The 144,179-nt window shown below is 41.2% G+C and overlaps 3 protein-coding genes across 3 annotated transcripts; 2 read left to right on the forward strand and 1 right to left on the reverse strand.

The window, feature by feature from the left end:
* The first annotated feature begins 18,147 nt into the window (after nucleotides 1-18,147).
* LOC111672942 (uncharacterized) lies at nucleotides 18,148-23,867 on the forward strand. The gene is made up of 2 exons (XM_023430536.2): nucleotides 18,148-20,511; nucleotides 21,792-23,867. Exons 1-2 carry the CDS (start codon nucleotides 19,616-19,618, stop codon nucleotides 22,774-22,776), a joined length of 1,881 nt encoding a protein of 626 aa, XP_023286304.1. The 5' UTR covers nucleotides 18,148-19,615; the 3' UTR covers nucleotides 22,777-23,867.
* Nucleotides 23,868-51,087: 27,220 nt separating this feature from the next.
* mad1l1 (mitotic arrest deficient 1 like 1) lies at nucleotides 51,088-111,025 on the forward strand. Its single transcript, XM_023430611.2, has 18 exons — nucleotides 51,088-51,222; nucleotides 51,813-51,967; nucleotides 52,057-52,197; nucleotides 53,296-53,475; nucleotides 53,570-53,694; nucleotides 53,809-53,890; nucleotides 56,210-56,340; nucleotides 57,302-57,416; nucleotides 58,056-58,117; nucleotides 61,847-61,933; nucleotides 62,730-62,874; nucleotides 67,077-67,217; nucleotides 69,683-69,739; nucleotides 71,250-71,341; nucleotides 71,587-71,677; nucleotides 82,913-83,144; nucleotides 88,596-88,789; nucleotides 108,636-111,025. Exons 2-18 carry the CDS (start codon nucleotides 51,824-51,826, stop codon nucleotides 108,783-108,785), a joined length of 2,169 nt encoding a protein of 722 aa, XP_023286379.1. The 5' UTR covers nucleotides 51,088-51,222; nucleotides 51,813-51,823; the 3' UTR covers nucleotides 108,786-111,025.
* Nucleotides 111,026-122,936: 11,911 nt separating this feature from the next.
* LOC111673004 (protein ELFN1-like) lies at nucleotides 122,937-140,628 on the reverse strand. Its single transcript, XM_023430615.2, has 5 exons — nucleotides 140,453-140,628; nucleotides 131,935-132,695; nucleotides 131,691-131,844; nucleotides 130,103-130,269; nucleotides 122,937-128,752 (listed from the first exon to the last, which is right to left on the reverse strand). The coding sequence occupies exons 2-5, from the start codon at nucleotides 132,216-132,218 to the stop codon at nucleotides 126,640-126,642; spliced, it is 2,718 nt and encodes a 905-aa protein (XP_023286383.1). The 5' UTR covers nucleotides 132,219-132,695; nucleotides 140,453-140,628; the 3' UTR covers nucleotides 122,937-126,639.
* Nucleotides 140,629-144,179: the final 3,551 nt, after the last annotated feature.

Genomic DNA, 144,179 nt, shown 5'->3' on the forward strand with positions numbered 1-144,179 from the left:
GGGGGTTAATATCGATTTAGTTGCCGGGCACAACCGTCAGTCAACCGCTGCACTCGGTAGATTATTGATTTTTTTTTTTTGTATATTCTAATGAAATGCCATTTCAGAGCTGGATCTGTCTGTTTGTCTTTCATTTGTGCATAACATTTAGGAAAATATTAGCCACCAAGAGTTGACCACCAGTATAGATGGGTTTCCTCTTTACAAGCAAGGGATGATGCACGTGCAGCGCTGCGGTAGAAAACACATTCAGCTAGGTCATATTAGCTTATCTTGTCACTGTACGCGTCCTTGCATAGCTTTTTTTTTTTAACCACACGCATCTTTTGATAGACAACTGACGTGACACATACTCCAGTGAGAAACAGCAGCAGTGGTAATACAGTGCTGCAGGGATGAGGAATTTTTAGAGGCTAACCTGGAAGTTATCATCCCCCTTGTTCCCGCAAAAAAAAGCCCATGGGATTTTTACATTTGCTTTTGGATTATTGCAGAAAATAATCTCTGTGACAAACAAAAGTTTATGATACTCACATGTTTTGTTCAGCACGATAATCTCCACAAATGAACACCACTTTTATGAGTTTTGGAGCCTAGATACAATTGTCAGAAGTAAAAAGCTAATGTTAACCACAGACTAAATTTAAAATTACAATGTCAGCATAAAAAATCTAACATGCTGTTTGCAGTGTGTGCGCTGCCGGTGGTTATTATATCTGTAACATCAGCATGTATGAAAATCTTTCCTCTAAATATAACAGACACTGGTGATATGGCAACTGTGATAAATTAATGCAAAATCTCATATTGTGACTGCAATGTAAACAGGCCGAGCGCCACTCCTGACAAACTGTGTCAAAACAGGATTTAATCAGTGTTATTGATCAGCCACACAGATTCATGAAGAGAGACACGCTACACTTGTTTGTAATATACTGGAAAAATAAAAACATGACAACATGACACGGTGTCAATTCAAAGCCATCAGTCTGCTCCTCAGCTGTCACAGAGACTTGGCAATATTCATTAATCTGCCTTAAACACACAGTGACAGTGAGCTGTCTGACCTTAAACTGGAGTTTATTCCTGCAGTTTCAATGTAAAACCATCCACAACCACCATAAAACCCTGAGCTCTGACCAGATCACTGAAATCAGGCTTCCTAGGATAATGAACATTTTCCACCGATTAGTTTTGCATTTCATGCAGTTTTGGGCACAAAAACAACCTTTCATGTTGATCTCCTCGTAATCTCTCAGTCATTCTGGAACATTTTCTACCTGTGCGCACCTCTTACTCATGACGTTACCTAATTAAAAGTGGAAGGAGCTATTTTGGGCGCCCCTGCTTCTAAAAAGTTCAATTTATTTTTCCCACAGACAATGATGAGTCACAGTTGGAGCACGGCTTAGATATGTAGGAAACTCCCCTGGATCACTTGTTAACAATTGTGTTGAGAAGAATATCTGGGTCTTAAATAGAAAAGTCAAAAGTACAAGATTGTGTCCATAAAAACTTCCACTGTTGCGAAAGCAGATGCAGCAGCTCAGTGTTTTAATCTGTGGATCATGGGTACTGTAGTATCCTGAACTCAACCTGCATGATCATTACATCACACTGCTATGTTAACATTGAGGATGAAAACAAAATGCGGCCCTTCCTTCTTCACAACTCCATTTCCTGTATAGTCATCATTTCGCCATAATACTGCTAAATACACTTTTTCTTTTTTCCCTCCATATCATGCCATTAGTCTTCCCTTCCTGGAGCTCGTCTGGAAGCTGTGTAATCCATGAGAACATGATTGTTCTGAGAATATTAAGCTTTTCAATGGCCAGTGGAGAAGTAGACTGAGATTGTTCTTTTGTTGGTCATTGGAATCTATTTCAGCCGTCGTTCCTCATGAAGGAGCAACCCGCCAGCTTTTCAAACTGTGCAGAGCGTTTGAAAAGCTGTCCCAGACTGTCCCACACTGTCCCACACTGTCCCACACTGTCCCAGACTGTCCATCTCCTTTGCAAATGTGAAGCATTCAGAATGTAACTCCAAAACTTCTATATTTTGGATTACATGCATTTCTTTTTGTGTGGCATTAAAAGAGAAGGTGATCCACTTTATAAACGGGCTAAATGCTGAATCAAGATCTGACAGTGAACTACAACATTTCATTGTAATTGCAAAATGTTTTTGTTGAATTGAACTGTTCTTGATCTATTCATGCTGGAATAATGAGTCTAACATTAAGTGTCCTTTAAGCAAGAGGAGAGAAAATGAGAGTGTGTGTGTGTGTGTGTGTGTGTGTGTGTGTGTGTGTGTGTGTGTGTGTGTGTGTGTGTATAATCTCCTAGAGAGACCAAATCAAATCAAGGATAAGTGATACCAAAATAAATCAGAACAGTGTCTGTTGTCACCAATGAGTCATCATAGCGTGAGAAGAAGAGCTCTTTCTCACACACACACGCACATGCACGTATACACACACACACACACACACAGGATCACACACATGCACTAAATCAGCTGCCCTTACAGTGCAACACTTTCCACTGACACCGATAAGCAAACAACCCGAGGGACACGTAGAATCATTTTTAGCATTCTGTGCGTGTTTGCATGTTTCATTGACTATCTGCGGTTTTTCACACACAAACTGAATGTAAGTGCGTGTGTTTGCAGGAGTGTGTATATTAAGCCCTATAATTCTTAATAGCACAAGGGCAAATTTTGTTCCTAACCCCCCTCGACTAAGACCCGGAGCCCACCAAATGTAGCCATCTATGGTTTTAATTCTCCTCAGGACTTGAACATGGCAAGAGGAATCAGTGGGAACCAATCAAAGGATGACTTTGAGCTTCAGACCAGATCCACAGGCGGACTTCTGGTCAGATTAAACTAATCCACGCTGTCCCTGAGACCATATCTGGAGTTTGTTCCAGGCACTTTTACAGTCCTGTAGACAAAAGCTTCTCCAATCCTCTGACATACTTTGAATGTTTTTATTTGAGCTCGCCTCAGAGAGCTTTGAAGCTGGAGATGAGCTCAGTGTATCGATTAACTGTATAAGACAAGCAGCGCTATTTGTGCGGCTTCTCTGCTGAATTGGCCCAGTTCAGCTGAATCTACTGACAATAACATGCAAAGTATCAGCTAATCTGTTAGCTTTTACTGAAGAACTCACTTGTTTGTCAAGTGTCAGCTAATCTGTTAGCCGATACATGAGGTTATATTCGCTTAAGTGTCAGATCACTACGGAAACTGCTACCTTGAAACTTATTTTCACATAGCAACAAAATAGCAGGTGCTACAAGCTCAGTTGTGCACTGACAACCAGGAAGTGGGTTATGACCGGTCATTGAAGGGACATATTAACACCATTCACTTCAGTCTCACACCCGGTTGCAGTACAGGAGTCCATAAATTTGAAGGTGCACACAGCTAATAGCTTCCTCCATTTTGAGCTCCCATGTTCTGAATGTATTTGCTATTTATGCAAATACAGTTTAAATGAATTGAATTTTGTCTGAAATTCCTCTGTAAGTGTCGCCAGATGTGCAGAGCTTTGACAAGACAGGCAGGTTGTTAACTCTCCCATTTCATTCTGTACCATTAATTCATGTAACTTTTTGATTTGTCACATCTCGCCCCGCTCTGACAGCAGCCCTCTCACCTCGCCCTCGAGTGTGTCAGCCCCAGAGGAACAGGTATAGACAGATTATATAAATGAGTTCTGTCGTACTGAGGCTTTTAATGTTGAATTCTTCTTCTGAAATAATTGAGCGCTCAACATGTAGAACATACAGAAACCACCTGCTACTGTATTAAACACTTGACACAATGACTGCTTGCTGTCTCCTTATGTGCGTATAATATGACTGTGTCAAACAGAACGAGAAACAGCAGCTGAGACAGATGTTCTCATTCTTAGGACGGTGGTCAAACACACATACCATAATAACGCTCTTGTATTACTGTCATTAGTGTATGGACATAAGTCATTCCAGCCGTACTCGACTCAGTCCAATCATGTTTTCATTTTTGTAGCTTGTAGATCCCTAAAGACAATCCTAGCCGGTCCATAAAAATGTAACGTGCCACAAGTCTCTCACGCTTTGGTATTTTATTAGTTTTTTTTTTTTTTAGAGCTTGTACCACTGCAGCTTGACACATGCAGTGGTTTAAATGTGACAGAACATGTCTGACCACTAGATGGTGCTATAGCCTCTTTCTGCAGGACACCACCCTCATGCACATACAGTGTATCCTCAAAGGCATGTTTAGTTTGTTTTGTTCCCACACACGCTCTTCACAAACACACACACACGTGCACAAATGAATGCGTGTATGAAAGGGCTTTTTTTTTTTGTTATCCACTTTTATTCCTTTGAAAATTTGAACGAGAGAGACACTCAACTGCACCTCCTCAGGCTCCTGCCATCTTCAGCCCGCCACTGTGTGGATGGATGGTTTACACAGGATGAGAGGGGTGGGGGTGGGGGTGGGGGTCGGGGTTGGCTGGGTTGATCTTCTCATCATGCCACTCATACATCTTCCCCATGAAATGGACACAGACGCATCGACGTGTCAGCGCGTAACAGAAAATCGCAAGTGAAAATAATTAATCTTGTGGTGCCATGGGGGAATTGCACTGACACAGTTTGTCTCATCCTTCTCTTCCACACACATGCATGTACATCTATATACCCCTCCCTCCCTTTCTCCATCCTTTTCTCTTGTAACTACGCCCCCTGGCTGTTTGTGTCGGTGCTCTTCCAGAAACAGCCTGGCGAACACAGGGTGGAAGAACCTCCAGCCTCGAGCCAACAGATGAAAGAGGCCTGTGCTTTTCCTGTGACGTCATCGGTAACTTGTTGTATGTGTACTGCAGGACAGGACGAGGTTTAGAGTTAAAAGACGAGTAAGTGCAGGAGACCAGGCTACTTGCGTTTCCATATCACCCTCATTATTGCACAGCAAGTGTCCGCACAGGGTGAGACGGGGCTGGTGGTGCATTTAGAGGTATCTCCTGGAGAATGTGATCCTTGGTCAAGATCTAATTATAGTAGCTGCATTTCATATGTGGTTCAATTTTATATTTTTAGAACGTGCAAATTCATATATTCATGTTTGAGTCAAGAGGTACAACCCATTCCGCTTCAAACTATGCTTTTACTCGACCAGGGTTGTTTCGTGTTTATCACAGAAAGATGATACACAACCTTTTGTTCACAGAGGCTTTTATTCTCTTCTTTATGCTCTTTTTACTGGTCTGCTGAAGGAGTCCATTGAAAGACTTGAGCATTCAGCACTGTGCCGCTAGACTATTAACTAAAACAACAATAGAGAGTTTTTGCCACACTCCACTGGCTGCCAGTATCTTTTCAAATAGATTTCAAGGTTCTTTTACTTGTTTTAAAGCTCTTCCTGGTTTGTGACCAGCTTACATTGTAGACTATCTGTAGTTTTATAATCCTCCATGAGCTCTTAGATCTTCTACTGCCAGGCTTTTAAATACACAAAATTTTACGCTCAAAGAAATAGACAGCGCAACTTTCTGTGAACTTTCGCTTTTAATTAATTCTCTCATATTTATCTGTGATCTTTTTATTGTTTTATTTCATTGTCCTTCTATACACCCTTGTTTTAATGTACTATTTCATTTTTATTTTTATCGTAAAGCATTTGAAAAGTACTCTATAATCAAAGTTTATTATTATTATTAATAATAATAATAATAATAATAATAATAATAATAAATTGCTGTTGAAATACCTGACTAAAGACTTCTTTTAAAAACAAGATCTAGCATATGACATGAAAAGTAAAGTATAGTCTCACTGCTAGCTGTTTGTTTGTGTTTACAAAATCCTAAATAAAAAAACTAAATGAAGAGGAGAAAGAAGGAGGATGAAGACCGACTGTTGAGTCCATTGGGATACCCTGACATCACAGATGTGGAATCAGATCTGTTCTCAGACTCCAAACTTCCAAAATCAATAAGTTCACAGGATGATTGATCACCAAAACGTTATCCAATAAAGAAGCTTGCTGTGCGTCCATTTAGATTTTATTAACAAGCACCGGTTTGCTTGTTCCTGTAACTGAGAACAGTAAATAATAATAATAATAATTTAGTGCAGTGAGAGATGTGATTGAAGTTGTGGTCAGTGATTGATCTCATCACCTTCTAACTTCTTCTGAAACACATGGAGGCTGCAGCTCCTCCAGGTTCACAGTTTACACTTGTTCTGCGTTTTGGCAGCACCTGGAAACTGCTGGACGACTTCTCACATCAATATTCCTCATATGTATTTTGTGTTGTCTTTCTGTTTCCCAATAGTGTAATTCTATTACTATTATTATTATTATTATCTCTAGCTATGTGTTTTTTTTGTTTGTTTTATCTGAATCTAGCATTGATGCGGGTGTGCAGGCTGAAAACAGACCCGTGTTAAAAGTGTGATGAAGGCTGTGTTTGTGTTGGTTTACTCACGTTGCTTCAGGCACCGTCGAGATAATGAAATACGATCCAGAAAATCCAGTTTAGAAAAACAGCACAGTGAATTTGGAGGCTTCTCAGTTGCCACAACACTGGACAACCGTTTGTAAATACTCTCTCACACTCTGGAAATATCATCGCTGTGATTGTAGAAATACAACGTTCATGTGCAATTGCGTGTACATAATTGGCCAAAGCAGCGCATTGCTGGCCATATTTGTGTTATATAAATGAATGATGAGACCACTGTCGATCTCAACACGCTCTTTGAGGCAAACTGTAAATTGTCATTTTGACCTTAAACTAAAATGTATTTGCTTCGACAGGTAACCACACCACACACTCACAGCAGTTATCAGTTCCCCAAAGCTTCATGTCATTGAACTGCGGGGTGAAACTGGAGCACCAGGAGGGAAGTCACGCAGACTAAACCCCAAAGAAATGAGCATCACACAGATTCAGAAATGATCATTTTAATTTGAAGAACGTGAAGAAGAAAACCAAGTTTGAATAAACCAAATGTACCACATTATATGCAGAACATCACGTCAGTGTGTCTGTGTGATTGAAACCTACAGGTTTGTACAACAATCAGTACGACATATTCTCAATTCATAAAACCTTGATTCATGGGCAAAAAATGCAGAAGAATCTTTGAAGAATAATGTGTAATTGGGGCGCGGTGTAATTATCTTAATATGTCCATGTGGCTGACGAGAACATACACACTCCACAGGGAGAGACCACAGCCTGCTGATGGATTCCTGTGAACCACCTTAAGTGACGAACCGAGATACAGTTTGTGTTAATATCCTGTTAAAAAATTTAAGACTTATTGATTCCAGCAGCCTCACGTCTCAATACTTTATATTACACTGTGGTAGACAATTACAAAATGCAACAAAAAACAGCTTGGCACCCAATGACTTCCAAAGAAAAAAACAAAACAAAAACACAATCACTCTGTGACACTTCACTGCTTAGTATCGGCTCTTTCACCACATTCGCTCACTTTTTCCTGAATATCTTCGTCAAAGACTTCAGACCACATCCTGTTTTTGTGGCTTTTGTGACCGCAAGAGCAGGAAGTTAGAGGAAGGAGATCAGGGAGTATAAATTGCGGTGAGAGGAGGACATGAAAGGTTGCTTGAGGAGATGAGTTTTATGGCTGCAGATGTAGCGAGTGACTCTGCAGGAGGCAGAGCGGTAAAGGCCAAAAAGAGGAATGGCGCCAAAGTCACCAGAGGGAAGGCGCAGCAAAGTGTGGTATATAGAGCCGGACTGCGGGCTGGATGTATGAGAGTCACTACGTAGCCTTGTCAGCTGAGGGGTTTTGAATCTGATATTTGCAGCTCTGTCATCTCACGTTTGTTGTCTCTTTTCTTGTAGTGCTTAGTACAAAAAGCTGTCAGTTCATTGCTCCTTCGTATCAAGTGCAGAGGAAAAAAAAAAAAAAAAATATGAATATTTCAAAAGGTAACAAACAAAAGGTAATCCAGGTAATCTCACACTTAATATCAGAAACACACACACACACACACACACACACATACACACACACACTAACACACACACAAGCAGACAGGGCAAGGACAAAGGTGAATTAAGAAGAAATGAAATAGTTATGATGCAAAGCAGAAGGTTTGGACCAAGGAATTGCCCCAGGCTCATGGTGTAGCTGCACTTCATTTCAAAGGCATCTATTTCTTCTGTAACACACACAAAAACACACACACTCTCACACACCCACACACCCATGCACAACCACACACGCGTGTGCAGGTGGTCTCACTTGGACCAACACGTCGTCAACAATGAAGACAACTTCCAAGGTGTCTCTGCAGGAAATTGGATTTGCGAGGAGGAGGACAGGTCGCTGTGCTTGCTCATAAAGCGGAAAACGAGACAGTGGATGTAAAATTACAGGTTGCAGAGCACATGCTGATGCTGGGGGGGGCTGAGATGAAACATCAACTACAAAATGCAAAACCGAGGGCATCAAGTCATACTGTAGAGCATGCATTTTTATGCTGCTATATTCAATCTATTGTAAGTACTTTGAACATTATGGACTATGTCATGAGGGACCCTACACACTATCGGCAGCAGCATCTCTCTGAGACATGTTTTTCCCATGAACAGAGATGAGACCTGAGCCTTGAGGCGGTGCTACCTTGGGTGTCGCATGCCACTCTCTCGTCCCATTTCCGACTCGCTGGTGTGCACAAAGATCACTCAGTTTCAGCTTTGACCTTGTTTATCGGTGAACCTTCCAGTTACCGACCAATAAAACGACAGCAGCCGGTGACGTAACCCTGGAAATGAAGTGTGATGGATGACGCCTAAACTGTATACGATCATTGTTTCCTAACCGGTTGCTTTCCCCAACGGATATTAACCCATTGTTTTTTGTTTTTCTTTCTGATGCTTTGCCCAATTGTACGACAGCGTGAGGATGTCATTAAGGAGTCTGATAAGAACACACGGTACAATGGGGAACATCTTGACAACAATAATAACCACAGACTTCACCTGCTCCCCTCATTGAGAAATCACATGATGATGATGATGATGATGATGATGATGATGCCGATGATGCCGTTATCTTTGTTTTCACCATAGATGTATTTCAGTATGAACACATGCATAAACTGAACAGAGGGAACAGTACAGTCAACAGAAGCAATCTACACCACAAGTACATTATTGTCGTTGAAAAAGTTTCTACATTGTGTCATGCAGATACAAATGCCAAGCCGACACAAACAAACATCATATAACAAACAAAGCATTTTTCTATCTCAGGCTTTATATATAACAGTTTTTTTTCTTGAATCATCCAGATGGATTCATCAGAAATGAGGAAAAGTGTAGCTCTTAAATCGTCATTATAATGAGCAATAAAAATGAAATGATCTTCATTCTCACCTAAATCACAGGACCAAGTATTTTCTCTTCAGGCAGTCTGTTTAACCTGCCTGTTTCTCCGCAGTAGATAATGGTGATGTACCTGAATCTTTCCTGGTACATCAGGAACAGTTTGAGCTGAGAAGAGTTGATATTACTGGAGTCTATTTTAGAAAATAAAAAAATAAAGATTTCACCTCACAAATTCAGTAACATCCATTCAAAAATATCCTTTTAGTGACCTGTTGTTCAGACAGAGTGAAAAAGTCAAATCATCTCCAATAACAGTATTTGCTTTTCAGTTTTTACAAACATACAAACCTCATAATGTCCCTCAGTCTCCCGAGAGTTTCGAGACGTGTTGGTATTTTGACCAGTTTGTTATCATTTAGTGTTTTCTTTGGCAGTTATTGTTGCTGCGTCTGCACATGCTTAAGGTCATGATAACAATGTCGCTACCATATTACTTTTTTTTTTAAACTGAGAAAGTGGCTGCGAGAGAGAGAGAGAGAGGCGGAGGGTGTGTGTGCTCTTTTTATGTGTGAATGTGGAGGGGGGTAAGCAGTGCCTCAGGAAATTGATTGTCCTCATACACACGTCCTGATGGCTGAGATGGTTCGTTAGACGCTTTCAGAGATTCATTTAATAGCAGAAATTAGATCAGTCTGTGTGTGTGTGTGTGTGTGTGTGTGCATACTTGTGTTGGTGCGTGCATGTGTGCACGTGTGCGGCTGTGTGACTGTAGAACATGATTCATATGTGCCTTCAGCAGGGATCCTTGCATTTTCACTGAGAGGGAAGCTCTAATGATTTATGATAATCACTTCCTGTCCCCAAAGGAAGTACAACATAAAATATGATTTCAGAAAGAGAAAAGGAGAGAAAAGCAGAGTACATTGTTGTATTGAACTTGTTTTCTTTTCATTCTCCTCATCTCGTTGATGAATTGTTTTAACCTTGACGCTTTGGCAATATTGTTCACCTGACGTTCATCCCGATAAAGGATACTGAAGTGAATTGAATTGAATTAAATAGACAGAGAGAGAGAGAGAGCGAGCTAAGGTTGTGTCATTGTACAGGATAATCTTCATGGCAGGGGCGCGTCGACCTGTCACACAGAACAAGAGCAAAAGACAAAGACGTTTTCATAATTTAAATACAGTTGCCCTCAATCTCTCTGTCTGAGGACAGTGTCACACAGTGAGACGTGACATGTTGGTTGTGCTTCTTCCAAACTTTATCTTACCTATTTAATTTTCTTAACATGTAAAATGGCAAAACTATTGTGGCAAAATCGAATCATTTTAAAAGGAAATCACCGCAGCTGCAGATTGTGTGAACTTATTTTCCTGTTAGAAGCTGTGTTGTGGCTAACTGACAATTAGCGGGCAAAGCAGAAAGAGCTGTGTGTTCAAACAGCTGCATGGGTGGGGGCATGTTTTGAGTACTAGTTCTCGGTATTAGTAACTCGTTGTGGTACAGCACAGCGGTTTAAAAAACAGGCTTTTACAAGTTAGTCACGTTCATCATCTTTTGTCGCAACAATTGTACGTAATGTGTGCTTTCTCATATTTGATGAGCGCTATCGGGTGGCGCTGTATGATATTGTTGATAAGTTTAACCGTGTTCAAATCAAATGAACAAGGGCGGTGTGTTTGTTTTCACACAGGGCTTTTGTCTGTCTGAATACGGCCTCAACTTGCTAGCTTGGAGCTGTCATGGCTGATGCGACCCATTGTTAGCATGTTCCTTGCTGGCTAGTTTGTTTTCAGTTAGCTTGCCAAGTTACAGTGGGTCACCAAGTAAACCTCACTTTGTCACCGAGATTCTAGCGCCCTGATTTGTGAGGACGACCTGTCGAACTTTGCTGTGCTACGTTCGAGTGTGACCAGACCTTTAAAGGAGCTATATAGTAAGTCTTGCTAATGCTACGTAGCCAACGTTAGCTTTAACAGCTGTTTACTTATTGGTCTGGAAGAAACGTTGTGAGTTCAGTCAAACGTCTTTCCTTTACTCACCAACAGCTGTCTCCAAGCAACGCCAATGTTCACTCTAGTCCCTATCACGTCTTCTCTTCTACCAAAGTTAGCATGCTAACCAGCTTCCGATAGCGACTCACTTACATTACAGATTATTATATTATGTTATTATCGTATTATGATTTCTTGTTGTGTAAACGTAACGATGGCTGAAGCTCTTGTCAAGCGACAATGACCACCCCACACACACACACACACACACACACACACACACACACACACACACCAAGAATAAACCACGTTCGAGGGCAGAGAAAACGTACAAATAGCCACTTGAAACAGGCGGTTTGGTTTTAGGATTTAGTTAAGAATGTTATGGTAAAGGTCGAGAAAGTAGTTCTTTTTGTTAAGAGTAGGGAATGCATTCAATCAGAGACCCTTTTCAAAATAAAGCAAATAAATAAATAAATGAAAATAAATAAGTGTGCATGGAATGTGTAAACTGATTCACTCCAGTTACAGTGGGCTTTTAGTTGAAATTGTAACTGCTGTTTTCAAGGTCAAGAATCTGCTTTAAACCAAGCCTCACGAAAAATGAAAATGAAAACATCTGCAGTTCCATGAAGCACTCCACGAAGGATCATGCGATATGATTGAAAGCTGCACTACAGCTACTAAATGGACTGTGAAGATTGTTCCCTCAAATGTGCATGTGTTTAACCTCCTGCTGCAAACACTTTTGTTTTGGGTAAAAAAAACAAAAAACAGACGGGGTTCAGCTGTTGTTTGAATCATTAGACTTTTAAATCTTCACCCTCCCCGCTCAGATTTAGCCTCAGAGTAATGGTGTGCAGTGGAGGGTTGACTGTGTGTGTTTTGCATCCAACAGTGAGAGTTCAGCGATCTCTGAGTGATACGTTTCCCCTGCATTTATAATCACGGCTGTGGCTACACGTCGACGACTCAGTGTTTGTGTCTGCGTGCGTGAGGAGGCTTTCCGCCGGCATGTTCACTATCTGTAGGTTTATCAAATAAACTGTCTTCAGTCCACAATCCATAAAGTGATATTTAGTTTGTGCTGTGTGACAGTGGTTTACATCCGTGTATAGATTCTTTGGAAAGAAGCAGTGAATAATAAACTGACAGGGGGAAGAAACGTCTGTTTATTCTGTTTCCTTGATTCATTTCATTTTTCCATCCAATTTTGTATTTCCAAACATTCAATGTGTGTGTGTATGTGTGTGTGTGTGCGCGCGAGTGTGTGTGCGCGTGTGTGTATGTGCGTGCGTGTGTGTGTATGCACGAGTGCGCATTATGAGAACCCTCAACAGCAAGTACTCATGTTGACTGGTGGGGTACTGTACAGTATCAAAAACATTCAGGTCATCACACACAGGCAAAGGAACAATTTGTCACCCGCACACACACATACACATACACACACACACACACACGCACACAGTGGCCTCAGGCCCCCTCCCCCCCTCCCCCAGAATGAAAATGTGTCACTTAAAGGACAATAGTTTATTCTTTCACCTCATTAAATTAAACAGGTCTTTGCTTCAGTAAACCCACAGGCCAACAGAGGGAATCTACAGCTCTAAAAAACCCATTTTCCACTTTATACCTCTACCACAAACTGAAGCCGGCCTCTCTCAAACTCTGTTTCTGCTGCTTGTTTTGCTTGCTGTCACATCACATTGTTTTCAGTAACTCGATGTTCGGCTGAAAGTTATTGACTGAAGCAATCAGCTTGTTTCAGCTTGAGCAGAGGATGAGCACTGCATCGTTCTCAGTGATGGATGATGCTTGTAGTTTGATCGGGAGTCCTGTCAGCAGGATTTTGACTTTGAAAGTAGGTGCACATTTATCCGTGTTACAATTGCTGTTCCTGTCAGGAGCTCCTGTTTTTTTTTTCTCCAAGTATCTGCACGTTTGCCAAAATGTAACATCTGTTTCACTCAACTCACAGCAACAAAGTCAAACCGTGTCACTGCAGCTGCTGTCCACGGAGAATGAGAGAAGTTAAACACATGGAGAGCATGACCGCGGGATCTAGGGCTGGGCAAAAATGAATGACAGAATGTTTCGTGCTGGTACGTTTGTGAGTTCGAATGTGAATAGGGTTCACGCTGGTAGGTACTGCCCCCAGGGAGCAGCCATATGCTCACACTCTATAGTCTGACATTACAGAAGCTCTTCCCTTCTCCAGCCTACTCCGCTTGTATACGTCAAACTAACTGAAACTCATATGAAGTAAATTAAAACATTACAGCCCTAAATCGTGTTTAAAAACTCACCGAAATTTAGTTTGCCTTAAGCAGTGCAGGTGGCGACTGACTGAATCTCCTCGGGACTTTCTGTAGCTGTTTGCACTCGCTGCTGCTACAACAAACTCGTACGAACCCATATAGTCGACTCAACAACAGCTGCTGCTGATACCGGCCCTCGTACATACTTGCTGCCCTCGACGCTTCATGTACACGCTGAACTGCACACTGAAGAATGGCGAAAAGAGAGAGAGAGAGAGAGAGAGACTGCTTGGGAGCTTTGGGGCAGATTTGTTCATGTGGTGAGACAGTCAACTCGGTGTCTGTGGATATTACTCCTGATACCTGCTGCATGTTGACTTTGGAAAGAGTTGCACAACTTTTAGTGTTTGTAAGTGACAATAATTAGTAAAGGTTTTGCATTTGACCTTTATTGTCTCCAGGTTATTTTCGATTTCTGCTGCTGTCATGATGTAGCCAACACAAATAGGAGTTGTTTATTCAGGCTACTGTAAAAACAGACGCGTAGCATCAACACCACATCACAGTAATCGTACTTTCTGTGGGAAAACAATGAATTAATGGGTCACATTAGATTCAAAGTTTGTGTTGTCCCCGAGGGGCAATTTAGTTTTGCAACAGTAGTCAACACAATCAATACACATCATAAATAAAATAATACTCATTTGAGATGTGAGAAAGTTTGTAGCAAAATTTCGTTTTTATAGGAAGTATCCGTTCAGTTTAAACTAAACTATTCAACGCGGTTTCCATAGAGAGAGTTTCCTGCTTAATTTATAAAATGTCACTTTTGATTTTTTGTGAGGAGCACAAACAATTGGTGGATGAAGAAATCTCGGAGGTGGATAGATTGATATGTGAGTGATTCTTTTAGTTTGATAAAGCACCTATAAAATATACAACTACATAATACCTATAAATATATGTGTGTGTGTGTTTGTGTGTGTGTGTGTTTTACTTTGTGTCAGACTCCTGATGTATGAAAGTGTGCATCATGACATGTGGGAGGAAGCTGCTGCCCTTTTGTTTTGCTGCCCTTTTCAGGTTGAAACACAGAGACAGAGTTTCTAAACAAGGAACAGCTAACACGCATCGCCACAAGAGCTGCAAAGGGACCAAATGGCATTTTCCCACTAATTCTGCAGCGTTCCTACTAATGAAGTGTGTTTAACCCACCTGGCAAACGTATCTCCCCCACATTGAACATTAGTCAGCGATGAGCATCCAAGGGCCGCACAAATGTTTTCACCCTCTAAATAAAAGCAGAATCTTCTGCCTCCTGCTCTTATTGAAAAGATATCTGCAGTTCATTTAAATGGCGAAATCCTGCCATGAATCTGAAACGTTAACCTGCACATTATTGTTAGATCTACTTCACTTGTTCTAATTTTGTACATCATTAACTGTATAATTATACTATACTTGGTCTTTTAGATCAGGCAAACTTGGCATCAAAGTGAATTACAAAAGTATTATTTTCAGAGAGGAGAAATCTGTCGCCTCTTATTTCTAAACTCATCTTGTAGATAATTGTAGAAACACCAACGCTTTTTAAACCATGTGGGGAAAAAAAATCTGGAACAGGAGGTTTAATTAGAAAATATTGGATGGGTCTGGCTGTTTTGGACACAGACCTGAGATTCACTAGGGGAATATGGGGAAAAAACATAAATGATTCAGTCTTTAAAATTGACTTAAATAATGAATATCTTGAGCTGACTCATAACTTCAACACTAACATCCACGGCAGTGGTCAATATTGGAGTGGGGGTCTTTTTTCAATTTCGTATTCTGTATATTTTTTTTTATGGATGATTTAAAGCTAAACTCTTCAAATGTGAACATATTTGTTGCTTTATTATTTTGAATGAGCTGAATTTTCCGTAGTGTGACTGGTGGAAATTGAAGCGATCTTGCATAGAATGTAGCTATATTAAAAGTTTCCTACATAGTGTTTAAAATAACGTAATATTTCATGATTTCAAATAAGCAGCAGACAAGGTCAGGAACAACAGCATGGCGCACTGAAGTTAAATTTAGCAGCTTTGTTGCTAAAAGACGCCAAAGAAAATGTGTTGCTTGGTTTAGCACACATTAGAAATGTGAGAACCGGATATTTTGCTACCAGCCATGAACTCACAGTTTATAAATAGACAAGAGACACAACCTGTTGACCTGAGACAAAATAAATTCATCCACTGTGGACAGACTGACAGCAGGGAATGCATAAATTGGAGCTCAGGCAATTTGATCAAAACGTTTCGACAGGGAGTAAATAATTCACTGATGCTGGGCTGAAAAGAGGATTCCCAGTGATCCAGGTCCATAACAATTTAATTGAACCTTCCAAGTAAATTAGGTGAAAACATATTTCCATCTATGTGATCTCACACTTAGCAAGTGGAAGCTTTTCTTTCGTGGTCTGTGCATGTGGTACTGCAGTCATCAGAGTTATCTCTGAGCTCAGTGCTTATCAATATTAACAGACAGAAGGTGTGAGAGGGTCAATACTAATCCTCTATCCAATTATTCCACCCCATTTGATTCATTTAAATACATTTCCTCCCTTACTAACAGCAGTTGGCTGGTTTCACACGGTCTGAGTTGGTGGCCGCTCAGCAGTAACAGGTTACGGGAAGAAGCATCTGTTACAATCTCACATGATGAATGTGGTGTGATTTTATATTTAAACACCATGAATTTGTTTTGCATCTGGGTTATTACAAATTTCAGTTTTCATACATTACGCTTATTTTGTATGCAGTCCTATATCTCAAATGATGCAAACACAAGCAAAGCACTTTATATGCACATATATTGTATCTTATGTTTAGAGATGGAGAATTTTACTATATTTGACTCTATCATTTAATCTCATATCATATCGTTTATATCCTTTATGTTCATTTAATTTAGATGTTTTCTGTTGTTTTTATAGATATATCTTTCATTGAACTGTTAATTGTTTTTCTTTATGTTCTTATTTCTTGCATGTTTCATCTGATTTATGTGTATTTTTCATCTTTTGTGAAGGGCACCTGAATGAGGAGTACTCAGCCTGTGAAAACAGTTGTGTAACTAGAATGACACTCAGTTAGAGTCCATACCTTCACTGAGGCCAAATGTTTTATTCCACCAGAAGAAATCAGATTAATATCTGGATCTGCATCACAGAAAGATGAAGAGCAAGAGCAGAACAAGAGCAGAGAGAATTGGCTCAGAGTTGGGTCTGGACAGTGGGGACATGTCCCTACCAATGTTCAGGTGTTGCTGAATTGTCCCCACCAATATATTTGCCCATCTCAACTGATCTTGTTATTTTAACTCTCCTCTGTGATACAGGTAAGATCTCTGCAGCAACTATGAGTTTCCAGATTTGTGGGTTTTCAGTACAATGTTGGTTATTATAATAAAGAGCGAAAGACTGGGTATGTGGGGGATGCTCGACTTATGATCTGGCAACCCTCAACTTCAAGCTGTTGCACGTTGTTGACCAGCTGCAGTAGCAGTAGGCTAGTTAAGTTGTTGAAATGGTAAATATTTATAGTTTAATTGACCAGCTGACCCCGCCTACTTAGGAGACAGGAAATGTACCACTTCATACCATTGGTGCACCTTGTAATGGGGTCGTCTTTGTTATAGACCATCTTCGGTCCAGTGGCCAATGCAACATCTATATATGTATGTCTACTGAGGAAACATTGGACTTAAATACGAGAGTGTTTGTCATCGATTTCCAACCAACATTGTTTCTTAAAACCATGACCACCATGGTTCTGAATCAGTGAGTGAAAAGCACAATATTTCCCAATTCCCTCTCAGAGGTAAGTGTTCATTACCAAGCAGGAAATGCAGACAACTGTCCCAGGACCCCCCCCCCAAGTCTGAAATGAAGTAGAGGTACAAAGCACGTGCTCACGTGAAGGATATCCAGCAGGTAAAGTCACTTTCTGTCCATCACTGTCAACACAGAACATACGAAGCACACTGAGTCTGTATATAGGCCAACACATACGGTTCTTACATTCTGCATTATGGTTCGTTATCTCTCTGTCTTTCCACTCATGTTTCTGTTTCCGGGCTTTATAATGAACTCATTTATTTAGAGAGGGTTGTGTTTACTGTAGCCTGATAAGCAGACGGCTAAATAATAATCAATGTGTTCGATTGATTTAGTCAGATAGCCTATTTGTCGATGTTGGGGGGGAAATGATGACAGGACAATAAACTGCAAGTCAATCGCCGGTTTGTCTCCAATAATCAATCAGAGGAGAGAGAGTTGTCTGTAAACCTGAGCGTCAGGAGAAGGAGTCTGCCGGGATGTAACGGAAATCTAAAGTTAGGAAGCAGCCGAGAGAGAAAAAAGTGACGGTCACTTTTTGATTGATTACAGGGTTACGGCAGTGCCATAGGTGCTGAGCCGTTGAGCGCGCGGCGGTATGTTGAAGTGTGTGTCTGTGTGTGTGTGTGCGTGTGTGTGTGTGTGTGCGTGTCGGGCAGCAGCTGCTCCCTCCCTGACTTTATCCCTCTCTCATAGTCAGTCCTGCAGCGGCGGACGGGCTCGGTGCTTCCCTCGGCAGGAGCGCAGACGTGCGCGGAGCCCGTTAGTGGCAAAGAAAAGCCTGACGGAAACACAAAGAGCTCTCCCGACAACAAATCCCTCGGGAGCTCAAAGACGGATTATAAAGCGCATACACCGGCTGTAAAGGATCCTGGAGCAACTTTGCCACTGTCTGTCCAGGTTTTTTTCTCTCTCTCTCTCTCCTTCAGTCAGCACCTGGCTGCCTCTTTAACATCTTCAGGCTTTCAGCATGAAAGAGGATCCGCACACGGTCAGTAAACGATAATTGGAATTTGCCTGGATTTGCTTCTCCCTGAGGGTGAGCTAATTATTTTTTAAAAACAGCTATTCCACTTAGCCTCGTATCCACTAAGGAGTAGAATATGTCAATTCTAAGATATGGCTCTGGTGGGATTTTTTTTTTTTTGCAAGTTTCTGTAATGCCACATTTGACTTCTGCCTCCTTTTTGAATGGCAATAATATGAGGATGGTGGTGACTGAAAACTCTGCATAAATCAGAGAACCCTGCCTGTAAAAGCTGATATATATGTAGAGAGTGACATCCTCCTTCTTACACTTACTCAATGAATAATTCATATTAAAGCTATACTGAGATAATTTTTCTTTAGCAGGTCTGCATTTACACTTTGCTCCTTGTTTGTGTTTCCACGACTTAACTGGCAGCAGCTCTGAACCAAACACACCATGAGGAGACGTTAAAAGCTTTTCAGTGTTTTTCCATCCAGGAATGTCTTATTTGCTGTTGTTTGGTCGGCTACAGAGCTGTTAACACAGCTGCAGGTTGAAACAGCCTCAGATATCTTAGTTTCTCTAAGCAGATCCGATTGCATCCCTGTGATGGACTAAAAGGTGTGAGGTGGAGGAGAGAGTGAAGAGGAGGAGGAGGAGGTGAGTGGGGGGTCTGTATGAGGTTTACCTTCCTTGAAGGTGAGAAAGTCTAATCCAGGTGCTGGATTATCAGGTTCAGACAGCCACTCCCTGGAGGGATGAATGTACATATGTTACATAAGGACTGCACTGGGACCAGTGCTGAACAGCATCACGACTCCAGCTGATTCATAAGATGTGGCGTAAGATGTTGGGCTGTTTTTTGCTATTGTCAATAGACATTTTTACCCACACAGAACACAATGACTTACAGAGCACAAGACTGAAACATAGGACCTGATGTGATGTCTTTGTTAAGGATTTCACACCTTTTTCGTCTCTGATTTTTGGTGTTTTGCTTTTTCTAACAAGCCTGTGAATGGATTTTAATGAGGAGCAAGGGAAACCTTTACAGTGAGCCTTACATTCGAGAGATTGTCATACCCCTCTCCTGCCCCTCTTGTGGTGTGATTGTTCCCACCGGGAAGCAGCATGGATCTGTCCCAGGACCAGCCGTTGGACTGGAGCTCAGTCGAGCCCAGCTTCTCTCCACTGCTGCAGTATGACGGCTCTCAGGAAAGACTCAACCACACCTACAGCTTCCACAGCTCTCTGATGCTGCCGTCCACCTTAAGCTCCACAACTGCCTCCCTTAATCAACCTCTGCCATCTCTGCTTCCCTCTTCCCTCGTTCCATACTCCTCCCTCATTCCCTCCCCTCTTCTCTCCACCACCTCCTCCTTATCCTTTCGACAAACGACCAATTTTGTCTACCAACCCTCCTCCTCCTCCTTTCCTTTGTCCCTGCCCACCTTCCCCTCTAATGACTTGGCAGATCTGGAGAGCATGTTGCTCTGGACCGTCCATGAGCCCAGCACCATCGCTCTGACCATCATGTACTGCCTCTCCTTCATTTTGGGATTCATTGGGAATTTAATGTCCCTGCGTGTCCTTACCAACAGGCACAGCCGGCGTCTGGCCAGTGTCAGCGCAACACGCAGTCTGCTGGTGAACCTGGCGGTGTGTGACCTGGCCGTGGTGTGCGTCTGCATGCCCATCACTCTGGGAAGCCAGATCTACACGGCCTGGGTTTACGGTGACCTCCTCTGTCGAGCCGTGCCCTTCACTCAGGCCGTTTCAGTCTCAGCCAGTGTGTTAACGCTGACGGTGATCAGTGTGAATCGTTACTACAGCGTTAAATCGCCTCTGCAAGCACGCTCCATGTTTACCCGCCGCCGAATCTTGGCAACTGTCGCCGTGGTGTGGACGGTGTCCTCGATCATGTGCGCTCCTATTGCGGTGATGAACCGGCGGCGGGAGATCAGCTTTGGGACATTCGCCATCTTGGTCTGTCAGGAGGAGTGGCCTCAGCATCGCCTCAAACAAGGGTAGGTGCTCGAGCAGACTATAGAATATATATATACAGTATGTGCGTGACCCAGTGTGTATTACAGGATTCAGACTCGTGAATGATCATCAGCACTGGAAAACGGGGCTTGAGGGTCCGTACACACCAAGCTGAGAGTCAGCCTCGAAAGCTCTTTATTTCCCAAGCTGCGTTTGTGGTAATCAACTCTTAGGGACCAACTGAGCATGTTGACTTGGAGGAGGCTGTCAGTGAAAGACACAGAATGCTCTGATTGGCTGTTCGGTCTAGTGAAGCACGGATTTCCCCCGTTTAAAGCGTCTTCAACACCAGATCAAAGCTAAGTTAAACTTTACCGTGCTTGTTACAACTTTTTGCCGGACATATTTGCATTTCATGTTTTGTGAACAGAGGCATAAAGATGTAGGCTGATTGTTTTTTTTTTGTCTTTCTGTAACAGATTTAAAATCACAAACTCAAAATAGTGACAAGTTATTACCTCACACGCAGGCACAGAGATTATATGCAGGTCGGCTGTCAGCTAGTTGTTATCTATAGTCTTTCCGCTGTGTTTGAGAGCAACTTCCAAAGCAAGCGTGTGATCCATCCTCATTTGTCCCAGCTACTTCTTACAGTTTGCTTTGGTGTGCCAAGGCCCTTAGACTCTCTCACATAGGGACGTACTTGTCTCTCAAACCTGTGGGGTTTTTAAACGCTGTGCTGTCAAGATGAACTCTTAAAGCACAGGTTTAGAGACAGGTTTTTTTAATCCCTGTCACAGAATGACTTCTGTTGTGTACAGTCTTTGTTTTAATCTTTTTAGCTGTTGCACCATTATAGCTTTATTTTCTTGTCTTGACTTGACTGTGCTGCAAAGTGTGAAATAGTGTTGATTATCTGCAGACACCCTCAAACCTAATTCTCGTGAGAGTTCAAAGACAGAGCTGCTGTTATAATAACATCATAGGTAGCCCTGTGTGTTGTTGATTAAAAAAGAAGCAAAGTAAATAGTCTTGAGAAGAGTCCATTGTGTTCCTGATAACTGTACTTAGGCGGTAATCCATAACTTCAAATGCAGCATGTTGCTGTAATAAAAGTATACTTGACTCACCCGGCATTTCTACTTCGAGTAGGATATTGTTTCCAGCCATGGACAGTGTCATTTTCAGTGTTTCAACACATACAAAATGGTTATAATAGAGATATTTTAGCCAAAAAACATCACAGACTTCAAGGTATTTATCGTTTTAGAAAGGAAAGTTATAAGAATCTCACTGTTCGTATTTCCCTTTTCTTCCACAGATACAATGTGCTGCTGTTCGTCATGCTCTACTGCCTGCCAGTGACCTTTAACCTCACCATAGGCTTCCTGACAGGCAGGCGGCTTTGGGGAGGGAAAAAATCCACTTTTGCTGATCTGGATCCTCGCAGCCAAGCTCTGCACACCTCACGCCTCAAAACTCGTCAGAAGATCGCCAAGATGGTGGTGTGTCTGGTGCTGCTGTTCGCGGTGTCCTGGCTGCCGCTGTACTTGGTTGACCTTTGGATAGACTGCGAGCAGAGGCCACCGTCTTGGCTGCTGCAGACGCGGCCGTTTGCCCAGTGGCTGGGCCTGACGAACTCCAGCCTTAACCCCATCTGTTACTGCTTCATTGGGGATCTGTACCGCTCGGCAAAGGTGATACGGACGCGATACTACCAGAAAGTCGCGGCCCTCTTCAGCCCCTCCTCCTTCTCCAGCTCAGCTGCTGTGGCATCTCCTGCCGCAGTGATTGCAGACAACAAAGTGACTGATGCTGAGCGCCACCGTATTGCTGCCGGTGCTTTGGCAGCGTCTGCGTCCATGGTTACAATCCCCAGGCTGCTGAGCCTGGCTTGTGGCCAGGGACTGGGGACGAAGGTCAGAGACAGTTCAGACAGCCGAGCAGGATCCGACCACAGCATCTCAGACTGGTGTCGGTCCAGTCCCAGTGTGTGTGACAGCTCTTTGCTCGCCCGCCAGCTCCACACACTCCAGCACTCCGCAGACGTCCTACCTACAAGGAGACACTCTGTGAATGAGAACACTGGATCATTACCTTTAAGAATTGAGTCTGTGGAAATAGATGTGCTGCCTTTGAGGAGGCACTCAGGGGACAGAATATATGGTGTGTCAGCTGATAAGAGAGACATTACCATGGGTAGAAACGTTCTCTGTTCCACTAGGCAGCACAGAAGCAAAACATCAGGAACCTACTCTCTGGTAGGAGACAGGGAGGATCAAACAACCGATATGACCAGTTTGTGAAAGCTGCAGATTATCTGATGTATCAGCAGGGAGGAATTTTTTTGTTTTTGTCCTACAGGCAGCAAAAACACACACAGCTCCAGATGCACAGTTTACAGTTGACAGTGTGGGTTAATCCCTCGCAGAAAGCCATTGTTTGTCTTGAGGATAAACTGACCCGGTCTACACGCTGATTTCTGCGTGTAGTAGAGTCTCTGTAGGATCTAAAGCACAGCGGATCTGGGACCAATATTTGCACCAATGAGTTCAGGTTTTTTGGAAGGAAGGTGGAGGGGAGCAGTGATGGAGTGAACCCTGCAGGGGGAGAGTTATGAAGAGCAGCGTTATTTAGCTCTGGGCTCAAAAGCCAGTTATTATCAAGAAAGATGGATGCGGCAGTGTGCGCTGTTACATGCAAGTCATATCATAAGCTATACAGCTGCTAGTCACAGTTGTGTCTTACATCTGCTTAAGACAGTAACCCGGCAGGACGCACAGTGTGACAGGGTTTTTTTTTTTGTTGAGATTCTTTTCTTCGTTGCTCATTGCTTTGCTAATGGTTTCGATTGTATTTGTTGCTAACAGGAAGGTTAAAGCTTTGTTACAGTTCAGTGAGTGTTTCTGATGGATCTTCACAGGTTAATGTCATGATCGGTGTCTGCAGTCTGTGAAGGCAGATATGCAGTACCGGTTGCTCGCGTGTGCAATCATACAGATGATTCGCGGGGAATATGAGATATGACCGTATGTGAAGGAGAAAATGAAAAATTCAGAACACGGTGAACAGTTTTGATTTGCACATAATAACTGTGATATTGCTCTTGCAACTTTTCACGTTCATGTTGTTTTTGAAAAGCTAAGACCAGGGACTGAACTAATTCTAAGACAAGCAGGGTTACTTAATTTAGAGGCAATTTAAAGAGCCACTTCACCCAAAAAAAAAAAAAAAAAAAAAAAAGCTTAAGTGGTTTCTAACAGGGGGATAATTTTGGTTCAATTTGCTCTGGTATAAAGATTTCTGTCTCTGACTTTTCGGAGGCGTCCTGCAGTATGTAATTTTGGTGACTGTTTTGTCACGGGATGTAATAATTAAATTTAAGATGAAACAACAACAGGTTGACAGAATTGCCATTTAATTTTCACCTCATTTCACCTGAGTCTGACACTGTGTTCCTGTAAGCTGTTTTCTATTTGGTAGTGTGGCTGGTGGTAGAGGGTATTTTGTCCATGCACGCATTCGCTTCCACACAAGACATCTACAAAGCTAATTGTTTTTAGAAAAAAGACTGAATCCTGCATTCTTTAAATCCATGGTTACTTGCTTGTATTCTACTTCTCCACATTTTCCCTGGCCCATTGCTGCCTTTGTTTCAGTGCGTTACTGTCACCTAGACCAGTGGAATCATGTGAAACCACTGACAGGAGCAAACAAAGTGGGGGCACACTTCTGTTGCTCGTGGTCAAAAACACCACAGGAGACCTTTAAGAAGTTGTCGCAATCTTAACCAACACTTTTGACTTCTGGGGAACATCTTCGTCCTCTTACAAAGCTCTGATTAGGGGCTTTTCCCTCAGTTGAAGGCAGCTCTAGTGAAATTCCATTTACCTCAACTATATCGGTGAGATAAACATCTCAAAACCAAGACAAATCAACCAAAACTATCTCTCTATTTACGCCTAGATACCACTAAAGCTCAGAGGGGAATTATTAGTTTTCAATTCGGGTGAAGCGACCCTTTATTGTAAATATTACACTGACTGTGCTGCGACTAGCGACAGAAGAATACAAGAGTATATCCGTTTTGGTATTTGCTGACAGGAGAGCATCGGTCCAAGCAGAGACACTTCCTGTTAAACCAGCACATCCCTTGTTGAGTAAAGTACTGAAACAGGGTGCCAAAATAGCTTTAAATGTTAAAGAACTGAAACACACACACACACACACACACACACACACACGTACACAGATGCATGCAACACAGTCAACAAAATCTAATCTACCCGTGGGCTGCTTCCAGTTGTGTGCAAGACAGAGGTGGTGAATAGCATGAACTGCTGTGACATCAAGCTGCTAATCACACTCTTGTCCTGGCAGCGCAAGTAGACGTGATGCAGCACTCAAGGCATCAAACTGTGTTGAAACCGTCCTATTTATGTCACTGGATATGGTTGCTTTGTAGAAAATCTCAATGCCATTACGCTGTGACTGTGTCTTTCATCCCTTCTTCTCTCTTTACTTTCATCTACCTCTCTCTCTCTCTCTGTCTCAGTTTTGCACTGTGTCAATGGAGGGCATGTGTACTCAATTATGTGCATTTGGTGTTTCATTAAAAAAAAAGAAAAGCAAAAAAAAAGAGTTTGTCTGTGGTCACCTGTAACTGCGACTGAAACGTCCCAGGATTTTCACTCATTTTAAAAGAACCTTCAACGTTGCTGTTCTTAAAGAACTTCAGCTAATAGGGATGTAAAAAAGTGGCGGGAGGCTTGGAATAGACAGATAAAAGGCTTCTGCACAGTCTCCTCAAATCCTTTGTCCAATCTTCTCTTGCTCCCCTCAGGCGTGATTAAATCTTAAAGGGATCTGAATTTGGTTATGAGAAGCTCTCATTCCTTTATTGAACAAGTTAACAGAGAAGTTGAAGAAGAGAGTTACCCAAAGACTACCCCTCAGATTGTTGAAATGGACAACGCTCCACAGCGAATTTGATTAGTGTCTGCAGAACAAGTCGGGCATTTTAATTTTACTCGTTCGCCATGTGGAGAAAATAGCTAATAGATTTCAGAAAGTGGATCCACTTTGTTGAAGCCTTGGGTGAAGTTCAGGCTTATATTCAGGCAATCGTTTGGCTACTATATTATTAAGTTTCAGGAAAGGGTTTTCTCACAGACATACCCTGTGGATTTCACTTCAAAACAAAGTTCTATTAACGTTCAATGTTTCTCACCAAAAGATGCTGTCTGTTTCCTAGAGGCTTCATAAAACAATTACAGCTCTGCTTGCTCGCTTGCCGTCCTCTGCTTTTCTCACAGGCCAAAATATGAACCCTGAAACATCATGATCAATATACAGACGGGTGACAAATTAAAGGAAAGCCTGAATAAACGAGGGGACAAACAAAACAAATGAAGACACTAATATAGAGCTGCGCTGCAAGATACAATTTTCAAGTGTAAAAAGCCTGAGCAGGCCCACTTAAACCTGATTTTAGATCAAGGCGGTAAGAGGTCTAAGTCACCCAGAAAGGTGGTTTATAATTAGGACACAGATGGCAGGAGCTTCAGCCACGAAGAGAAGAAGTCATATGGTCAGATGAGTCACCGTATTCTTGACGAGCGGGCGAGTGCATGTGTGGCTAACAAGCCCTCCAATATTAAACATTATATAAAATATGTAGTTAATTTACAATGTCCTTCCAGAAGGATCCATACTGTACGAGGGGTTTCTGATTCAGCAGTATGACATCATTTCCCTGTACATTCCAAAATCATTACCAACAGCAGCTGCAAACATAATGAGCATTTGGAGAAGGTTAGGAAACGGTCACGGTCATGATTAAAAGAAGCCAGCATTAACTGTAAGTAGGAAGTGTGAAGCAAACTGTGGCTGTGCTGTTGACTCATCCAGCCACCATGACCTTCTGCCTCTGTGGACTTTGCGGCTGTATATATAGCATCTCACTACTTCCTCCATTGGATTGCGACAGACGAGTCGCTCCTCTGCACTGGAGGACTTTGACTTAAATGTTAACATATCATTTATAGATCGTTTGTGAAAATAGCTGATGATGGTGTTGTTTTTCTCGGAAGGACAGTCATTCGCTGTTTCCCAATTCAGGGGCTGAATCCTTTGGAGGACACCGTCCAGGAAGGTGCGATCTTCGTAGCCTTCGTCGACCGCGAAGGTTTGGCCTAAGGAGGATTTCCACTTCCAGTTGTGTCTGCCCTTACCTAATGTGATCATTGCCTAGCTACTCCGACAAAACGTTTTTTTTAACAAAAACTTGAGCTTTCAAAGCCCTTGGTTTTATGACGGTTAGCTGTTCAACTGAGCTGAAACCCAATATTTAAATTCAGCAGTGTAATTTCGGTCTCTCTATTGGCGTTGTTTGCTGCCATATTAGTTTCATTATCTGTGTGCAATGAATCTTGGGATAGGTTGGGCCATTAAGGATGTGGAGCCTTCATTTCCCAGGAAAGGAAGGCGGCATTTCTTGGTCGCATTTGAGGGAGCCTTTGAAAATGGACAGACCAGTTGCGCCGCTGTGACGCAATTGGTCTTTAAATGCAGCCTCACAACGATGCGGCCCCTGAATTGGGTCACAGCTAGAGTGTCACTGAAGTTACAGTCTGACGACAGGACAGCCGTGCACGCTGGCTTTCTGGCATAGTTTGGGTAGACTTGTCCTGTCAGAGGGAAAGATCGCTACAAATCAATACAACGTGTTTATGAATGTTGTCTTTTATATTATGATTAAGTGTTTCTGCTGATGAGAGTGGTCTCTTGGACGACAATATCTTCATCCACAGAGCATGAGGAGTCAAATATCGATGCTTGTTTTTGTAATTTGCATTTTGCATTTCAGTTTCAGAACTATCTGATGTTGAGTTGTGCCTCCTGCCGTATAAACGCCATTGTATATTTGTCATGTTATCCTCATAATATATCTATTTTACAGGAAGACAAAAATAAATGTAATTGACTTGACAAAATGACTGATGAAAATTTCAGCAGTGGTAGTTTGCAGCTGCATGAAATGTATAACCTGCAGGAACCTGAGTTCACAGCAGGCATCTGAATTGTCAATTGGTTCTTGAAGCACTCACAATGACGTTAAACGTATGTGCGCACACACACACACACACACACACACACACACAATTTCATTCCACAATTTCAGATATCCCGAGAACTCATAATGAGGCACTTTAACTCATGATTGCTTTCATTTCTTCAGACCTCCGGTCTTGTTGATCCACTCATATCTTTCCTCCACATCATTTCATCATCCTGTGTTTCCCTCTGTACGTCTCTTTTCCTTTTTTCCGTCCCACCTCTCCTTTCCTTCTTTTCTTCTTTCTTTCTTTCCGTTTTGGTCATCTCCTCTGTCCTTGCGTCATTGCTGTGCCAGTGTTAGAAACCATGCCAACAATAGCCTGTTTCTCTTCCTCCTCTTTCATTACCATCTTCGTGTTTCCTTTTTTTGGCAACAAGATCTAGGACCATTTAACACTTGCGGGCAGACCCAGAGCGGAGCGCTGCGCACTAAAGGCAGAGAAACTGTCAAGAAAAAATGCTGTGAAATAATATACATAGTGGTGAGAGCTCTGCTGAAAACAACTTGTCAATTGCGAAGCCAAAAACACCACTTCTGTTTTATTGATGACGATTACAGAGGGGAGGTGTATTTTTGTGAGGAAACTATGTTCTGCCGTTGACAGAATGTCAAATTGCTTTAGCCTAAAAAATTTAGTAACAATAGTTCAAAATTAAACATTTATAGCTGAGTGTGTCTCACTAGTGTTGACATCACTTTTTTTTTTGTCTAAAAAGAAGAGAAAGTTTGTTTTTTTTCAAAGAGAAAGCTTCGGACTATATTTTTTTAATTTGCTCCCATCTGCACATTTCGCACTGCGACCCCTCCCACACACACAAAGGATTTTTTGCTCTCATATGTTCAGCGGCACATCTCACCAAGCCGTGCAAACTGCAGTCTGGCCCGCTAGCTTTTCTTTTTTTTTGTTTTTGTTTTTGTTTTGAACCCCTGATTAATATGTACTACAGTATGAAACATTGACTATTCACTGTTCATGGTGTCTACAGACATTAGCTTTGTTCTTTGTTAGTCTTTTAGTTTGGTCACAGCAAACATTTTGACTTGCCATTGTAGGCAAAGCACACACTAATCACATAAACAATGGGTCTGTCCTATTCAATTGTCCCAGTAAGCCATAACAGTGTGACAGTGAGCCAGCATGCACAATACCAGGACCCTGAAACCGAATCAGCTAAATGGAATTCAGCCATTAGTCATACGACACACCCATCCGATGCTGATGGAACTTCTCCATTCGCTATTTTACCCCAAAATAAAACCTGAACCGCGGGGTAGACGAAGCCAGACCAGCTGTTATCACCACCAGCATCGCAGGAGGATGTTGTGTCACGAGGGTGATGCAGGGTTCAGTCTTGCAGCTTCGGGTGAGTCAAACCCGCTCCCCCAGGCCAGGAGGGAGAGAGAGAATAAACCCAAAAAATTGCAGTACACAGGGTCAAGACTGTCAGGCTGCAGGCATGTGAGGGAGAAGTTCTTTCTTCAGTAGCAATTTGGCATGCTACAGTGTCAGAGCAGTAGGCAACCTGCATCACAGCCATACATTTCAATCATGTACCTGCAGAACACAGTAGTTGCTGATGAACTTAGGAGCGTACTCTTTAACTAAAAGGTCACTCTCTGTTGTAATCCTATCCATAATGTGGTGATCAGCTGACTTGTTGTCATGCCCTTGCGCATTATGTTTTCCGGTTGTCTGTCCGTCCGTCTCATTCTCGTGAACACAATCTTTCAGTAAAGCCTTGAAATTTACCACAAAAATTCACTTGGATTCATTAACTGATTTGAATTTGGTGGTCAAAGGTCAAGGTCGCTGTGACCTCACAAAACACATTTCCTCCCATAACTTACAAATTCATACAATTCAAACAATTCTGTTTTGCGTTTGCCAGACGTACAGATAACTGAAGTTATCCTTTAAAAACCAGAGAGCGTACTTTTAAAAATACTTTTTTATAAGACAACAAATACTCAACTATCTGTGTTTTGCTGAAGCAGGAGCGACTATTTCCCTCAAACACCTTTCAGGTCTGCAGCAGTGGCTCATAGTAATGGCCTGGGTGCTGAGTTGCCCTGGGCAATTAGATATGAGCTGCTGTCAATCATTTGGTTGGTTATGTTGTCCCTGATGGTTTTACGTGTTTTTTGTTTTGTTTTGATAAACTCTTCACCCTCACTCTTACACACACGCAATTGCTGCTGGGATATTGATTAACTCAAGTGGAAAAAGCTCATCTAAAACAGCAGTGCTAATATTGAGTGAGACAGCGGAGGCACCAGATTCAAAGAGGACTTCCTCAGACCTTAAGATGCCTCTTAAACCTGGAGGGGGAAAAAGGCAGAAGCTGGATAAACTTATGAACACTGTGTAATACTTTCTCTAAACGAAAGACGCCTGTTCTTCCTTTCCTCAATCACATCATCTCCAAAAACCAGATTCATTCAGCCTCGGCAGACATTAGAGATGTGACCAGACGAGCAGGAGGTCATTGCTCTGCCAAATGTAATTTAGCCAAATAAACAGACAACATTACACTGCTAAATTTTGGATACCAAGATAAATCTGTCTGAGTTTAAATCTTAAATTCTGTCTGTAACAAATTGATTTTGCATAATTGCTGAATCCAAGCCAATTGTGAAATCCCTGTTTGTGTGACTGTGTGTGTGTGTGTGTGTTTGGGTGTGCAAAGTGTAGAGGCAGAAAAAGTGTTGAATAAAATGTGTTTAACCATATTGACATCACTTTTTACATTACTGAAAAATGGGCTATAATAGGACTGTTATCACTGCAATTATAAACAATTAAAATATGGGAAGTGTTCTTTCAGCTCTGGCTGGATATCAGCTGTGCTGCCAGCTCTTAAAACGCTGGCCTCGGGTGCAGCTTGTGATAATGGCTTCAGTCATTTGGCAGCTTTGTGTGTAATCTGTCATCCCCAGTAATTGGATTCTCTTATTTACTGCAACAGTAAACTCAGGATCTTTTAATTTATGGTCATACTGATGTTAGCTGTGTCGGTGACATGTCCATCATCAACTGTCCAGCTGCTCCTTTAATTGTTCATCTTAATTTCCGTTATTCAAACAGCCACAAACTCACAAGTTCATTAATGAGCTAGTTAGCCTTTTGCTCACCACAGCTGTGGTGCCAGCTGTGGTGAGCCATAGCTGGGCCAAAACACCAAAGTCAGTGTCCGTCGTCGGAGCCTGTAAACAAATATAAATCGCCATATTTCAAAACCTTTGTAGCTAAAGACTTGTGATGGAATTAAACTGAATACATTTTACAGGCTGAGATGGAATATAAATCGGGCTGTTTCAGCGTCACTGGTCAGCAGTAGCCGATACTAATTAGTATAACTAACTGGTAAACATGCCAAGATTAGGATGCCTGAGGCACTTTGTAATAAAGCCAAGGCACAAGGAAAATTTCATGGCAAGCCATCTAATAGTCTTTATATATCACTACAACCCAAATTTCAACCTCACGGTGGCGCTAGAGGAGAAGTCAGGGATGACCAAAGTCATTGCAATTCATCCTTTGGGCACATGGATAACTGTTTGACAGACTTCATGGTAATCCATCCAATAGTTGTTCATGTATTTCAGTCTGTCCCATACTGGTGGACTGACCAACATTGCCATCCTTAGACTCATGTCGCTAGCGTGGCCAAAACGCCATGAAACCTCGAGGAGCATGTACAATAATCCTCTTCTGATAGTTCAGTCCAGTCTGTGTGCTTCTAGTTTAGGTGTTTTCCTTTGAATCCCCATGGAAACAAGGTGATGAGAAACCCATTAGTGAGCCACTACCAGATGTCCTGGATTTATGTCTCTTCAGCTAAATGAAGTTTATTGTCCCCCCTGTAACATTTTATGGATTTGTCTGGTTTTAGAGGCCAGAGAGGGTAACCTCTCAAGTCTTTCTTTTTTCTTGTGTTGTGATTCGCAAACTGCTTTAAGTCTGCTGGATCTTTCACTTTCTGCTCCAGTTCTAAAACATGTTTGCAGAGTTGTACATACAGCTCAAGCACCAAACTAGAGCTGTATACAGGATATTAAACAACAAATGCACACAGTCTTTATTTGCTCACCTCTTCAATCCCTTCCACATGACAGATTCTCGTCTTAAAAAGATGTAACCAGCACTGGTATTCATTTTTTGGAAAACACGTCTGCTGTTTTGAAGTAGTGGTTTAGAAATGTAACATTAAGGAGAGAGGGTGACATCCACTTTCCCTCTCTTTAACTTCCAGCTGGTCAGACTCCATCCGGCTCCAGCAGACGTGCAGGTCAGAGTTCACCTGCTAAATCACACAGTTTGCCAATAGAAACAATGTTGTCTTGATGCGTTTTTAGATTGAAAATGGGGGAACTATTGATTCTAGAGATAATCAGTCACCATGTTCTGCACAGTATACCACAGTATTAACAGTAGCATCACCGTGCTCAGTGTTTTCTGATCAGACCACAGAAGAAGTGTTGAGCTGTTTCATTAGACTGCAGAAAAACTGCATGTAGTCTAACAGCCTAAAATCCCCGCTTGCAGCATTTTGTGCTTCTCCTTCTCCTCTCACCATCCACCGGAGTTGTTTGAACGTCCCCAGCGACCTGACCAAAAGCGCTGACTGAGTGACACTGCTATCACTTATTGTCCACACTCTACTGTTCATATGTTTGAATGGAGGTGAGACATCTGCAGTGAAACCTGTGCGGGTAAAGGAGCTTAAAAACCTCACACAAACTGGAGTTACTTTGTGCACGAGGGCTGCACTTGAAATTCTTTGCAACTTTTGACCATGAAAAATATTTTTTTGTACTGGTGCAATACATCTGCACCTTAAATATCATATGTACACACGGACAGGCTTCTGCAATCTTGCCCTCACTGGTGTATTTAAAGCTTCACACACACATTCAAACATATTTTACCTCAGGTGTTACGCAAATCTGCATCATCACATAATTATTCTCTTTCTCACTTGATTTTCACACTTCTGCTCTCTGCCACACACGATCAGGTTCCTTCACTTCATTTAGCTGTGCATTAGACCATTAGCAAGCCGACTTTTTAAGCTCTCTGTTTGTTTCTCTCTCTCATTTATACTCAGAACAAACACACTCAACGGTGTGTGAGTGGATTTGGGAAGTGTGAAATGAGTGCATCAAGTGAGCTGAACGGCCTTGTATATAAAGAATGTAAGTGGTCAGCAAAGCAAACCCTGCCAACGCATGCATCAGCACAAGCAGACACACACGCACACACACACACACACACACACACACACACACACACACACACACACACACACACACACTCACTCACTCACCCATTCAATCAGAAATGAACCTGAGAGTAGCAGATAAGGCTTTCTTATTTTCCCAATGCATCAACGGAGATGGAAACTGTGCATTTGCCAGTGATTGTGTACGTGTCTTTAAAGGTTTGCCCTTCTATTTGACGATAATGAAAGCAATAAAAAAAATATAGTTGTCTTTTTCAAACATTCGACAGTTTTTCCTCATTGATGGAATCAGCGTACCCTGAAGTGAAGGGCAGCGCTCCCCAGATGGAAGAGACTCTTGTCACCACGCTGCTGTGTGTCACCTCTGTCACCGATTTCCAATATGCAACATCCAAATCAAGTGAAGCAGAAACAACAAAATTTTTCTGACTTGGCGCCAAAAGAAAGAGACAACCCGGTGAGATTGGCTGGGTGATAGAGCTGCAGCCAAACCCTATAATACAGTAATGGAGACTAATGAGCTCCAGAAATAGATGTTTCCTGTTTTTCAGCTAAAAAGCAAATGAGGAATATTTTCCTCTAACAGTAATTCACTGACATTGGCTTTGTTTTTTGAAAAAATCCCTCAAAATTTGATTCAATGACTGTAATGGTGAATTAAATTAACATATTTTAGTGGAAGCTGCACCATAATAGATTTTCCGATTTGGAAATGTGGCGATCACACATGTAGTATGTCTTTCAGTAGCTGGAGCCCACATGGTAAACATGATGGCATCAACGACTCCCGACTAACTTTGGTTCTCGAAATCTCAAATTATGATACTTGAAGTGTTTTGCAGGGGAGTCAGATGTGATCAACAAGACATTTTGCAGTCTTGTCTCCTGGTGTTTATTGTGTGAATGTGTTTGTCCACATGTGTGACAGACCAGCAACATGTCCACGTTGTAAACTGCGTGTGCTGGACTTGGATCAAGCTCCTTGTGACTCCGAACGGCACAAGCAGTTCAAGAGATGGATGAATGTATGTAAAAGGAAGGAACCAGAAATGACCAGAAATAGGGAAAAGCACAGCTAGTAGCCCACAGTTCCCCGACATCCCTCATACTGGTTGTCATCATTGTCAGTGTCCGGTTGAAAAAAGACCAGCCTGACTAGACTTCCCCTGGCACTGCGGATACCAGGGAGTATGAGGAAGGTGGCAACATCCTCTACAAGCGGGTTTTAATTCCTTTAGACAGTAGGTATAGTCAGCTTGATAAAATGGCGAGGACTGGAATGGCCCTGGCCTGGTTTCAGAGTCACCAGCCCTCTGACACGGCTACAGCAGTGACCCTATCAGAGAGATATCCATCCCAACAACACGCTGCTGTTCTCAAAACCGATGACAGCTGCTGCCTGGTTCTGTCTCTCTCCTCTAGTCTTCCAGTCCTCCTCCCCAAGGCTGAATTCAGACCAAAAATAGCACTATTAAAAGTCACAACAGACTGAGCAGGTGTGTATATGTGCGTGTGTGTGTTGCTGTGTGGAGTGAGAAAAAAATTAAATACAGTACAAATTAGGAAGTCTGGTTTTAAAACTTACCAGAGGCGGAGACAGTGCATAACAATTTGTACTCCTTTGTGGTAGGATTTAACAACTTACAGCAGGAATAATTTGCTCTATCATCCTGACGCTCGCAAGGAAGCTCACAAAAGAAGTAGCACTATACCACATGATACACGAGGTAATCTAACTGAAATATGTATGTGTGGCTGGCTGATGTTTCACGGCATTGCTGTAAAAGTTTAGGCAGCTTTAACTGTTCAGCTCTCCGTGACAGTGCTCCTGCTGTGCCAGCACTGTGGGTTTTGTCGGCTGCATTGTATGAATCAGTCCTTAGTTTTGTATGAACTCAACTTCAATTACCGTCTTCCTTCTTGTTGTTGTTTCATTTGCACACTGGCCACAGCACAAGTCTGGAAAGGAGAGCTGGCAATACGTCCAGCTTAGCCAACAGATATCTATTGAAGGAGGTAGCCAGGTTGCTTGTTTGGCCGATGCATCAGCACATTTTCTTAATGTAGCTTAGCCATTGTGTATTCAGAGAAGTACACCCCCATCTGTGGTAGATGCAGACTAGGTCATCTTACCCTGAGCTCAGTGTTCCTGACTAGACACTTGATTCCTAAGATATTTTATTGCCCTTTTCATGCTTATTGCACCCCTCACTTTTTCATTTTTCATTCTCGCCTTCTCAAGATATATTCATCCTTATCTGTTGTTGCAATGTACCGTGCTTTTATTTTCAAAATATTCATAACAAACAGCTTATTATTATCCTATTATAAACTCTTACAAAACTACTCTCAATTATCCTCCCATTTCCTCTAGTGACTGCCACTGGGTATGAAATCTAAAAGTGTAAACATCCTTGGTGTGAGAGATATTGGACCATATCTCAACATTAAGAGGCTCTCAATGCAATAAACAAAGCACCTCAATAGACACAGATCAATAGGATGTAGTTGGTGTAATTGTGTTTTTTTTTTCAGCTATTATTCCTCAAGCCAGAACTTTCTGCTCACTCCTGATGCATGTTATAGAAAAGGATGATTGATTATATGATGTGAACTTCTGCTGTTCCATATAAATAGCAGTGTATTAAAGGAGACATGGGCAATAACACACAAACACAGTTTTATCGAGTACCCTGCTGCTCCGACTACACATGAGAGAGATGGGTGAGTTTTGATGTTAAAGCAAGATTGTGTAACTTTTGAGAGAAGAAAAACAAAACACTGTAACTCTTACAAATAAAAAGCAGAAATCATTGACCATAACTTGCACTATTGCGCAATTAAATACACTCTGGGGTTTTGCTGCTGCAGCCTTAATAGGCCTGGTGCCACCAGTAGCTTATGGCGGCTAACGTTAGCTTATACTGGCAGACTGTATGCAGATGTTGTTGGACACTACTTTGAGTAGTTTGTTGACTTTATGACTCTTCTCCACTTGTGCCATTGTTGAAATAGTTATCATTTTAACTTAATGCTAATCACAACTTTAGCTAAACAGTAATTTAGCATCTAAGGAGCTATTTCTAAGTTTTGCTGTTGTGACATAGCCAAAGTTAGCATTAACAGCTGTTTATTTACCAGTCTAGAAGAAATGGTGCGAGTTCAGCATCAAAATTAGTTTCTTTACTCACCAACAGCTGTCTCCAGAGGTGGAAATTAACCAATGTTAACCAATGTTAACTCTTGTGCTTATCATGTCTTTTCTTCTACTGAAGCTAGCATGCTAACCAGCTAGCCCCAGCTTGTCTTGACACTTTCCGATAGCGACAATGTTAACTCTTGTATTTATCATGTCTTTTCTTCTACTGAAGATAGCATGCTAACCAGCTAGCCCCGTCTTGTCTTGACACTTTCCGATAGCGACTCACTGTAGCCTACAATCTGCCCTGAAGACGTAGCGCTCACAGGGCGTAGTATAACCTCCTGTATTATAAAGACAATGATGGCTGAAGCTCTTTCCAAAACTGTCAACAGGCTAACTGATGCCCTCTGTTTTCAGTCTTTACGCTAAGCTAATCATCTCCAGGATCCTGTTCCATACTTGATGAGACAACATGAGAGCAGTATCAGTATCACTCTTTTCATCTAACTCTTGGGAAGAGAGAGAATAAGCACATTTCACCAAATGTCGCCTCTGTTAAACTAGAAGTCAGCGCTGACATTTGAATTATTGAACCACGACAGCAATCTTTTCCTTATACCTGAAAGTGGTACTTGTCAATTAATCTTGAGCAGACTGTTTTGGGAATTTGTTGAAACCTTTTTTACGTTTGAACTTTAGTTTTAATTAAAGAGCCTTGTGCCAAATCACCTCATTACACAGAACTGTAAGCAATATTCTGTACAATACGTGTTGATGCCAGACAAGAAAGCGTGGTGTAAGACAAAGCAACAAGCTTTCCATCCCTAATTTAAACCTTAGACACCAGAAGCTCATAGTAAATATCTTTGACAACTGATTCATTAGGATGTTCCAACAATAGTGAGTTATATTTGAACTCTGGGTTCTTCTTGAAGACTCAAATAAAATTAAATCCATTATTAACACTCAGGTAATTTCACACCTCAGTGAGCTTCTGCATTTAATAGTTCAATGTGTTTGCTCTTGGTATAAGAGGAATTGTGATTTCTTGTAAACCTGTATTAGAATATTTAGCAGCTTTTGAAGTGAGGAAACAAGCAGAACGAACCTTATGGTAAAATGAACTAATTTCAACAATGACTATCTTGAACTGAAATTTTCAAAGAGATTGGTTTGGAATAAATTGGCTTTCATTCAAACCAATCTTCTAGCTTTTTGCAGCTGGCAACATGCCTGTTTGTTCACCATTTGTTAATAGCTTTTTAAAAAATCACTTGACTGCAATATTGTAAGTCTAATAAAGTCACACTGTAAGTCATCAATGAACTGGTAACTGTTTTTAGACAATGTATCTAAATTAAAGAAATTCTCATTATTATTAGCTTATCTATTGCACATCATAATAAATTATTAGGTCATCATTAACTAGTGACTAGCATTGCCTATTTAGACATTTTCCACCAACTCCTGAGAGAAACATCCGGCTCATCAGCTGCTAAAATGCTCCACTATGTTCACCAGCCAGTTTCTAACCTTGTGGGCTGTTGATGAGACTGAACTAAAACAGTAAAGTTGCAGGCCATAAGACCAAAACAATGACCTGTAGGGTGCTAAAAAAGATGAGGGATACTGCATGATTATCACAGAATGATTACACACAGTCATAGGATCCATTGTTGCTATAAGATGTTGATTTTTCTGTCTGCTTCCATCTAAATTTAGGCTGCTGCCACGTTTCACTAGGCGGGACGCATCTGCCTCACCAGGCTTGAGCTCGCTGCGACCACTCACTGTCTGGTAAATAGAACTATGTTCTTTGCTTCAGGCTTGATCTAGTGGGCAACTTCATAAATCCAGAAATTTGCCACTGAAATCTGTCAAAGTAATACAGCCTCTCTCCACAGCTGTACCCAGGAAATCAGATTTGTGCAGCGGCACTGTGAAGATGAACCTGGCGCTGCCCCCCCACCCCCCATCTCTGGGTTAGCAGGAGATGAGTAATTGTAGGGGCTGATGAAGTAGGTGACCCTCTTTAATAGAGACTCTAAACTCTTGTGTTATAGGGACTGTTTGGGAATAAATTTGATTGTACTCCCACTGCAACCCTCAACTCTTTAGACAGCCCGGGTCATCCTCTTAGCTGCCTGTGCCCTCTCTCCTACACAAGCTTCCCATGCAGCATCCAACTCCAGACTGCTGGTGACCTCTGTGACCTCTGAGAAAAGCTTATTTTCTTGCTGTACTCCATGGTCTTTTATCAGGAGGCTTTGTGTCTGACAGACAAGGCTGCCAACCGGGCAAAAGAACTGCAGGGTTTACTGCTTGTCATGTGGTTTTTGGTAATTTTATTAAAGATACGTTTACATTTACTCATTTAACAGATGCTTTTATCTAAAGTGATCTACAAGTGAGACGCCTTGGGGTTCAGTGTCTTGCCCAAAGACTCTTTGGCACATGGACAAGAGGAGCTGGGGAACAGAACTCCAACACTGTGATCAGCGAACAACCTGCTCTACCACCTGAGCCACAGCGGCCCAATGCTCATTTGTTGGCCAGTTTGCACCGCATAATACTATATTAAGGTGAGTCCTGCATTGTTATCCTAAAATCCCATCTTGTACTGGGCCACTGTGTCAAAATCAAGTTTTAACACATACATTCACTGATTATTTTTCGGCCACTTGGCAGCAGCGTCGTAAACACTGACATAAATTTATAGTTGAGTAGGATGAATGTGCTAGCAGACAGGGGTTCATTTACACATTCATCAACACAGAGCAACATTAGCATTCATTTGGAGTGGTGTTTATGTCTCCTTGATGAATTTAAGTCCAATATTCACTCTCCATTTGCAACTGTTTCATTCTCCACTAACTTTTGTGGCTAAAAGATCCTCTATATTCACCAGCTTGTACTAACTTTTCAGTCTACTGTGTGGTGCTGAGCAGGGAGCATTTTCTGCAGAAAACAGCTGCAATGCTTGGGGGAAGCAGAGGAGGTACATGCAGGTTAATTGACTCCAATTGAAATAGCTTCACAAACATCTAAAAAAAACAAACAAAAATTGAAGTATTTAATCTTTGGAAAAACATGTTTCTTTCTCTTTAAAGTTTAATTGGCAGGTGCAAAACAGTTCATTAATTTCCTTCTATCCTATACAGAATCAGTAGTTAAAAGAGTCTGTGATTGTTTCCTTTTAATTTGAAGTCAGTTGCAAACCAACTTGTCATTAAGTGCTTAATAAAATTACTGCCAAAAGACATAGTAAACCTTGGGCCTGGTAGTTCTCTTGCACAGGAACTGTTTGGTTTCTGGGTCTCTGTGCAAATATTAAAGGTCAAATATTGTATTAAGGTAGATGTCCATGTGTTGTTTGATTATAAAGCAGGTCTAGGTTTTATATTAATACTGTCTGAGTATCAAAGTGCTCTGTCCACAGAGAAATGCACACAGCCTGTTTTCAGAAACTGTGACTTAAAACGAACTGTCAGGACTTCTGTAACGTTGTGATGTCACACACAAAGCAATCATCGCCCTCAGCCATGCCCCAAGCCTGGCCCACCCGTACCCACCTCCATTTGATCACTCAGAAAACAGTCAGAAGAGAGGATCAGAGCCTCTCTTCTGATTGGCTCACCGAGCTGTTGTTGCTAGAGCTCCAGACAGAAGCCTGATAGAGGAGATGTAAAACTACACTGAGATGGTTTTGGTACTTAAAACCACAAATATATCTTTGTGAAATATGGGACCTTTAAAGCTGCTATGCTGCTGTGTGCACTCCACTGCTGTAATGGGTGCTTGAAGGTGACACGGAACATACACAATGCACAGTGTTTGGGAGGTGGTGGTCAGGGGTCAAAAGGGGCCCAACAGCAAATTTGTGCCCCAGGGACTCCTAACAAGTTAATTCAGCCACATCTTCAGTTAAACCCTCCAAGCTTGTGTTACCAGGAAGTAAATGGGATCAACATTATTAGTGCTGGTGACATCGATGACAGTAGGAGAACAGTAGTGAGATGTCTGACTGTTTTGTGTACTTGGTTTTGCTCATGCTCTGAGGAGGGCATCACATCTCCATGTTTCATGCAAACAGCTCCAAACTGAAATCGATTACTTTCATATGCATTATAAATTTTATATTGAAATATGTTGAATGTAAATAAAAAGGATGATTGCCTTGCAGTGCATGTGCTGACTTGCTAATGGACAACACCACTTTTCAGCAAAGCTAGAACAGAGACAGCGCAAATGCACAAAGCATATGCACAGTAGCTCAAATGACAGCAGTTAGTGCTGGTGTGTGCATGGCACTGATTTATCCCTGCTGAGACAAGAACCTGTTGTTGTTTTTGCAAGTAATGTCATCAGCCTGACAAAAATGAAGATGAATCTGAAATTAAGCAATGTACAGATGATACAATTCAACAAGCCGTCGCAGCTCATAGGAAAATAACACAGGAAATAAGGACATCAAACACATTTATACATTGTGATCATTGTACCACGGAGTCATTGTTGGAAATGGCCTTTGACGGCAGGTTAACGTGACAAAAGGGCGCTGGGAATAATTGGGAGATCTATATCCTTTACCTATCTCTGTCTCTCAAAATAGATTCTCTAGTTTAACCACATAAAGTACATGTTTCAATGCTCTGCATGACCTTTCAGTCTGCCAGTGGAATGCACCATGTAAGTCTCTTTGTGCCACCACAGCATGAAGTAACACACCACAACTAACCTGCACATGCATCACACATAGCTGCAGTGGTGGAGGACATACTAATATCCTGAAAGTCAGCAATATATCACTGAAAAATAGTTATGAGAAAAACTAATGTTCAGGTAATCAAACTTGATGTAATCAATATTTTTTATGTCAACAAGTGATGTGAGAAGGTTGCTCGTTGTGATGAACCAACATTAAATTGTGATCAAACTCAACTCAAAAATCATTGTTTTGGTTTTATGACCTGGAATTGAACTGTTTTGGTTAATTCACTGTTCTCCTCAACCTTTGTTACCTCCATGAAGGGCAGCTGTTTTGACAGACAAGCTCTGATAAATCCACTGTGCACTACCTGCCCAGCATCAAGCAGGCAACAGATGAAGTTAGCGACTAGCTGGAGAACATAGTGGAGCACTTAGAAGCTATAAAACAAACAAACAGATATTTCCCTCAGGAGTGGGTGGAAACGACGCAAAACACAGCTAAAAGAAGAGGCAACCTTTAATTTACATTCACCAGGTGACAGAAACACAGCTCCAAATAAAGACTAAAGTTGTTCTGTAGACAGTAAAAACTTTACTGTTTGCCACCACATTTGTCATAACTTTACAAGGCGATAGTATGTGATTGTTAATTGTTAATTTTCAGAAGTCTGCAGATGTCTGCCCGGCCCTAATGTGTTTCACCTGTGTTCAATCACCCTTGCCTCCCTTGTGTCTATTTACTCTCTGTCCTCCGTGTTGTCTGCGTCAGTTTGTCTGTTCATGTCCCCTGTGTTACCTCGTGCTTCTGGTTCCTGTTTAAATCCCTGTGTTTCCTTATGCTTCAGCTTACTGTTCATGTTCCTTGTTTTACCTCGTGCTTCTGGTTCCTGTTCATGTTCCTTGTGTTTGTAAGTAAAGTCAGTTCATTCCACCACCTCCCTTGTGTTTTGGTCTGCAATCGGGTCCAGCCTTACCTTAAACTGTGACAAGTTTCATTCCACCATTGCATTGATGCACGTGTGAATTGTTGTAGAACAGTGTTTTATACTCTTTAGGTACTAAATCAGGACCCAGTGTATTAAACATTATTCCAGTTAGCTCTATGAACTCTGAATGGACAGGTTGGACAGACTTCAAACGGGCACACAGAATGCATAACACATATTATGTCCAAATTTATTCCCTTCCAAAAGAAAAAATATTGCGATGTTAATAATTTCTCACCTCATCATTCACACCTACGCCCACCTGTCTTTGGTGACTGACCAGCTCCCTTTGAGTATTCATTATTTCAAGTACAGAAGGCTGACAGGACCACAGAGGACACATTTCAAGCGCTGGCTGTCAGACATAATCACTGATGAACTTTTGACTAAAGAGAACAGACACCGGATGCGGGTTTGTGTGCGAAGCGATGCGTGTTTGATAATGAGAGAGAATAATTGAAACGGAATGAACCATAATCACAAAAAAAAAAGAAAAAGAAAAAAAACTGTCATAACATTTTACGAGAGACATTTGCAGGAGATAAAATCCACATTTAGACAGGGAATCCATGAAGCTGTAATTCACACACACACACCCACACACAAAAACACACACCCCTCTGCTAATGTTAGAGGCCTTTTATGTGAGATAGGTCAATCTATCAGACAAGGTTTTTTTAAAAATATTTCTCTGATTTATTTTTCCCTTTTCTTTGTCACTTTCGTATGCAGACACAGTGTATCAGGAGTATTTAAAGCAACACAACCAGCAAACATTTTTAATGCTGGACTGATACTCATGTTTTGTATTTCCTATTTCATATTTGCATGTCTTATAAATATACACAGTAAATATAGTAATATCATAAAAATAGACGTAAATAAATCTACTGCCGTCATAATTGCTTTCTAGATTTGTTTGTGAAATTGTGACCTAAATATGCATATTTAATACCTTGATATCATGTTGGGACAATTCTGTGCCATTTATTTCTCTTCACCTAATTGGAAAAAAGTGAAGCAAAAAGCATCATTGAACCTGAACCACAGGCCGGTGGCTTAAATAAAGTGTGATCACGCTGTGATGTCCAGATATGTAATAATTAATGCTCAGCAGGCATGACTGCTCGGTATGGATTCATGGTGCATGAGGTGAAATGATAAGATGAAAATGCAAAAAAAAAAAAAAAAACGGATGTATGAAAGGACAAATCAATGTCAGACATGAAACGTGAAAAAATGCTCAAACAGAATCTTAAAAATGTTTGTTCTTACTGGCTTTTAGTTTCATGCTGGAGGAGATCTGAGGCTCGTGCAAATACTTTTGAAAAAAAGTGACACAATATATCTTAAAACTCGTATGAAAAGGTATGATTCATCCTCTGGAGACCTTCAGTGTCTTTACAAAATTTCATGTCAGTCTGTCCAATGGTTGTTGACCGACCCAAGAGTCATGCCGCTAGCGTGCACACAGACAGACAGACAGCCAGAAACACACACACAGCACCTTACAATTCTTGAACTTGCATATGATTGATTTCTCAAAAAAAGATAAATGTGAGAAAACACATTCATATTGTGTTTGAAAGTCTGACCCATATTTAAAAAAATGATTTCCAGCCTTCAGATAATGCAGAACTATCATCACTTATCATTGCTTCCAGTCTGTCCCTTTATCCCTGACAAGAAGGTAATGACAGAAGTTGTAAATTATGATCATTGTGTTGAGAGGAAAGGGAGAGCGAGGAGAGTCTATAGATACAAAAAGGACACATTTACAGCTGTGTCTTTCACCTTGGTGTGTGTGAATGAGTCTGAAGAGAAGCTGTCCTCCCCTTAAGTCCTCAGTGGTCGTTTGTATTGGAGTGGGCTGATGATGAATGAACTCACTGTTGGCCAGCTAAAGTGGTACATCACTCACTCACACACACACACACACACACATACACACACACACACACACAGATTAATACAAAAACAGAATTTCCTTTGAGACTTGTTAAAGCTGCATTAATCAATATGTTTATATTAACGGTGAATCAAATGACTATGTTACATGAAAGGGGGTCACACAGACTCATTCACTGTGAGTGAATGACTCTGTGTTCACCCCTGCAGTTCCCCTCAGTGCTACAGAGTCTTACACCTCAATGTTTGGGTTTTATGACCTGCAGCTTTATTGAGCTCTCATTATCTCTGTGTCCACCTGCACCAAGCTCTGATAAACCCAATGCACTACCTGCCCAGCACCAAACAGCAGACAGACAACGTTAGCGACTAGCTAGAAAAAAAGTTGATCATTTAGGAGCTAAAATAGCCACAAGTTTCCCTCAAGAGTTGGTTGAGAGCAAAACGGAGCTGTTACAGCTTGTTCCACTCCCCCCGAGTGACCAATAATCAATTAATACTGTTTTAAGAATCTTCACTCCCTGAAAAATAAAGTATTCTGTAGTGACATCAAAAATCAAATGAGTTATTTTCTGGTTACGATTCCAATTATTGTTAATTTTACAACTGTTTAAAGGAGCTATTTGTACGTTTTCCCTGCTGCCAAACGTAGCCTAGTTTTTGCCGGGAGCGGATGGTGGTGATTGTCGCTTGACAAGAGCTTCAGCCATTGTTGCATTTACAAGACAAGAGGTTAAAATACGTCCTCTGAGCAGCGCTACGTCCTCAGGGCAGATTGGGGGCTATAGTGAGACAAGCTAGCTGATTAGCATGCTAACTTCAGTGGAAGAAAAGACGTGATAGAGACAAGAGTTAACATTGAAGTTACTTTCCACCTCTGAAGTCAGCTCTTGGTGGGTAAAGGAATGAAGTTTGATGCTGAACTTGCAATATTTCTTCTAGACTGGTGAGTAAACAGCTGTTAATGCTAACACTGGCTATTTAGCAATAGCAAAACTTACAAAGAGCTCCTTTAATATTTGGATGCGCGGGCAAGATCAAGCAGGTGAAAATATGTATTCTCAAGATGGATCTCTTTCAGAAGATTTAATGCCTCAGGTTTATATTTGATAAGATGCAATGTGACAAAAAGGGCTTAAAGGATTTTACTGATTTTAGTTTTTAACAGGCCACATGGAATAATGACTGTCTCATGACACTTCACCTCTCTACTTGTGCTCTTGTTAATCCTCACCCTTTAAAACCTGGAAAGCCCTTTGCTCCAGGCTTCACTCCAAACTGTGTTTAATTATCTCTAGGATGTTTTTTTTTTCATATGTATAACCATATTTTACTTGGTTCACAATTCATCAGCTGATTAATTCATCTTGTACCCTGGTGTCTTCAGATCTGCCTGTATGTCAGCACAGATCACCAAGTCAATAACAGCATTAATATTGATGCAAGTTGGAAAAATACAACAATAATAATTTCTCTTTTTGATTTACTCTTCTGTTTTCTGTGTGCCGTGCTGTGTAATTAATTATTTTAACCATCCAGCCACATATTGATTCCATTCTAATAAACAGCTAAAACAGCGGCTAGATCCTCCTGTTTTTATGTGCATCCAATTCCATATGTTCTGTCAACCAGTGGCATCATCATTTTTCATTTATGAAAGCTTTTTCATTGCCTTTGTATGGACTGTGACTATGGCAGCAGCTTCGCCGCATACAAGTAAAGCTGCTCTCCCCCATATGTTTAGTTTCACACATAAAGGGAAATGTGCTGAAGGTCTTCATCATGAAGGAAGGAGGAGCAGGAAAGAGAAAAATCAATAGGGTAAAAGTGTTGATTGATGAAACTGACTGCCTGAGGGTTGAGGGGCCTCACTTCTATAGAAGCTGTTCCCTCCCACGTTGACTCCATGCTCTTCCCTGTTGTAAGACCCTGAGAGATGTTCGCCTCTATCTGACTTGCATATAATCCGACCAAAGCTATTAGATCTGCAAAGGTCATGGACGAAAGAGTCATTTCCTATGTAGTGTCACACAGATCACAGAACACGGCAGAAGCAATTTTTGAGGCTTCACTGATTACCAAGCATAGTCCTGGCAAGTTCGTGTTTTAAGTGCAGTAGCATTAATATTCAGTACAAAGCTGCACGGTGCAGCAGAGGAAAGTAAATCACATGAAGCAGAGATTTACTGCGGTGTATCTCATGTTCTATCAGTGTATTACATCATGTAGTAAAATGACGAGTGTAATACAAGATGCACTCTGCTAGGGTTGGACTAATATCAGCCTTGACTTCTGGTTACACCAAACAAAACCTTAAACTATACAGATATGTGCTGTTATATTGCAGGATTTGTCAGTCTGAGGACTTTTGGTTGTCTGTGGGTTTGTAACAACATTTTGATTTCCTCATGTTTCATTCAGAAATGTGTGTGTGCTTAGTTACCATAACATAGACCCTTAGAAATTCTTGTTGCTTCTCTTTAGCCTTTGACAGGCTGTAAAAGGTTCGGCCGAATTCTTTCTAAATAACTTTGTGCACTTGATTGCACAACTTTATTATTCTTTTACTAACTTGTATGTACCCTCTATAAGTACTGGTGAAAAAATGTTGTTTCAGTAATAAGACACTGAAACTTGAGGAGGTTATGTTTACGTTCATGTTTGCTTTTCTTTACTCAACAACAACAATGTGCTGGTTCCTTCCCAGTGGTGAATGGTTAAGCTACATACAGTTTAACCACCATGTCCCTTGTTCGGTGCTGGCCTGGTCTCTTTACTCCCTGTTGGTCTTATGAGCTGTCAACAAAATGCAAACAAACAAAAACGTAAAAAGGTAGTGCGACTGCTAATCATTCACAATCTGTGTCTACTCGAAATGTGTTCAAAACTGGCCAAGAGAGATATTTCTGACAGAAAAGTTGGCCCCAAAATCACTCCACATCAGCTGAAGCCCAGTGCTGTTTGTTTGCAGTCAATTCTAGGAACTCTAGAGTTCCTCTCCTGCAACACAGAGCAACAGATAAATCGACCAATTTACACTTAATTAATGTACAGGCTGCATATAATGCAATGAAAATGAATTTGTCAATGAAAGAAGCTGAAGCTGTAAATGTTAGATAGTGGCTAGTCAGTGTGATCTGCAGCTTACATACTATGTAAAGAAAAATGTTTAGCATTGGGGTTTGTTGTATTTATATGGCTACTGCTTGACATGGTCTTTAGATTATGTTTGTCAATACTACCATCCAATGTGTGATTAATGTTATGTTTAGTAAAGATGTGTGTATACGTCTGGAAACCACATGGCTTTTGGTATAATTACTTTCCTGCTGAATAAGCAGGGGAACATGATTATAACTGAACTTGAGAAAAAGCGAGGTGGGTCGCTACACCGTTGCTACCTAACCCTAAAGAATTTATTAGGGTTGCTGATGAGCACATCATCCATTATTGATTCTGTAGATATTGGCATTCATATCAGCTTTTTAAAATCCAATATGAGTGGAACTGCAGTGTCAGCATACAACATTTGCAACACATATCACTCCATATGGAATGAATCCGGTAATGCTGCTTTTCTGGCTGGTGTGTTTTAGCTCTTCTTTTCCACAGTTTGCTCTCAGCCTTTGCCACTTCCGTCTATTTTCTTACCTCCACAGCTCCTCCGCCCCTTCTGCCCCTCTCCACCACCTCTGTCTTTTCCCTCCATCCCACCTTGTTAGCACCACCATCACACCTCACTACTTCTCCTCCCAGTGTGTGTGTGTGTGTGTGTGTGTGTGTGTGTGTGTGTGTGTGTGTGTGTGTGTGTGTGTGTGTGCATGCCTTTATTCTCCTTCCATTCACCTGACTCACCTGCACTAATGCCTTGATGCTTCTTATTGTCCCATGCCAATCAAGCCACCCTGCAGATAAAACACATCTGTAATTGGTCCCATCCCAGCTCACATGAGCAGACCGATAACTACACACATACAGCTACACACACAAACACACAACTCCCATCTTTCATAACATAGCAAGTGATTCCCAATGGATTGCTGTTGGGTGGATTATTGATCGCAAGACAGGTGAGTGAAAGCAACTCATGGAAATAGAATGTAGAATACACACGATCTTACAAGACACACACTTCTCTAAAAATGACTGTGTATTACTCGTTACATTTAGGATGATGCAGAAACAGTTTCGAGATGCCTTCTGTGCCGACAGTGTTTGCTCTCGAGGGTTGCCCTGTGGACTGTTGGGAAACACCAAGGGGGGAAACAATTAATAAAAACATGTGACACACACACGCGTTTCCTCCCTGCCTTGCTTGCTCCACCGATTTTGCTTATTTCATTAATTAGTAAGCATAATTTATTTTTCCTTTCTTCCCTGATAGTGGCTTCTTCATGCATCATCAGGTGGCCTTGCGTCCGTCTGTCTCACTCCCCCTGTGTGTATGTATGTGCGCATGAGTGTGCACGTCGCCCATAAACTAATATTGTTAAAGTATTCCCCGGGGCAGAGGAGCACTGGAAGGCTGAATCAGCTATTGACTCTGTCCTCCTTCATTAGAAGAGTATAAAATCACTACTTTATTGATTCCTCTCTTTAACCTTTGCCTCGTTTGATCTCTAACATTGTTTTCTTCCAGTCTCTCCCCATTTTTTCCCCCAATTTTCTTCTCTATTTTACCTCCCATGTCTCGCTTCCTTTTTTCCCATCCTTCCATGCCTTCCGTTTTATGGACCCATGATGACAACGAATTCTCATTTGTCTGTCCTCACCTTCTGCTCTCTTTTATCTATTTAATATCCTTTTTTCTCCTTATTGTCCCTGTCCCTCCTCTGTGTTTACAATAGTTACTGAGGCAGCATCTTGTGTCTGGTTGACCTTGAAGTGACCTTGCTCTGTCGATTATGAGTGAATGATTTGACTGACTTAATTTCTGTTTCGGGGGCCCCTCGCACAGCCGTCCCCCAGGAGGGGTATGTTCTGCATCACGACGACGTCTGTCACTCAAAAATCAAGAATAAATGTGAATCGACAATTAGGAAACATGAACGTGAGCTTAGTCTGGAAATAAAAAAAGACTATTCAAATGCACTGAAGCGATGAGAAAATGTGTAAAAAAGCGTAATAGTCTGCAGTAATTACGTGTTCCTTGGGTTTAATGACTTTAACACACTGCCTCAGATGACCTTTGATGCCATAAGCCTTTTTATATCTATCTGAATCACAATTATTAGTCCACACCATCTCTGCAGTTAATTGTTAATACGTTAAGGGCGGCGTTGCTGCGCCAACAAGACAAGCTAACAACATATATTGTGGATTTTGATGTCAGCTGCCTAACCCTTTTATTATGTTTTATATAGATTATAATCTATATAAAACTGGAGGATTTATGTTTGTGGTGATGTTTACGTTCTTTGAGTGGAAAAGCCACTGAATGTTTGACGGCTTCCTGTGAACTGCTTTTACATTTTTCACAACAGATGGCATTGAAGGGCACATCTGCAGGCACTTCTGCTGATTTACTTCTGTACACTGTGTGTGTGTGTGTCTACATGTGTATGCGTTTTGTGTGTGTGTGTGTTTACGTCATCTTCCAGAAATCACTGCGTTCAGGCTGCCCTCAGGAGGGCGAGGGCAGGTGGAGACGACAAAGAGAGCCACAGAATACCCACGAGAGGTGGAGGTTTGGGGGGGGGGGGGTTGACTGAGTCACACTATGACAGATAAAGAAAGACAGTGAGGAAAAAAAGTGTTATTAGCCAGTAAGCAAAGGGTGATAGGGAGGTCCAAGAAAAGGAGACAAGAGGGGAGGGGCAGGGGAAGTGATGAGGACAGTGGACTGAAACAGGCAGATTACTCTTGGGGGTGAAAGGATTAGACAGAAAGAGACAGTGACGGAGAGAAAGGGGTCTCTTGTGTCATTCTGGAGAGGACATGTCTTCTTTCTGACCTTTTCAGACGAATTCACACCCCTCCACCCGCTCCCTCTTGGATCTCACCTAACCATTAAAAAAAAAAATCTCCCCTCATGACTCCCTCTAGCTTTTATTTCATGTTTTCTGCCTCTTTTCTCACATAAGTGTTGGTGAGCAAGGGCAACTGCTCTGACCTCTCGTGCTGCCGCTCTCCACTGGGAACCTCTTGTGGTAAATTAGTAATCACAGCTAATTTGACTGTTGCTGTGAAATGGTTCAGAGGACATCAGCTCGTGGCCAAGAAGAGACAGAGACAGACAATTAAAACTCTAGGTAAAAACAAGAAAAACATACCCCAATCTTGCTGGATGTCATGTCTACTCTGTGTTTTCTCTGTTTATATGGGTGGCACTGCGGCTCAGTGTTTGGCACTCTCATCTTACAGGTGAGGCTTTGGTCCTTCCAGAGCCTTGTCTTTTGCTGTGTTTCTATGTTTCCTCAGAATGTTCTTCCTTTCAGGTCAAAAGATAGAAATGCAATTCAGGTATGAGGAATAGTCTGGCCATTGTTATAAGACCATGTCACTTGTCACAGAACTAGAGTTGGTCCTTGGGCGCTAAGCCGAGGCTGTCAAATACAAAGGATGACTTCCCGCATAGGACATAATGAAGTATTTATGCAGACGCAAACTCAATACATAAGAGTCATTGTTTGTTACAAGGTTTAGCAACATTGGCGGCGTGTTGCTAAATCACATTCACTTGTAAATCACTTGGTATAAAAGCATCTGCCGGATTAATAAATGTAAATGTAATGTAAATCAAGTTCAGCCGTTCAGTGCCAGTTAATTAAACATGGATTTCAATTCTTCTGGCTACAGCATTGTGGTCCAAATGGTTTTATTTCATGTCACCTGTGGCAATACTGATGTTAACAATCAACCCTAACCTTGTTTGCGATCTTTAAAACTGCCGTCAGTGCCACACCTGGGGCCATTTTTTTCATGCTCAAGCCAAATGAATGTCATCAGTGCCAGATCGGTCTGCTATGGTGGGTACAACATCCATATCTGCTTCTTCACATTTAATAATAGCATGTGCTTTTTAATAATGAAGAGCCAATGGCAGACTGGCTTTTGGCTAGTAGGCCTGCCCCCACATCTTAAATATTTATGAAAAAAATACAAAAAAGATTTAAGATGGAATTATGCTTTTGGGCTAAATGTCTGAGCAGCCCCTCTTATGTATCCTCCACTTCATCATAGACTGGTGAATATAGCAGTGCTGCTCTCTGTGGGACAAACTATGCAACTACAAATTTTGATGTCAATGACGTTCCACTCAAAGTACATACAAGTACTAGATTGATGGAAAATGTGATGCACATTGATTAATATAGTAGGATGTCTGAGGTTCACTATTGACATTTAAGTGAAATAATTTTATTCATTCACTATCGTAGACACGTGTGTTTAGTTTTGTAAAACACCCCACAGTGCAGCTCCAATACTCAACCAGCAGCAACAGTCTGCTTCTGACACTCTCGCGATATTCCAGGAAGTTTCGCGATAACACACGCATCCCATTCGAGATAAAGTGGAGGGATTTCTGTGTATGTGTGTGTGTGTGTGCAGTGTTGCGACCAAGCCAAGCTAACAAGCTAGCAGAGCAAAGATAACTTATCTGAAACTAACCTGCTCCTCTTCACAAACAAGTCAGCTCTGAGGTGAGGACTGCTACCAAGCGAAACTCCAACAACACAAAGACCAGTTGGTTTTTAAATAGCATTAGCTTGATATCAATATCAACCTTCGAGTCGCTGCAGAAACTAACGCTCACAGTTAAATTGAACTCATCCTTTGCGTGTAACTTAGTTTTACAGCAGCACTGAACAACAGTTAAAACAGATAAACACGGAGACATGAACGAAAAATTTAGTTATTTGACGCAACAAAGCGTCTAAATATTAGCTTTTGTTTTTAGCTGCTAGATTAGCAGTAGCTATCTCGTAGTTAGTGAGAACTTCTGGCCGTTTGGCTTCTGTAACGTAAATCCGGTGAATCTGTCCTGGTTCAACTCATCATATGACATTTGACATAAAGCTTTATGCAATTTGCAACTTCCCCATTGGCTTGAATAAGTCTGTCTCTGTAGCTGTTTTAGTCATTTAACTTACTTAACTCACGCTTATTGTTGTTCCTTCTGACTGAATATTAGCAAGTGATATATCTAAACTGTGCTGTTTGCATCACTGTAGTAAAGCTTTACTGGCTCTTTGTCTTACTGTGAAACTTCATTTGTGCACTGCAACATCAGGGACTCTCAGAATGGATTTAGAAGATGACACTACAGTGTTAACAACCCTGAAGTCCTTCAATTCGTTCATCAGCCGCCCTGAACATCCACAGCGGCCGTCAGATCACTCAGCAGGGAGTGGAAACCTGCAGACACAGTACAAACGCAGTATGGAGGTATATAGAAACTGACAGCATCAGTAGACTGTTTAAAGGAAGTATTGACATGCAACCTTTTGCATTGACTAACTTGTTTTCCCTTATAGCTGTTGGAAGCAGCAGACAGGGTTCACTCAAAGAATCGCTACCTTCAGTTGGACCAGGAGAAGAAGCAGATGGAGCTGAGTCACAAACGAGCTCGATTTGAACTAGAGAAGGTTGCTTCTGACAGCGCACGAGACTTGGAGGTACAGGTCACACGTTTTTGCATGTTCACATAATAGAGAAGAGTACATGGTGATGATTATTTCTGTTGCAAAAATGAGTACACCCTCCTGAAAGTTACAAAATAAGACTTAACCTCCTAGGACCTGGCGTCCACATATGTGGACCTCACATTTTGGATTTTCTAGACCACAATACTAACTTTTTCTCAACAAGGGCCTGGTGACCACACATGACGATATTATACTGCCACTCAGTAATCGAAATTTAAAACTAATGTCCTCATATGTGGACATCATTTTTCTCAGGTCCCAATCAGCCTAAATAGCAAAGAGAAATTAAAAATGCACGCCATGCAAGAGTTCGGGTCTTAGGAGGTTAAAGATATATATTTGGTACTCGTTAAGGGCACCAGACTCACAAGATGATTCTGTTGAACCGTCCCACTCAAACAGGTCTAATTGGTTGACAATTAAAGTGGTATCTAACCCCATGCATTGCTCTCAGACTTAGTGCTGACAAAAATGGCGCCACGTGGGAGAGAATTGTCTGGAGACTTGAGAAACAGAATCATTTCATTGCACAGAAAAGGGCAAGGGTACAAGAGGATTAGCAAATCATTGTTATTTAAAAGCAAAAGTGATACAGAAATTCAAAAAGGACGGAAACCAAAGCACAAAAAAGCCAGTTTAGCCTTTGCCAAGGCAACAAGTGGAGCAACAAGTGGAGCAGCACATCAAGGCTCTCAGGGAGGTCATCCACCAGGTGTGGCACAGGAAAGACAGGACAATATGTTATGAACTTGTGTGCTCGATGCCAAGAAGGGTCAGTGCAGTTCTTAAAATCAAGGCAGGACATACTAACTACTAAAATAATACGAGGGTGTACTCATCTTTGCAATCCTAGATTTAAGCAAAGCTGCCTAATTTACTCATTTCTTAGATATTGATGACATATCTTTCTATGTTGTTGTTATATATATATATATGTATGTATGTATGTTTAATACATTACTTTTTTTTCACCTTCTTATGAATTGGAATATTGATCATTTAGGAAATTCAAAGATTTCTTCATGTTCAGAGGGGATGTACTCATTTATGCGGTGTACTGTGTTATAGCATGAGGTTGACCGGAACCAGGAACTCTTGGGACGAATTAAGAAGCTGGAGGAGAGGGAGACTGAGGCAGCTAAGAAGCTATCAGAACAGGTGGAGGCGAATTGTGCTCTGCGTAAGAATCTGGGGGGCCTGAACAAGAAACTGGAGGAGCGAGATTCTAGACTTAGCACCGCTAACCAGGTACAAACCCACACAGACTCGCTCATACACTTATTTTGCTATTCTGGTCATGTATCATATCTTGTGTTGGCTTACTTCTGTAATCCGTTCCCAGGCCATCAGTTCTTTGAAGGATGAGATCAGAGAGATGAAACAGAAGACTCAAAACAAAGACTCGACAATTTCTACTCAAACCCTGGAAAACCAGGAACTGCAGGAACAGCTCGATTTACAACGCAGGTACAGACACGCACAGAGACTACCACTTACATAGCTCTGTTTCATGCTAATGTCCAGTGAGCTGTACTGCATAAGACAAATGCTGACCACACACTTCTGTCTGATTTGTATCAGGAAGTATCAGGAAGTCTCTCAGCTTTGCCAAAGTCTCCAAGCTGCCCAGTCCTCCTGCTCAGAGCACATCATCAAGATTAAGGTATGTTGTAGCTACACAGTGTTATCTCAGAGTTTGTGCATGAAGGACAAACCTGTCCACCATGCACAAATGGAGATTACAGCATGCCTCTGTCCACAATTCAAGAGACGCACTAGTTAGTCAGTCAAGCAAAAATATGACAATGAAACACAATGAATTTATGGTGTAAACGGTGACATGAGATTAGGGACAGACACCAGTAATATGTAAGATACGTGTCATGCCTGGTTGCTTTCATTGCCCATTACTGATGTGAAGTTGGAGAAGCCAAATTCAGCAGAGGTGTAAACGTAGCAGTGTCTGAGCACCAAGCTAAAAACTCAATTTGTAAAAAAAAAATGGCAGTGAGTGGCTGGATGAGGAGAATTAAATTACAAGCCTGCATCCCCCTGGATGATCACAAACCTGGATAATGTGGAGATATTATATACAGTGACCCAAGTCACTCTGAGCTGCATCATATCCCGAATATTATCAAAACTAGGTTTAAACTGATAACCAAGACAACGTTGTGCGGATAAACACACTCACTGTCACATGTAAAGTTTATCAGCTGAAATTTTGGACATTTCACTATTTCTCATTTGAACTACAGTTTTGGTTGAAATGTTTTTTTCCACCTCAGTTTTTCATGGTTGGTTCAATTGTGTGTTTGTATGTACACCGCGTTCCAAATTATTATGCAAATTGGATTTAAGTGTCATAAACATTTAATTTTTTGTTTTTCAATTAAACTCATGGATGGTATTGTGTCTCAGGGCTCTTTGGATCATTGAAATCAATCTCAGACACCTGTGATAATTAGTTTGCCAGGTGAGCCCAATCAAAGGAAAACTACTTAAGAAGGACGTTCCACATTATTAAGCAGGCCACAGGTTTCAAGCAATATGGGAAAGAAAATGGATCTCTCTGCTGCCGAAAAGCGTCAAATGGTGTAATACCTTGGACAAGGTATGAAAACATTAGATATATCAAGAAAACTTAAGCGTGATCATTGTACTGTAAAGAGATTTGTGGCCGATTCAGAGCACAGACGGGTTCGTGCAGATAAAGGCATAATGAGGAAGGTTTCTGCCAGACAAATTCATCGGATTAGGAGAGCAGCTGCTAAAATGCCATTACAAAGCAGCAAACAGGTATTTGAAGCTCTGGAGTCCCGCGAACCTCCAGGTGTAGGATCCTCCAGGGATTTGCAGTTGTGCATAAACCTGCTATTCGGCCACCACTAAACAATGCTCACAAGCAGAACCGGTTGCATCAGAAATACATGAAGACTAATTTTCAAACAGTCTTGTTTACTGATGAGTGCCGTGCAACCCTGGACGGTCCAGATGGATGGAGTAGTGGATGGTTGGCCACCATGTCCCAACAAGGCTGCGACGTCAGTAAGGCGGAGTCATGTTTTGGGCTGGAATCATTGGGAGAGAGCTGGTGGGCCCCTTTAGGGTCCCTGAAGGTGTGAAAATGACCTCAGCAAAGTATGTAGAGTTTCTGACTGACCACTTTCTTCTGTGGTACAAAAAGAAGAACCTTGCCTTCCGTAGCAAAATCATCTTCATGCATGACAATGCACCATCTCATGTTGCAAAGAATACGTCTGTGTCATTGGCTGCTATGGGCGTAAAAGGAGAGAGACTCATGGTGTGGCCCCCATCTTCCCCTGACCTCAACCCTATTGAGAACCTTTGGAGCATCCTCAAGCAAAAGATCTATGAGGGTGGGAGGCAGTTCACATCAAAACGGCAGCTCTGGGAGGCTGTTCTGACATCCTGCAAAGAAATTCAAGCAGAAACTCTCCAAAAACTCACAAGTTCAATGGATGCAAGAATTGTGAAGGTGATATCAAAGAATGGGTCCTATGTTAACATGTAACTTGGCCTGTTAAGATGTTTTTGTTTCAACAAATTACCATTTTTGGTTCTTTACAACCTATAAAATGTTTTGAAACTCTGTTGTGCATACCCATTTGGAACGGTGCATTTTGACTTTTTTATTTTAGAAAAAAATAGTTATCATTGGGAGGTTTGTTTGATAAAATTTTAATTATACTCTGACGGTTGATGACTTAAATTATACTGACTGTCATTTGCATCGACTATTTAGGAAAATCTGAGAAAAATAACATTTGCATAATAATTTGTAACGCGCTGTATACATGATAAACATTCATGTTCATGAACAGTTGAAATAATTTAATTGTTGAAAGATGTCATGTATGTGTAACAACGGCAAGAACACTAATACGCACTAATGCGCTGAATACACATGTACTGTGGTCATTTCTTTTTTTTTAATGATTTCTCTCTTCACCCTTGGCAGGAGTTGGAGACGCGTCTTGCCTTCCAGGAGCAAGACATCGCCATTGTGAAGACTGTTAAGTCAGAGGTGGCCAGGGTTCCAGATCTGGAGAAAGAGTTGAAGCGTCTCAGAGATGATAATGCCTTTCTCAGGTTAAATCCATTTATAAGTTTTTAATGCTTTCCAGAAGGTTTCACTTTTAAGTAGAATAGACAGACTGGCATTTTTAAAGGTGACATCCTAGTGTGATTCCACTTAGCTGAAAAAGTTTGACTTGAGCTTTTTTGACATTTCAACTTTTGGTCATCACTATCACACTAGGAAACATTAGGTAATGGGTGTCTTTGCTTGTATTGTTTTTTGGATCCTCTAAACCAGAAACAGTTTGTACTGTGTGTATACAATCACTATGAAACGTTGAAGAGCAAGAGTCTGAGAAAAGTAGTCTCAACAGTGAGGACAGACCAAGTGCAGAAATACAGCAACTGCTCTGTTCCCCACTGTTGACTGTATCCTGATATCAGAGACATGTGACATGCAAAATAAGGTTTTTCGTGCATATAGATTTTTTTTGCTGAACATACCTGACCATACCAGACAGTTTTAAGAAAGTTTTTGTATAGGACACAAAGGTGCACTGAAAAGAACCACAGTGGGAAAAGTAATGCCATGTTTGAAGGTAACATCATTGACACCATCCATCATGACTGATAACATCTATTGGCAAACCTCTGCAAATACTAAGAGGTTGTAATTCATCTGAAATAGAGGCACATCTTCTGTGCCCCTTGTCACTTCAGCACATCTGATCTCTTTTTAGACAGAAACTGTGTAATCTGGGGTTTTAGCGTAATCAGATTAATGCAACACATTTTAATGTGTCATCCAATTTCCTGCTTTAACCTTATCATCTACAACAATCTCTTTTTTTGTGTGTGAGTAGATACAGTCACTGTGATACCACTGCATCTGAAATCAAGTTCTAAAATCGTGTCAGAGTGTGAACGTTGCCAGGAATCACAAGTATGCCTTTCCTGCATCAGACACTGAATCTCAAGATTTTGAAGTAAATTTTGTGTTTTTTTTTGTCTTTGCACTGTTCGCTCCGTCCAGGGAGAGCAGAGAGAATTGCAGTCTGCTGAAAGAGGAGGTAGAGGGGCTGAGGAGGAAGCTGGAGAGGATGGAGAAAACCAAAGAAGAATTGGTCAATATGGAACTGGACAAAGAAGTAAGATGTGTGTGGCTGTGAGATTGGATTGTGCATATCACTTGTAGCATATCGGTGTTTGCTTCGTTGTAATATTTCACTACTACAAACATGAAATGGAGAGATTAAAAGTTCATTGTACTTATAGTAGAGCCTGACCGATATATTGGTCCAACATTTTTGGCAATATTGACTGCCTTTACCTACATTGTCCAGAATAGTAGATTGTGTTTTAACTGTGTGTTGACTTTTTTTAAGTTCTTAATTCAAGTTCGTTTTTTTTTTTTTTTTTTTTTTTTTTTTTTTTTTTTTTTTTTTTTTTTTTTGTAGTTTTATGTTTTTAATATTTATTTAATTGAATGAAATCTACTTTTCACAATGTGCTGTCATCCCGCCTCACTACATATCTTTGTCACTACAAAAAAACAAATGTTAGTGAAAACATTTGTTAAGTATAAATTGGGACTATTGTCTGATATATTGTGATTTTTTTATTTTTTATTTTTATGTATTGATATTGGTGACAGCCTTGAAAATCTTACATTAGTCAGGCTTTAACTTGCATATGTATATTTTTTTACTCTGCACTTGACTGTTGTAATAAGATCATCTACTTCCTGTACATTACAACATGTAAACTGATGTTTCTTCAATCCTCAGAGGCTGGCTGAGAAGCTTCAATCCTGGGAGAACTTGGGACAATCTACTGGACTTAACATAAGGTCAGACATTGTGTGAGAGTGTGTCTGAATGTGTGACTGTGAGACAGAGAAAGACAGAGAGGTCAACAAATGTGTTTTTCATAGTGTTTATTATATATTTTTTAAAAGAAATATGAATGAAATATAAAAACGTGCCACTAGGTGGAGCTGTGGTCACTCCAAATGAATGTGTCTCATCACCGTGGATCGATTCCACCAGCGTTGTATAGGTGTGTGTGTTTGTTCTATACCTGCGTATGTGTGCGCTTAGTGTGTCTCAATGCATCCAGTCAAAGCTGGTAATAAGAGAATGATTGCATGTTTCCTTGTGAGCAGTGGAGCAGATCTGACAGGTTATAAGCACTGCCCCCTTGTCCAGTGCATGCATGCATGCACATATGCACACACACACATACACATATACACACACACACACACACACACACACACACACACACACACACACACACAGCATTTTCTCTACGATTAACTCCGGCTGTGATGTAAACAGAATGTTAAATTGAACATATCCGCACAGCACATTTGATTTGTCTTACACTCTGCGTGTTTCTGTAAAATGTGTGTTACACACAGAGCAAAAAGAAAAAGGTGGACACACTGTAAATTACAAAATGAAATATTTCCTCTTGCAAGGCTTTATTTTAGTCTTATGTAATGTGTTGTGGGACCTGACGGTATTTGTTAAAATTACAGTTATTAAAAGACCTGGTAGGATTATAGGGATGCAATGCTAAACGATATACAATAATTTTGTTGGGCTGTCCATCATGTCTCTGAATATTTAACTCTGATGAGGCTGTCTTCCTGCGCAAATCCTTCTCTAAAAGTCAGGTGTTCAGGCTGCCTCAAAACGAGAAAACTGTGTTGCCCGTAAAGCTGCAGAAGGACAGCCGTATGTGTGACGGTCATACTGATCAAAAGTAAAGGTTAATGCTGGTAGTATATAACATTCAGAAAGTCCTTGAAGGTTTTTTTTTTTTTTTTTTTTTTTTACTGTTTATTAAATGTCCAAATTAATTTTCAGGTGGTTCAGGATGTTTATTTTCCCTGGCACAGAACTGTGATGCAGAGGTAAACAGAGAGTAAGAGCGGTTCACCTGTTCACCTTCATTGCACTCTGTGTGAAAATTAGTATTAATGCGGATTTGTGCATTAGTGGGACACTGATTGCCTTAAAGGCTGTTAAGCTGTCATTATCTTTGCAGGTATATAATTGTTAAAGTTTTTATGAGGAAGTTTAACAATGATGAAGTGAAACAGGATATGGATTTATATCACTACAGTGTTCCTTTGCAGTGAAAAGAAAATGGATGACACTTCAGTGACATAATGATAATATAGTCAGTAACGTAACACTGTCTGAATTGATGTTGAAGTTGAAACAAAACTGCCCGTTAGTGTGTTTCTTCTTCTGTTATTAAATATGAAATATCTGGGATACAGTGTTTTTGCACACTAGTGTGCATTTGTGTTATTGATTTTTTTTTTTTTTTTTTTTTTTTAAACTTTGCCGGCCAGTAAGTAATTTCTCATAACTAGAACCTCCTCATACTTTATATATTTTGTTTTAGTCGACATATTGGAGCTTTTTGTGTCACTACATATTTCTGGGTGGTCATGAGTGTTGTGAAAAGAATATGGAGCAGTTAATGAGGAGTAAAACACACTGGTGCTGTTGGTTGAGGAGTTTGTCTCCTGCAGCCTTGGATTTGATTTTTCTTACCCCGCCGTTTGTCAGATGAAAATAACTTTAGCACAGACGTTTACCCCGCCCGTCAACCATCCATGTGGCTGCCTGGTGGAGTAGACGAGCCTCACAGCCGCTGCTTGAATTTGCCAGCAGTTGGCTGGTTGTTGGTGTTTATTTCCTTTCCCTCTGTTTCATAGTCTGATAACATTGTGCTTGCTTAGGTGTTTACCCATGTGGATGACAATTGAAAATTGACAGAAACAGAATGAAAATATTTATATATAGACTGTTGAATATTGAATATTCAATATTGAAGGACAATATGTGGGGAGATTTTCTGGGAATGGGTTTCCTTTTCACTAAAGCTCTCGCCAGCTAAAGGCAGGAATTAGAGAGTTTGCTACGTGTGTGTTTCTGGTTTTTCAGAATAGTTTTGAACACAGTGTGTTTGAAAAACAGTGTGAGGTGTTTGTGTGTGTGTCTGTGTGTGATTTCACGCTGACACAGTAATGGTTTCTGGCTTTTCTTTTTGTATCTCTTAAATTGCTCTCAAGTTCCCCAAGTTAAGAAGTTTTTTTTTTTTTATTTGTTGAAAATGTTTCTGCTCAGATTTTTTTTTTTTTCAGGTCATTGCTTAAATTACAGCTCAAAATGTTTTAGTAATTGTGCCTTTTCCCCAAAAGAAAAACTGATCGTACGGTTGTTGCAATAGATCTATTGATATTTTATGGAGCATTAACATTGTATGTAACATGAGATTCACTCATAGATGACTTGGGACTTAAACTTTCAAATGGAAAACAATAGTTCCTTTTTTGTCTGAAAACACAAACAGCAGTAAGAGTGGGGATGTGTTTAGGTTTCTGAGTCGCTTCCTTTGATCCATATGTTTTCCAAAGTTGAACTCACAACACTTTGACAAGGCTCTGGGTCACCTCACTCTACTCACTGAAGAGTGTGCTCAAAACTAGAGTCACAGTGGCCTCACACTACCTTGACAGTGCATTTACTCTTGAAAGGGTTGCACCTTAAGAGCTGTTCATGACATTTCACCCAATAATATACACCGACCCTGTTATTTGCAACGTCAACAGGGAATGGCCGGCGGAAAAAAAACGAAACCCTCGAAAAGCAGCAGAACAGAGACGGAGCAGCCTCTCATATTAGCTCGTGAGCAGGCTAATCCCTCTGTGCTCAGGGCAATGTGGAATTACCTACTTTGAGTACCATAGTTATTCCATCATATGATTCATGAACTCATATTTTAGTCATGAGATTATTTCCATACCTGAGGCACCACCTAGCTAAAAGGAAGTGGTGATAAATCCACGCCAGCCAACTTTCACATGGCATACTCTGGTTTTCCAACCTTGACGTTAACCTTGACAGCTCAGCGCTTTCCCCTGCATACACCTAATTTGTCATACGACTATGTAGACTGACAAAATACCAGGTCAGCTCTCAGGTAACCTCCGAGTGTCTCTAGTGAAAGCTGAAGTTTGATCATACGCTTTATTTTCAGCGGATGTCGAACTAACTCCGTCATGTTGAGTTGTGCTACAGAGCAAGCTGCATCACTTCTCAGGTGTGTCATTTTAGCTGCTAGGTGGCAGCAGAATTCTTTCGGATCAGTAGTTAGACACAGGATTTAGAGTTTAGAGGTCATGTGGTGCATTTCTGCCCGAGTATGTGACCATCTGCGTTGTGGCCTTCCCATTGTGTGTTTGTGCGTTTTGTAATCTGTCAATCTCTCCCATGGAGTGAGTTTGTTTTGTAGAACCATGACCAGTATTTAGCCCACTATCCTCCTCTCATCTCTCCCTCTGCTGCTCATGTCGTTTTATTTCCCAGCTCCCCACTGGCCAAGTAACAAAAGAATATGTAAACGCCGCCGTTTTCATCTATTCTCTATCCTTTCATGCTTTCTCGGTCATATTGATTTTTTTATTTTATTTTTATTTTTTCATTGTGTGTATGCGAGTGTGTATATGTGTGGACACGTGTGTATGCTAACTGCTCTGTGCTATGTCTGTCTGTAGGAAACCAGAGGATCTGTCCAGGGAGGTGATTCAGATCCAGCAGAGAGAAATTGCTCTGAAAGAGCAGAACTACACACTCAACAGCCGGTAACACACACACACGCACAAAATCCCTCTCTCTCTCTCTCTCTCCCTCTCTCTCTCTCTCTCTCTCTCTCTCTGCCTTCAAACCTTTTTCTCTCATTCTGTCTGCCTGCATGCCTCTTTCCCCCCATGTATCTATTAGAGCGTATCTCTGAGAAGTCCTTAATTGTCACAAAGTTAATTAAACTGGTCCTGATTTTGATAGCACTCCTGACAGTAACCACTGGTGTGTGAGCGAGCGAGCGCGTGCGTGTGTGTGCGTGTGTGGGAGATTGTGAGTGAGAGAGAGGGAATTCACTAATTAAACTTGTCCTGTTTAGGCAGAGGTGATGTCTATAAGGAGAGCTGCGCGCATGCTCTGGTATATTCATGCCGCAGCTCAGTCCTGCTAAGAAAGCTTTCATTAGCTAACAAGCGTCTCTCTTCTGCTGAGCGTATTGGGCTCATTATGAAGTATTAGAAACAGCAGAACGGCAGAGGGGATGGGAGGGGGAGGGGAAGGTGAAGGGAGCTTGTGGCGTAATAATGGTCCTCGGGTATAATTATTGTCCTATTGATCAGACCTGGCAAAAAATGCTGCTGCAAATAATTTCTGGACAGTTGTGTGGGAACTATTTGGTGTGAGTCAGGTACGTCGTCTGTCAGGGAGGATGACTGTAAGTGAACTATGAATTGCTTTTGTCTGATTGTCTGAACATTCAGCAGTAATCAGCCCATTTCTGTCATTCTCTGCCCCCTCTCTCCCCTGCCATTAACCTACACACACACCCTTCTTGCTTTCCATCTATCCATCTGTCAGTGTGAGGAGTGTGGAGCGCTTGCAGGCCGACCTCCGTGCAGAGGTGTCCCAGCAGCGCAGCAAGACTCTGGAGGAGCAGAAGAAGAGGGAGATGCAGGATGCTCTGGTCCGTCGACTACAGAAGAGAGTGTTGCTATTAACAAAGGTGCCTGACCACAAAAACACACATCAGCAGCTGTTCACACCTTCACGACACATCCTTCCCAGAATTTTACTGCAAATACTCAGGGAGCACAGTAGACACCTGAATCTAAAGGCCTAATTCCTAATCTCCCCTTTGCACTCCTCTCTCCCTCTGTTTGGTCGATGAATGTCATGTGACTGCTCTATCTGCCTGTCTTGCTTCCCCCTGCTCTGCAGTTCCTGACTAGACCTCCCTGTGATATTGATTTCTCAGTTTGTATAATTCCCTAGGTCAACATACTCAGTCTTTTAGTACACAAATCACACACACACACACACACACACACTGAAGCACACACACATTTACTTAGCCCCCACTATAACTAAGCAGAGCTAAAGGCATGATGGAAATATGACTTGACCCCAGACTGTTTTGGCAGAGAACGCACTCAACCATTTGCACTTTACCAATCATTCAGAGGGTGTGAATAATTGTTTTAATTTTATCATCCAGTCACAATGTAGTGAGACGATATCCATTGTTGTTCAATGCTCTGCTTTTTAAAAAATTTACCCTTTTTTTAATTATTCTTAAAAAAAAAAGGGTTGTAACCAGCCAAATATTCCTGAAGTTAAATTAAAAGAGCTATTTGTAGGTTGTGCTATTGCTACATAGCCAAGGTTAGCATTAACAGCTGTTTACTCACCAGTCTAAAAGAAATGTTGCGAGTTCAGCATCGCAAAATTGGTGGAAAGCAACACCAATGTAAACCCTTGTCTCTGTCAAGTCCTTTCTTCTGAAGTTAGCACGCTAACCAGCTAGCTCCGGGCCCGCATCAACTCGTCTCGTCACTTTGCGATAGCGACTCACTGTAGCCTTCAACGTGTCCTGAAGATGTAGTCCTGCTCAGAGGGCATTATAGCCACCTGTATTATAAAGACAACGATGGCTGAAGGTTTTGTCAAAGCGACAATCACCACCACGTTCAGCAGCAGAGAAAACTTACAACAAGGCACCTTAAAGCTAAAAGAGTATATTAATACCTCTCACCCAACCATTTCTACAAGTGCCCAAGTTTATGTTGTCTTTTCTTCAACATTTTTCTTTTGTTCATTTTGTATATTTACAAGAAAACTACAGCATACTAATGTAAGAGATATGGGAGAGGCTGCAACCAAGCAATGTTTTTACTATTTAGTCTGATAATATGATACATTCATTTTGTATTGATCAGCTACAATTGCGTGAACAATAAGATAAACAGATCTCCACATTCCCCTTCCACCTGAGGGAATAACTATAGCCACACACCGGCTCACAAATCAATGATGATGAAATTTATACTGTTCAGAAATTACCCTAAAATAAAAAACAACAACAATGTATAAACTCATACAAAAAGTAATCTTCTCAATCACCACTTATGAACCACACTTATGAAGTGTGTAGGAGTGTGTTAATCAGCAGCGACTCTGCCCTCTGCCTGTATTTTTTTATTTTCTTATTTTGCTGTGTTCGGGACATTGCGTTCTAGGCACGGTGAAACGATCAGAAAGTAATGTTTTACTTCTCTGCTTTACTGCTTTGTTCTCATTAATGCCACTCCCTCTCTTCGTTCACTCTCCCTCTCCCACTCGTTGAGTCCGAGAGGAGGAGGCCAACTTTGAATGGTGTGTTCACAGACAGCAACCAACAAATCCTGCAAATATTATTATACCTATACAAATATATCTTCAACTGCCTTGCTCAGCTGCACCTTGACAGCAGTTCTTAAAGAAGTGGAGAGGAGAATAAATTTCATTACACACACACACACACACACACACACACACACACACACACACACACACACACACGAACCCCGAGTTCTTCCAGCCTTGTCTTTGAAATGAATCCGTCCGTCTCTGCCACAAGGCTGCGTCTCCATTATTCTGCTTTTGCCCTGTTTTATTTCTTATACACTTTTGTGGGACAGACTCGCTGATCCATTAGAGGCACAGTCACATCTTCATGCACTAGATAAAACAGTTGACATAAAAGCAATTTGAAAAAAAAAAAAAAAAAAATAGATGATGAAAACAGTAATGATAGTTTTATCACTTTGTCCTCCTGCTCCCTGTTTGTTTGTGTGTTTTTTAAAATGAGAGTTTTTATCAGAGACGAGCCGACAGATTTTTGATTTAGATTGAGTGAATTTCATTGCACAGTAATAGACAGTAAATAGCCAAAGGGCTTGCTGTTTAGGATAGGTACCAAACGTGCACACACACACACACACACACACACACACACACACTGACCTCTAAACGTGTTTGTTCATTTTCAGTTTTTTCTCCCGTTCCCTTCCTGTTGTGTTGTCTTCTTCTTGTCTCCTTTCAAAGGTTCTCACAGCGTATACGTATTAGGCTGTTGTGTAATGTTGCATGACAAGTGAAGCCGCTTCAATGCCAAAACAAATAAAGTTGAATTAAGTATGATTTTGGATATAGTGTTTTTAAAGAACCCGACTCAGCCATCTTTAAATGGATTATGTTGGTTTCGATCTGGCTAATCACAGGCTGAATCTGATTAGGGAAATCATGGCTTGTTTTCTGATACTAACCTATGAGCTAATCTGACAGGGCAGTAGCAGCCCATTATTCATAGGATTGTATATCCGGGAATTACAAGGTGCTTTTGGGCTGTTGTTAAAAGATCATCTGCAATGGTATTTATTGCTAGTGCTTATGACTTGACTTGAACCTGATTGTCATATGCTTCCCCAGATTAGCCCTGTTAATAATAAACTATTGAGCTTTTAATGAACTTCAAAAGTCAAGGATGCTCCGAAGTAGCCGGTTTGTTTGTGAGGTGTTTATTAAAAGCCTGATTGCCACGAAATGCTGCCTGCTTAGCTTCATAATACAGAGTGGACCAGTGCAGTGAAGGGAGGGGAGGAGACGCATCATTTTATCTGTCTTGAATGACAGTGAATTTCCATTAATAAATGGGCTGTTTGCCAGTTTTTTTTTTTTTTTAAACAGATGAGATTTTTCTTATTCATCATGTTACCTGGCAACCGGTACATATTTACTATGTAACACATGAATTAAGCTTTGTAATTAATAATTACTGGTTAAAATGTTCTAATGTCATATAAATATTTTAGAGTAAAAACCTTTACATTTCCTGTTTCCTGTTTGTCACTTTGTTATTTCACTCACACATGGACAGTAAACGCAGATTAGTCTTTCAAAGTTGAGTTGAAGTTGCTGAAATGGACCAATGGTGAAAAAAATGTGACACGATTTAGAGGCATTTACATAATTATGATGTCTGTGGTGTGTGTCTACTACCATTTACTTTTGTCTTGCTCCGTCACCCTCAATCATACACACACATCTGAATCCCTTTAGATGTTTGTTTTGTTTGTTTGTTTGGAACCATTCCAGCTCATGCATGTTTTTGAGTGTGAGAACGAACACTCAAACGTCAAACAGAAAGACACAGACTGACAGACATTCGTGAGCTATTTGGAGACAGCGTGTCAGCCTGAGTGACACTTGTGAAGATGTTGGCTTTAAGAGGTTCTGATCCTCTCTTCTCTAAGAGAAACAACCACTTGGTGTGTTGATTTACTGGACCCAGAACAGTGTTGAGGACATGTCTTGCATTGCAGTGTTACAGAGGAGGAAAATGTGAAGTTTTAAATGATCTCATCACACCTCGGAGAAGAGAGATGAAGCAGCAGAATATTATATGCTTTGTTTGCAAAGACATTTCTCTGTTGTGACTCTGATTTGATGTTTTGATTGATTCTTTATTCTTTGTCTACAAAGACATTTGCCTCTGACTTGATTATTACATGAGGAGAAATGCAAATGAGCATGACCACAACCTTAAGCTTCTCTTGTCACAGCTTGGATGTGAAACGCACAGCTGCCTGATACTTTGTTCCTCATTTACAAAGGCATTTGCCTGTCATATTAACACACCAAACAGCCATACATAAGTAACACAGAGAAATCAGAAAAACATCAAAGAGCTTTAAAACTCCCAATTTATTTATATACATAAACACAAATTATACATCTGATGGCAAAAATTCTGTAATGTCATGACTTTGTTCTGTCTTTGTGGCATAAAAATGTGTGTGTGTGTGTGTGTGTATGTGTATATATATATATATATATACAGCAGAATTTTTGTAGGGTGATGTTAATGCAGATGTGTGTGTGTTACAGGAGCGTGATGGAATGCGGGCTATACTAGAGTCCTATGACAGCGAGCTGGCGCCTACCGAGTACTCTCCTCAACTCAGCAAACGACTCAGGGAGGCAGAGGACATACTGCAGAAGACGCAGAACCACAATGCGGAGATGGAGGTTTGTGTGCACACATACACCAGGACCAAACCTGTATTTATAGTCCCCTCCTTTGTCTTCCGTATAGCTGCGTTTATTATTGTTAAAACCAACTGGGATTCAATTATATTTTTAATTGAATATAGGCCTGCACGGTACGAGGGAAATTTGCAATGTGGATGACACTGTTCAATTTTGTAATGACGATATTACTTGCAATAAATGAGCAAATATTGAGGTGTGCTTACACAGTTTTGCTGAGTGAAGCTGAATGCAGAAAACAGAAAAAGGTCACTATCGGTCATCTCCTCCATCCCCCTCCTTCTGCTGCAGGTAATGTTGCTGTGAGGGGGGGCTGCTATCTCAGACTGTAGCTATGAGTTTACAGACGTTTGTGTCAAATGAACCTGCAGTCTACACACTTCCATTTAGCTTGTTTATAACAGTTCACTATTAGCTTTACGTTAGCGCACTGTGCTCGTGCAAAACCAACCGCGGTGGATGGACATGTTGAAAATGTAGCTTTTCTTCGTGTTTAAATCTTGTTGAACAGGTGGTGTGATGAAGAGCTACGACTGTAGTTGTTGTCAGCTCCGGTAAAAAGTTCACTCCTCACTGGTCTACACTGTGCTCTCTGCTGTGTGAGAGGCTGCAGCCCCACACCAAAATGCGGTAGAGTTTTTTTTCCCGGTTCATTTGGCTCAGGCGCTGCGCCTTAAAAACCCTTCATGCATGGCGTTTCAGTCAGTGTTTTGCGATGTGTTTATTGCACATGTTCATATCGCGATGACGATGAAAATAGGCTTAATCGGTCAGCACTAGTATTAACATGCGTCTTCAGTGATCCGATCACAAGTGGACAGCTCTAAGTACGTCAGTTCACACCTGACTTTAAAATGCGTCTCCACATGCGTCTTGATTGACCACTTGTGATCCGATCTCACTTCCCCGCTTTACATGCAAATAACCCCTCCGTGCCCCACTCGCTCTCTCTCTCACTCGCTCGTTCTCACACACTCCATAGACTGTAAATAAAGATGGATGTAGCCTTTGTGACGTCACCCATAGGTTTCTGAGGAGCGGTTTTGAAGCTCAGAGCGGGCTGCTCCACCATCGCCATCTTGGCAGAACCTGACTCCCACTGAACTCCCGGCGAATACAAAAATGGGCAAAGAGGAGGGGCGCGTGTTGAACCGAGACTTGCCAGCTTGTGGCAGGCATACGCTCACCTGTCTGTCACTCAAAGTGGCAAGCCCTCAATTATGCAGAACTTAAAGACTTAATAAAATTTTAACGAGTTATATTAACCCCCCCCCCCCCCCTGTACAGTTATCATGGAGGAGAAATGTAGCCGTTTTTGTGCCAGGCTGTAAACATGTTTATTTCTGCTGTAAAGTTGGACCTTATAAAATGGGAGTCTATGGGGATTGACTTGCTTTTGGTGCACTTTAACAATGGACCTGTTGGGTGGGTGCCTCGGTGGCTCACCTGGTAGAGCGCGTACCATTTGGACTCAGTCCTTACTGTAGCAGCCTGACCCACGGCCCTTTGTTGCATGTCATCCTCTCTCTCTCTCACCCCAAACTTTCCTGTCTCTGTCTCACTGCTACTCTAATAAAGGCATAAAAAAGCCCCAAAAAAACAAAACAAAACAATCTGTGGATTGGCTAAAAACATACCTGTTTATTTGCATATGTAGCGGGGAAGTGAGATCCGATCACAAGTGGTCAATCGAGACGCATGTGGAGACGCATTTTAAAGCCAGGTGTGAACTGACGAACCGAGAGCTGTCCACTTGTGATCGGATCACCCGAGACAGATGTTAATATCAGGTCTGAACAGGGCCAATGAAACTGTGTCAGAGGACGTCAGTAGAGTAGTTGGTCCTTCAATGTGGCCCAGGACGCATTTTGCGTTCACAAAGACTGTCAGGCGCTGCGCCTTGAAAACCCTGTGACTGCATGGCGTGTGTAAATAAAATGATTTTTTCTAATTCATCGCATCTCAGTCAGTCTTTTGTGATGTGTTTATTGCACATGTTCATATTGCGATGATGATGAAAATAAGATTAATTGGTCAGCACTAATTGAAAATAAAGTACTCATGATTTACACTCCTAGGTTGCTCGCCAGTGTAGTGTTCATGTTGTTAACTGGTACTTTGCACATAGCTAATAGCGTTGCAAATGTGTGCTGCTTAGCTGGTCCCTGTCCACACAATCAGTTTGCTTAATTAGTGGGCAAGTTAAAACTGATAAAGTGATAAAACTGCTCTTGTAGTTCACAAGGGCATTGTGAGCAACACTGGAATGAAAAGAAGGCGGGAAGGTCAGTGTTTCAAAATTGAATGAACTACACACCTTGGTTGATATATGGTCGCGCCTGCTTCTGCTCTGTGCACCTGCTGTTTCTGTCAATGCTGTAAATTGGAAGGAAAAAGACAAATCGTATTTTGTGTCTCTAATGACTTCTTGTCTGTCAACTCAGTCCCAGCTGACCAAAGCACAAGAAGAGACAGGGACGCTCAAACTGCAGCTACAAACGGTCAGTATACATTTACATACAAACTCCTATGCATGTCTATGTCTGTGATATGCAGACAAATAGAAATCGTTTTCTAACCCTAGTTAACTTCCATTCATACTCCACCAGTAACTAAACAAAAAAAAAAAAACAAGAAACAACAATAAAAAACATTTAAATGTAAAAAAAAAAATGTATCAATGGTATAGAAACCTTTTAATTAGTATTTAATGATTAGCCAGCCGTTAACAGGCATTCTAACCTCAGCCATTAGCACTCAAAGGTGCTTTATAAGTACGCTTTTGCTACAGAGGCAACATTAGCATTAACAGCTGTTTATTTACCAGTCCATATGAAATGTTCAGCATCAACCCGTCTTCAGTGGTGGAAATGAATGCCAATGTTAACTCTTCTTTTGCTTCTATTTCTATCACTTCTACTGAAGTTAGCATTCTCAAGTACCTTTTTTAGTTGTGACTGTTATCTCAGCAGGTGTGCTGTGCCCTCCTGAGAGTCAAAGACGCTTTAATACCTCTGTGACTAATGCAGACCAACATCATTTTTACACCGGTGGTCCTGCCGATCTTTTCAAAGGGGCAGTCTTATTTAGCAGCTGGATAGGTATTTACAGTGCAAGTACATTTCATTTTCTTGTGTTGAGTACTCTCCCTCCTCTTAAGGGGCACAAATTGACAGGTGAGAGGATGTATAATACTAACACTGGAACCTTTTTTCTTTTTTCTTTTTTTTAATCAAGGTTGCAGTGACAAGATAGTGTAGCTTGTGAGTAACATTAAACAGTCTAATGTGAATTTTGGCAGATTAAATGGTTCATTTCATCTGTCAAGTTTGCTGTATGAATATTTCTTAATTAGTGGTGCTCTAAGTTACAGAAAAGTTATAAAAAAAAAAGAACTTGACTTGTTTTAAAATATTAGATAAAAACCGGGATAAAGAGTCTTCAGGCGTGACTTAGACTCTCCTACATTCTCTGGGAATCTGTGTTTGTGTCTTCACTCGTTCTACAATCTCTCCTCTTTTCATGGCTCCTTGTTGCCAGGGAGACATCAACATAGCCATGGCAATGAGTATTGACGTGTGAAATCCACCTGTCTGGTATAGCAGTAATTACTTATTCGTCTTGGGAAGACTGGGAGTGAGGATGAGCTGAGAGACAGACAGATGCAGTCAGACAGAGGAAAATGGGTGTGCAAATGGAAATGAGGGATAATTGCAGAGAGGAGAGCGAGATCAGAGAGAAACTAACTCACAGATGGACTAAAAACAAGGACTGGGGGGGGAAAAAGCCAGGGCACTATGAAATGGAAATGGGAAAATGAGTCAGTGTATGGTTTAATGGTGTATAAAGTATATATCTGTTTGTCTGGATATCTGACTGGAAAAGATAGCAGCACACTGGAAGAGAGTCCTCAGGATTTATCTGCAGGCAAAAAGGTTTTCTGCCAGGCAGATGGCCAAAGGTGGGCCGACGTTTGTGTAACGGGCCCATTTTCTTTTCTGTGTGTCCCAGGTGGAGCTGGAGATGGAGGCTCTAAAGAAGCAGCAGGCCTCCGCTGCTGACAGCAGCTCTTTAGCCACCAAAGAAGAGGTCAGCATACTCAGGTAGTTAAGCACACACATCACATCCACACACCCTGTTGCAAAGACCACCAAGTCAAAACCTGGCACATGAAAGATTCATGTCTATACCTGGGGTGGATTAACTCTCACAGACCTCAAATGCGTGTCTGTGAGCAGCGCCATACCTCAAGGATTAACCTATGGAGTCAACAGAATGCGTAAGGGCTATTTTGCACGGTATATATTAATTACAAGCGAGTGAATGTGTGTGCATGCATTTTTTCCAGACAAAAAATTGAAGATTTAGAGGCAGAGCGGCAGCGTTTGGAGGAGCAGAACAACATCCTGGAGATGAGACTGGAGAGAAACAATCTACAGGTAGGCACCAAAACTTGCCTCCAACTGTTTTCTGTGATGGATTTATTCGTCTGGCACAAAGGAACCAATTTAATAACCCCAAGGGCAGGAACCTAGCCCGTATGACACTGCAGATTGATTCACACAAACGCTTCCCATATCTGACAGTTTTTCAAACACAATTGGACCCAGGTGTGATTCTGGCAGCGTCCAATGGAAAAGTTGTGGAACCTGTGGCTGATTTAAAGTCCTTCTTTATTTGTCGAAGGGATTAGGATGGACAGAACAGTTGGGGGGGTGGGGGGTGGGGGGGTCGTGAAAATAAATGTAGACCTTCCTCAGTGTTGTCTCTGTATGTGTGTGTGTTTCATCTCAGTCAGGTCCTCTAACTCCCCTGACTCATACTGTGCCAAACTAAGTCTACCAGGGCACTTTAATGAAACGTGTGTGGGCAAGCGTGTTGGTTCCATTTAGCTGTGGGGTGAATGAAATCCATGTGCTCTCGAGCATGACCACCACTTTTAAGGCAATTGACAACCCAGCGTGTGTGTGTACGCGCGTGTGCGTGCGCACACACAGGTTTCAAGGTTGCACGGTCAATGGATCAGGTCAGTTCTTAGGAGTTAATTTTTATGACTCCTCCATGGTCTAATGCACACCAAGAGACCTCTACATCAGGCCGAGTGCAGAGATGAGTGACTGAGCGGGGAAGCATTTGTAAGGAGAAATGAATGGGCTCGAGTGACTTACAGAACTGAATGCTCGAATAAATTGACAGTAGGATTTTCATTATATCAACTTGCACTTTAGATTCCTGTGGCAGAACCCATCATATCCACCCTGTCTTTATATTTAGATCATACTGACGAGTGTGACTGTCAACCACTCAGATTACCAGTGTAATGAGACTGCTTTCCGTGGACTCGAGCTCAATCATCCCCACCAGCAGTCTGTCAGGAGGCGCTCCTGGGAAATTCAGATTTTCATACCTCTATATTTCTCATTTTTAATATTATTAAAGTGACTAGTCATATATAACAGCAACTCAATTTTATCATATTGTTAACAATATGATACTTGCATACTGGTTCAGTGGTGAACGCTGGTGTCATAGAAGGTCTCTCTCCTCATCAGGGGCCTGGATCATGAAGCCAGGTTTGTAGGCTAGCCAGCGATCTTATGGGTTTTTTTTTTTTTTTGTTTTTTGTTTTTTGTTTTTTTTTTTTTTTTACAACTGCAATGCTTTCATCTTTGTTTTTCCAGAATTACTTAACTCTGGATTTCTTACAAACATTCATTATTGATCATGACAGAAACGTAAACACAGTATATCCTGTTCACCGTATTTTTTTTCCACCACCTCAGTTGTTCAGAACAGTAAATTTGGAGGCTTTATGAACGGGTTATTGGTATTACCATTTATCATTTGGCAACGGAGAAGCAAAACATAAACTTGACGAAATTATTGCTTTGTAGGTTAAAACAGCGACGAGGTAGATTGGAACAGAATGAGCGGGATGATTGTTTTATTGAATTTCTTCAGAGTGGTTTTTAGTAAGGATATTTGTCTGACAAGGCCGTCTCCAAGAGCCCGCAGTGTTCAATTCAGTCTTATTATTAAGAACAATAATGTTATTTGCAGACAGGCTTTCAGAACCTGTCAAGAGCCGCTCTGCTCTCCTCCATATGTGTTCTGTCTTATTTTAAGTAGCCCCTCTGTGGTTTGGACCCTGTGTTCTTTCTGGTGTGACATGACGTGATCATCATCATTCATAAAATACAATGGAATTGAAGTTGGCTTGTAAAATATAAGAATCATTCATCTCTCATCAATCTCTGCATACCATAACATCTTTAATGATAGACTTAATACTGCTGTACTTTGTCTTTGTGCTCTGGCTGTCATGTCAGTGTCTAGACAGAGATAATTGTTGCCGTTGCAAGATGTTGCATCAACATAGTCTCTCTGTTGTGCATGTGCTGATGTGGCCATAGCAAAATTATGTTGAGACATTAGTTTCAGTTAGAAAGAAATAGTGCTGTTGATATTTTAACCTGAGTTTGTCATGCTTGTAGTTTAAATATGTTTTTTTTCCCCGCAGTCTGAATGTAGGTCTCACTGTGGTAGTTATGTCATACAAGGGTTTGCATGTTCATGGCAGTTTGACCTGTATACTGCTTTGATCAAGTTTTTGTATATTTATTGTCTTGAAATCGTGAAAACAATTTAAGCAATTTAAAAATCTGAAGACATTACTAAATGTTTAAGGCCTGCAACCAACACCCCGAGGCTGCAGTGTTGACATCTTCTCCTTTTTTTCCCCTTTCCAGCATTGGGGTTAAAAATATAAAACTCATAGTGACTATGGGTTTTTATGGCAATGTGGCAAATGGTGCCAAGAGTTGTTGCTCTCTTGTTAGATATTTTTTATTCCGCATAATGTTGGGTAGATGTACAGATCATGTAATTGCCAGCAGTTGTCACCCAAGCCGACAAATCAACAATCCCTGGTGACATAAACATGCACCACTTTGATTACAGATTTCCTGAGGGCAACCTTGTCCATACTTATATTTTACTGTGACGACTGAACACAATATTGTTCAATATTTTTAATGAGATGTCAAAGACCGTGCATAGTAAAACCTGGCTGTTTTTTAAAGGAGAGGAGCTGCAACACTAGTGTCTGAGAAGAAGAAAACACAGAAGGGTACAGTAATGAAAGGACTGGATTTTGACCTGTTATTTTGTTCAATATGGTCCATTAAATTATCTCCAGACCGGCCCTGATACTGATCTTTTTTTATCGGCTCTGGGCATCTCCACTATTTATCAATGACATCTTATGATTTCTCAACAAAGGTAACTAGAAATCTTTCTAAACAGTGAATATTTTGCCTTATAAAAAAGCACAGCCTTCTCCTCTTTGTCCCTCTACCTCTTTTTAGTCACTTTATTATTTTTGAAATGTGTGTCACAGACCTAAATTGTGCGAAGCTGAAGTGGATCTCAGTTAAGCTCAGGGTGATCTTGATATCAGCTGAATGATGGCAGCAGTAGTTGAGGGCAAGAAGGCACAGTCTTCTGTGTGGTTGAAGTGTCTTACACAGCATCAGGCTTAAACATGCCTGTCCTAGTATTGGACTTCTGAGAACCTTCCCTTATCACCATGAAGCTTGTGTCTCAGTGTTGTAAATACATTATTGACTGAGCTCCAGACAGTGTGTCGTCCCATCACGCTCCTTGTCTGTCATGTAGGGAGTTGTGTGCACTGGTAGGGAAAAAAGAACGAGAAAAAGAAATCATGGTGTTTCTGAGTAAAATTGATAATGGCTTTCTGACTTTTGAGCAGAAGAGATGATGGCCGTGCTGTTCGGTTTTTATCCTGTAAATCAGTGAAATGATTCAGTACGTCAGAGAAAAGTGCCTCATACTGCTTCAGACTGCTCAGTGTAAGATGCAATTTGAGAGAGAAATGTCAGTAATGAAAGTTTGATTGAACATTAAGTATTTTTTGCTTCCAAAGGAGGGTATTTAGCAGATTTTCTTTTCTTCTGGAAAATACTTTGTGGAATATTTCTCCCTTTTACAACCTTTTTAAAGTCATAATCTGTTCTTCAACTTATAAATATAAGTTCCTGCTCAGCTAGAAAATGTGGAAAAAACCAGTCAGTCTTGTAGATGGCAAACTACAACAACCACATGGGAGTCCAATTACCAGCCCTGAGAGTCAAGAAAGGTCACCACAGCGCTCGGTTCATACAGGTGAGATGGTTCAGTGTGACAGACTTGTCTGAAGAGGATGACAGATCTCACATTCCAGTTGCTCCTGAGGGAATCTTCAGCACAGGTCTTGTCTCCGTGTTGAAAAGATGTGATACTAAGAGGGAAGTAGGAGACCTTGGAGCTCAGTGTTCAATGGAAGATGCTGCAGCTATGCAGACCTTTGCCTTCATGCATTCTGGGCACAACCTCTCCCTCCTGTTGTGTAGCCATAAAGAGCCACAGGGACTCTGTTCTCTGTGGCAGAGCCTACCGGTGTTTCTGATGCCAATACTACAAGGTCTAAAAAGCTCTGCATCTCTACCAGCTGGTCCTGTGCCTCATTTGGCAGCAGGTGGAAGGCCAGCGTCCCCCTCTCTGGTGTTTTTATAAAAAGCCTAGAGACTCTGACCTGTCTGCAGACCCTTTTGTACTCTTTGGGACTCAGTGATCGCTCTGTGAGCCCCTCGCAAGACCAACTGCAGACCAGGACATGAGGCTGCTCAGCAGAGATATGCTGTAAGACATCCTTGCTGTTGGCTCCAACAACAGAGACATATTGGTGATATTTAAGCCCTGTCCGTGCCTGTACGCAGTTTATACCAGGGAGTCTGAAGGCGACCATGCAGCCTTTTTCTGCTTTTGTCCCAGATGTGCTCAATCACCGCTGGCCGGTGGATCTTTGTGATTTCTTACTGCACTTCAGAACAACATACCCCACTCCATAGTTAAGCTTACATACACTTGTGCTTCGCATGTGTATCTAAGCTTAACTAAGGATTTTTTCAAAGGATACCAGATATTTGTGTCCTGAACTAAGCTGTACAGGGATAAGCCCATTACCAAACAAAACTTTCTCAGTGCAGTGGGAAAATGTTACACTATAACTGCTCCTCTTGACTCCATCTTGAGCTTCCATGAGGAAGCTGCCTGGGCTGTTTAAGTGACTCTCATCAAATGGTACCCATGCAGAAAAAACACTTGAGTGTAACTACCCAGATTAATCCATGGTTGCCTCATTGCTTGATGGAGAGGGCTACAATGCCTGCTCAGCAACTGCTTTGTGTTCATCATAGCCAGCCCATATCACAAAAGGCCTCAGTTTCAGCTTGTTGTGAACATTTTCTAATTGACACCTCACTGTTGTCACGTAGTGCTTATCAGTGCCGAGTTTGCTCATCCTTGTAGTACACTGCTTGATGCACTTTTACCATGGGAAAGGCCACGGACAGTTATGGACCAAATGTGAGGACAAAGGTGTTGCTATAACAACATTAATATACAGTACAGTTTTTATACATATCATTTTTAGCTAAAGGATGGGTCTTGTCACCACCTCAGATTTAAATAGTGGATGGACACAGTCAGTGAAATATGAGGAATAGGAAGGAAACCTTCCCACGAAAACGTGAGGCAATGGATCGTCTTCACTGCTCACCACAAGTACATATCATGCCTGGATATTCATGAATCTAACAACAGGACTGGCATTAAGACCGTAAGAAATGTATGCCCCATTTTTTTTTTTTTTTTAATGTATGTAAAAACACAGCTACATTTCTTTCTGTGAAGCTCAATACTAGATAGTTACTCTGGATAATCCACAGACCTTGCAGTACAGACTACTCTTTGGTAAAACAAAAAGTAATTTCAATGAAAACTGTTGATAATGAGATTTGTGCATTATCTAGACTAACCAAGACACTTCTCTTTTTTCTGTTGCTGTTGATCTTTTATTTTCTAGTCAATTGAGCTCCGCTATGAACTATGAAATGTTTTTCACCTTGGCCGTGTCGGCTATTGCCACAGACTTCAGATATGAATATCAAAATCTCTATGGCCAAGCATTGCCATGTAATTGTAATTTGGGTGAACCAATCCTTTTAAATGCATCTGTGGTTTCCACAGGACAGATATCAACAATTTGTAAAGGAGAGAGGCTAAAAAAAGCCAACCAAGAAATGAGCTGTAGTCTGTTGTTGATGATACGCCTCAGTGAAAGAGCTTCCTCTTCTGTCTCTCCATTCAGCCTCCCTTTATCAGCTCATGTGGTTTTAAGTGTGTGCGCGCTTTTTCTTCGTTATCTTTTTTGATAGTGCCCCTCCGCTCTCGCACTCATGCACACTGGCTCACCAATGGTGTGTCACCTGTTCCATCAGTGACTCATGTGTCCCCTGTGGTCAGTGCTGTGTTGAGTATATAAATGGATGTTTCAGAGCGATTTGTTCAGCTGTGTTAAAAACAGACATTGTTCCCTGGACTTCGACCTCCCCTTCCCTCTTTCATACTGCCGCTCTACCTCTCTCTGCTCCTCCACTCTCTCTCTTTTTCTCATGCTCTTGATCTCTTGCTCGGTTGCTCTCTTCCCCTGCCTCTTGCTCTTTTTTTTAAAACAGTCTCTGCTCCCTGGTATTAGATGTGTTGTTATTGTTGTTCTATGAATAAGAGATATGTAGCCTCAGGCACTTAGAATGGCACTCCACCTTGCTGCACTGTAAATACTGTGTTGAATAGTAGGCTGTATATATGCACACACACACACACACACACACACACACACACACACAAAATAGGCCAACTAAAACACTGTAACATTAAGTAGTTTTCTTACATCCACTTTGAAACTCAGGCAATTTGGCATTTCTCTGTTTTTGCAGCAGTGAACTAAAGTATAATTTATAACCACAGTGCACCACTTTCTCTTCACAAATGCAGACGTACATATGCATTGTAAGCTAATTATACCTCTCCCCATTTTATAGGTGATCGTCCCTGTTGGTGAGAATCTACAGATTTCATGTTTTGTTTTTCAGTGGATCATACTTAGTTTTTGTCTGTTGTGCCGTTGTTTTCTGCATATAAGGTAAAATAGATGTGGGATAGGGATTGTTAAGATTTTAATAGTACTACAACTCTTACCCTTACTGCTTTTCAAAAAGAAAGAAAGAAATAATAGACTTAACATTGCTTTATTTTCTGTTATGTAGTATGTATAAATTAACATCTTTGAGTAGCAAACTGCATCAGCATTGTTTTGAACAAATCACTAATGGTTCATTTTTATCATTAACACATGTTTGTATGATTAAGTTAACTCCATGTGTGTTCTCCAGGCTGCTAGCATACATAGCACACGAGGGGCAACGGCAGATGAACTATGAGCTAGCTGGTCGTAAACTGTACATTTCTGAGTTTGTATGTGATGGACTTTCGGTAGATGTTTGAACAGATTGCTTGTGTTTCTGACAGTACATGCAAGACGCTTGTGGCAATGAGCATAACCGCATATTTGAACGTTTAGCTCTCTCTGGCATTGTTGGCATTGCTGCCCCTCTCCCCTCGTACACCCAGTCTCCAGGAGAGAGAGCTCTCTTCTGGATTGGGAGTAGTGTAAATACATCACAGACCCGAGATAAAACGTGCAAGATAAATTCTGTGTTGGAGTAATAAATTGGAAATCTATTTTCTTAATTTCTCCAGTACCAAGAGAAGAACCGATAACGCTGGAGCTTATCGATACTGCGGTCTTTAATCGTTTACAATGGGGCCCATTTCATACGAGGTTTCAGTACCCATCAATAATGGAGAAGATGGCCTTTTGTCTATATTCTCATTTCAGTTCGATTTGTGAGGAGGGTTCAACCAATTAAAAAAAAATATGATGCTACTTCTTGGCTTGTTATGATGCTCTTTAATGCCAAAGAGAAAAAAATTTCCTTTGTTTTTTACCATTGAGCAGTAAATTAAACCTTTGCCCCTTGGCTCAGTCCAGGCATCCATAAAGTGAAATATGAATTCCACGGCCAAATCATTCTAATTTTCGTTAGCTTGACCTAATTTTAAGGAAGTGTGTTTGAAAGAGTTTTCACTGTTTGACAGAATGTAGCTGTTGGCCGCATTTTGAGGACCTTCCCCTCTCTTTTTGCACTGGGTTTACAGCTCTAATCTACATATCTGTCTCTCACTATCTGGCTCTCCCTCCCATTTTCTCTCGCTGTGTTTATCGCAACGCACATACAGATGCATCCTTGAATAAACTCTCCATACACTGATGTAGAACTTCAAAAGATGTACGCAGGAAGAAAATATACCAGGACCTTTATTTGGCTGTGACGTGTGTGCAGTCCAGTTGAAATGGTTTGATATAAATATACACATGCTCCGCTCCTCATTTTGGGAAGCTCAATCCCTCTGTTCCTTTTAAATTATACAGAGCGTTATTTATAAGCGTGTGAGGTTTTGGTTTTTTTTTTTTTTTCTTTCTTCCCTCCATCCATGTTGCCTTTTCCTCACGCTGAAGGCAATGATCGCCCTTCCACCCTTTGTTTTCACTGTGTTCTTTTCTATGTCCTTCACCATTTCCCATCTTCATATCCCCTTTCTCCTCGTCTGCCTCTTGCTCTCCCCCATGCCTGTAGTTTATTTGGCAACCGTTGCTTGGGGGCATATGGAATCTAATTTAGCCAGTAATCAAGAGCTCCGATTGGTGTGTGTGTGTGTGTGTGTGTGCGTGTGCGCCTCTGTGTGTGTTTCTGCATCTTGGTGTTCCTGTTTGTGTGTGTCTTCCTGTATTGGCATTAAGCTAAGATAGACTCTTCTCATTTACCGAAACCTCAGAGAGTCAGAAGAAAACAAAGGGAGAAAAGAAGGAACTTGTGTTTCCAGGAAACGACGTTACCATTTTTACTTTAGTATTAGCCTCTAATTCAGAGTTTCCTCTTGTTGCTGACATCCATCTTTATTTACTACTTATTATATGTTATGTAATGTTTTTGTGAGTCTGTTTGATAGATAAACTGCTGCTGGTAAATCTTGTTGTACTATCATAACAGCATCAATATAATGAAACATTTATTAAAACTCTTCTGTTGCCAGTGTTCTTGCTATGGACTTAAAGAGTTTATGAAATATTTAGTAAAACTATTTTATTTCTTGCATTTATTATGGAGTTATATATCAGATTTGGTCAACTTGACATCATATTTCCAAGGTTTAAAGACAACAGCTAATGAATACATACTTTAAAGTGAAATTATTTATGTTACTTCGCTAAGAGAATTGCCACTTATAACATATCAGTGAACAAAGCCTTTTCTTGTTCTTTAATGTAAACAGATCTATGTGCTGCACACAGTGTATTAGTGGAAAGAGAGCACACTGGGAAATAAATAGGTAGGCAGTCTGTTGCTCATAACTTCACTGTATTATCCCGTAGCCTCTGTAGAGAAGATTTTGGCAGAGGTTACACAGAAAATAAATATCTGTAGATATAGAAGGTTGAAAATAAAGCTATTTGTTTGAATTCCAAGCGTTTAGCTGCAGACCTGCGTCATCAATGCCCTGTCATCACCATTTATAGCTCAGATTAAATGTGAATGTTAGTTACAAGGTGATTGAATAAATTGTTGCATTATCCTGTGAGAGTCTAGATGTTTTCATTAATCTGTTAGTGCTTTTCCATTCACCTGTTTATATGCACATTTTCAAAAAAGTTTGACGTTAGATATCGCAAAAAAGTTTGTACCCCTTGGCTCGTGCAAAAATTGGTGTATCGATAATGACAAATGAAAACAGACTTGGCTTGTAAACCATGATGTACATGAAGCATGTGACGTTCAATAATTACATAATCTCATTTTGCCTTCATCTGCAACGGTTTAATGGAACGTGATTGAATTATTAGCACCACCAGCTGTTTATCTTTGATGAGCTTAACTCCTAATATTCATGTAACGGTACTGGATGGAAACAATCTTTTATTAACACTGTCTTTCGCTTGTGCTCGGACTTTTGCACTACACATGGACTAAAGCCTTACTTGTGCATCTACTCCCCAGAAATAGCATGCATGTGTGTATGCACTGTATATTTCTGAACATGAATGTGCCAAATGCTCTGAATTTGCATTCTAATTCAGTACGAGTAATTACTGGACCATTGTTGCATGTTTCCCTACTGAAATGAATCAGATTACAACCTGTGTGCACTTTTTCCCCAACTGCCTTCACCAGTTATGTCTAGATACCAATAAACGACACCGTTGTTGCAGTAAAGTAACCTGAAGTACAACATACAGTCACTAAAAATAACACTGTACAACTTTTACACCAAAAAATCCTGTGTTTCACGATGTAAAATCTAATAATGTGCTAAGCACAGAGATGGACACATGGATCTGTATTACACCCAAACTCTTCAGCAGCACTTAAATAGACATAATGGAAAAAAGGAATCCTCTGTTAAATGATAAATGGTGACAAAGTGTGTAATATTTAAAATGTACAAGTTTTCTCGAGTCGTGATTGAAAGCAAGGACTCATTTCTCAGAAAGCACTTTGATGCTTGTACTTCACCTCTTATCTCCTCCCCGTTTCTTCCTCTGAATCACAGCCGCCACACACACTCTAATGGTTCCCATAAAACTCTTCCTGGCTTTGTGATTAAGAAAGTCTCTTCAAGCTTTTCTTCCATGTCTGTGTTTTTTTTTTTTTTTTTTTTTTTTTAACCTTACTCTTCACAGAAGTGCATGGTTTCACTTCTTGTTCAGACGTGTCCCATGCTTCATGTGTTCTAGCCTTGTACACATGTTCTTGAGGAGTGTGATTTATGATGTGTGAAAACCTGAAATGCTGTTCATCAATATGAGAAAGAAAGTCCATGGGGAAGGACAGAGAGAGACGCACTCTCCTGGATACCAATATTTTACAGCCCTGTGTTATTTTTCATCCTGACTTAAATTGGCTTCATGATCTGACTGCTGTATAAAGTTGACATCCCAGAGCTACAATATGAAGGTTATTGGTAATCAAGCTTGTGCTAGCATAAGACTCGAAAGGTAACCTCTCCGGCCCTCCCATCCCTCCTTCTCCCTGCTCCACCCAGCCCTTTACTTACACCGTCATGGTGTTGCTGTCTCAGCTAATGCAGGAAGCGGGAGCCTGCTAGCCTGTGAGTCAGCCCTATTCACGTCTGACTCACAGACTCTTCCAGCAGCTAATGCTAGCTTGGAGTGAGGTCAAGTACTGATTGACAGCTTTGAGCTCCCACCCTTGACTTTGCCCTTCTCTGATTAGTTGTTCAATGAGCCTGGATCACAGAAGCCTTTGACAATATCTCTCAAAAGGTTACTCACTGTATCTAATATGACTGAAGATGCATCTTGTGTGTTTGTCATTTACAGCTGATACAACTGATCAATAAGTTGAACAACAGAAAATTAATCTGGAACTGTTTTTATCATATGTCCAAACCAAAATTTAAACTGTTCTCTGCTACCAGTATCTCCACCGCTTTTCTGCCTCACAGAGAGATTCATTTTTGGCATTTGATTACAAAGAGTTTTCGGTGGAAGACTCAGACTTTTAGACCCCGCTGTGTACGAGCAAATACTTCTCTGTTATTCTAGAAGTTGGATGATTTTTGGATGTCTGATCTTTGTCTTTGCCTTTTTTTTTTTTTTTTTTTTTTTTTTTTTTTTTTTTTTTTTGTCACAGGGAGACTATGATCCAGTCAAAACCAGAGTTCTTCACCTCAAAATGAACCCCACTTCTGTTGCCAAGCAACAGCGCCAGCAGGAAGTGGAATCTCTCCGGGAGGAAGTGACGCATCTCAGGGAGCTTGTGCGCTCGCTGCAGGATGGAGGCGCTCTGGTCCACTCTCAGGACGACTCCAGCATGCACAGCTCCAGCCTCGGCCTCAGTTTGCCGCCATCGAAGGAGGTGCAAGGTAAAGATCCTCAACACTCGCACACTGACAGACTCTCGCACTAAATCGGCTTGCATCAGCCTCGTAATAATGGAAACGGGGCAGTTGGGAAGTTGCACTGACTTTCCCCATTGTCCATCACATTTCCATTGCCGTTTTTTTATACGTGCACGTCTTGCAGGTTAAAAGTCTGGCATAATTTGTGTTATGGAATAAATTTGGCATTTTTCTGCTTTATTTCACTGCATTTCTATAATGTACAGTGTCTAGAAAGAGTATGTGAACCCTTTTGAATGACCTGGTTTCCTGTGTTGATTGGTCATAAGATATGATCTGATCTTAAAAACACATATACGTCGACAAACACTGTCCTTAAGCTAATGTCACACAAGCAATTATAATATTTTGTGTCTTTATTGAACACACCCATTGAACATTCACAGTCCCAATGGAAAAATTAAGTGAGCCTTGGATTTAACAACCGGTTAAACCTCCTTCTAGCACCAATAACCTCAAATGAGCTCTTTCTGTAGCTGCTGATCAGACCTGCTCAATGTTCAGGCAGAAGTTTCGACCATTCCTCCTTTTAAAGAGTTGTTTCAGCGCAGCCATATTTTTAGGAACACTGGTTTGAGCAGCTGTCTTCAGGTCATTCCACAGCATCTCTACTGGTTGGAGGTCTGACCGGGCCACTCCCAACAGGTGGATGTTCTGTTTGAAGTCATTCTGTGGAAGAGTTACTTTGATGTTTAGTGTCATTGTCCTGCTGCAGCTTTTACTTCCCAGTTTCTACTGAGGTTCTTTGTTACATTATTTAGTATTCTGCCTCGTGCTTTTGGAGTCATCTTAGCTGGGCGCCCACCTCCAGGGAGAGTAGCCACAGAACCAAATCATCTATTGACAGCTTGACTGCGGACTGATGAATATTTACACTGTTTGAGATGACTGTAACCTTTTAAGCTTTATACATGCCTCTTGTGAATAGCAAACTCAAAATGTTTAAGTGTTTTTTGTAAGTCAAAATAGCTCCAATCCACACCACCGCTTGTTTCATTAACTCCTGACTCCAGTTAGCTGGACTTTTTCCAGCCCGTGAATGTTTGATGTTCTTGAATATGGACATGAACAGTACAATGATTTGTGTGTTATTATTTAAAATAGCTTGTGTTTGTTCGGAATTGTAACCTGGATGAAGATCTGACCATATTTTAGGACAGATTTCAACATAAATCATTCCAAAGTTTTCACTTACTTTTGTCATGCCACTGTAGCTCTGATCTCTGTGAAAGCTTTTCTGACCTACATAATATTTCTGCCTAAGTAAGCTAAAATGTATGAAAATGAAAAGAGAGACACTGTTAATGTACTCCCTCTGGCGGCTGGGTTCTTAAACCAAAGTAAGAAGAAAATGGCTTCATTGATATTTAAGGCCACTGATGCCTTTGTCCACTTAGGTGTGAGTCTGTGACAGACAGTTATAGGGAGGAAGTGTAGTTATGACAGGGTTAAATATTTAATTGGAGTTCAGGGCAGCTCGGCACTGGAAGTCTGTTGGCTAATTTGTCTTCTGAGGACTACAGTGTGATGCATGCCCTCTCCCACTCTCTGTCCCTTGCTCACCGACACTCTAACTCATCTCTCGCTCGTCTTCCACCTCCCACCATTCATTTTCCTCTTTACACTTCCCTTCACTCTTGTCTTCTTTCTGTCATTTTCCCCAGCCATTAAATTTTGCCAGTCTGTTTTTTGTTCCTCTGTACTACTTCTTTTTTTTTCTGGTGAAATGATGATTGACTTTCTTACCAGTGTGCTCCATTTAAACTCAAGCAGATAATCCAGAGCTAATGTGTCTGTTCAGACCGGGGTCGGTGCAGTGGAAAAGTATCAGACATGAACTGAGTAATTTTTATGTCTCAGATATGGGACTCGATATCAATATCATGATTATTCTTAACTTTTATCTTGATAATGATTAATGAACGATCACTTTGGGTCTGATGAGTGATTAAACAAATTAGTGGTGTTAGATTTGGTCGCTGTTGCATTCACCATTGTCTGGTGGTCAGAAGTGATACGACCCAATCAGGAGAGGAGGCAGGTATCTGTGTAATTTCTTTTAAAAGTCTCTGTTTCTATCCATCCAGACTACAATGCAACCCTAGAGTTTTCAGACAAAAAATCCAGCTGTAAATGTAGTTAAAGTGATGTGTTTTAAAAGACTGAAATGTATGAGACTCAGTGTTTGCGCTCGTGTCATCCATATTGCTAGCTTTGCTTTTAGTAAACACAGACTAATATTAGTTGGACGGGAAAGAGGCACATGACTGAACACGAGGTTGTTGCATTGAGGAAAGTATGAACCACTTTTACTGCATGTACTGTATATGACTAAATGAGTTATAAACCCCTCTGTCAGTAGGTTATCTCTTGCAAAATGAAGTGCTCAATATAAGAATGAACTGTGGCAAAATTCCCTCTTTGCCCCACAGGCATTGTGGGTTTTTGAGTCTTTATGATTATGGCACTAGCACCTTAATTGTAGTCAACTGGAACATTTTCTGCAAATGGAAAACTCTGTCTTCCACATTTAATTGCACAATTCATGAACTTATAACATTTCCATTTGTCTAAACTGCGGTTCACAATGAGATTTTTAATCACAGCTTAAACGCTTAACACTTACCACAACACTTTGAGTCTTGTAATTTTTGTGTTGGTGCCATGTGTAGGTGGGCAGTATTACCAGAGACCTCAGAGCTAATTGTGCTTTACAGTTAAGTTTTTTTTTTTTTTTTTTTTTACACAGAGAGTTGAGACCATTATGAAAACATTCAAATGAAGTTTAGAATTAAAGTGACAGGAATTATTCTTTAATATTGCTAATTTTTGCACCAGATTAGAAATCCCTATTTTATATGTAAAATAATACTCACTGAGCATTTTTTAAATAAAATTAAACCCGTGAATTGAGATATGTATGAAGGTTTTTTTTGCTCCTTCTTGGAAGAATCCTGAGGGTGACTCTGCAGTTGGAAGTGAAAACATTATTGAACATATTGAGTTTCAACACTCGGTTCACCTGCTGTCGTCCTCTTGCAGGGCTTCATTTTATTTCAGTAAAACATTTTTTCCCACCCCACGCTTACAGATTAATCTTGCCAGGCCATAATCCCCCCTTACTTTTAGTGCCATAACCCATCTTTCTTTTTTTTTCATCTCCACCCTGAGAGATTTTTTATTTCAAATGCTACAATTCTTCATTTATTCATCCTAGTTGTTGTTTTTTATTGTTTTTTCATAATTTTTCACTGTAGAATAATTGTCCTTTCTTCCTGTCTTCCTTAACATTGAGTAGTCCTAAGAAATCCCATGAAGCAAAATCAGGACAAGGTTAACACTTCACACAACAAACGATTTGTGTTTTTACCTGTTTTTTGTTCATTTTTCCCTGTTACGTTCAGATAAACGGATACCGATGCAAACTTTGGGAGTTCTTAAAGTTGCAAAACGAGTAGGCAAAAAATATATAAATAAGGAAGCTCCCTTAGGAGTGGAATTTTCCTGACAGCTTTTAGGAGACAGCGCGCCCAGACCCATAGAGACCAATTAAGGGCAAAAGTCAGAAGTCACTAACTTTTTTAAAGCTTGACAGTTAGTTTAAAAAATTTTTCTAACTAGGAAGACTTTTAATTTACACATACATGTGTAGATATGCATATATGAGGAAATAACACCCTGTGTCTCTGTGTACATGTCAATTTGTCTGCATGTTGCAGTGAATTTAAGCAGTGTCTACTTCACGCTGTCACTTGAGAATTAACAGTCATTTTGAGGGCAGTTTGATAGCTGTCATACGGTGACAGTTTTGTCACAATCCCGAAGTCTTGAAACAGTATTTATCAGCACTGACTGACACTCGAGAGGAGCCCAGTTACCCAGGAGACAGACAGGCTCACAGACAGACACACTGACACACTCTTTAAAGTTTATACTTTCAAGCCATCGGCTTGTTAGATAATCACAGATAAAAGAGTAAAAGGCCGAGATGCATGAAGAAGAGTGATGTGTAGAAATAATTATCAGTCATAGAAAGGTTAGAAGTCTTGGCTATGAAAATGCACTACTGTCACTATTAACTGCTTTTGCAAGTATATAAGTGGATGTTGTGTTTGTGTATTATATTGAACAGATGTAAATTTGAGCAACTGAAATGTCTTTTGACCTTGAAAAAAATAAATCAAAACAAACTAAACTTTTCAGGGCTGTTAAATAAGCATTTTTATCAGCCTTGCATAAATTGGTTTTCTCCCTTTTCAGAAATGGGAAACAGTCAGGATAGGCTTTCTCTGATGTAAATAGCAAGAACAAGACTGAGGACAATTGTTGATTTAGTGAAGAAGACAACTTGGTTGAATTTGCACCGTGTTACTCACTGCTCTTTAAGTAGAGCAATCTGTCCACCTTTCTATGCTGTGCAGTTATTTTGTAAAAGGTGGAGAATTGCACTTCCACTATGGATGTTAGGGTTCGGATAAAAGCCTCCAAACTAAGCTTTTAAACTTTTTTTTTTTTTTTTCCCGAAATCGCAGAAATAGCAATCAAATGACTGTTGATGACAGCCGGTATCGACAGAGCTTCACTCTGCAGATAAAAGTTTCAGCTCTCTGACACTTTGGTTGGATGACATACACAAACCTATTTCAGAGTTTTTCTGTTAAATATGAACATTAACATTTTGCGGCTCTCCTCCCTTGTTTCACCATTTCTGAGGTTACATCACACTCATGCATAATTGCACAGGCTCACATGCATGTATCTCCCTTTCAGCATTTGCCGCAGTGATAACATTGTAAATAGTGCCGTCCATAATGACTAATTTTTTGCTCAGACAAACTCATTTCTGTGCCTTCTCAAATCAAGCCTTCAAATTAAAGTAATTATCACAAATTGATTTTCACCAAATTAAAGTCAAGCCCCATCCTGCTTCTCCACTCCATGATTTTCTCTGCTCCCAGCTAGGATCCGCTGCAGACTGCTTTAGTTGCCACTACACACTGAGCATTATAGTGTTTTGTAGACCCTGAGTTAGCAGATGGAGAGCTGCAGGCAGTGTATATTTGATATGGAGCTGTCCATCTATGCTGCATGAGCTCAGTGAATTGAGCATGTAGTTGTGGAGTTCTTTGGAGGAACTGTCTTGCACATGTAGCTGAATCTTACAGTGGAATCCTTGAGTTGCACGTGGCCACAAAGAGTGATGTTATAAAAATAAAACTACCAACCAAAAGTTAATGCACAGCAGTGCATTCAGAATGAATTCAGGTCTTTTCACTTTTTTCACATATTGTTATGTTGCAGCTTATGCTAAAATTGCTTAAATTCATTGTTCCTTCATCAGTCTAGACTCAACACCCCATATCTGACTGATGCATTCTCCCGACTTGTGTGTGTGTGTGTGTGTGTGTGTGGCAGATTTACGTAAGCAGATGGAGAGCTCTGAGCTCAGGAACCAGAGACTGAAGGAGGTGTTTCAGAGAAAAATCCAGGAGTTCCGTACAGTCTGCTACGTCCTGACCGGCTATCAGATCGATATCACCACTGAGAACCAATACAGGCTCACCTCGGTGTACGCAGAGCACATGGACGACTCCCTGCTCTTCAAAAAGGTACGTGTGCTTCACATTTGCGACTGCTTAATGTGGACACAATCAAATATCACACTATTTTGCCCCAGATATATGGTTGGTGATTCGATTCCCTGCTCCTCCAGCCTGCATTTTGAAGTGTCCTTGAGCAAGATACTGAACCCCTGAATCGGTCTGTAAACTGTAGTAGAAAAGCCCTGTATGAATGTATGCAAATGGGGGAATGTGGATTCCATTGTAAAGCGCTTTGAGTGGTTAACAAGCATCATATAAGTGCAATCCATTTACCATTTTTATATATATATATATTGATATTATGTAACATTATAACTTTAGTGCGTTCAAAGAAAGAGACAGATAAAAGTTATGCACAAGCTCAGAAATGTGTTGAACTGTTATACGACCTTTAAGACCAGAAATACTTCAGCTTTAATACAGTTTCAGCTTTACATACATCTCTACCTACATACCTGCTGAGATCAGGTTGCAGGTAGCTGTTGAGCCGCTGGCAGTGTGTGTTTCTCAAAGCATATGCACAGTGATCATAACCATAGAAGTGTGAAGTTAAAAGGGAAACACTCAACATCAGAATTCCTACAGGCTGTAGCGTCTGTGTGAGTGCTGATATCTCTCAGTGAGCTCTTACACAAAATGCTTCAGGAAGTGCAAATTTGACCTTGCAAGGTGCTTCCCCCCCTTTTTACTGTATCCCTCCCACATCCACGTTTATGCACCATTATGCCACGTTATAGCTTTGTGCCCAACTCGTCCATGCAGTGAGAGGAACACTACGCCAACAGAGACTGTGTCCTGCTGTTTTTTTATTGAATGTGTGGAGGAATGGTTGTGTGTGTGTGTGTGTGTGTGTGTGTGTGTGTGTGTGTGTGTGTGTGTGTGTGTGTGTGTGTGTGTCGTACGAGAGAGAGAGTGATGACTGGGCAGTGTCACAGGGCTGGGCCGCATTAATCGATCACCACTCCCCATACACTCATTGAGTGGGCTAAATAAAAACTGTATTTGTGTCTGTCCCTTAGCTGTTGAGAAAATCCTTTCCTTAAGTAGCTTTGCAGTGAAAACATCCCGTCATGCTCCCTTTGCACTTACCTCTTTGTCTCTTTCTTCCTCTCTCCATCCTGTCCTGCTACACCTTTATCTCTCTTCTTGTTTATGCCCCCCTTGATCTGAGTGTGTAGCAGTAGCTAATCACTGTGTTGTTGCTGTGTCGTGTTATGATAGGGGGCCTCTAGCTAGAAAAGAAAACCACAGAGAATCCATACTGGCGATGTTGAAGGCAGCTTTATTATCTTGGCAGGCTAATTATTGTGGTCAAGAGGAAGGCGATTGCGACTGTTCATCGCCTTGCTCAAGGACTCACTTGAATGCAGGTGGAGTAGTGAATAACATGAGAATAGGGAGGATTTGAATGTGCGTGTGAACGCACGCACATGCATTTTTTTTCTTGCTTGTGTGTCCAATCTGCTTCATCGAACCCACCTGCGACCCTGCCAGAAGAGATAATTCACCGTCAATATTTATTAACCTCAGACTGCGTCCAGAGAACACACAAACGCACGCATGCACACACACACACACACACACACGCAGTCGTAATACCCTCATAGTGCGCACTGTCACACTCAAATGCACACATACTCACTCCAATCTCAACACTTTCTGTCACACCACACTTCACCACACAGCACCCCCCCACCCACTCTGTTGGGTGCACATGCATACAGATGTACAAAGACACACAGATACACACACAAAACAGATGCTTACACCTCCAGTATTAGTATTCAGGGTGTTCTCGACTGTCTGACTGCGTATGACACACGCCTGGTGGCCTATGGGAGCAGAAAGGCCTGTACTACTAATAGAATACAACACTCACACCACACACATGCGCACACACACGCACACACACACACATAAGGAGCACCCACACTTAAAGGAACACGTACACATCAGTACAATATACATAACATGCATAACATGCTCTTGAGGCGTGTGTGCGAGTGTAATCTGTGCTATGAGAATATAAAGTGGACTAATTGTAGGATGAGGCAGGAGTAAGTGGAGAGAAAATGGGGGATTTTGGACAGGAAGCATAGAAGTCTTTACAAATAGGATTCTAATGTTATTCACCTCAGCAACAGGGTTGCCAGATAATCCTGCTAATATCCCCCTCTAGCAGAAGCACCCAAATCCCCCTCCTATGGTGTAAGCTGTTTAACCTGCAGCTGTCATGTTCCCTCTCTCTCTCTCTTCTTGCGCATTCATTATGTCGCACTCTCATTGAAATGATTCCTTCAGCCTGTATTCACACTTATTTTTCAGCCCTTTAATACTGCTTTAATTTGGTAATTTAAATGTTTCAAGTAAAATTGTCAGATACAGATGCTTTTTTTGTCTCTTTCATTCTGTCCTGCGTGAGTCTCAACGGGGATGGGAGAGAGACAGGATGATAGTGGTAATTATAACTGCAAGAAATGTGTTGTTTATTCAGTCCTTGTCACTAACTTGGCTCAGATGTTGTTATTTAAACCACATTTCCCCCCCATTTCATCTGTGGAAAACATCACCACGATCAAATGCTGCTATTTGAGGGTTTTTGGGAAAAAAGGATAATGAAACAAAACTTCTTTGATCATCACTCATGCAAACATATGATTCAGCTTGAGAGAAAATGTGTTGATTGAAGCTTCAACCTGTGTTTTCAGACTACAGCAGCTACAGCTGCTAACTATTGTTTTTTATTATTGATCAATCTGCAGATTATTTCTTCAATTATTAGACAGTCTTTTATTCTATCAAATGTCAAACAGTTGTCCCATAAATGTCTTGATTTGTCCGACAAACGATCCAAGCTGCTAGCCGACTAGTGAAACTGATATATTCAGTTCTTTAACAGTTAGAATCACTGGGTCTGTTTGATTTGTAGAGAAGGGGGGCCCTCTGTGGATAATTCAGCTCCCGGTTAAAAATCTCCTGAACAACTGACACTGGAGGAATCCAAAGTTTACGGCAATGGTGCTGAAGACGAAAACTCCTAACGTCACCCAACCCCATCTTTTGTTATTGTTTTGATTGAGACCCCATAGTGGCAGAAGTTACATACTGTGCATTTAATTGACTAATCATTTGAGCTCAGTGTTTATTCCCCCCTGGTTCCTTTGATGGAACTCTTTATGTAACATGAATACCTCTGTAGTGCTAATACAACACTCCACCCTCAAAAGTGACTGCAGTGTTGAACCAACATCTCTCACAAGCTTCATAAAGATCGTATTGTGGGAGGTTTGTTTGAAGGCATTTTTTGCGTGTACATTGTTTAGCATAGTAAAGGTCCTGTGACTCAGCGTTATGACCACAACCAAAAATGTAGATAGTCTTTTCTCCATTTTGCGCAGCAGGATTGCTTCATGATGTTAGTCAGCTGTCAGTCAATCAAATTTGCTGCAGGCATTCTTGGTCCCCAGAGGATGAATTTTCATAACACTGTAACACTGAATATAGAATTCCTGTTTCCTTCAGTTGTACTTTTGAGATTAGCACTAACATAGCTGGTTGACACACTGTATGCATGTTAATGTGATGATGCAGTGCATGCATAGACTCTTAGTCTTTACTTATTCTATTGTTGCATCCTATGGTTAATCAAGATGCACACCTCTTCAATATTTATCCTAAAACACTTTGAAGTGAACTGATAGAAAATTCAAAGTCAGAAGGAATCTTATAATGTTGGCACTTGCCTGCTGTTGTTTTGATCAGTTTTACAGAATAAAGTCAGAAGCTCAACTGTGGGTTTCTGTTAACAGCCGATCTTTGAGTTCTGGGAGATCAAAAGTTGTGAGTGTCGAAGTCGACTCTGTGCTTCTTTTATAGTGTTGCAAACAAGAACCGCTGCAGTGCAAAAAGCTACTCAGTCATAGCGGGTCCATGTGGAGAAATGATTGTTTGTCAGTTAATAATGGATTAATGCGATGTTATGTTAAAATGTCTGTGACGGTGGAATTGTTTTGAAAGGGAAATTGTGCAGAAAATGGTTGTGTATTAGCTTAAGATGAGCGTGTGTGTCATTTGTATTTTTAGCTCACCCCTAGGTGAGAGGGCTGATTAGCATCAGTGATTAGGTATTTATGAGTCTCTGCTAATCAGCGAGATAAACACCTTAGCTGTGTGAGCAAGTGAGTTATTTGAACATTTTTCTTCCAGAAGTTTTCGACGAGAGGAAGGCACGGCTCACATTTACAATATTAACATTTGCCCATTTAAAGATTGAGATAAGCACAAAGGCCAAAAAGCCAATCTGACATTACAAGGATAAAGACGTTGTTTGCAGTTTTTCTAATGCACACACAGTGATTTTGTATGCTACTTTTTTTTTCTTTTAATTTCCTCTAAGGTATTTTATTCTCATAGTAGAACAATGCTGGATAGAGGCGTGTAGTAGCTCAAATGAAATTGACCTATCGTATTTGTGTTGTTCAAATTTAGTTGAGCAACTTTAGTTGAGTCAGACCAGTTATAAAGACAAGTGTGGAAAATTGTAAATAAACAAATCTTACAAGTTGTGCGTCTCTGTGAGTAATCTCCCAGAACAGATCCACTGCTGGGCTTACACACCTCTGCTATTGATTAGCTCATTAACAAATAAACAAACACACGCGCGGAGCTGTGCTCTCCACAGCAGTTACTAAAAACTTCTAGATGTTCTTGATCGACTCACTTTTCTACTTTTTTTTTTTCTATCCCTCCTTCTCTTGCTTTCTCGCAGTCTTCTTTCATTTCCTTGACACCGGTTCCCCCGTCTTCCCTTCCTAATGAAAGGAGAAGATAGAATCTCAGGGCCAGCTCATTAAAACATACTCCCAATTAACTGTCAACCCTCTCACCAGAGAGCGATGGAGGGAAAGGAAAGAATGTATGGAGGATTGGTAAAGGCAAGGGTTTAAAGAAGCAATGAAGTCGTGCCTTTCGAAAAAGCTAAATAATGTGTGTGTCTGTGTGTGAGAGTGGGAGAAGGAAGAGGACAGTTAATAAAGTATAGTTTATGAACACTGTCGAGTCTTAATGACCTGTCTCTGTCTTGTATCAGCCACTTGGGGATGATTAACGCCACACAAATGTGTGTTTGCCTGTGAATGTGTGTGTATGTGTGTGTAAGACAGATTGTAAGCCATCACTGCTTGAATGGTTTAGTCATTTGTCTGTTATAGCTTAATTTTCGAAATAACTTTGGAGCGCAGTTCGACTGTCGGGGTTGCTTGTGGCTACAGGGCCAATAAGACTGGACCCATGGGAGCAGTCAGGAGCTGGTGCAGTGGAGCCCAGCTGGGCCAGTGGCCAGAAAGGTTTCTGGTGTCACTCGTTCTCACCCAGTGATAAGCCTGTTATCTGTGCCTCTGTCTTTTTCCAGCCAATCAGAATGAATATCACTCAAGTGTTAAGAGTGTTATTTGTAGCAGACAGTGAGGCAGCTACTTAAAATGATAAGGACCGATAAAGGTGTTTTAAATTTCTTTTTTAACCATTTTATAATTGATTTTGGAGTAAAGTGGAATGAGAGCGTTGACTTTGCAGGGAATGGCAGTTACAGAACACTCATTGCCCACAACATCACTATTGACATCACTCAGTGGGGTGTAAAAATATCAATAGAGCTGATTTTAAAAATGAGGACGGTTAGAGATCCGTCCTGTGTATAATCAGGACCGTGGTAACATTTAACTTTTTCTATTTCATGTGACTCTCAAATCACTATATTGACAAAACAACTGTGGTGCCTTTACCACACACAGGTATCCAAACAGTAACAACAGGTGCTGTAACATCAACAAAGATCCAACAGGTAACATAAAGAGCATTTATTATGTCCAAATAATTACAAAGTGAACATGCTGGTGAACGTACACATACATGAAGAGTTTTAACTCTACGTTAAAACGATGCTCTGAACTTTGCAGAAAGGCACTGGTGTCGTCACTGCAGCTCAGGTAACCAATCAGAACAACAGCTCTTGGATGAGGCGATGATATTCACCACATTGTTGTCTCCGGCAGATCATGTCATGCACCCACATCTTCCTTGCTCTACGGCTGTCAGCTTGAGCGGCGACAAGCCGTCCATACAAAGTATGGGTGAGAAGTGCTGGCAGGACGCTGAGCACCGCCTTGTCCTAGTGCTTCATCAAAAACGCACCGTGTGTAGGTTTTGTTTCTATGGCAACAACATCTGGCCAATCTACTTCACAATCGGTCTTTCCTGTCTCTGTTGTGGTAGCTTCTTCTACACATCATAAAGCTCCAGATTGACAGAAACAGCCCCATCTGATTGGTTACGTGAAAAGACTTTAAAAAGTTCAGAGATTTTCAACTCGAAGCGCTCGGAGCAGCCACACAAAAAAAGACGGAGCGCTCTGAAAAAGCCTTTGGCCGTATACGCTCTCTTCTCATTAAACAATTGGAGAGAAAATAGGCTGGCACTCAGGAGAAAAACACCATATGGACATACACCCTATGAGGGCAAGCATCTTCCTGTTGTTGCTCATGGTAGAAATCAATGTCAAACCAAGTGGTTATAAAAGCAAAGGGATGATGCTAGTCTGTCCTACAATGGCGGTGGTGAGATGTCGTCAAGATATTGTCATAGAAACAGAACCCACATCCAGCGCTTTTCTGCTCAATCACAAATCAATTTGAATACTAACTTTAAAATGAAACTTTGTGATATCTAGTGTGATGCTTTGCCTGTGGGATGACGAACACCGAGTTAAAAGCCCTTCATCTGGTTGAAGGAAGACACCTTACCACTTTGATGAATACCCACCCTTCTCTGTACTTACTGTACTCACTCTGGAAAGATGATTTTTTTTTGCTGTAGTACTGTAGTGTATCTGTTTTTAGCTGAATCAAACAAGGTCATGATACAAACAAGGTCATGATACAGACAGAGAAACAATACATTTGATCCATAAGGTTTTTCCTCTGTCATTGTTTTTCATTATCTACAATTTCTTTGTGTGTGCACATGCATGATCGCTTGTTCATGTGTATGAGACGGTTGAGGAACAAAATGAATAAGGAACTATAAAGGATAGATGAGTGGGTGTTTGAAATATTTTGGGAAAAGAAACGAGGCTTGCTGGGACTGAATTTCACTTTGCTCTCTGACTGAAACAAAACACTCACTGCTGTATCGCTGATAGCTATGAAGATAAATATGAGCAAAGCAATAATAAACAATAAACACAAAGGCTGATGGGAATACAAGAGTGAATAAATTAACTGCATTTTCAGTGGATATAACTTTATGTACTTAAAGCTTCAGAGAGAAATCCTGGAGTTAAAATCCCAGAGAAAGAGGAGACTGTTGACTCTGATTCCTCCTGACAGTTTCCTGTCCTGCTTGCCCTCAGAGTATGTGTGTGTGTGTGTGTGTGTGTGTGTGTGTGTGTGCGCCTGTGCATACACATTTATGTGCGTGCACTTGTCGGCATCACTAGTTCCCCTGGTCGATGTTGGGAACATATGTCTGCTGTCTCCATGGTAACATGATACATCAGAACCACACACAAGTCCACCTGAGGTCATGAATACTCCTGAGCAGGAGAAGGCCACTCCAGCTCTGTCACAGACTCACGGCGGTTCACGCGTTAACGTTGTCAGCATAACTTTATGTATCGCTCAGCCCAGACCGTCCCATGATTTTTTTTATTGGTTCTTGGAGTTTGCAGAATAACAAAAAAAAACCCAAAACATTTAGATTGGTTTGACGGGCAGGTTATGGTCGACACGTCGTTTTGTTTGGTGAATAGAACTGGATAGTCACAATCTTCAGAATTCATTTGGATTTGATACATTACGATTTGATTTGATTCTTGATGATGCACTTACATCAGATAATTACCAACTTAACAAGCAAGCAACACTGTTGATACGCCTCCACGCTGGCGACAGTCAGAGCTGGGTTATGTTTTCAGTTTTACCGTTTCGCCATCGCACTTTCGTGAACGCAAATATCTTGAGGGAATTTCTTCAGATTTGGCACAGAGCGTTTCAAGGTTCAAGGTCACGGTGATCTCACGTTCTTGTGAATGCGATATATCAGGAACGCCCAGAAGGGAATTTTATTACATCCGGCACAAACATTCACTCTGACTCAAGCATGAACTCTGGTGGTCAAAGGTCACTGTGATCTCACAAGACACGTTTTTGGCCATAAGTCACAAATTCATACTGTAATTATGACACAATTAAACACAAATGTCAAGTGATGACATTTTATATCCAAATGTATCAAAGGTCAACTTCACTGTGACATCATAATGTTCTGCAAAAACACTTCTAGCTGTTGTTCAGTGCTGTAGCTCAGGAAGGGGAGATTGTGACCATATTTCCTGCAACTTGACAGGTAGATGGAGGCACACAACCGCGAGGCGGCAATTCTAGTTTCCTTCAATATAAAACTGTGTGACATTATTGGCTAAATTTATGAAACTGTGGACCAAGGATTTATTTTCCTTGCCAAATGCAAAACAACTAAAACATGATGCATTTATTTTTTATTTTTTTTAGGCCTATGAGAGCAAAACAGTTGAGCCAGAATGACAAACGTGCACCACTTCCAAGGTCGTCGTCATTATGCATGTTAGTAGCAGATGCTTTAACAAAGGGCAGCACATCCACTTGAATGATCACTTTGAGCACAGAGCACAGGGTATCAACTGAAAGTCTTCTCACTAATTCATCTGCACTGTTTGTATCGACGTCAGCCTGACTGCAGGCAGCCATCTAGCAAGTGTTAGTTAGTGTTAGCTGCCCGACGAGGACCGACTGAATGAAGCAGAATCCACACACTGTTCACTCGACTACCGCGGTCTCTCGTCCTTCGGTCAGAGATAATATCTGTTCAACAAACAAACAGAGGCAGAGCATTGAGTCTTTTTTAGAGTCTATCCTTCGCTAGCCTATGAGATGGTCAGCCAACCATCCCGAGTCACAACAGTCCCGTGAGCTGTGACGGGTCCTCAGAGTGTTATTACCTAACATCTACAGTACTTTTTAAGTCAAAATAATCTTTTTATTCCACTTTATAATAACTCAAGCACTTACAACTAACACTGAATGCACATAACATTCAGCACAGATGTGCAAGTACATGGGATTTTAATAATTGCTATTGGATTTAAATAAAATTCAAATAGAAATTGTGATTAATCCAAAAATTGAGATTTATTTCTTTCATTAGATTCATGTATTTTGAAATTCTCTTCCCCTCAATAAGGCCAGATAAGAGAAATGCCAAGGGTGCACTTCATTATCATATTAGCTGGAGTGTTTCTTGCTGTAAATATTCTCAGTGCTGTTGTTCTACAGTGAAAGGTCATCTATCTCCTCTAAGTGTTTGTGTTTGACTTGTAAATAGCCACCTGATCTCATCACCAAAAAACATCACTTTAACACACAGATGGGGCTTGTAGAAAACTAAACAAGTTTCATTTTAGAAATTTGGTCTAGAATTGTCTGTTTATAGTTTATGTAAACTGGACAGTTGGGTCACTGTACGAAACATCTGAAGTATCAAATACCTGATGGGAAACATAATTGTTTTTTTCACCTCTCACAGAAATCTAAAATGAGGATGGTAGGTGTTATATTCAAATTAAAGCAGGATGTCGTGAACATTATGCAAATAAGCTCGAGACACCACATAACAAGTCCATGTGGGTGAGGGTTGATTCAGGGCTGAATGATCTGAGGATAATTTCTAACTGCATTGTATTATGGTAATCATTTAAATTGTTATTGCATGTGAATTTTAGCATAATTTAAAACTTGGTTCTACTGGATAAAATCACGTAAAGTGATGTAGTTACTTTTTGTTTATTGTTGAAATTCTTCAAGGATTTTTTTTTTTTAGTTGGAGAAACGCTTAATTACCTATAAACTCAGCTCATCTTGTATAGGAATAAGTTTATCCCACATTTAACAAGCTGTTAACAACAAATTATCTGTGATCTTCAACTTCATCAGCTATAATGAAAACTGTCCCCATAACAACTGTCACAAATTAAAATTAATTCTGTGGACTGACCATACTACAAAATGATACCATACTGTTGTATAATTAGTGTGATCCCAGTAATGCAATCTTATTAAGACATTGTTAATAATGTAAAGATACAATTAAAATTCTGGCTCTTACCCTCTTTGTAAATTGCACACTTTCAAATTGTGCTTTCATTATAAACATGATTAATTTTCAACCTAACCTGCATCATGGTTCACACAGTGACATTAACAATTCATTCCCATAAACTCTATTAATGAAGCAGAGGAGCTTTTAATAACCTGAATCAAAAATACTACAGCAGCCATCAACATGTTCAATCCAACAATACCAAGTTCCCTTGAGCTAAATGTTGATTTAGCATCAGTGCTCCTGAGATTTAGTTTGTGTGTTGCATACACAAAATGACCGAACAAGGTCTGAACAGTGCGTCACTGTGTGTGTATGTGACGCAAAGAGGCATGCATGAGTTTGGTGATACCAACCAGCAGCCTGACACATCTGGCCAAAACTACATCTATAACAGTAAATATGTCTGGGAGCAAACACAGTATCGCTGCCAATTCACATTTAAATTGAAAAAACTCACCTGTGGCTTAGCTCCTCAAAATTTCCAACAGCTACATCTTGTTTACCGGCCCAGTTTGTTTTGCTTTGAGTCCCATCTGAAATGCATACTGCATATAGATATCCCCTCACTTGGAATATGTTACTTGGAGTTTTAATGGAAAAAAATATCATCCCAGTGGATGGGCTTCTTCTGTAATAGCCTAGGCTTCGTTTAACACTACGCAGAGGTCAGCACCTGGTCGTCCTCTCAACTCAACTGGTGGTTTAATGAGCTGTCAATCACACATTAAAGGTGACAGATCAGGATTGCATGTGTGGAGTTTTCCTCCCCGTTACAAAATGATTCACAGCTGTAAATAAGAAATAAATAAAAATAAATGAATAAATATGCTAAAATTACAGCTAAAAACCAACAGGGAAGCAGTTTGATTTAACAGTTATTAACAGTTATTTATGCCATGTCTGGGACCTCAGGCCACCACTGCAGTTAACACAGATTTAATTACAAATGCACAAATATTGCATTTCCTCCAGCTTTATGGAAATGCTCGGAAAATGGTGTGAACAACAACACACCAAGTTTTTAGGTGTCTTATTCTGACAACTGTAACTAATTCAATGTTTTATGTATTTATGCTAGTGAGAATCAGGCTGATCACAGTTCTTCAGTGAAGGTATTTATTAGTACTACTTGCAAAATAGTCCTCTGTTAGCTGTATGTAGTCATTAGGTATTTATTACTTAGACACATGAGCAACACTTTAAAAACAGTAAACAAAAAGCTGATTAGAATATAAATATGGATAGAATAGCTGCTGATTTAATTATTTTTTTGTAGACACTCTTCTGTTTCTCTCTCTCTCTCTCTCTCTCTCTCTCTCTTTCTTTCTCGCTCACTGACATCCTCCTCCCCGACTGCAGAAAAATGCCAAAATCTGCATTTAAATTGAAAGCTATTCATCTGCATATTTCTGATTATTCAATTAATTTGCCTGCTTTTTTTTCACCCCCACCAATCAGAAGCTATGCCATCCAGTTGAGTTGTTTATTGTTTATTTTTGATGATGCTGCTGTTGGGGGGTGGTGGTGGTGGGGGGTGCTGCTGGTATATGTGAATACTGAATATGTGCATGGATTGATGGTAGCAGAGTTGGGAAAAGGTGTAACCTGAAAAGAGGCTAAGGTGTAAATGAGATTTTAATAGTTTTTTTTTTTCTTTCTTTAATTTCAATGCATCGCTGTCACTTTGCTGCACAGATCTCTGTCCAATTCATCTCAGCAGAGGTAGGAGAGACCAAGGTAGAGAGGGTAAGACGGGGGGGGGGGGGCTCCTCATTAACGGTGGAGAGCGGAGACAGGGGTCAACTGATCCGCGAACTGCATGTCACCACCTCAATATATGGCCATCTGTCACATCCACGCATCCACACACAGGCCCACACATGCACACCGAGGCCTCTATTTTACCAGCAGGGTTGCAAAGACCTGTGCAAAGCAGGATGTCACAGCTGTAAGGACAGTGAAGCTGTCTTTGAGCGTTTCACTTAGTTGTTGAACACAGAAGAGTGCGTTAGTAGAAAAGAAACTTGGAGTACTAATCGACCTGTGTGTGTGTGTGTGTGTGTGTGTGTGTGTGTGTGTACATGTTTGTGTGATTAATTAGCATCAATCTACTGTTGGTTATGTACTGTAATGGCACTGTGCTTTGGTGTGATTCTCTTCAAATCAGACACTCCAGACACACACACCTGTCCCGCTGTCAGTGTGAAAACCGGTGTAATAACAGGTGACAGTCCCGCAGCTTTACTGACATTCTTGCTATACTTGTATAAAATTTGTATTTTTGATTGTTTGTGCTTTTGTAAATGCATCTGTGAGTCGTAGAGTTCTTGTAAGCTAAGTCTAGTCCTGTACTCCACTTTCCTTGTTGTCCACCAATCCTATGAAAAGGTCAAAACCAAAAAAGCATTAGTCCACTTCTCAGAATTTCCTGACTTCTCCAGCCCGTGTGTGATTCTCAGCTTCTAGCTCACTGTCTTGCTACGCAGGCAACACGCTTTCGTCGGATCAGTTCATTTTTGGTTTTGGTATTTTCAGGGATTTTATCCAGAGATCACTGGACTTATCCATGAGTATAAGAATTGGGTCCTTTTCAAAAATACAATATTCCCCAAACACTAGTCCCTCATATAGATGCACCTCCCACCTTTGTGCCACGCTTGCAGCGCTGGGACTGAGAGCTAGATTCAGAGCTTATTTCAAGGTCGGGAGGAAAGCAAGCATGTTGAAGCGTCGCCTCTCATCTTTGAGCTGGCAGGAAAACAGAGGCCTTCTTCATTTGTTTCAGCCTTCACATCTCTCATGTGTTTCTGTCTAACCGTCTGAATGCATGGGCCTGTACCTTTACTCTGACTCTGCCTGCATTAGGCGAAGAGCGTGATTGTCATTCAGGCAGCAATGCCGCTCCTTGGTTGGATGAGGTCACTATAAAGTCCCGCCCTGCATCTCAAGCCAGGAAGTATTGATTTCCTTTAATTGGATAGACAAATGGAAAGCGGGGATGAATGGGATAGCACTCCTCCTCTCCGCTGTTGAGGTCCGTCCTTCTTACATTTTGCACGTTTGTCCTGTAGGATTCTTGCTCCTGATTTTGGAAACAAAAAGAAGTCTTCTTGCATCTCTGTCTGTTTTGATGCTGAATGAGGTTGGTGTCAGCCTGTACAAGGAACCTATGAAACTGGTATTTACGTTAACCTCACCCAGCGTTTTTTTATGCAGCTCACTCCACCTGCTGAATGAAGGGAAATCCAGTTGTTTCCCATTGTAAACAGAACCTTGTTGTTTTTAATAAAGGTCAGATATAGTTTAAAACACTTTTTGGGGAAGAGTGAATATGCAAATAACCATTGATAAGGTCAGTATTTGAATAAAGCTGATTTCAAAAAAGCCTCCCCTGACCTTTTATTAACGTCGTTTGGATTTTTCTCTGCACAAAACGTGAGAATAAATTTAACAAGTGTTGCAACGTTTGGCCCTCTGGGTCTCTTGTTTAAAAAAATGCTTCTCTTTTAAACCGCCAAAAAAGGCTTTTTCTCCTGTTATCACACTTTTCAGAAGAACTCTCATGTATTACATGATGTTTCATTTTAATCGCAAACTGTTGATTGGTTACTAAAGCAGGCCTGGACTGTGGTAACGAGCAGAAATCACTTAACCACTCCAGCTGTACTCCAGTGCGAGATGTTTTAGCGTACATGAGCAGAATCACAGAATATTAATGCCACGTACTTCATTAGGCAGATTAGTGCAAAGTTTACAAAAACAAGCATACTACTTTCATTTATTCATTAATTAGATCAAATTATGTGCTGATATTCGTGCATTTACTGTCAATCAATTAAAAAAAAAAAAAAAAATTCAAGTTACTTTCAACCCGGCTTTCTTTGCCTATATTTAGGCCTTTCTGTCAATCAATTATGTTCAATATTTTATCTGTAACTTCACTGCAGAGCTTTTTTTTAATACCTCAAGTTTGCCTGGAGTGTACCAGCACAATCAATTCTGATTTAAGAAACATCATCCATTCGTACACTGGTCGGACACTGAAACACGTTCTCCTGTGATACGCTGGTTTAAAAAAATACTTGATGTAACTCTAACAGTTTGGTGGGAGAAACGTTCTTTAAATAATCTATTGTTGTAGACCTTGAGCTGCAGCGTAAAACCAGGTGGATGCAGCCGGTAGAGAGGAAACGAGGATGGATTCAGGGAAAAGCTGAATGACGTCATTACATGTGTTATCATAAATAAATACAAAAAGCGCAGATAGCCAAGGATTTTTGTGTAATCCAGATGTGTACATACAGTAATGCTGACAATATACCATCAGGACATATTTTTCTCTCACTGGAAAACATGTCAGTAAAGCTACAAGGTTGTCTGCTTCATTTACTGTTGCAAATATGAGTATTTGAGAGCTGGACTGAAGCCTACCATGACAATATAATATTGATTGACTTCAACATTAAAAGAAGGAAAAATGCATTTAGAGAAAAATGTACATGTTGTCCAAAAGAATCTCTACAAACATTCAAATCTATATTATTCCTTTCAAAAAGAAAGAAAGACTGGCCTTGGTGGAAAAGTCTTGAAGGAGGCTGTGATTCGTGTGTGTGTGTGTGTGTGTGTGTGTGTGTGTGTGTGTGTGTGTGTGTGTGTGTGTGTGTGTGTGTCCTCATTTCATCACTTTTGTAATCTACAAAGGTTTTTGTGCACACAAGTACCTCTGCTTCATTGGCCAATGCTGGTGTCATCTCTCTCAGGATGGCAGTATCCCCCACTTTCCCCCTGACTGAAACATCTGAACAACTGTTGGACAGATTGCCATGGTTTGCAGGGGAGGGGTCTTAATAACTTCTGTGATCCTCTTACTTCTCCGTCGTTGCCTCAGAATTTTAATTGACCGGTTTATGACCACATACTGATGACTTTCCCATCAGCCTTTGCTGTATTTGTCGTTTAGTGCTAATTAGCAGATGTTTGAGTCTCAGTCGCAGTAATAGTGTCATGGCATTGTCAATGTATGTTAGCTTGCAATGTTAGCATTCAGCTCAAGGCGCCGCTGTGCCTAAGTACAGACTCACAGAGCCTCTAGTGTGATTGTAGACTCATATTCTGTAAATGAAGAAAAACGTTTAACCCTGCAGCTATAGTTTAATACATGCGAAGACTCACTCATGAGTTAAGGCTACTTGTCTTTGATGCACCAATAACTAATTAACAACATGTAAATAATTTTAAAGCACTTCCTAATTTGAATCTTAATTTACTAAAATCAAAGATTGTGTAAAGACTGAATGTTGCTGAGCCCAGCTGTGTGAGCAGTATTCAGTCAACATGGTGAATCTGTTGGTATCAGTGGATTCTCCCTCCTTTGTCTCTCTGCGTTTCAATTAATCTCTCTCTCTCTCTTATCACGTCTCCATGTTACTCTAACACTCCTTCTCTGTCTCACATCCAGAGCACCACTACTTCAGTTTTGTGTCCATAACCTTTTTGTAATCTGTGTAACCTTTGCTCAGCCACTTGTGTGTGTGTGTGTGTGTGTGTGTGTGTGTGTGTGTGTGTGTGTGTGTGTGTGTGTGTGTGTTGTGTGTCTGCGAGCACATTTGACCACTTGAAATCCAAATGTTATGTGGAGGGACTTGTGTTTTTCTAGACAATGAGGCTGTTATCTTAGTTTTCCTTTCCTGACTAACTGTGGGAGTCCTCAGTCCTCTGCTCCCGTTGGCCTAAATCAACTTGTTTGCTGTGTCACACACACACACACACACACACACACATGTGCACCCACTCATACACGCGGTCTGTTCTGACGACAAACTTTGGCTGAAGGTGTTTCAGACACTGAGATCTCCATGGTAACTGGTCGCAATGTTTTTCTTTGATGTATGTGTTCCATGTTCCCGGAGCCCCAGCGGATTGTAGAGCCGTGTGCACACACGTGTTTGTGTGTGTGTGTGTGTGTGTGTGTGTGCCTGTGAAGAGAACAGCAGCCTGAGGATATGGCATATCTTTCAGTCAGCCGCTCAGGGGAAGAAAACACCAGGGAGTGTGAGAGAAATAAAGCCACAGAGTGAGGCAGGAAGATGGGAGGTTGTCACAAGAAAGATGGTGTGACTAGAACCTTTGGATTGCCTCCCTTCAGTGTCCAGGCCAGTTCAATGAAGATAGATTTTGAATGAAGTCAAGACCACAGGAGCCGAACCGTGTTGTTCTGAGGTCTCCTAATATAAAATGTTTTACAGACACCTGTCTGCTAATTACACACGAGTGTGTGGCTGAGGTGTAAGTCAGATTAATGTGTCTGCATGAGATGAATGTGTGTTGTTCACCACTGTTAAAGCTGGTCCATTTAAGTCATGTACAGATATCCAAGGTGCCCAGAGGATCAGTCTAGGTTTGGGCGGTATACCGGTTTTGTCACTGCTGTCACTTTCTGCCACGACATGGATTTTGCAATACCATCACTACTGTGAGACACACACACACACCAAGGTTAATTCAGAACACCTACTTCTTTATTGATTATTCAATATGTACATGAAGTGATAAACAGCTGATCAGTTTTCCCTCCTCTCTGTCGTATCATAACGACGTCCTGCCGCTCTCTCTGTGAATGTCTGTCTTACGACCTACAGGCTGGTGATTACAGTGACTTTATAACAGCTGTAAAACATTTCGTGCTGAACAATAAACATGAGACATTATTGAGCAGGCTTTGATTTTAGCAAACACTTGAGGGTGATCTCCCTCCCACAACACCTCGTGAAATATGTCACAGCCACAGGTTACATACAGGCAATAGGCTCATTCTGTGCACCGCTGATTTAACCCGATGCATGCTGGACTTGAAACAATACATGGTGGTTAGAAATGTTGTGCAACTTTAGCCGGCGCTACAGAATGTCACCACATCACATGATATTAAAACCTTGTGGGAGCGAGGTGGCTGCAGTTCTCTATGCCAGGCTGCTGCAGTTGCTGTGCTGCTGCTGCACTGACTGGAAATCACCTCTGTGATGACAGAACTTCACCCTAATTAGCTTAAAGCTTCACTGACGTGCATGACGTGTGGTACATTTTTATTAAGAACTTCAGATGCGCTATCTCCTGTGGTTATCTCCCCCAGAGGGGGATGCAATTTATTTGAACTCCTCCTTCTGGCAGCTCATTCTTTACATATGGGCACCAACACTATAGTTTTCATTTTCAGCTCCAAAGATGTAAAAACTGTTTAGTTTCTGAGTTTGTTGTTGTAGAATTTGTATTGTATGTTTGACAATCGCATGTTGCAGCGTGTGAGACAATTCGTAATAGTTTTCAACTCAATTCATAATATTGTGACCAGGGTCTGGCCTCCGAGTGTTGTGTTCAGAAGTCATTTCAAATAGTTTTCTTCATGTGGGTTAAAATGTACAATGTTGTCAGCTTTCAGTTTCTTCGGAGATGAAAATTCTTCTAAGTGTAATGTAATTACTAGTTGGACTGGTGCCACATCATTTGCGATCTGATAAATACTGCAGCCAAAGTTGGTCCACTAATAATGGACCAAGAGAAATACGCCAAGAGATGCGCTGAGGAAATCACTACAGCCACAACACTCACACTCAAACTGAGGAAAAGGATTAGGAGATGCTTTGATTCATGGGACTTGTCTTTATCAGTTCCTCATTAAGAATGAAAAAAGTACTTTTTATTTGTTAAAATCAAGAATGTCAGCTTCATATGAGCGGATTTCTTTTTCTTCCACCGTCTATTCATACATTTAAAACAGAGGAAGCAACTTCTTTTTTTAATAATGATTATTTAAAGTTTGATAACATTTTGATAATGACCCAATTAAAGACCGTAATACACATTTAATCTGGGAAATCCAGCTCCAGTCTGGTGTCACGGTGGCCTAGAAGTGTAAGATGCTTACCACATAACCGCAACAAATCCAGCTGGAGATCTTTGTTGCATGTCATCCTCCCCCCTCTCCTTAATTTCCTGTCTCCAGCTCTTGACTGTAAACTATCAAAAGCAACAAATTACCAAAAAATACTTGGAAAAAAAAAAAAGAATAGACAATGTCACTTTGGCTTGTTGGCAGGTATGAAGAAAAGTGACGTCATTAAAGTAAAACTTAACACCTTGTTTTATCTTGAACACACACACAGAAAGTGTGTTCACACTCCGAGCACATCAGAGTTTTTTTGTTTTTGATTATATCTTGATCGCGGTGGCTTTGCCCGGATCAGAGTGAACGTGATGTTGTCTTATACTCTGAGGGTGGGAATAAAAGGCAGCGTCACAGATCTCTTTTAATACTTGATATTATTTTCCTTTCCACTTTTGCATTAGAGACAACAGCCTGGGACTGTAATCAGCTGAAAGTTGAACACTGATTATACATGTAATGTTCTAACTGAAGAAATGTGGATTTAGTAAGTTAGCTCCATTTAAGCAGAATAAATCAACTACCAGATGAATCAGATGAAATCTTTTTTTAAATCAAAGATGAACTCAGAAAACATTCAACCCTCCAGTGTTTCTTCGCAGCTTGTATTCAGCCTTTACAGATTCTCGAAGAACAACATTGAAACAGCAAGTCATTCTCCCTTTGTCTCCTGAGCACTCTCCATACTGCATTTAGCCTTGGTGTAGCATTGTGCAGTCAGATAGCAAATGTCATTAGTTCAGTTATCCTCTCCTCTCAGCCGTCGGAGATTTGTGGCGTTTCGCACAGAGATGAGCAGCTGAGTTCACCTCAGCCTGTTGTGTGTGAGGAAGCACACTAATTGGTTTATCAAGTGGGATTTACTTTTTCTTTTTTCTTTTTGAATATGGATCATAAAAAAAAAAACTTAGTAATGTACCAACAGCTGCACTACTTCTCTGTTTCTTATTGCTTGAGTCAATTTTCAAAATGATAATATAGCAGAGTTCAGGCAGAATCAGTTTTTTTTAAATCATATTTAATCATATTTCATGGAAGGTAATTTAGCTCCTAATCGCACTCTGTGGGTGAACATTTACTGACCTTCAGTGATAAAGTGTTCATGTGGTTAATAATGTAGTGCAGTATTGAATCTTTTGCATTTATTCTTTTTGTATTCTGCTCTTCTGTTATTTTCTTCATTTCTTTCCTCAGTATTGTCCCGACGCTCTTTTTAAAAAAAATTTTTTATAAGCCTTCTCATGATACTTGTCAAATAAAGATCTGTGTTTTCTTCCCCACATGGACACAGGACGTTACTCAGACGTCTCAATATCTTCCCAGCACGTCATGGGACTCTGCTCCTCGCTACCTTCCTCCCTCCCTGCAATGCTTTAATTACTTTATCCCTCGTTTCCCTCATCCCTTTCTCCTTCACTCCATCGCCCCAAGCTGCTCCTCATTCCTTTTAATTAATCCACACAGATTTAGACACCTTCACCCTGCTGTGAATGCGCACACACACACACACACACACACACACACACACACACACACACACACACATACACACACAGACAATCCCCAGTAGACAATAACAACTTTATGTGATCTTGCCTCACTTTGAAAGTTTCTCTCTGGAGATGGATTTAGTGGAAAACCCAGGTCTTATTGTTTGATATTGTGTATTGTTTTTTGACATCTGTGTGTTAATATTTGTGTGTGTGTGTGTGTGTGTAGGGCTCCAATGGAAGCATGCAGCTCATGGAGACAGAGTTCTCCAAAACTCTGGGAGAGATGGTGGCCCTTCATCTGCATCACCAGAAGAGCATCCCAGCATTCCTCTCTGCGGTGACCCTCGACCTCTTCAGCAGACAAACCACCATCTGAAGTAATCCGACACCAACTCAGACACGGGGGCTGTAAAGTCTAAAATTGGGATTAGTTTGATTTTAATTGTATATCTTTTTTTTGTTCCCTTCCTTTTCTCCTGTCTCATAAGATATTCACAAAGTGCTGAAAATGTCCCGCTACTCAACAGCTCTGACATATGAGTAGAGCAGTCAGTGCCGTGTTGTGGAGGACGAACACTTTGTTTGAAGGAATACTTCCATCTTGCATTTAAAAGGCTTCGAAAACTTATTTGTACACTGAATATTTCATCAATGAGTCTTTGAGAAATACATTTTTTCCTAACAGGGACAAAGTTGTCATGAAAATGTCACACAAAAGCCGCTGATATTTGGATGTGGAGTGTTTTTTTTTTTATAGTGGGAGTTTAATGTACACTTCCCACTGAGTTTAATACACACTGTGTGGAGCATTAGAAACATTTGTGTGGCTCTGTGGATCTCCAGTAGATGTGTTCTGTGTGGTCTTTACCAAGGCTGAGTCTTTGTTGACTCTTTTATTCTGCCTTTTGTGTCCTCTCTCTAGGGGCGTTATATAAAAGGTTGTAGCTACAACTAGTCTGAGTCAATCCAAAGACTGCTGAAGAAATCCATTTTAATACAAGAGCAGTGGCTTCTATTATTATTTTTCAGTCTTCTATCAAAATCTTAGGTGAGTTTTCATCAGTGTCTGATTTTAGTTATGCCACAGATATTGTCTCTCGCTTCTCTCTCTCTCTCTCTCTGGATCTTCTGTAAGAAGAAGCAGTGAGGGAGAAGGTGAAACATTTCAGAGGAAAATACAGAGACTTGACTTCCTCCGACCACATTCAAAATACGCACTTAGAAAAAAAAATGTAATATTTGATCTGTAATAATCTCACAAAATTTCACAGTAAGTGCAACAGGCTGTGCTGTGTCCTCAAACAGGGTGCGCTTGTGTATTGCTGTCAGGTCTCTCATCGTTCTCTCTTAACAACAAAATGGAGAAAACTGAACAAACAATCATGGCACAAAACTGTTTGAACAGTAATATGATGAATCATTTTGAATATCATACACAGAGCAATCATGCGTTTTTCATTTTATAAATGCGAGTGCTTTACAGGGAGATGACCACAACGAGAAATCTGAATCCCCTGTTACATCGTCACTCCACTGAGGCGGTGGAGTCTCTGTGAATACAGGAAAACACACGGTGTTTAGGATTAGGCTGTGTTGGTTGGTTTGAATTAATTCCAACAAATTACAAGTTGATTTTCTCTTTTCTTTCTTATTTTTTTGGGCATTTTGTATTTATTGGACAGGGGACAACATAGAGAGAGAGAGGAAACAAGAACCTTGGACATTGAGGTCTTTTTTATACTTAAAAAAAAAATAAAAAATTTAAAGTCACAGTTCCTCTATATATCTATCTATTTTTTTTTTTTTTTTTTATTCACAGGGCTTTATATGGTATACACTTTATTTTTCCACTGCTCATCTGCTTCATAAAAATGTTATTAGACATTGGTGTGCCATCATGAAGTGCTGATGGGACAAATAAAGCCCACACATGGAAAACACCAGGGATGCTTTTAATGTTTGAAATTCAAACATTAGTTAGAAACTCTTTTGAAATTCTCCGAAAAATGCATTTATATGTCTTTGGATATCAATTTTATTTTAACGAACTATGAATTATTCCTGTTAGGATTTAGTTAATGATCTTGCCTGTGTGTATTTCCGTGAGCACAAAACACGAGACAAGTAGAGGGAAATTTCTTGGCAGCAATAAAGAGAAATGGCAGAAATAAACATGGCGTGAAGAGGGAAGCAAGGGAGCAATCCAATAAAACTGAGAAACGAAAGGAAGTGAACTGAGAATAAAGCCACTTATCACAGCAACAATATAAGAACTCCAGCTGGTGCAGCCATATGTCTCATGAGGAAACATATTCTCCTGTACAGTACATGCCACATACTGTCCTTTGGTTCTTTTTTTCCTCAGCCTTTCACTTTAACAACACAGCACATCTACTGCACACTCGACAGCTCTCACCTGTAGGTCATATTGAAGAGGGTTTCACATAAGCTGTGTAACACATACAGTGGTGCAGCAGACGTTGTTTTCCTTCAGCAGTGTGAGTTGCACTTTGGTTTTTATAATCCCCATCCCATAAAATTACTGTACCCCCTTTTCTGTTTTAAAGATTGAATGCAAATGTTAATCAATAAAGCATATGACTGTGACTCTTGAAAGACTGACTTGACTTCATGAATATTAATTTTGCAGCAACATTTAACCATGGAAGAGATCAAATCCTGGCTGGTGTGAAACTGAAAGATGTAAATGAGCCTAATAAGTTGACGACTCTCACCGCTTTGTTGTTGAATGCCCCTGTGATCCTGGATGCTGTGTTGTCAGGCGTAACCGCTCCGGTAAGCTCTCCAAAGTCTGTTAGTCCCAGGTGAGCAGCCGAGCTAAGTGCAATTCAAAGAACAGTGTCTTTATGAAAGAACAGTGTTGTGTGGAAAGGAGATACTGGAGGGGGAGTCCTGGAAGGGGAGCTTACAGGCTAGCGACTGGTGTCTGGGTCTTTACCCATCGGCTGGATCGACCTCAGACCAAATGAGGATACTCTGTTGACACAGTGGGGGCACCGATGCAGAAAAATGGAAAAGAATTTAAAAATGTAGCTCAGATTTTAAACGCAGCACAGCATCAGTCAAAGCACTGCTTTGACCCATCACATATGTGCAAGTTTACGTTCCTGGTAGATTAATTGTAACATGAATGTAATATGTTTACTATTAACGTTTATCCGGTGACTGTTGCTACAAAAGTTCAATAATTTCTGCTGTGATTACTTTCCAGAGCTGGAGAATTGTTGCTCCTGTTATTGTAAACCACTCTGCAGTGTTTTGATGTCTGAAAATCCTTCAAACTACTGGATCTGTTAACCAAACTAGGCTTTGTGGATCACGTTTCCTTAAGCAACACGCTGTTTTTTTTTTTTTTTTGCTCTAAATGCTCACAAAGTGTGATTCGGAGCTCTACCTGCCTGGACGAAGCTCCCGGAGGTCCCATGGGAGCAGAGGTGGGCAGGCGATGGTCTGGTGACTGGGCTTGTGGGCTGAAGAAGTAACATGAGTTAGAGAGGGCTTTCTATTGGACTTCTCTGGAGTTGCAGAGGCTGAAAGAAGATGTAGTTGTGGCCAGAAGATTGTTGGTGTCTGTAATGGTGGAAACCCAATCAAGAAGCTGAAAGAAGCTGTCAAGCTGAAGAGGGAGGTGTTTGGGCTTGTTCAGCCCAGGGGACTCCTGAGGAGACGAGTATCATGAGGCCAGAATAAAACAGGCTGCTGTGGTTGTGGAAGTGAAAACTCAGATGTGAGAAGAGGTCACGGGGAGTCGACACAGGCAGGGGTGGGGTGGGGGTATTGTCTTACCCAGGCAGTTCTCACCTGGGGAAGAATGGCTGCCTTCGTTGAGAGAGATTGTGTTTGAAGGGACTCTATGAATGACTTCTGAACCTGTCCAGCAGACGCAGAGGAAGGAGCAAAGTTATTCTTTTCATTTTTATTCTTGTTTACTCCAGTGAGACCATCGGGTCTCACACAATGGTCACTTACTGCAGGCGAAAAGAGAGGCTGTGTTTAAAACTCCATTCATTTTTTTCTTTTAAAGGTCCCATATTGTAGCAAGTGAGGATCCATGATTTTTGGATTGTAAAGCAGATCTAGGTTCTATATTAATACTGTTAAAGTATCAAAGTGGGCAATCCATGGACAAAATGCAGCCTGTATTCAGAAACTGAGCCTGAAAATGAGCCGTCAGGACTTCTGTAACTTTGTGATGTCATAAAAAACAGTCACTACACTCAGCTATGCCCCCAGCCCAGCCCACTTGGATCCACCGTCCAACCTTGCAGGCTTTGTTTCTCTGAATGTTTACTTGAAATCTGCTTTATTTTTATATAGTATTATACAGTCAGAGATGCTCTGAGCCTCTCTTCTGATTGGCTCACCGACCTGTTGTTACTAGAGCTCCAGAGAGTAGCCTGAAAGAGGAGAAGTTTTTGCTTGTAGTCAATGTAACCCATCTTTTAGCTTCATTTCACCAGTGAGAATTAAATGACGTGCAAGTAATGAAACAAAAGGGATTTCTGGACATGATGAAGATAAAGTGTTGGGTTATAGCTGCAGTGTTACAGTCAAGAAATATGAGTATTCATAACAGAAAAGGAGTAACTCTATGGCTTTAATGTTACGCCATGCGAGTTCTGCCTACAGAGAAAAACAGACCTTCTACATTCAGCCTTCATCCATGTTATTTCCATTTCTGTCTTTCATTACCTGTTAAACCCCAATTTTCTTCATCCTCTCCGCCTCACCCTGCTTCTTTCCATTCTTTTATTCATTCCTTTATCTTTATTTCATCAGCCCATCATCTCTCAGTCGAAAACAATTAGTACACCCCCTGATATCTCATCAACTATAAATGAGGTAGTTGAGTGGTAGAGTGAGGTTGAAAATGTCAGGGCTGAGCTTTATAACTCTGCAGCATACACATCGGATTTCACACACTCAAAAACGCACCAGTCCTCATCAGGCGGTAAACAATCGATTTTGAAAGGTGTGTGCAGCAGAAATCATTTCAAGGCTGCAGTAAATCTTTAAAAGCAATTCTCATGCATGTTTAATTTATTAAAAAGTATAGGCGTGGTTGTTCAACTTCATTTTTCAGTTTTTTTTTTTTTTTTTTTTTTTTGAATTTCTTCTTTTTTTTTTCCACCACAGAGAAATTGGTAAGTGGGGCCTGCTGAGACGAGACATCCCCACTACAGAGGAGAGTCTCAGCTGGAAACCAGAAGCTTATTGGACAGAAAAAGAGGATAGAGAGGACCTGTCACTTCTTTCTTTCATGTCTCATCCCTCTTTTCTTCCTGTCTCTACCTTCCTCACTAAACTCTCCATCTGCCTGTTTCCAGGAAGCTCAGTATTGTCTCTGAAGTGAGTCTTTTCTTCCATCTATTCCTCCAGCCTCCCCCTCACTCCCTCTCTAAAGTCCCAACAGAGAGAGACGGAGCAGCTGTCATGCTTTAGTTCAGATCTGCGTTTCTTTTCCTTGGTTTCCCCTCAGAGTAGCAGCAGCATGATGCTGTACTCGCTGAGGCAGGTGTATGTAACAGAAGTGTAAGAAAGCATTCATGTGTACATAAAGTAACGCGTGGTGGGACTGCAGTGAAAACTGGTTTTTATATATGACCGTTTTTTGCACCTGAATTCAGTCAGGCATTTCCCCGACATCACTCCCTTTTATTAAAGGGATGGTCCTATTTTATTGCAACCTGGATCTTATTTATGTGATTGTGGCCATCATTTCTAGCTGTAATATTAACACTGTGTGTATTAAGTTATTCATAGAGGTCTAGAAATGCAGACAGATTGCTTCAAAGAAGTCCAGCTGTGCTTTGCCGTAGGTTTGTGTGCGGTTGTCCTGTGCAGTGGGGGATTATCACTGACTCTTATTGTGAATGATAACATTTGACACTTGTTGCCCAGAGGAACAACCGATGGCAGACCGTGAAATTATTACCCAAACTGATGTAAACATCCTTCACAATTTGCCTCCTGGTTCAACTTTGACCTGCCGTACTTCCAGTAGTTGTGCACACAGTTCTTGTGGCTCCACGCCGGCAGCAGTCGGAGCCAGAGGCGTTACGGTTTTTATTTCCAAATGGTCGAAGGTCAACTTCATTGTGACATCATGATGTTCTGCAAAAACACCTCTAACCATTATTCATCACTGTAACTCAGGAAGAGGAGGTTGGCAGAGGCGTACAACCGTGAGGCGGTAATTCTACTTCTAGTAATTCTGAACACTTGACCGCTCGGGTTTCTTGCCCCGTTAGACTTCGTCATAGCGATGAGGCCTTGCTCCCAGATTCCAACAGTTATGTTGGTTCTGTCATCACTGATAGAAATGATCACCAAAACTACAAAGATAAAGTTAAAGTTGTAATTGACTATAATTGTTTAAGTAATCTCCTTCACTGGTAATGGCTCAGCCCACTGGTTTCATGCCTTTTTAGCTTCCACCCAAAACGTGATTTTCTTTCTTTTAAAATTGTCTCGTTCAAATCATTAAAAAAGAAAAAAAAAGTTCATTAGTCAACAAAAAAATCTAAACTTAACTTAAAGGAATGATTAGCTTTCTTAACCCTTAACTCATCCCAGGACCCTGCTGATGTAATCGCCAGTTGCTTGACTGCACGTGGTATTTACTTTAAACTTTTGCTGACATTTTCCGAAGCAAATTGATTTTCTACCTTCCAGGCATCAGTTGTATTTCAGCATTCCTCAGTCTGTAATCCAGTACATTTGCAAAGATTGAACTTGAGACACTGTAATCCATTACATCGAAGACTTTAATGTGTTTGTTTGTTTATTTGTTTATGCTATTATAATCTGGTAATGCAGCTCTGAGCAAATAATTCTTTGAAAACTTTCTGTGTTTAAGATTTAATATATTTTCAAAAAGTCAAATACAAGCAACAAGCAAGCACAGACAATGTGTGAATCAATGATTGTATTTTTTTATTTCTTAATAAGCTGAGTTACTGTTCTGTGACCAACTCTGAAATGTAAGTTGTCAGTGTCGGTGTGCCTGAAAGCACCGACAGGCAGAGTTGTCAAAACACTCTGTGCCTCCCAACCTCACGACAATATCGCAGCTTTTGACAGCTTTGACAAAACCTTAAGGTAAAAAACTGTTGGTTGTGATGGATTACCGAACTCAACCACACATCAAGCTTCCGCAAATTGACTTTCATACTTTCCTGGTGTGGGAGCGATATGAGAGATTCCCTGAAAGGCGGGAAATCCATCTGAAATCTAGAAGTATTTGGGAAAATGCTCAGCAGCAGTTTAATGCACAATGTAGATCTGCATGTGATGAACCCGCAAGGTAAAAATCTTAACACAGTAACCGTACTGTAGTGCATGGACAGAAAGCAGACCGCACTAGTTTTTATAATTGTCTCATTTATTAAATAATTGAAATGATGCTTTAATGATAAAAGAAGCAAACTGCAATAGTTTCTTGTTGGCCACCGTTATATCCTTTTTAAAACAAAACAAGCCCATTTAAATTTATTAATATTAGATTTACTCATTTGAACTTTTGGATATTTTCAGCCATTACCAGAGGCTACCTCATGATTATTCTCTGGCACTACAATTGGCCAAGTCTAATGGCGCAATAATGCACTCGAAGTTGCTGCCAGACCAAGAGAATGAATTTGGAAGGAGCTGTAACGGCAAAGTTTCTACCTCCGATGATGGATCTCCACAGAGCGGCTTCATTAAAACGTCTCCTCTCTGTTCATTGTTCCATTTTGGAGCTTTTTGCGGTGCTTAATGTCTGGCAAGTGTAATTCTCAACAGCCTCTGCCTCTAATCCTCACTCCCATACAGTATATATGTCTGTGCAGAGGGCCGGTGGAAACGTGCAGGCAGGCAGGCAGGTCTCCAGGCAGACTCCAATATGGCTGCCAGAGCAGGAGAGTGACAGTTTGGCTAATTAGAGCACTTTTAATTTGCACTGCCTTGATCTCTCGTCTTAGCCTCCTTCAATCTGGGAGTGTGTGTGCGTGTGCAGGAATGCTTGCTCGTGTGTATTTGTCTATTTTCAGCTAGTTCAGTGTCACCTTGTGAGGTAATTTGGAAAAGGTGAGATAGTTTTGAAGGAGGCTAAACGACAATATATCTGTCATTTAGTCCTCCTCAGACTTTGCCTGTCCTCTGTGTCTCTTTCTCCGCTAATTCATTGGCGTTTTAAGGATCATTTTCTAGATCTCTCACAATCTGTGGCCCTTGTTTTTCTGCATCTGGCCCCAAATCACACACACACACACACACACACACACACACACTCTTAATGAAAGCAGCAGCGTTTTCGGGGTCAACAGTCTCCAGTACTCCAGCACTAGTTATTCATCTGGTGTCCTTGTTTTGAAACTAAAATGCAATTAAACTAAATAAAGTGTTTATTTTAAAAAGAATTTCGAGTGGGAATGTTACAGATGTTCCTGGATGATTGGCCTCATAACATTACAACATAACAAACTGGAGATAACCAGTGTACCCGCTGACCTGATATCTGATAAGTCGTGTTTGTTCGCCTCTCAGCCAGACTCGACCTTTCCACAGCGCTCTCTCACTTACACTGTACATTATTAATGCTGCGCGGCCTATCATTTGTGTGTGTGTCTTTGTGTCTGTGTGTGTGTGTGTGTTGCAGTGAGAAGTAGGGCCCTCCCATTAGTGGGTTGATTTTAATATGTATTAATACAGTGGTGAGAATTTTTCCCATTATTACTCTTATCCTCTTCCTCTATCAAGCCGCCTCCTTCTACAGGCTGGCCCACATTAGGCCACGATCTTTGGGAGAGACGCCGAGTCTAATTCCCTTTTTCAAATGGAGGTTATTTCACAAAGACAACCCCCAGGGCTCTGAGCGAAATCAAAACTCTGAAAATGAGCAAAGAACCCTGTCTTTCTGTCCTCTTTTATCTTCCTTAGCCCCTTATTCTTAATTCCGTTTCCTGCTCCTGCTTTTCTATTTTTTTCCCCCCTCTTTCTGTCTTCATATCTCTGCTGCCCCCATCCCTGCTGAAGGCGTCACTGTAAATGCCATGTGGAGAATGAAGGAAGGGAGTTATTGTTTGTGCCTAGGGAGGCCTCTTTGTGCTCGGGTGGGCGTCAGCGCGGACAGCTCGCGAGTGACGGGGAGGTGGGGGAAGAGACGGGCAGCACGAGTATATAAAAAGACGTATTTTGGTCACTGCGGCGGTGGCTGTGACGAGCCTGACAACTACTTGGGTTCCAAACTGTGACACCGGGGCAAGCTGGAGGCTCCTTCGCTCCGCGTACGACAGATTTGATAAGACCACATCTAGAAAGGGCAGCTCTCAACCACAGTGCTTCAGAACTAGACTTAATGTAGGTTCTCCAGCAGCAGTAATACCAGGAGTTGTTTGGCTGCCCTTTTCAACCGCCCCACTGGGTATAGGACTGAGATCTTTCATTCTGCCGGCCAGGAGTGCTCTTTAATAAGCTGCGCCGCGCCAGGACTGGGTTATGTGCATTGCTGTAAATATCACATATGATTTTAAAGGTTCACCAACAAAATCATATCTTGCAGTTTTTAAATTGAACTATTTTAATGTCTTAGTATAAAAAGTCTGCCTCACTCTCCCTGCATCTATTAATGTAGACGTTTGCACAAAAACCAGAGTGTGTGTGTGTGTCCAGCTACACAGTTTGTGTGAGTTTGAGCGTGAGCGAGAGATCCGAGGTGTCACAAAGGGAGGAAAATGAGGTTGTCGAGACAAATGATGTAACCATGCAGACATACAAAACTCACCTGCCCTTGGTTAAAATCACGCAGGACAGATAGGGGATGGAAGGATAATGAAAAGATCCTGTTAAGACGTGTTTTCTTCTCGCCGTCTTGATCGAAGCCACCCACCGTCAGGCCCCAAAGCCACTTGTACCGCAGCAGTTTAAAGATAAGGAGTAATGAACCTTGCAGGTGTTGTACTGAAGTTGCAGTTTTCATGCAGACAGTTTGTGGTGGAATTGGACAGTTCTCCTGCACATGAATTCCACTGCCGTCGTGAATGTAAAAGGGTTATTCCACCTGGAGAGATTAGCCCCCCGGTCCAGGCTGTAGCTGTGTCATTGCCTGCACGTGCACCTGACTGTGCTGCGAGATGAGAGGGTACAAAGATCTCTACAATATAATTCTTATTAGAAAATCCACACTGGAGATAACAAGGTAATGGAAAGTTAGAGCGGTTGAAGAGATACATGCTCCTCTAGTGTCTGATGGTCATTTTCATAAATGTAGAGACATTATGAGAGACACGTATTAGATTTCTTCACGACACATGAGAAAATTTAATACCACTGTAATGTCAGTGAGTTAAAAGGTGCACCATGGAGCAGTGCTCTTTACAAGTGGGTCCCCATTTTGTTTGTACTGAGCATGTGCATGAGGAATTCATATTCAGATCCTGTACATGAGTAAAACTCAGATGTTTCAAAAGTAAGAGTATTGTAGATCATAGTGTTATTAGTGTGTGTATGTATGTATGTATGTATATATATATATATATATGTGTGTGTGTGTGTGTGTGTGTATATACACACATACATATTATTACTATTGTATTAATTTGCAAATAGCATTTTTTTGCTTCCTTATATACTCTCTATAATCTGCTATAGCTATAATTTGGTCATGAAAACCTTAACTCAAATCTGTACTGTCGCTTGAAACAAGAACTTATGACGCAGGTCGCTACACCACAATTATATAACATGAATCTTGAATATACTTGAAACAAATTGATTTGCACTGAAAGTAGAATAAAGTTGTGAGGACTGAGTTAAAGACTAAAATGATTTGAAAGAAGGCAATTTTTGAAGGGAACATATTAGAAATAAAAAAGTTCTATGCTTTATATAAAAACTATCTGTAATATAAATGTGGTGAGGAGTAAAAAAGTACAATCTTGCATCCTGAAATGAAACAAGTATGAAGTAGCATGAAATGGAAAGGACTCAATGACCTCAAATTTATACTCGGGTACAATTTTCACAGTGACCGAACCTGCTTGTTTCCCCCTGCTCCCTATCTTTATGCTAAGCTATGCTAGTCTCATCCCGGCTCCGGCTCCTTACTAATACCTTACCAATCTTCTCATCTGACTGTCATCACAAACGTGAATAAAAACTGTACCTTTAAGCACTTTTGCTAATGTCTAAAATGTAAGCAGCTTCCAGAAAACTTGGCATTTTGGAAGTTCTCCGCTGACAACAGCAATATTTTATCACAAAATGAACTTTACTTAAAACTGAGATGTTAGACTTCAAGTCCCTAATGTGTGTGTGTGAAGCTCTAAAAACACTGGATCCTATTTTCCCCAAAATGTATCTCAGTTGTGTTTTTATTAGACTTTACCTGCCTGGTACAAACCTACACCCCTGGTTTGTAACCGAGGCTTTGTGTTCACAACGTGCGGTTCCCAAGCAAGACATCCAGCTGTTTACAATTTCTACTGAGGCATTTTTCTGCTCCTCTAGAGCCACACAGGACATTGCAGAACAGTTTTCACAGGTTTAGTGGTATTTTTCATGTCAAATAAAATGATCTTGATGTGTAAAATCAGTGGCATTCTCATTTAGGCACAGCACAGGAGTACACGTACTTACCTACTGCTGGGTGTGACATAACCATCCATGTTGTATAAAACAGCCGGCAGGTGGATAAGCAGTTGTGTTTTTGCGAGATTCATTTAGGATTTTGATCCTTCTTTTGTAACCGCACTGTCAGACAGTATTAAAACATGTGCATGAACAATGAAAGAGTAAAGCTGCTGCCTTGTGTTTCAGGGAAATGCACTTACCTGCTTCATGCACAGTAAAGCTTCTCATTAAACGCCTCTGAATGAAAATGGATGGTGTAACCGTGTAGAAAATGGCTGTGTGTGTGTGTGTGTGTGTGTGTGTGTGTGTGTGTGTGTGTGCGCTTGGTTGGGGGGGGGGTAAGTAAAGGTAGCCTAGATTTGACCTCAACCATGTCAAACCTTTTGTTTGGCACAAAACACCCTGACACTGTGGGAGAAGTAGGTTCCACCAGCAGCGTTATCGACAGACTCTATCGACAAAAGCCCCTCGTTTTCTTAAGTCTGTCTCTCTTATTTTAAATGCGGCATTTTCTTGGCGTTATTCAACACCAAATTTCAAAATATGTTTAGACTGGCCCGCTGCACAGATACTCACTCTCCAGACACTCCTCATTAGATGGTTCACTTGGTCCAATCACTTGCTGCTGTCAATTAAAATTCAGCAAAGTAAGCATCCCAATTCATTTCACCAAGGACACGCTCTAAATAGGGCCTTTCATTCACAGTGCCAATCCAACATGGCATTACCTTTTTTTTTCTTTCTCTCCCCTTGTTTGAAGTCTTTCTTTCAGTATTTTAACTGAGGGTGTCTTGGGTTTGTCAGTATCCACGTTCATCCAAGTTTTCCTAAAGCAAATTTGGCCCACATTTACATTTACTCAGATTTTGTTTGGACTGAGACATAAAAAGTGCTTAGGTTTGCCAAAGATATATTTTTTCTTACATGAGTTATGCAATTTATCTAACAGGATTATATTTATCTACAAGCCAAAAACTCTTTACAAATATCAGTCAGTCATGGATTAATCAATTTGAATTATTAATTATCATGTCTTCATGTTGTTGTGTGATGTTATAAAACTACAAATTAGCAACAAGTTAAATGTATTAGTAACAAATACTGAGCTCTGTATGACTGTGTGCAACCACAGAGTTAAACAACATACAGTATCCCATAGAATGACACTGTTTAAGTACAAACAAACTTTTATGTGTCCGACAGCATCTGAGCAGTCGTCCTAAAGGGTTCCTTCACCCAAATTACAAAAACAAATTTTCTCACTTACCTCCAGGACTATCTTCAAACATTCAGACACTTTGTTTAATTTTTCTAGGCCTCTGAGATTTCTGCCTCCAGTCTGATGTAACAGAGGAATAATAATGGAATTTTTGTTGTTTTAATGTCATAACAAAATTGTCCATATTAAAGGTGATTATTCAAGAGTAACATTGTCTCTCTGCAGACACATTGCTGCTGAATTTTTTGCCATTTCTTAATGGCATGTCGCGCCGTCCGCCGCTTTGGTCCAGGTTGAAATATCTCAACAAGCGCTTTGGACAGATTGCCATCAAATCTTTATAGACATTCATGGTTCCCTGAGAATAAATCCCATTGACTATGTTGACCCCCCCCCCCCGACTTCTGCTACAGCGCCACCAGCAGGTCAACGTTTTCACTCATGTTGTGAAATATCTCCTGGAATTAAAACTTGTTTCCCAGTTTCCTTATGACTTTGGTGATTGCCTGGCCCCCTCAGGGTGAAAGGTTATAACTAGACTTCTCTTCTAGTGCCATCATCTGGTCAAACTTTGTCCAATACTTTGGTTTATGACCAAATACCTGCAAAACTAATGGCATTCCCATCAGCCTCAGCTCTACTTTGTGTAATTAGCAATAGTTGGCATGCTGACATGATAAACATGATAAACATTAAACCTGCTAAACATCAGCATGGTATTGTCTTTGTGAGGATGTTAACATGCTAACATTAGCATTTAGCTCAAAGCACTGCTGTGCTGAAGTACAGCGTCACAAGCTGCTAGCACGGCTGTAGACTAGTACCAAAAACACAACACCGTTCAGGTTCATTGTGACGGAGAAGAAGCAGAAGGCTGAGAGACTTAACAGATAAAACCAAAAGTATCTGCATGGCAGGAAGCTGCTTGAGGCTTGGTGAGAAAGTGTTATTTTGGTAACATGGGTAAAGTGACTGACTGAATCTCTCTCAGGTGAATGAACCCGTCATGTCTTGGGCTTATTTGTTTGGCAGTGTGGTGTTCCCCAAACAGTGTCCCTAATACTCTGGACAATTCAAAGTTTTCTCTATCAGCTAGTTTCACCGGAGTTACTTTATTGGAAACTTTTAAGTGTGTTCTCTGGGACAGTGTTTGAATTGTTTTTTTTTAATGTACTTTTTCAACGCTGTGAGCGCCCCAGATGAAATGATAGTTCCCTGTATTGAGGTGGGAGCAGAAATCGCAGAGGCAGACCGCTGGAACCAAGTAAGAAAATGTTTTTCATGATTTGAGTAAACTGACCCTTTAAGCATTTCCTCCATGGATGTATTAAGAGAGCTGGATACGGCGGTGTCACTGTGACCGCTCGCACTGTTGAGAATGAGCACGTTCTCCAGAAAACTGTTGACAGGACACCTCCACCTGCAAACAAGTACAAGCATTTACTCTTTCTATTATGAAGTTTTGGTCCATGGAAGCTTTATATTTGGCTCATGCGCCAGGTGATCAATTTACATTAAATTGACTAGGTGCCACCTTTGAGTCCGTTATCCAGTTCCTGTAAATACATCCACGATTTACTGAAGCAAAAGTAATCGGCCGTCTTTGAGATGTGAAATGAAGGTCCTGAGTGTGTTCAGAACGTCTGGCATACATACGGTTTCTCCAGGAAAGGAGACGGTGAAAGAAAGGCTATTTTATTGTGCTCATTTAAACTTTTTTGACAAGAAAATAAAGAAAGCCTCTGAGAAATCCTATGGCAGAGCGTTCTCACTTTCTCTCTCTCTTTCTCTCTCTCTCGCTCTCTCTCTCTCTCTCTCTCTCTCTCTCTCTCTCTCTCTCTCTCTCTCTCTCTTGCTCTCTCACTCCTGAGTCATTCACCAGAAGAATGTAACACAAGCTTCCACTGAGGATTTCCTTGCAGCATGCTCCATTGTCATTTCTGTCTGCTGTCAGAAGGACCTCTTATTTGTTTCCACTTTCTAGGCATTGATGTTTCAAAAACACAGTTTCTCTTCATCACGCTTCAAAGAGCAGCAGCGCTGGTGGGGTCACCGCCGTCGACTGGACGCCTTGACCGCCGGCTCGTTGTCGTCTGATTCTAGACGAGCTCTGCTACTCTCTGACACGTGATGAATTCAGGCCATTATTGTTCATAAACAGAAAGGGAAAAAAAACAAAAAAAAAAAAAACAAAAACAGTAGTTTAATACATCGCTACATTGATATTACTGTTACTCAAAGAATGCTCAAGTGAGGCTTAAGAATCAAGCAATTACAAAATTGCAGTCAGGAAAGTATAAGTTAAGAAACAAGGATTTTTTTTTTTTTTTTTTTGGATTTTTCAAAGCAATGCTAAAGTTAAAAAGATTAAAGAAAATCAAATGTTTTAAGGCTGTTGTTTAGTTAAAGCCACAATCTGGGACGTGTGATGCAGAAACAACCGCGGCTCATCAGTTTCCTTTTGGATCAGAGCTGTTTGCTGCAGAAGCAGAGGATTCATGTCGTAGCTGCTGCAGTAAGAGGGGAGGGAAAATAACTTGCCTTTTTATTTATTCTTTTGTTAATCACACAATTCAATGTGCTTTTTCAGTGCTACGAACAGCTGTGGTGATTTCACTAACCCACGATTATGGCTTTAACTGGGCTTAATGACTTGAGCATTCTGAACTCATTATAGCAGAGAAAAAATATTTTATACAGTGTTTCCATTCACCAATAAACTTTATCATTGTTTGCCAGCTTCTGTTGTTTCTATTGTGTAGTTTTTCAGTGCTGTCTCTAGGTTGGAGTCAATTCTGTTTCAATTCAGAAAGCGAGGTGGGGGCGCGATTCCGTCAGTCAGGTGTTTGTTATTACGAATTATCTGTCAGTACTGCGAACACTACGAGCTCGTTACACTCAAAAATCCACTGAATTGAAATGTTCTTGACTCCAATCCCTTCGGTCACAGTCTTCTTAAATGAGTTGTTGTAGCACAGTTCTGTATAGAATAAACAGCAGTATTTTTGTCGTCACATTTTCCTCTTTTTCAGCCTCCAGTTGTTTAGATCCTGCAGATATTGCAGATATACATGAAGTCTCTTCTTTTTTTTTCTTTTTTTTCACCACACAAGTGATACGAATTACATTACTATAACACTTCTTATACCAAGAGCTTTTTCAGTTTTGAAAACCTTTGATAAGGCAGAACCCCATCATTGTATTACTTCAATAGCCGTCTGCAGCTGCAATTTTGGGCTTCTTGTCGACAACATTTGGTTCAGTTGGTGACACAAACTGGTGAGAGAAGTTGTCCATGAGAAAAATTTGGTCAGATTTTTTAGTTGTTTGTTGGTTTTTTTTTTTTTTAGAAAGCCAAGTATTCCTTATTTATCTCCAATACTGAAACACAAGTGGCCATCTGATGAAAGTTTTCTGCCAGACAGATGAAGACACTGTTTTTTGAATACAGCTCATATATCAGAAACAGAAAAACCAGCTGCTAAAACAGTATTGATTTCTCAGAGAATACATTCATCTGTGTGTGGTTGGAGTTGTGTGTGTGTGTGTGTGTGTGCATGAGTACACTTGGATGCGCGTGTATACATGTGCTAAAGTAGCAACTGTAAGGGTGATGGTGGGTAAATAGTCAGGTCAGGGGGCCAGGTCAGGGGTTTTTATAAGGGTCAATTTACTACCACAGTACTTTGGTCTTTAGAAATGATTGGAGGATAGAAATGGGGAGCAGTGAGCCAATGGTGGTGGATCGTTTTTGTGCAAATCGTTTGTTCTGTTTGGCAAACTGATGTGTATCAATGTGAAGGAGGAAGAGGTCTGTAAATAGTAGTATTTAAAATCTTTTCAAATACTTCTTTGTGATTTATCAAGTTGGCACAGTGGAACCAGAGGAATCCAAAACGTAAAAAGTAAAAACTTGGGAGATAGGTGGAGAAAGAGGGGGGAGGGGTGGGGGGTGAATTGTTGATGAAACACAGTGGAGCTACAGTGTATCGGGAAGGAAGCTGAGAGTTTTAGGTCTTTTCCTAAGAGTCGTTTTTTGATTTTGAACAGTGCAGATATGTTTCCCCTGTGGGAATTGAAGACATTCATTTGAAGATTAGAATTTTTTTTTAGTTCGATTTCAAAATCAAAAACGTACCGTTGTAAGTGAGCAGGTAGGTAACTAACTTGGGATTCTGGTTTCTGAAAAGTCTGAAAGATTTCAAAACCATGTTGTACAAACAAAACAGTCACCTCTGTTGCAAATATAGAACTTCATCTCTCTCGTCTGTACAGCGTTCCCTCTTTAAGGAGGATGAGGAGCAGGTGTAGCAAGGGTTTCTCCAAGAGAAATGACGGGTTTGTTTCTGGCTCAGCAGAGAGCACAGTCCTCTTGGTAGAAAAGAAGAACTCAAATGTCTTGTCCATCGTACTGTTTGTCTCTGTTGGTGTGCACCTCTCAGCTGAGAGGCCGAAAACAGTCAAAACACAGTCACACGACAGAGCCATGCCATATTCAAATAATAGAATATTAATGATGAGGATCATAGGAATAATAAGAAGACCAGTAATGATAATAAGAATAATTAATAGTAATAACAACATATCATTCTAGGTTTTTTAAATTCTGTATATAAAAACAGTGGCGAGGAGATGTTGGTACACAGTAGGGCTCTACTATCCCCTTGGTTGATTTGGCACATTATACTCACTCTCTGGTGAGAGCTACCTACTCATTCTCAGCACAGTTAAATATTTCTGTTGCCTGGCGACCCATCCAGAATTTCTCATTTGGATGTTTTAAATCTCCCCGATGGCGGCAGATCTTTCAAGATGTCTGCTCTCGGGGCCGCATCGCAGGACGCGATGCAAAAACCAACCTCCCCCTGCGACACAAAGCATCCTGATCAATCCGCAGACGTAATGAGAATCGGCGCGGTTAACATGCCGTGGTCGGGACTGATGAATGTCAGATCAAACGCGTAGCCAGGCTGTTCGGGATGGGTTGCCCGGCAACATTTAAGGTTTCTGTTCTTAATGTTGATTCTTTTTTTTTTTTCTCTTCATTCAAAACTTAGTACAAATAGCTACATAAGTCTGAGCTATAATTTTTCATTACATTACAAAAAGTAATTCAGTCTCTCTATAAGTTATGATTTTTGTTGTTCAATATAATATATTAGTTTGGTCCTCCTTTATGTTCTCAGAAGAAAAGGCTTAGTTTGTGTAAAGTGTGAGTGTTGTGTGTGTAGTTTGAGTCTGTAGATCCTGTAAGTTGTGTGTGTTTATGTGTATTTACAGGTCTTGTTTTGTATCAGTGTGTGTGTCTGCATCAATATGTTATGGGTGCAGTGCTATTTTTCCATCTTCAAAGTGTTTGGGGTTTCCGGGCGTGGGTTCAGGCCTTCTGCTGGGCAGACACGCCCTTCCAGTAGTCCAGTATGTCGTGAAGATCCTCATCCTTGGCAAACTGAACTTTTCGCCTCAGAGCATGTCCGGCTGCCACATATCCTTCGTCCTCCATTGACGCCTGCCGGTGCCTCTTACGGTGCAGTTTGAACCTCTCCCACAAGCCCAGGGTCGGGGTGCACAGGAGCCCTTCCTCCTCCTCGTCTTCCTCGGGGCTGGAGCAGTAGCTGAGGTTGTGGTACTGGGGTGAGAGTGGGTAGTGAGGCGAGAGCTGGGAGTAGGCCAGCTCTCTCTGCTTGGCCTGCCTGCTGAGGGTGAGGGGGTCTAACACGGAGGGCTTACGGCCCCCTGGGTGGTGGTGGAGCTCCTGCAAAATCTGAGGGTGGTGCTGCAGCTCCTGGAGGTGCTGCTGGGAGCCGGGGTAGGAGTGGCGGTGTTCGTTGTACTGGCGGATTCTCTGGGCTTCTGCTCGTAAGATAGCCGCTGCCGGGGTGACTGTACGGATGGCCTCTCCTCCCCCACCTCCCCTCTCTCCTCTCTCTCCTCTCTCTCCTCTCTCTCCGGGTGAGGTCCTCTCGATGTAGCGCGTCTCTGACGAGTGGTAACCTCCCTCTGAGCGGAAGGAGCGTGGGCTGCGGGCAGAGCCAGGAGAAGAGGACGTGCTGGGCCTTTTGGAGGTTGGCGGAGCCTCCATGCTGTGATGCCGCTGCAGAGAATGATGGTAGCTTCTCCCCCGCTCTTCTCTTCCTCCTCTCCCTCCTTTATACACGGGGGAGAGGAACTCACTACCTCTCTCTCCTCGCTCTCCTTGCTCTGAGAGAAGCACCAGCTGTGGCTCTGCAGTGGAAACAGCTCCTCCGCCTGCAGAAGAAGGAGATTTGATCCCCTGCTGAAAGGAGGTCGACTCAGATTTGAGAGCATCTATACAGTTGTTGATGATCTGGTTAACTTTATCGACTTCTTTCGCAATCGTAGAGATCTCCGCTACAGAGCCCTGGGGATTTGCTTGTGGTGACATTTCCCTCTCTCTCTCTCGCTCTCTCTCCCTCTCTATTCCAGAGCCTCTGACCTCCATGTAGTTAAGTTTAGCAGGCTTGTGGGCTGGTGTTTCTATCACCTCCTGCAGCTTGTATGGATCAATCTCACCACCCTGAGGCAGGTAGGGCATTCTGGACAGACTGTCCCCAGCAGCAAGCTTCTGGGACACAGATCCTCCACTCCCGCCCTCTATATCCCCTTCTCCACCGTACTTGAGCTCTATCAGAGTCCTCTGGATCCTGCTCATCTTCCTCTCCTTCTCCTCCATGATCCTCTTCTTCCTCAGGCAGTGGACAACGAGGCCAAGGAAGAGCAGCATGCCAAACAAGCAGCCCAAAATAGTCATGATGTAGTGAGTGGCTGATGACTGATTGGCGATCCTCTCAGCCCCCGCCCGACGGCCGGTGGAGATGGTCAGGCAGGTGTGGTTGAAGCGCAGGGAGTTCCGTATAGAGGCCACACAGTACGTGTAGTCAGTGTTAGGTTTTAAGTTCTTGAGCTCGATATCTTCTCTTTGACTTTTCAGATTCTGGATATCGGTGAAAAAGCTGTTGTTATAAAGCACCAGGATGTACATTTTCCTGTACGGATGAGGGATCTGAACTGTTATCACAGCGCTTGAATGTAGCACCTGCTTTAGCGTCATGAGCGGACTGGTGTCGGAGAAAATGGGACTCAAGCTGATGACCTCGTCGGGAGGCGTCCCAGAAGCACAATCATCCAATCCGCAGGGAGAGGCAGAATCCGGGGACATGGTGGTGGAGTCGGCCGAGCTTATGGCATAGAAAGGTGTCACGCTGCTGCCGTCCTCCGTGCAGACAATACTGAGCACGTGCAGAGCGGTGCGTTGGGTAGCCATGCGGGGGTTCTGGCTCAGGAGGTTGAAGCCAGAGAATCCAACAGGGGAGTCGCACACCATCCTCTCACTGGTCCTGTTGGGGAAGGCTGAGAGCCAGTGCAGGAAACCCAGAAGCTCGCAAGAGCAGTTGAAGGGGTTGGTGTAAAGTTCACAGGTCGTCAGCTTAGAGAGTCCAGAGAACAAACTGCCGTCCAGCACCTGGATCCTGAGGGAGACACAAAGGGAAAAATCACATAGTTTAATACACAACCATGTGACATGTTAAACCAGCGATGCCCTTTTCTTTATCCCATACTTCCTTCTTCCTTATCAAAAAAAACCCCACACCGACAGTTGGAGATACAGGTGTGTTAATGCTAGCACCGGCTAATATAACCATGAGCAGAGATGAAATCACTTCTTTCTAACTCCACACCCACATTTTTTTTTTTTTTTTTTTTTTTTTAATTTTCAAAGTTGTTCAGCAGAAGTCTTCAGCCTTGACACAGACTTTGATGAAATGATTTGCGGTAACTTCTCAGCCTTCAGGCAGAAGGCACAAAACCTTTATACAACTTTCTTTCACATATGCAGTAGCTCTCCCCAAGACCTGTAAATAGACTTTGGTGTGTTACACCGGTGCACTTCCCCCCCTTCACATGCATTTGTTGTGCTCAGTCTTCCTATTGACTTCAGTTTATGGTCTTAACAATCTCCTAAATTACTTTTCTGCGAGCCCCAAAGAACAGTTCAACTTGCTCCACTCAGCTGTTGCATTTGTGTGATGTGATCAATACCAATTACACCACCAGTAAGAACAAGACCATTATGTCCAGTAGGGATCTCGACTTTAATTGAAACCATGGCCTGTTGCGGCATTGCATCATGATCTACTGAGAATCCTGGCAGTGTCTCTGCATCTTCTGCAGTGCGTTTTTCTTCCCTGTAAGTTTGCCCAACACAAGCTCAAATTGGAGAATTTAGAAAGCAGCCCTTGATCTTTGATTTCCGGCTTGACATTTAAGATTAATGTTTCGGGTGTGTTTAAGAAATGTGTACTCTTGTTATCTAACTCCAGTGCAGCTGTTTGCCTCATGAACCCAGAAAGACGAGTCAGATTGCAAGTGGCAGTTTGTTCGGTTTTTACGTTGGATTCCCCCTTTTAACATCATGTCACGATTAAACAACAGCAGCAGCAGCAGCAACAACAAAAAAGGTACAGTTTCAGGCTGCAATCATTATAATCAATTAATCATTAAATTGTTTACTCTATTAAATGTCAGAACGCAGTTTAAAAAGTTAATTAAAATTTCCCGGAGCCTGAAGTAGCATTTTTAGATGGCTTGTTTTGTCCAAATAACAGTTTAAAAACCCAAATAAATTCAATTTTCTATGATCAAAAATGCAAATCCCCACATTTAAGGAGATTTATTCATTTATCCAGACTTTTTTTTTTTATATAATTGACTTAAAATTGCTGTAAGAAAATGAATTTTCTTTTTAATCAACTAATCACTTCAGCATTACCACAGGGTTTCTTTTTCTTTCTCATTACTTTTTTATTTCACCTATTTACCTGTTCATGGAGAGATCAATATTCTCTATGTTTGGACACTCCCAGAAGGTGTTGGGTGTAACAGTCTCGATGAGGTTGGCTTGAAGGTAGAGATACTGCAGCTTGCCCAGGCCTCGAAGCATCCCCTCTGTCAGGTTCCTCAATTTGTTAAAGCCCATCTGGAGAACCTGGGGAGACAAAGACAAGTGGGATTATTCTAATCTTTGAAGAGCCGGTCGGCGCCAGGCATCACTCACTACAAGCTGGAAAACATACAGAACAAACAGACGACGGTTCAGTACAATTCTTGTTTCACATGCTGATCTAAGCCTCTGTGCTGTTCTGAATTTACTCAGATCTGTCTTGTTCACATTTTACCTCCTGGCTCAGCTCCAGCAGCTGGGGTAGATGTGTGAGCATGCCAGTTCATTATGGCTGCGTTCAGCTAAGTTTGGCCAAACACTTTTGCCTGAATGTTTCTGGAAGCAGTAATGAGCAGGTGTTGTCTTTTCTTGTGTGACTGTGTCCATCTGTGTGTGTAGTGGTGGACAAATTTAGGTCTTTAGTAGCACAATGGAAGTCTTTCATTCAAAATCTACTTTTTGTACGTTTTGTTTGAGTGTAGAAGTAAAATGTAAAATATAGTCATGATGCAGAATGGCCCCTTAAACATGTTTTTCTATAAACCTCTCTTTGTGTCAGTTATAAAAATTAAATATCGTTTAAATAAAATTCTGTCAAAAATGATCAAAATTATGATTTGAAGGAGTAAATATCTCATTAAATAATAAGTGAATATGATTACAAATCTTACCTGGTATTTTATGCTAAGCTACTTTTTGATTCTTGGTGCAGCAGTTACATTTTGGTCTGTAGCAAAGAGGGTATTGAGGTTTAATACCCAGCGTTAATTATGTATTATGTAATTGGATTATTAGCCTGCTGATGCATTCAGGTGTAAGCAGCGTTTGAATATTTCAGCCGGTTAAAATCATGCTAGCTTTACCAACTTTATATATTTTCAGGGATTTTAATATGTCAGAATTCATCATATTTTATGCGTCCGCACCAACGCCTCGAGGGAATTTCCTTGGTGGTCAAAGGTCAAGGTCACTGTGACCACACAAAACACGTTTTAGGCCATAACTCACAGATTAATATGCTAATTAATTTAACACAAATATCTAAAAGGATAAAATGATGAAGTGATGATATACTATATCCAAAAGGTCAAAGGTCGACTTCACTGTGACATAATGTTCTGCAAAAACATTTCTGGCCATTATCCAACGCTGTAGCTTAGGAAGCAGAAGATTGAGATCATATTTCCTGCAACTTGGCTGGTTGGCAGAGGCACACAACCGTGAGCCGGTCATTCTAGTTTGTTTGTAAAACATTAGCTACACTGGTGTAAGAAATCTGGTGGTGTAAAAAGGAAAATATTTCCCCCTGAAATGCAGTGAAGTAGAGGAGTGAGGTAGTTTAAAATACTTGAAAAACTTCCTCTGTTGTTTTCATGTGCATTAACAAGTGCATCCAAGAGCATACATCTGTATGGATGCAAATATTTATTCCACAAGTGTGTGACTGTAAATTTATCATCACTCACCTGCAGGTTGAATTGTGCTGAGAATGCTCCGTCTTCCACATAGCTGATATCGTTCTTGGTGAGGTTCAGATAGGTCAGGTTGCCAAAGCGACTGAGCGAAGAATAATGGACCGACCGTATCTTGTTCTCATTCAGCCTCAGGTCCACAATGGTGCTGTTGAGAGAAGTGTGAGGGCTGTAGACGTTCGGCAAAGAGGCAGAAATAATGTATAGAAAAACCTGCTCTCGATACGAGTTCTCTTACCTGTTAATGTGGGCAGGGATGGCCTCGTAAGGCGGCTGGTTCATACTGCAGATAGCCAGCCACACAAAGCCCTTCTCCCCCTCGATAAGCCAACAGTCAGCTGTAACCATTGGCAACCGCATTATGGACAGCAGGGTGAGCCAACAGAGGAAGGAGCTGGCGCTGGACAGGACCGCCGATGAAGAACCTCCAGTCACGTTATGTCTCTGCCGTCCTGTCCTCTGGGCCATTTGGGATGTTGTTGCAATATCCATTGGAGAAAGCCGTGCAGAGGTGCTTGCCATCTAACATTTATTCAAGCAGGCTGCCGCCATTTGAAAGGATATAAGGGCTTTGTTTTTGTATACTAATATCTCTGCGTATGGTGACTTGTTGTTGCCTTTTTACTTCAGATTTGTGTCTGTTCTGCTTCCGGTGTGGTCACAGTGTGACAAATGTTCCTTCTCCTCAGCTTCTCTGGTACTGCAAATTTAAACTGTTAAACTCTTATTAGAAATGGATTTATTAAAGTAGAAATGAGTGCAGGGATGGGGCTGTATCACTTCATTGGCAGTATGTGTGTCTAGGTAAACTGTATCAGTTGTTTAATTAGGGGGTCACATTTGATTTGTTATGTATTAATTGGCAAGTGGAGGTCATCTTGGTGCCAGATTGGCTGGTACTCATGTCCTCTGTGGCCATCTGCATCTCTGATTGGACAAGCACCTCTTTTCTTTCTTCCTCATTGCCCACTGGTCTGCACTTGGTGTGAGAACTCGTCCCTGGAGGCGGAGAGAGATGGGAGGGGGGTGTTAGAAAAGACCCGCTAATGAAACACAGTGGTTTGGTGAGATACCAACAAACACAACCCTGTTACCAGCTTGATGAGATAGAGGTAGATGAGAGACGTAGTTGTTTCCTCCTATATAAAAAGCCTGACGTGCATACACACACACACACACACACACACGCGCGCGCGCACACACACACACACAATTTATGCATGCACACACACATTTCCTTTTTGACACGTCCAATTATTGCACACATTGGTGCAGTGCACAACAAGCACATGCAGATCTTTAAAATACACACAGCTTGTTGTTGTGGGCACACACACACACACACACACACACACACACACACACACATTTTCTGCCACACCATTAGCCTTGGGCCCTTGATAGGCCTGGGCTAAGAATGGCCATGGCTCTGATACTGTATCTAATTAATTAATCTGCTCTAAATAAAACACTTCCTGCGAAAAACAGCTGATGTCTGATGGAGCAGGAGAGACAGAGGCATGTGGGGAAATGAAAGAGGCTCGCAAAGTGCTGTGGAGTGGTGAAGAGGAGGAAAAAGTGGGCGCAAGAGAGCAGTGAGCAAAGATGTTTGGGGGAGGGGAGAGAGATGGCGAGATGGGAGCAAAGAGTGAGGCAGAGGGTGGGGATGAAACGGCAGGAAGAGAAAGAGGCAGTGATTCTGTGAGGAAAAAAAGGAGGCTGGGAAGCGAGGGATGTAGAGTGGCTCTCTGTCTGGGGAATTTGCGAGAATAGCGGCTCTCTCTTCTCTTTGAGAGCCTTTTTCTCCGCTGTGAGAGCAACAAACAGGATGTGACATCACTGGGGCGATGGTGAAGGAGTGAGAAGGAGCAAGAGGTCCAGCGTTCCTCACTAGAATCTCTTGGCTGCTGTTCCCTCCTTATTGATTACAGATGAATGGCGAGGCGAAGAGGTGCTGATGTGTCACCTCTAATCTAAGATGGAGGGTAAACGAGGGCAATGCCTCTCGAGAGTGGGACAAAGCTTGTCTGGCGTCACGTCCTGGCTATAGCCACAGTTCACTGTCTCTCAATGAAGGTCAGCTTCATCTTTTAAAAGCATTTAAAATATTTTGTAAATTTCATGATTTTAACAACAATTCATTAGTTTGCTTTAAAAAAAAGTACTACAATTCCCATAAAGTTTGTCCAGCATTTTAGCACATGTAATACATCTAGCTTAGTCATCCATCAATATTCTCTTATGTCATCTATCCTGCTTCCTAGCTGCTTCTCTGCTGCTTCAATAAAGGAGGATGGATTAATACGAAAAGTATCAAGGCTACTAATACCAAATCTTAATTTGAGTATCAATATGAGATCAATGCCAAAACTAAACAAAAAAAAGAGTGCAAGATTATGTTCTAGGATTGTTTTATTAATGTTTTATTTGCTACAAATATCAGCAGGATTTTGAAAGTTGTTTTTTTTCTTCTCTAACAAAATCCAAAAGTTCCAGTTTCTTCTCGGCTCTTTATATAAACATCACAAATGTTTTGTGGCATATGTGAGTGTTTGGGGTGTGTACACACATGCAGAGGCTGTTCCAGCCAGTCAGCACAATCTATAATTGATGGTGAGACTTCCTCCCACATAGCATGAGACAAACTACCCGGTTAGGCCACTAGAGGAAGGCCAGGAACTGCTGCCAGCTACACACACATGCACAGGAAATGTCCGTTTTGCTGACCAAGGGTTAAGCTCGGGTAAACAAACTGTTGAGAACAGAGAGGATGGGGATGTAGCGAGGATGCAGATCAGGCGGGGTGAGCCAACAGTATAATTAACGTCCAGAGATGGCTGATTTCTGCCTGGCTCTTTTTTGTACAGAGGTAAGTGATGTCAGCTGAAGGGCCAGAAGACAGAAGAGGAGTGCGGAGCAGCGGAGGCCAGGGAGAGATACAGTAACAGTTATGACTCGCACTTGACCTCTTTTTGTAGTAAATACACTTGTAGTAACTAACGTGATATGCGTAGAAAGAACTGTTAAGAGTCTGTCGACCTCTTTTCCATTTTGCATCATTCATCGCCTTCTTCCCTGACTGCAGTTGCACTCTCTGTGCGTACTCGCGTACTCACACACAGACGCATTCACACACAGACGCATACACACACACACACACACACACACACACACACACACACAGACACACACACACACGCACTGAGAACAGCCACGTGGAATATTCCAGCACTCAGCATCATGACCTGCTCGCTTTCCAGGCATGTCACACTCAAAGATTTATAGGGTACAAACCTTCATATGGAGGAAGACTGAGGTAGACTCTAACCTTGCGTTACTGAGAGGGTGACGTTTATGGCGTCAAGGTCGCGGCACTCTCAATATATTGTGTAGATGTACACATTTATGAGAAAAGTATGTATGGGGGAAAAAAACTGGGCTTGCGGTACACTGACACACACACACACACGTGCGCACAGCAGTGTGTCACCTTTCTCACACAGCCTGCCAAACAACAGGGAACTGAGCCTCACTGTTTTCCTGCAGAACATCCCAATTTTGTAAAACACATTTACACACGTACACAAAGTCTAAAGCGGCCAAATCTGCCGTTAACAAGACAAAACAACAAAGTCCAGCGTCATTCGACCTAATGAATCTATATCTCAAAACCTACCTGACTGAGAATTTTCATACACACTCATTTATCATAATCTCGGCAGAGCCAGCAGCTTGTCACAGAGAAATGAACGGCAACAAATTAGGGCAGTTAGCAAAAGAATATTTTAAACACAAACTGAAAGGCTGAAGCTTCCACAACAGGAAACGACATCTTTATTGTGTTTCCGATGCTCGGCTCTCCTCTCAGACCTCTCTGTGTCATAGACGGATCCGACAACTAAACAGATCTACAGCATGAGTCAGAGAGGTCTGAGAGGAGAGCCCAGCTTCAAAAATACAATAAAGATGTTGTTTCCTGTTGAGGAGGTTTAAAGCTTTTTCTTTCCACCTTTGCCAAGAAGGCTACATTTTCAGTCCAGTTTGTCTGATACTTCACAGAATACAAGTGACATCTGGTTGAAGGTTAGGCGTTGTTTGTGTGTGTTTGTGTGTTTGTGTGTGTGTGTGTGTGTGTGTGTGTGTGTGTTAGTGAGATGTTCTTTTATTAATATACAACATTACATACGAACATTAGAGGATTGTGCAGCTTTGGTTAAGTTATGCACCCCCTACATTTTAATGTTGTGAGGTTTAGTTTCAAATGTTTTCTTAATAACTGGCCTCATTTGCTGCTGTTCATTTGTCTGACAAGCAGTCGATATCAGTAAAAGTCAATAATTTAATCAATAATTCATACCTCCTCATGTCAAAACCTGAATCTAAATTCAGATCCCTTTAAGGGAATGGTTAGACCGAAGTGTTAAAATGACAAGCTGTGGTTTTTACATGAGCTCTCAGTTGTGAAAAAGCCCGGCACATAGATCCCTGTGAAACCGCACATTTTTTTTTTTTTTTTACACTTTGGTTTTTGAACCGACTAAACAAACTACTGTAGATATGACATATAGTTAGAGTGTCGGCGTGTTCCCTGCTTCCAGTCTTTTTGCTAAGCTAAACCAACTGACTCTTTACTTTCATTTAATTCTCAGAAAGAAAGCAAATAAGTATGTATTTCAAAAACTGTTATCTAAGCCTTTAAAAACAACTGCTACATATCACAACCACAAGCCAGTAAACTGTTCAGTCTTTAGATTATTTATTCCACTTCATTTGGAGGTAAAACTGAAAATTACAGTGCGCCTGAACTGTCGCTAATAATCCCTCATTACACGGGAAATCGGTGTGTGCTTAGCTACAGTAATTACAGTAGTTGAAAGTTGAACCAGGAAGTAAAAAACCTGTGATGTTTGTAATGGACAGACTGGGTCATAATTTTACCTCTCGCTTTTTTTGTTTAAAACTCATGTGTCCTTCCAAACTGGTTTCTTGCTGCTGCCATCCCAGATCCTTCAACACTGAAATAGATTTTTGTCCCTGCGTTGTCATAAATAACAACTGCACACACACACACACACACACACACACACACACACACACCCACACCCCACACCCAACACCCCACTATACCTTTATTTCCCCCGTGTGACTGATGAACAGCACTTAGGAGAGTGGTTATAGTCCTGCACAGAAATATGAGTGCATTAATGACAGGCACACATTAATATACACACATACATGCACAAAGAACCAGACACACACACACACACACACTGATCCCCACCTCACTGCGTGGTTGAACATCACACACTCTGCCAGTACAGCAGCACGCAGCAAAAAGCCATCAACAGAAAACTGATGATGAAGGTGAAGATAAGCAGGAAAGCCAATGAGCAATGAAGGCTGTTTAAAGTTATAATTTTTAAAACTTGCATGAAATCAAACTCCATTCGTCATTCAATGTGTTTATATTCTGTAATGACCTTTTCTATAGAGTAGTTTCTATTTGTAGTAGTAGTCTGCCATTCCCACGTTGAATTCAAACACAAGAAGTGAAGCCTGCATCTAATCCAACACAATTTTATCTCACTGATATAAGCCTCACTGTTTAATGTTCAGTGTCTTTACACCTTGTCAGGTGTATTACAGCGAATGCAAACCCAACAGTTCTTACTGCTGCTTTACTAAAAAAGCTGTTTTCTTATTGTGAAGCATCCAGGAAATACGATGTGTATGTCATCAGGGTTCACGTGATTTTTCATCAAAAGTGCTTCTACATAACAAGATATTGGCATATTTTGCATTTTTCCGTTATCAGATCACTTTTCGGGAGTAATGGAAGAAAAGAGAGCAGCTTGAAGAGCTGCAGGCAACAGGCTGTCCACCTCCAACTCCTCCGCTGGGTAACCAACTTCTTTCACTGTACCCTGCTGTTGTGAGGAAAACTACCTGCGTCATACGCAGCATGACCTCAGATCATGCTTGCAATTATTTTTGACTGAAATCTGTTTGTGTTGAGACATCAGACCGATACAGACAGCTAGCTAGCGTTAGCTCCCTGACAGGGACAGACTGAATGAAGTAGAATTCACACACTGTTCATTTCCACGGCCTCACATCTCATAGTCAGAGATAATATCTAAACACAAGCAGAGCTCGGATCAGTGTGCAATCTTTTTCCAGTCTATCCCTCTTGTAGATGTGATCTCTACATCGACTACGAGAACGCCAGAGTTAGCTGACCATCCTGAGTCATGATAGTCCTATAAATGAATCTGTGATCGGTGAATCTGTATGCACATGAGAGAGGAATAACCCAGTGTTGCCCAGGATGCATTTGCTTTCACACTACTAAAAGACTGTGGCCACATGTGGCCCAGACCTCCTCCGAATGTGGCCTGAGTGATTGGATCTCAAATGCGTCCTCAATGTGTCTCGCGAGCGTTCACACCTGTGCTTACAGCTGTCCACTTGTGATCGGATCCCCCGAGACAGTTGTTAATACCAGGTCTGAACAGAGCCTTTGTGAAAGTATCTTTTTTAACCCAAACCATGATGTTTTTTCCTCAACCCAACCAAGTAGCTTTGTAGCCTGAACTTAAACCAAACTGAGACTGAAATCTGAAAAGAAAGAAAGCTGTAAGTGGAAAGTCCTGAGGGCAAAATTCTCCCAACAGCGGTCCACATATAGACTGTAATAATTACGAGACTGTCGTATCATCACCATCATCTATGTTACTTTTTGACTTGAAATTAGCTTTTTGTGCATGTTGCACTACCTGAATTTCACACAGTACTAACTGAACAACTTCCAGACTGTAACCACTACCTGCACATAACATTTAACAGAGATCTACATGTTTACTGAGAAAAGGCGTGACTAAAAAGCTCAGTATTGGAATTTTGAGAATTGATATTGGATCATCCAAATAAAAATGATTGACGTGATTAATCTGAAAACATTTTCTTTTTCTTTTAAATCCAGCCTTTATAACATACAGAGCACTGAGGTCGCTACTGTAACTATTGTTGTGAGTTTCCACAATGTGGTTACTGACTGCAGCAGCACTGTGGGGGCTGTGACCAATTTGTATCAATGTTCATTAACTATACAAGACTGTGTCCTTGCAACGCTGGTCCACAGCTGTCAGTCAAAATGAAAAATGATGCATATAGCTACAACGTGATTTTACTTCACACCCTCGCACGACTTTCATGTTTTTCTCGCTGCTCACTGCAAAGTTCTCGATTTTTACTTTGGAGACACTCCCCCGCTGCTCTACAAACGCTGTCACATGCTTCTCTTAATGCTGTATGTTGATTTACACGGCTATTTCAGGATTGCTCTCAAATAATTTAGGTATTTATGTAACACAGAAATATGGACGTTAGTAGTGTACAGTTTTATTTTTTTTGTTGCCTCGAGCCCTGACAGAGATGTGCTAGACAGTCTTTATGATGCTTTGAGTTCATCGTGTAAATTTGTCTGCTTAAAGGCTTGAAAATTCAGAAACTCATTTCTCTGCTGGAGTTCAAAGCCTCCGCTGGAGCTGTGCGAGATGAATCCATGGGAGTTGTCATTGCTCTGAATAAGTTGGCTTTTTTTTTTTTTTTTTTGTGGGATGTTAGGCCTCTGTCTCTCAGTCTATCCGTCTATCTGTCCCCAGAACTTTCTCCTCTCTGTATTATTTATCAAAAACTTCATGTACAGTATGTAGCTGCCTTCTTGGTGTGGTCTCTGTTGCACATGTTCAAAAGGTGTAACCCGATTAAATATAGATTTAACTAAATAAGAAATAGTGAATTCCCCTCGCCTGTTTTTTTTTTTTTACTGTGAAGCTCATTGATTCCCCTGGACGTGCAGATGCCAAACAGTGGACGAGCTTGTGAAGAATTAATCTTTCCTCTGTGTCTTGGGACTTCACATCACACTGTATTACATAGTCTGTCCTCGGCAGTTACAAACTACTCGCCTCCTGGTGTATATGAACTCACACACAGGCCAAAACACACACACACACACACACACACACTTTACAAGGCACGAATGACACATGAAATTTGTGCAATCGATGAAAGTGAGTCATCTGGATTTGATTAGATTATGGGGTGAAACGAAGTGAGGGGGAAAGGAAGAAAGAGAAAAGAGGAGAGAAAAGAGGTACAGGAGTGAAAGAGAGTCGGATCAAAAAGCAGCTCGCTCCGAGGAAAAGTACGACTACATCTCTTCCTCACGACCGGGAGACACAGAGCGAGTGTGTGCGCGTCTGTCTTTCCTCCACACGATTCAACGACATGTAATTTGTTTTGACTCCCAGTCTCACCCATCTTCACCCCCTCCCCTGTTATCGGAGTGATTGACTTATGGAAATAAGGCTTCAACATCACACATCCCTGAAGGGGGGAAAGAAAGCCTATGTCTTTTTCCCCCCACTCTTCTCCGTCTTGGGGGCTTTAAAGGAGGGGGAGTGAGGGGGTGGTCGTGGTGGTGGTGGTGGAGTGAGGGGTGTGGGGGAGTTTGAGGGTTGAGCTGACGTCCAGACTCAGGGTGATGGACGTTTCTATAAGAGATATGGAAACACGGAGCGTGACGGACATTTCTATTATAGAAATATCCCACTGCCTGCTACCCAGCCTGTGGTGCCGAGAGAGAGAGAGAGAGAGAGAGAGAGAGAGAGAGACGCTCACTGCTGTGTTGTAGGGGATGGCAACTGAGACAAAGTGGGGAAAATAACAATACTATTGATACAAGCTCTTACTTTTCTCATCATGGTACAATTTTTGCGTCTCATCCGTCTCTGTCTCTTTGTCAGTGGCAGAGCATCCCTGTCTGTCTATCTCTGTCTCTGTCGTTGCAGTGTGGGGGTTATGCCAGAATAATAGGCACGGCTGATATAAATCTCCTCCGTCGGCCCTGCGGTGCTCCACTTGTCACTCCCCTGCAGAGAGAAGTGAACATGTGAGATGCCATGGATGATCCTCCGTGGCGAAGCATTGTATGGTTACGTAATGCGTTTAGTATTCAGAGAGGAGAAAAGAAGAAGATGAGAACGGGGAATGGAGGGAAAAAAATGGCATGCAGAGGTGGAAAGATTCAGAGCTACATTAAAAGGAAAGAAGCAAATCACAGCAAGAAGGAATAAGTCCTTGATTTTATTTTGTTATCTCTGACAAACAGGCTGAGATGTAAATCTTGCTTCTCATTGTCAAGTCCCCTAAAGCTAAAATAACATTAAAATGTGGCTGGAAGTATAGAGTGTTGTGTGTGCCAGAATCACTGTATATACCACACGTCCAGAACAGACACTAAAAAGACCTTGAGGAGAGATCGTTTTGTCAGCTGCTGTTTCCAATGTCAAAATGAACTTTGAATCCCAGCTATGCTACAGTTGAATTCTTATCATGAGTGATGAATTCATTTACTAAACCCAATCTGAAATATACATTTACATATTTAAGTAAAAGAAGAAGATATTTTGGTATTTGTGGTTTTAAGAACCAAAAACCACCTCAATGTAGTTTTACATCTCCTTTCTCCGGCGTCTCTCTGTAGCTCTAGTAACAACAGGTTGGTGGGTGTTGTCTGTTTTCTGAGTGAAAAATATGGCAGATTTGAGGTAAACATTCAGAGAAATCAAAACCTGAAAGGTTGGATGGTGGATACAGGTGGGCGGGGCTTGGGGCATGGCTGAGGGTGACTGCTTTGTTGTGACCTCACAAAGTTACAGAAGTCCTAATGGCTCGTTTTAAGGCTCAGTTTCTGAATACAGGCTGTGTGCATTTCACTGTGGACTGAGGCTTTGATATTTTCACTGTATTAATACAGAACCTAGAGCTGCTTCATAATCAAAAAAGACATGGAAGTCTCACTTTTTACACTATATGGGACCTTTAATAATTCTACAGTAGACAAAAACAAAGTGGAAAGACTATTTTTGGCAATGTAGTGCATTTCGTTATTGGATTTTTGAATGATGAATTTATATTCTCATGTTGTCATTCAAACTAAAAACTAATGAGTTTTCAAATGGAGCTTCAAAGTTATTTCTTTCAAAATAGGCATTTAAATTTATCTTAATGTTATTTATTTTTTTTATGTATTTCCCTTTCATATTGCATTTCAAATAAATAAATGATCACTTAAAGGCAGAATAGGAAGCAAAATGTAATCATTGTGTTTTTTTATTATTATGATTATTTGCATTTTGTTTTATGCATCATTTAACCTAATTTAGTTCATCGGTTTTTTATTTATTCATTGATTAAACACTGAAAAAACACACACACACACACACACAAAAAAAGTATTGACATATTTTGGCACATTGAAGACTCTGTATACAAGATTCCAGAAACAGGTAAATCCTGTGTCAAGTGTGACACGGTGTTGGTGTTGTGAAATATACATCAGAAAATTAGCACCATCACCTTACATAGCACTCCTCCAAAAGCTGCTACGCAAAGTCGCACACTGCAGGCCTGCACAGAAAAACAAACATGTACACAGGTGTGATAACTGCGTGTGTGTGTAGTCTCTCTCTCTCTCTCTCTCTCTCTCTGAGCAGGCAGTAGGCCAAAGAGGGTTTTAACACGCTTAATGGGATTTCACACTCCGAAGTACACACACATACACACTCTCGGACACACGCTAATGTTGAAGATAAACATGTCTGAAAGCTATGTGTGATCCCAGACAAATAAACACATACACCCACACATGCACACTCTCTGACATAAAAGGATTTGTCAGGCTCCCACATTGTATACATGCAAAACTAATGGACTCCAATATCCACACAGTAACATTACTGTTACTCACTCATTTCCAAAAGACGTGGCTTTATACACCTGCCAGGATGAAAACACACAGGCAGCTGAATCCACCCTCACAAATCTTCTATTGTGTGTCTGTCCAGCATCAGCGTTGCATGCAGTGGTCATTGTGACCTGTTACACTTCAGGTGGTGTTAGAGGAGTAAAAATCCACTTTTGAGTATCAAATACTTTCAGTGTGAAGGCTTGAGAGGTGACTCGGAGGAGTTTGTAGCTTGTTTTTTTTTTTTTTTTCTGCAGAGGATGACAGCTGTCGTTAGATTGGATTCACAGCAGTTACAATGGATCCTAACAGTGACTCAGTCCCGGCCAAAAATGTGTTCATAGAAATCTTTCAAACTAGTCTTGCACTATAATCCATTTCTCCACTGTTGATCTGTACGCTCGGCTTGTTCCAAACACTCATTGCTTTGCCAATATGTGACTAAATACAATACTTTCTGCTATAATACAATATGACTATATAAATGTGTAGTGTAAATGGCAAAGCTGTAGAAAAACTGAGTGTCTGGATCATACTGACCAATATTGATCAACAGCAGAAAAGTACGTTATGTTTGAGATGTTGCTTGAGAGGTTTTGTTGACTTTTTTATTTTTATTTCTAAGTGACGGATGAGTTACAATCTGTCTTGAAAGTCCTGATATTTGCGGTAACAGTCAAAAATAAATAGTGTAAAACTGTAAATTTGCATAAAGCATCGCAACAAAATGGCTACACGATGATGTGAAGAAAGCATGTGACTTAAATATCACTGAAGCTTACACTCTACTGAGGAGATGAAAAAACAGTAATGGTAGATGAAAACATTAGATCTGTGTGGAGGTTTTACTGGTGCTCTTTTAATTGCGTTGTCGTGGTGCACAATCTTCTTCTGTGATGGTTTAATGGCATCCAAACTCAAACTGTTTATCTTGATATGCCTTTCTCCAGTGGTGGATAAAAGCATGCATATATTTATGTTGCATGTTGTAACATTCTCTCTCCCCATGTTTTGTTTTTTCTGAGTGAATAAAATAGCAGATTTCAGGTAAATGCTCAGAGAAATCAAAACCTGAAAGGTTGGATGGTGGATACAGGTGGGCGGGGCTTAAGGCATGGTTGAGAGCGGTGACTGCTTTGTTGTGACATCACAAAATTACAGAAGTCCTGACAGCTCGTTTTAGGACCAGTTTGTGAAAACAGGCTGTGTGTATTTGTCTGTGGACTGAGCGCTTTACTCCACTCTGGTCTAGCCAGACACTGACTGCTGTGAATCCAAGCTGCTATTCTCCATGAAAGAGCAAAACTTTTCAGAGCCATCTTTCAACCTACAGGCAGCGAGAATTTGATTCTCAGAAGAATGATTTTCTAGCAATTAGTCCTGTAAGAGCACATCTGTTTAGACGGACAATACTTTAAAAAGCAGGCACGCTATGGATCAATCTAATGTTCCTGCGGAAAATAATCTCCAGAGTTCTCTGAAAAGTGGATGGATTTTTTTTTTTTTTCCAAACAAGCAGCTCTGCTGTAGTTATCTGTTGTCTTCAGCACATGCAGTAAAATATAGGACCTCTGCACCTAGGGAGTGAGTGAGCGCGGGAGAGAGGGAGAGATTTCTTAGTAATAGAAAGCAGAGCTTATGTGCTCTGGTAGGTGGACCGTGTTATGGCC

This window comes from Seriola lalandi, unplaced genomic scaffold (assembly GCF_002814215.2).
Source record: "Seriola lalandi dorsalis isolate HSWRI2012SDOR001 ecotype SW California unplaced genomic scaffold, Sedor1 jcf7180002054907, whole genome shotgun sequence".
Classification (NCBI taxonomy): Eukaryota; Metazoa; Chordata; class Actinopteri; order Carangiformes; family Carangidae; genus Seriola; species Seriola lalandi.

Excerpts from the sequence above, each read along its gene's own strand:
- LOC111672942 (XM_023430536.2), top strand. The coding sequence starts at position 19,616 with ATGGATCTGTCCCAGGACCAGCCGTTGGACTGGAGCTCAGTCGAGCCC. Across the intron at positions 20,512-21,791 it reads CAGCATCGCCTCAAACAAGG|ATACAATGTGCTGCTGTTCG; the intron begins GTAGGTGCTCGA and ends TTTCTTCCACAG.
- mad1l1 (XM_023430611.2), top strand. The coding sequence starts at position 51,824 with ATGGATTTAGAAGATGACACTACAGTGTTAACAACCCTGAAGTCCTTC. Across the intron at positions 52,198-53,295 it reads ACAGCGCACGAGACTTGGAG|CATGAGGTTGACCGGAACCA; the intron begins GTACAGGTCACA and ends ACTGTGTTATAG. Across the intron at positions 53,476-53,569 it reads GACTTAGCACCGCTAACCAG|GCCATCAGTTCTTTGAAGGA; the intron begins GTACAAACCCAC and ends ATCCGTTCCCAG.
- LOC111673004 (XM_023430615.2), bottom strand. The coding sequence starts at position 132,218 with ATGGCAAGCACCTCTGCACGGCTTTCTCCAATGGATATTGCAACAACA. Across the intron at positions 131,845-131,934 it reads ATCCCTGCCCACATTAACAG|CACCATTGTGGACCTGAGGC; the intron begins GTAAGAGAACTC and ends TTCTCTCAACAG. Across the intron at positions 130,270-131,690 it reads CAGCACAATTCAACCTGCAG|GTTCTCCAGATGGGCTTTAA; the intron begins GTGAGTGATGAT and ends TTGTCTCCCCAG.